We start from the raw sequence: 144,179 nt of genomic DNA on the forward strand, positions 1-144,179 counted from the left end.
TCAGTGGCAGCATGGTGGTTTTGTACTTGCCATTAGATGAACTGAATAGCTTGAGTTGTTTCTTTTTTTTAATTTTAATAATTATAGATACTGGTGTTTTGTATCACGTTTAAGACTTAACCACCATGTCTATTTTCCATCATTACAGAAATAATTTCATTGTCCTTTCCTTTTTGTTACAAATCTCTCAATTTCCATGTGGTCTTTGGGGATAAAAAAATTTTCTTGTTCCTAAACAAAAGAAGTTAATGAAATCTCTCCCAGTTAATTGTCCTGAGTGAAAGAGGCCAATTCAGCAAATTAGTTGTACTGCTCTCAATCACTGGAGGACCCAGGTTATTTAAGTTATTGATAAGCCACACACAGGTGAATAGCATCATTTACACGGTTAAAGCTGAGTCACCACCATGTTTGTTTTCCAGCAGGTAATAAATTCAAAGAAAGCATGGAAAAGGTATGTTGATTGTTTTGATGTGCAGGCCTAGAACTGGCACACATTACTTCCAAGCAAATCCTGTTGGGGAGTTACTTGGGATACCCTCATGATCATATGAAAAAACCTGGGCTGGACTATATCGGATGATGAAATAACACATGGAAAGGGCAACACAGAAAACATGACTCTGGCAATTGCAAATACCAACAGCCAGATATATGAATAAGGTCACCTTGGATCATCCAGTCCCAGCTGAATCTCCAGATTATTCCAGCCACGTCACTGACTTCAGGTAGTATCACCAGTATTTTTTCATGTGCTTTTTGGCCATCCATATGTCTTCTTTGAAGGAATATTTATTTAGATCTTCTGTTCATTTTTTGATTGAATTGGGTTTTTTTTTTTCTTAATTGAGCTGCATGAGCTGTTTGTTTATTTAGGAGATTAATCCCATAATTTCTCCCATTCTGTGTGTTCTCCTTTTGTTTTGTTTATGGTTTCCTTTGCTGTGCAGAAGCTTTTAAGTTTAATTAGGTCCTATTTGTTTATTTTTATTTTCATTACTGTAGGAGACTGCTTGGAAAAATTATTGCTGCAATTTATGTCAGACAGTTTTTCTGCCTGTGTTTTCCTCTAAAAGTTCTATACTAATAAAACCATCCTTACATTTAGGTTGTTAATCCATTTGGAGTTTATTCTTGTATATGTTGTTAGGGAGTGTTCTAATTTCATTCTTTTACATATAGCTGTCCTGTTTTCTTAGCACCACTTATTGAAGAAACTTTTCTCCATTGTATGTTCTTTTCTCCATTGTGTATTCTTTCCTCCTTTGTCATAGATTATTTGATCATAGATATTTGCGTTTATCTCAGGACTTTCAATCTTGTTCTACTGATCTATATTTTCTGTTTTTGTGCCAGTACCATACTTTTTTTTTAATTACTCTAGGTTTATAGTATAGTCAGAAGTCAGGGAGCCCACTTTTCCTTCTCAATATTGCTTTGCATATTTGCGGTCTTTTTATATTTTTATACATATTGTAAAATTTTCTGTTCTAATTCTGTGAAAAATGCCCTTGGTGATTTGATTTTGTAGATTGCTTTGGATATTATATCATTTTCAAAATATTGATTCTTGCAATCCAAGAATGTGGTATATCTCTCCATCCATTTATATCATCTTTGATTTCTTTCATTAGCAACTTGTAGTTTTCTAAGCACAAGTCTTTTTCTTCCTTAGATAAGTTTATTCCTAGGTGTTTTATTTTTTTTTTATGTAATGGTAATGGAATTGTTTTCTTAATTTCTCTTTCTGATCTTTCCTTATTAGTGTATAGGAATAGAAGATATTTCTTTCTATTAATTTTATCTGCAAATTTACCAAATTCATTGATGAGTAGTTTTCTGGTATCATCTTTAGTATTATATATATATATAGTATCACGTCATCTGCAAACATTGTCAGCTTTGTTTTTTCTTTTCCAATTTGGATCCCTTTTGTTTCTCTTTATTCTCTGATTGCCATGGCTAGAATTTCCAAACCTGTGTTGAATAGAAGTTGCAAAAGTGATTATCCTTGTCTTGTCCTTGATCTGAGAGGAAATGCTCTTTTTTTCACCATTGAGAATGATGCTAGCTGTGCATTGGTCATATGTGGCAATTATTATCTTGAGGTAGGTCCCATCTGTGCCCACTTTCTGGAGAATTTTTATCATACATACATGTTAAATTTTGTCAACAACTTTTCCTGTATCTATAGAGATGATCATATGGCTTTTATTCTTTAGTTTGTTAATGTGGTATATCACATTGATTGATTTGCGTATACTGAAGAATCTTTGCATCCCTCAGATAAATCCTACTTGATCATGGCGTATGATCCCTTTAATGTATTGTTGGATTGGTTTACCAGTATTTTGTTGAGGATTTTTGTGCCCATATTCATCAGTGATTTTGACCTATAATTTTGTGTGTGTGTGTGTGTGTGTGTGATATCTCTGCTTGGATTTGATATCAGCTAACAGTGGCTTCATAGAATGAGTTCAGGGGTGTTTTTGTTTGTTGTTGGTTTTTTTCCCTCAGCAACTTTTTGGATGAGTTTCAGGACAGATGTTACCTTTTCTCTAAGTGTTTGATAGAATTCACTTGTGAAATCATCTGGTCCTGGACTTTTGTTTGTTGAAAGTTTTATAATAAGAGTTTCAATTTCAATTCTTGTGATTTGTCTGTTCATATTTTCTATTTTGTCCTGGTTCAGTCTTGGGAGATTATTCCCTTTCAAAGAATTTATCCATTCCTTTTAGGTTGTCTATTTTATTGTTATATATTTGGTAACAGGTCTTGTGGTCTTTTGTATTTCTGTGGTGTCCATTGCAACTTCTCCTTTTTCATATCTAATTTCATTTATTTGAGCCCTCTCCCTTTTTTTCTTGATGAATCTAGCTAAAGATTTGTCAATTTTATTTACATTTTCAAAGAACCAGCTTTTAGTTGCATTTATATTTTCTATTGTTTTCTTCATCTCTCTTTATTTAATAATTTCTTCTCTGGTCTTTATGATTTCTTTCCTTATACTAACTTTGGGTTTTATTTGTTCTTCTTTCTCTAGTTGCTTCAGATGTAAGGTTAGGTTGTGACATTTTTTTAACTTTCCTGAGGTATTGTATTGCAGCTTTGCTCTTAAAACTGCTTATGCTATATTCCACAGGTTTTGGTTCTTCATGCTTTCATTGTCATTTGTTTAGGTATCTTTTCATTTCCTCTTTGATTGCTTCAGTGATCCATTGGCCGTTTAGTAACATATTGTTTAGCCTCCATGTGTTTGTGTTCTCTACAGTTTTTTCCTGTAATTAATTTCTAATCTCATAGCGTTGTGATTGGAAAATATGCTTAACTGAAGCTTAATTTATGATCCATGATGTGATCTATCCTGGAGAATATTCCATGTGCACTTGAGAAGAGAGTGCTTTCAAGTGGAATGTTCTGCAAATATCAGTTAAGTCCCTTTGGTCTAATGTAAGACAGGTATTAGTTAAGACTTTTGCAATAGAAGAGGGAGACTAATTTCAACTCCAAATACTGCAAAGACATCTGAGAATTTATAGCCAAAGAGAAGAATGAGGTGGTCATAAATGAAATTTACTAAGCAGAGATATCAAGAGGAAGAGGGTTTTTTGCTAAACTGGCCAGAAGGATTCTTATTAAAGGCAGGCCAAGAATTTAGACATTAAGGGCAAGAAACTTAATCAGATAGCAAGGATGGGGGATTTTCATTAAACTAACAGCAGAATTTTTACTAAAACCGGATTATTTTAAGCCAAGGATAAGGCTCAGGGATGAGGCCGATTTGAAAAGAAGTCTCAGTAGAGCCTATCTGGAGTCTAGTCAAGGAGAGAGTCTATGTCAGGCTGTTTGTTGATTTCACAGTTAATATTTGAAAATTCATTGTGTATTTGTTACTCATAGCACATCTCCATTCAGACCAGCCATCTTTCAAGTGCTCAGTAGCACCATGTAGTAGTGGCTGCTATATTGGACAATGTAGCCCGAGAGACTACAATTCAGTGTATCTAGGGCAGGTCCCAGGCATCCCTGATTTTTTTAACTCCTAAAAAAATGCAACTGAACAGTCAGATTTAATAAAAAAGGATGTGAGGGCTTGTTTGTTCTATGAGGCATCCTTTATTTTTACTTTTATGAACTTCTGGGTTTTCCTTAACCCCCAAGTGACACCAAAGAAAATATTAGCATGAATGTCTTAGCACATTATTGGCTTTCTGTCATGTTTCAAACCTTCCTATTCATTGGCTTTTAAATTATGTAACAAAGATCTATTATGAGAACAGGACAGAAGTCATTTTAGGAAGTCATCATTCTCTAAACTTTTTGAGCTATTGCCTGAATCTTGTTGATATTTAAAACCAGTCATATGTGTCCAGAAAATAAAATAAAACTGTGGCTTTGAGGAAAATAAAAGAAAAAGAAAATTTAGAATAAAACTACTGTTAGATATAAAAGAGCAAACTCATAGCTGTATTTGAGATGTTTAAAATGCCCTTTGAGTAAATCTTCATGGAAATCTGATTCTCAACCCAAGGCTTGTGATGCACAGTCCATAAATCATACTTTTAACATTATTGCTTTTCAGTCTTTCAAAGCTTCCCCTAATTATTCCAGTGTAAATTTGACTATATAATGATGACCTATGGAAAGCTGCCTTTCTGCCTTTAAGCTTGTGCATTTCCCAATCACTAGAAGGCTGTTTCATACACCGGCTGCTCCTTGACTTTAAAAGAAATCACAAGAAAATGTAACTGTACACCATAGCCATTAGTATTCCACAGGGAGTGTTTGTGTTTTGTGTTTGAGGCAGTGTACATTAAATTCAAGATCTTAATACTCCTATGAGGCCTTTCAGGCCCCCATGATGACTCTTGAAAAGGCTTTTATTTCCTCAACATATGTAAATTGCAAAGGGTGAAGTCAATGTGATTTAAAGCTAACATCTCCTTAAGAGCCCAGAAGAGACAAAGCTTTTAATAAATGAAATATTAGAGGAAATTGAAGCTCCAACATTTCAATATAATGTGACCATGAAGATGGAAAATAATATTTAGTGAAATTAAAAGTTCAGGCTCAGAATATACATCACTCTTAATCTACATCCGTTCCTTTCATTTAATTTATCTGACATGTTTCCTTTCTTTCAAGGGAATTCTCAAACAAGATCTACTGGATAAAGAATTGTTATTGAGATGGCCTTAGGGGTCAGTTTTAAAAATATGTTACTCAAACTTGAATGGGAGTAAATTTTAAAAGATCAAATGAAAGAGGTTTTATCTAACACACACACACACCTTCATCAAAGCTTTACATTGTCATTTGGCATAAAAATAATTTATAATGATATATGTCATTTTATTATTTTTAATTTCTTGAATATTTTTCTTTATAAAGATTTAAGTTACAAGATTGATTGATAGATAGATCCCAGCTATGGAGTAATCTCATTTGAAGAAGCCATTGCTTTTAACATTTAGTGGAGAAATGGTTAAGTTAAAATGGATTTTCTTTAGGCTTGATGAGCTGCTAGTGTTGTTATGTCACCTCTACTTAGCGATTGCTGTCACAAGTCTGCATTGTCCTATATCATTAACTAGGAATCCTAAGTTGGCAGTAATGTATTGCAGTTACTGGGTTGTATGTGGTTAGAGTGATAGAAACCTTTCATTTCCAGTGGAAGGAAACAAGGATAACCTTTTAGAAGTAAGTGAAAGTAAGAAGATTTACTTGTGCCAGTTTTCTTTCCTAATTGGAGATATTACAAATGAATACAAATACTTCTATGAAATGGGAGGGGGAATTAAAATAGAGGGGAATAGAATCTTCAGTGATATTTGGAAAACTGGAAGTTTTATAAATATATTCTGCTGACCTCAGTGCTATGATTTTTAAACCACTTTTAGTCCCTGTGTGCATGTGTCGATGCTAACCTGATCCCAGTACTACTGATTTACTCATTCCTTCATTCTTTCAATAAATATTTCACATAAATGTAAGGCTGGAATAACTTTCCTTCTATTCTTCTAGATTCTTTGGCTGGTCTAATACTTAAATTGGCATAAAACAGTTTAATAGGAGAAAAACAAATCTAATTTTGTATGTATGGGTGTGTGTGTGCTCAGTTGCTTCCGTTATGTCTAACTCTTTGCGACTCTATGAACTGTAACCCACCAGGCTCCTCTGTCCATGTGATTCTCCAGGCAAGAATCCTGGAGTGGGTTGCCATGCCCTCCTCCAGAGGATCTTCCCAACCTGGGGGTCAAACTCGTGTCTGCCTGTATCTCCGGTATTGCAGGCAGATTCTTTACCCACTGAGCCTCCTGGGAAGTCTGTATGTACAGGAGGCCCCCAAAATATGAGACCTATAGGTAGTCAAGCAATTGAGGACTACCTGCCATCTTGAATAGAAATGGGATACGGGCCTGAGGTTTCAAAGAGGAGGGCAATTCACAGAATGATAAGAGGAGCAGATGTTTGTACTGCCATGTAGGTGAGTCTTTGGGATAAAAAGTTATCTCTGGTAATAGCTCTCTTTCAGGGCCCAGTGCCCTATCTAAATTCTCTTTGGCAGTTAAGGGAGAGGTAAAAGTTTTTCTTATGCCTACTGGAATTTGATTGCCTCCAGCTCAAAATAATCGACAAGTTAAAGTGTCACATTTTGAGGCAAGGTGGAAAGGTCACATATTCTACTCCTATTCATATACCTACTATGAGTCCCTGTCAGAGCTGGTTTCAGGAGGTTGAAGCAAAAGTTCACCAGATAAAGTTTCTATCTCTCTGGAGCTTACAGCCCAGAGGAGAAAAAAACACAAATAAATATGCAATTTCAACATGCTAAATAAAAGGAAAGCATCTGGGGCTGTAAATATGTATGAAAAAATGGCCTGGTTTACCTTGGGGAATGCAGGGAAGTCTTCCTTGAGACAGTGATGTTTAAGATGAGAACAGAAGGCAGAGTAGAAATTTTTTCAAGAACCTGCTTATCAAGTGTTATTTTTTAAGGTCCAGAGTTCAAAGCAAAGACCTGAAAATCTACTGGAGGAATAGACTTAAAATGAATTATTATAATGCAGTAATAATATAGAGAAGGAGAAGGAAATGGCAACCCACTCCAGTGTTCTTCCCTGGAGAATCCCAGGGACGGGGGAGCCTGGTGGGCTTCCGTCTATGGGGTCACACAGAGTCGGACACGACTGAAGTGACTTAGCAGTAGCAGCAATGCAGTAAAAGAAATGCTATAATTGAGGTTGATATGTGATGGAAAGATGCTTTATTTTGTTATCAAAAATTTTTGAAAACAAAAATCAAGCATGTAAACAAATAACAGCAACAACAAAAATATCCTAGCATTGCTTCAAAGACATGTTGAAAATCCTTTTTCCATGTGAAAACACGTGTTGAAAGTCCTCCCTAAAAATATTCTGTCATATCTGTATCCATCTTGAATCGGGTCTACATTGTGTCCCTTGCTCATGTCCTTCTGTAACTTTATTTTATATAACTCTCTATATTTAATTTCATATATATTCACTTTATTTATTCTCAGTATACATAGAAGTCTCATTTCTTTTCAGTGTCTTTGATAATTTGATCAACTTAGACCACATCTGACAGCTTGTGAAGGTGATTAAATGGTGCATAGATGTATGTGTAATTATTATTTTACAAAAATACACATCAGATTTTCCTGAAAAGGAAACAAAAACAGCCTTTATTAAAATACTATTGCCTATCAGTGTTCCAAAGGACCATTTGATAATATTAAATAAACGGACACACTGAACTTGAAATTCCTAAGCCAAGTCTCCTAAATATTAGGTATCAAAATCCATGTGCAGAAGATAATACCATATAAATAAATATATAAATTTATATATAAATTTATTTATATATTTATAAATATTTATTTATATATAATATATAATTATTATATATTTATTTATATTTATATTATTCATATAATTTATTTATACATTATATATAAGATAAATAAATATCTTTATTTTTTTTCCCAAAGTAAATGTTCTGCTCTAATAACACCATCCATGAGCAATGTCACTGCTATTGAGAGAGAGGGAAGACCCAGCCCTCTGTGAAAACTGAACACATGGTTTGCAACATTTTAAAATAACTTTTATTTGAAAAAATTTTGATGTTCTAAATGTTTAAAAAATAATTTTATAACTTCCACTGGTGGGTCATTAAATAGATATGGATATATAGAATTGTATATTTTATTTAAAAAATTTAAGCAAAATAGAATTTATTTTAAAATAATGTAGCCTTTATTCTAGAATGAACTGTATTTTAGAAGTAATCTGTTATATAGTCCAACTTCATTTTATACTTAAGCAAGAGCATGTCCCAGATCATTCCATTGGTTAGCAGCAGAATCAGGAAGAGAATCCCGGTCTAACTCTCACTCCAATGTTGTTTCTAACCCAGAGCACTGGCTTTCTTCTCTTTATTACTTTGTCCATATTCCATGGTAATAACAATTAGTAAAATAAGATGAAGCTACCCATTGAATTACTGAGCTACACATGCATTTTAATACTGCAAAATCAAGCAGTATCAATTCTCCCTAAATGGAACACAGAATAAGCATTCATGTAAATAAATATTTGGTAACTGCTTGAAGGATCTACTAAAATATTCAAGAAGATTGATAGTATTCTCTCCTCTTTAGCCTGTCAAACTTGACAGGAGACTCAGACAATATAGATAAATATCATGGTTCTATAAGATTGCAAATCTGTATTGCAGAGCATTTTCACAGCAGGGTGTTCAGTGTTGCTTGGAATTTTACATATAATTGGATGAATATGTTTAAACTGTCAAAGGCAGCCTATCTTCAATATCAAAGAAGCATGGGAAAGAAAAGGAGATATGTTAAGACTGAGTTCAGGTAAATGGTAGATTCAAAGAAAGCCTCCATAGCGGGCCCAAATCTTGTTACGACTTTGGGAAATAAGCATTTGCTTTACTCACTATACGGCTTTCTCTCTTTGTCTTTCTGTTTCTGTTTGTCCCTCCTTGTCCCTTGTCTCTCTCTCTCTCTATTCTGACTCAGATATTGCTTATTTCTACTTTAATATTTTATATAAAATCTTCACACTCACACCCACCTCACCCCTCCATCTTCACACATATATGTATGGATCTCTAGGAACATATGTAAGTTTCTGACTTTGCCTCACTCCATGCAGCCTGTTTCTCCCTGCATCTATGACTCCCAGGAGTTGGCATATTGTTTTGGTTTTTTCCCTTTTCTCACTCTTATGTCTCCTCCAGAAGGCAGACTAAACCTGTGATGGGAATTCCCTGGCACTCCAGTGATTCAGACTTGGCATTTTCACTGCGTTGGGCCCAGGTTCAATCTCAGGTTGGGGAACTAAGATCCCACAAGCCATGAAGCACAGCCAAAACAAAACAAAAACTCGATGAAGAGTGCTTGCCCTATAGTTAGGTGATCTTCTAAATGCCACCAGTACCTACAATGGTGTATTCCTGGGAAAGTGGTTTCAATGATAAAAAGCTAGATTTACTCACCAATGAAGTGTCCATGTTAAAGGTATAGGAATCATGTGCGTGATAATCACTAATTGAATGGGGTTAGACAACATAAAAAATGACAGTAAATATTTCTTTTAAATTATTTTTAATCTTGGCATAATCCCAGACATAACCCAATCATTTCCCTTTTTGCTCACTTCATGTTATAGAACACAGATCCAGTCCATTTTCTTGTAAATCTGAATTTTTAATCTTTTTTTTTCTCTATTTCACTGACTTTTATCATCATTTTTCAGCTTATCTGGCTTATCTTTAATATTTATTGTTTTGTAATAAATACACTTAAAAGCTATGAAAAATAAATAAATAAAAGCTATGAATTTGTCTCATAGTACTACTTGACCTGTACCCAACAAATTTTAACATGGTTTTCATTGCTGTTCAGGTCAAGGTATTTTTCTTCTATTTTTTTTCTTTTTTATTATTTTTTTATTGGAGGCGAACTATTTTACAATATTATATTGGTTGGTTTTGCCATACATTGACATGAATCCGCCCCGGGTGTACATGAGTTCCCCTTCTTGAACCCCCCTCCCACCTCCATCCTCCCCTTATCCTCCCTCTGGGTCATCCCCGCATAACAGCTCCGAGCATCCTGTAACATGCATCGACCCTGAACTGGTGATTCATTTCACATATGATAATATACATGTTTCAATGCCATTCTCCCAAATCATCCCACCCTCACCCTCTCCCACAGAGTCCCAAAGACTGTTCTATACATCTGTGTCTCTTTCGCTGTCTTGTATACAGGGTTATCATTTGCATCTTTCTATATTCCATATATATGCGTTAGTATACTGTATTGGTGGAGAAGGCAATGGCAAGCCACTCCAGTACTATTGCCTAGAAAATCCCATGGATGGAGGAGCCTGGTAGGCTGCAGTCCGTGTGGTCGCTAAGGGTCGGACATGACTGAGCGACTTCACTTTCACTTTCACACATGGGAGAAGGAAATGGCAACCTTCTGCAGTGTTCTTGCCTGGAGAATTCGAGGACTGGGGGAGACTGGTGGGCTTCCATCTATGCGGTCACACAGAGTCGGACATGACTGAAGTGACTTAGCCGCAGCATACTGTATTGGTGTATTTCTTTCTGGCTTACTTCACTCTGTATAATAGGCTCCAGTTTCATCCACCTCATTAGAACTGATTCAAATGCATTCTTTTTAATGGCTGAGTAATACTCCATTGTGTATATGTACCAAAGCTTTCTTATCCATTCGTCTGCAGATGGACATCTAGGTTGCTTCCATGTCCTGGCTATTATAAACAATGCTGCAATGAACATTGGAGTACATTTGTCTCTTTCAATTCTGGTTTCCTCGGTGTGTATGCCCAGGAGTGCAATTTCTGGATCATATGGCAGTTCTATTTCCAGTTTTTTGAGGAATCTCCACCCTGTTCTCCATAGTGGCTGTACTAGTTTGCATTTCCCCCAACAGTGTAAGAGGGTTCCCTTCTCTCCACACCCTCTCCAGCATTTATTGCATGTAGACTTTTGGATAGCAGCCATTCTGACTGGTGTGAAATGGTATCTCATTGTGGTTTTGATTTGCATTTCTCTGATTATGAGGGATGTTGAGCATTTTTTCATGTGTTTGTTAGCCATGTTTATGTCTTCTTTGGAGAAATGTCTGTTTAGTTCTTTGGCCCATTTTTTGATTGGATTGTTTATTTTTCTGGAATTGAGCTGCAGGAGCTGCTTGTATATTTTGGAGATTAATCCTTTATCAGTTGCTTCATTTGCTATTATTTTCTCCCATTCTGAAGGCTGTCTTTTCACCTTGCTTATAGTTTCCTCTGCTGTGCAGAAGCTTTTGATTTTAATTAAGTCCCATTTGTTTATTTTTGCTTTTATTTCCAATATTCTGGGAGGTGGGTCTTGGAGGATCCTGCTGTGATTTATGTCAGAGAGTGTTTTGCCTACATTCTCCTCTAGAGTTTTATAGTATCTGGTCTTACATTTAGCTCTCTAATCCATTTTGAGTTTATTTTGGTGAATGGTGTTAGGAAGTGTTCTAGTTTCATTCTTTTACAAGTGGCTGACAAGTTTTCCCAGCACCACTTGTTAAAGAGACTGTCTTTCCTCCATTTTATATTCTTGCCTCCTTTGTCAAAGATAAGGTGTCCATAGGTGCATGGATTTATCTCTGGGCTTTCTATTTCGTTCCATTGATCTATATTTCTGTCTTTATGCCAGTACCATACTGTCTTGATGACTGTGGCTTTGTAATAGAGTCTGAAGTCCGGCAGGTTGATTCCACCAGTTCCATTCTTCTTCCTCAAGATTGCTTTGGCTATTGGAGGTTTTTTGTATTTCCATACAAATTGTGAGATTATTTGTTCTAGTTCTGTGAAAAATATTGTTGGTAGCTTGATAGGGATTGCATTGAATGTATAAATTACTTTGGGTAGTATACTCATTTTTACAATATTTATTCTTCCAATCCACAAACACGGTACATTTCTCCATCTATTAGTGTCCTCTTTGATTGCTTTCAGTAGTGTTTTATAGTTTTCTATGTACAAGTCTTTTGTTTCTTTAGGTAGATATATTCCTAAGTATTTAATTTTTTTCATTGCAACAGTGAATGGAATAGTTTCCTTAATTTCTCTTTCTATTTTCTCATTATTAGTATATAGGGATGCAAGTGATTTCTGTGTGTTGATTTTATATCCTGCAACTTTACTGTATTCATTGATTAGCTTTAGTAGTTTTCTGGTAGAGTCTTTAGGGTTTTCTGTGTAGAGGATCATGTCATCGGCGAACAGTGAAAGTTTTACTTCTTCTTTTCCAATTTATATTCCTTTTATGTCTTTTTCTGCTCTGACTGCTGTGGCCAAAACTTCCAGAACTATGTTGAATAGTAGTGGTGAGAGCACCCTTGTCTTGTTCCTGACTTTAGGGGAAATGCTTTCAGTTTTTCACCATTGAGGATAATGTTTGCTGTGGGTTTGTCATTTATAGCTTTTATTATGTTGAGGTATGTCCCTTCTATTCCCACTTTCTGGAGGGTTTTTATCATAAATGGATGTTGAATTTTGTCGAAGGCTTTCTCTGCATCTATTGAGATAATCATATGATTTTTATGTTTCAGTTTGTTAATGTGTATTACCTTGATTGATTTGTGGATATTGAAGAATCCCTGTATTCCTGGGATAAAGCCCATTTGGTCATGATGTATAATCTTCTTAATGAGTTGTTGGATTCCGATTGCTAGAATTTTGTTAAGGGTTTTTGCATCTATGTTCATCAGTGATATTGGCCTGAGGTTTCTTTTTTTGTGGGGTCTTTACCAGGTTTTGGGATTAGGGTGATGGTGGCCTCATAGAATGAGTTTGGAAGTTTCCCTTCCTCAGCAATTTTCTGGAAGAGTTTGAGTAGAATAGGTGTTAGCTCTTCTCTAAATTTTTGGTAGAATTCAGCTGTGAAGCCGTCTGGACCTGGGCTTTTGTTTGCTGGGAGATTTTTGATTACAGTTTCAATTTCCGTGCTTGTGATGGGTCTGTTCCGATTTTCTATTTCTTCCTGGTTCAGTTTTGGAAAGTTGTATTTTTCTAGGAATTTGTCCATTTCTTCCAGGTTATTCATTTTATTGCCATATAATTGCTGATAGTATTCTCTAATAATCCTTTGCATTTCTGTGTTGTCAGTTGTGATCTCTCCATTTTCATTTCTGATTTTATTGATTTGGTTCTTCTCCCTTTGTTTCTTGATGAGTCTGGCTAGTGGTTTGTCAATTTTATTTACCTTCTCAAAGAACCAGCTTTTGGCTTTGTTGGTTTTTGCTATGGTTCTTTTGTTTCTTTTGCATTTATCTCTGCCCTAATTTTTACGATTTCTTTCCTTCTACTGACCCTGGGGTTCTTCATTTCTTCATTTTCTAGTTTCTTTAGGGGTAGAGTTAGGTTATTTAGTTGACTTTTTTCTTGTTTCTTGAGGTGTGCCTGTATTGCTACGAACCTTCCCCTTAGCACTGCTTTTATAGTGTCCCAAAGGTTTTGGGTTGCTGTGTTTTCATTTTCATTCATTTCTATGCATATTTTAATTTCTCTTTTGATTTCTTCTATGATTTGTTTGTTATTCAGCAGCGTGTTGTTCAGCCTCCATATGTTGGCCTTTTTAATAGTTTTTCTCCTGTAATTGAGATCTAATCTTACTGCATTGTGGTCAGAAAAGATGCTTGGAATGATTTCAATTTTTTTGAATTTACTAAGGCTAGATTTATGGCCCAGGATGTGATCTATCCTGGAAAATGTTCCGTGTGTGCTTGAGAAAAAGGTGAAATGCATTGTTTTGGGGTGAAATGTCCTATAGAGATCTATTAGGTCTAACTGGTCTATTGTACCATTTAAAGTTTGTGTTTCCTTGTTAATTTTCTGTTTAGTTGATAGGTCCATAGGTGTGAGTGGAGTACTAAAGTCTATTATTGTGTTATTGTTAATTTCCCCTTTCATACTTGTTAGTAATTGTCTTACATATTGTGGTGCTCCTATGTTGGGTGCATACATATTTATAATTGTTATATCTTCTTCTTGGATTGATCCTTTGATCATTATGTAGTTTCCTTCTTTGTCTCTTTTCACAGCCTTTGTTTTAAAGTCTATTTTATCTGATATGAGGATTGCTACTCCTGCTTTCTTTTGGTCTCTGTTTGCGTGGAATATCTTTTTCCAGCTCTTCAATTTCAGTCTGTTTGTGTCCCTTGTTTTGAGGTGGGTCTCTTGTAGACAACATATATGGGGGTCTTGTTTTTGTATCTAATCAGCCAGCCTTTGTCTTTTGGTTGGGGCATTCAACCCATTTACATATAAGGAAATCATTGTTAAATATGATCCCATTGCCATTTTCTTTATTGTTTTGGGTTCGAGTTTATACACCCTTTCTGTGTTTCCTGTCTAGAGAAGATCCTTTAGCATTTGTTGGAGAGCTGGTTTGGTGATGCTGAATTCTCTCAGCTTTTGCTTGTCTGTAAAGCTTTTGATTTCTCCTTCACATTTGAATGAGATCCTTGCTGGATACAGTAATCTGGGCTGTAGGTTATTTTCTTTCATCACTTATAGTATGTCTTGCCATTCCCTCCTGGCCAAAAGAGTTTCTATTGAAAGATCAGCTGTTATCCTTACAGGAATCCCCTTGTGTGTTATTTGCTGTTTTTCCCTTGCTGCTTTTAACATTTGTTCTTTGTGTTTGATCTTTGTTAATTTGATTAATATGTGTCTTGGAGTATTTCACCTTGGATTTATCTTGTTGGGGACTCTTTGGGTTTCTTGGACTTGGGTGATTATTTCTTTCCCCATTTTAAGGAAGTTTTCAACTATTCTCTCATGGTCTTTCTTTTTGTCTTCTTCTTCTGGGACTCCTATGATTCGAATGTTGGAGTGTTTAACATTGTCCCATATGTCTCTAATATTGTCCTCATTTCTTTTAATTGGTTTTTCTTTTTTCCTCTCTGCTTCATTTATTTCTACAATTCTGTCTTCTAGCTCGCTTATCCTGTCTTCTGCCTCCGTTATTCTACTGTTTGTTCCCTCCAGAGTGTTTCTGATCTCATCTATTGCATTATTCATTGTATATTGACTCTTTTTTATTTCCTCTAAGTCCTTATTAAACCTTTCTTCCATCTTCTCAATCCTTTTCTCCAGGTTATTTATCTGTACCTCCATTTTGCTTTCAAGATTTTGAATCATTTTCACCACCAAAATTCAAAATTCTTTATCAGGTAGATTCCCTATATCTTCCTCTTTTGTTTGTGTTGGTGGGCATTTATCTCGTTCCTTTACTTGCTGGGTATTTCTCTGCCTCTTCATCTTGCTTATATTGCTTTGCTTGGTGTGGCCTTTCCCTCTTCTGGCCGTTTGTGGAGTTCTCTTTATTATGTAGTTTCCTTGCTGTGTGTGGGGTTGTACGGGTGACTTGTCAAGGTTTCCTAGTTAGGGAAGCTTTTGTCGGTTTTCTGGTGGGTGGAGCTGGATTTCTATCTCTGGAGTGCAATGAATTGTCCAGTAATGAGTTATGAGATGTCAGTGGGTTTGGAGTGATTTTGGGCAGCCTGTATATTGAAGATCAGGGCTATTTTCCTGTGTTGCTGGAGAATTTGCATGGTATGTCTTGCTCTGGAACTTGTTGACCCTTGGGTGGTGCTTGGTTTTAGTGTAGGTATGGAGACGTTTGATGAGCTCCTATCGATTAATGTTCCCTGGAGTCAGGAGTTCTCTGGTGTTCTCAGGATTTTGACTTAAGCCTCTTGCCTCTGGTTTTTGGTCTTATTCTTGGAGTAGTCTCTAGACTTCTCTATCTGTCATTTCCAAGGTGGTCCCCTCTGTTTTAGCTTCTGTTTGCTGGTCTCTTCAGTGTCTAATTTCTGCCCTGATATTAGGGGGCGGGTGGACACTTTTTAAGGCTCAGTTGTTCAGTCCTATTCTGGGAAGGGAGGAACACTGCAGACAAATATCTCTGGCGTCTGTGGGGAGTGCTCACAGCATCTCAGCCACACTGGGTTTGTCCCCACTCACAGCACATGTATTGTCCCAGTCTACACTTCACTGGCTCTAGGTTGCTCTGCCAGGAACTGTCCGAGGCCGGCGCTGGGTTGTATGCACTTCCTAGGTCTGAGCGGCTCAAGTTGAGGTTCTTGGGTACTCCACAAAGGCACAGACTTGGTTGGGCCTGCGTTTTGTGCCTTCCCCGGTCCAAGCAGCTCAGGTGACCAGGCGTTTGGTGAGTGCGGTCGCTGCGACTTATCGCCTCCACAGTCCTTGCCACTCTGTTTTCTGGGTGTACAACCGGCGCACCTTCTCAGGTGGATATTGCCCGGCCGGAGCCCAAGAAGTCTTGATTAGCAACATGCCTGCCTGCAGTTTGTATCAGATGCATTTCTGGGGCCATGGTTGCCCCATCTGGCTCTGGCTGCCCTCCCTTGCCTGTCTCGGCGGGGGATGCTGGATGCGCTGGCTGCAGCTGACTTGCTCTGCTCAGCCCTTTGTTCTGTTAGCAGGGATGGCAGAGTCTTATTTTAGAGCTTTCCGCCTTTTCGTGGGGACGCTATCCCAGTCTCCTTTGCTATCCCCAGTTCTCTCAGATTGCCCTCGTGGCATTCAAGCCCAGTCCTCTCTCTAAGCAGTTCAGCCAGCTTCTCCCTGCCCAGCCCCCGCTTGTTAATGGCATATGTAGGCATCTGCACTGCTTCTCCACTGGGAGTTACCGTTTTGTGGGTAATCTGTGGGTTTTAATTATTCCTTTCTTTTTCCTCCCGGTTATGTGGCCCTCTGAGCTTCCAAGGCTCGCCACAGATTCGCCAGTGAGAGTGTTTCCTGGTGTTTGGAAACTTCTCTCTTTTTAAAGCCTCCCTTCCCGGGTCAGAGCTCCATCCTTACTTCTTTTGTATCTCTTTTTATCTTTTATGTTTTTTCCTACCTCCTTTCGAAGACAATGGGCTGCTTTTCTGGGTGTCTGATGTTCTCTGCCAGCATTCAGAAGTTGTTTTGTGGACTTTACTCCACGTTCAAATGTTCTTTTGATGAATTTGTGGGGGAGAAAGTGGTCTCACCGTCCTATTCCTCCGCCATCTTTCCTTTCCCAAGTACATGTGACCCTTAGTTGAGACCTGAAAATAAACTGTAGACTTTGTGTCATTGGTTTATGGAAGATCTTTTAACACTGCTGGCTAGGGAAAAAAAAAAAATGACATTAGTACAGATTTCTTCAGGTTGTTGATATTTCTTCAAGTTGCAATGCCACTAAAGGGGCACTTGGATAACCACTTTAAGTCAGAAATGGTGACCTGAGGTGGTCACTTTAAAGGGTAGGGAGGTATACGCAGTTACATATATGAAGGTGTTTCTATTTTTCTTAACATTGCAAGGCCTCACACCTATCTCCACAATTAATATGAGGGATCAATAGTTGGAATAAAGCTCTGAAGTCAGATTGCACTATATAGTGTTTAGTATAAAAATATAAAAATCCAATTATAATGCTTCCACCAAATTAGCTCTATGTATGAAGTGTTTAGTTTTGTTTTGGGGCACAAGTGTGTGTTTTTTGTTTGGTTGTTTTATTTGCTAGTAATGGAAACCGTGGTTGATTCATGAACAAAGAAGAGGAAAGGAAAGGAAGGAAATGAAAAGATAAGCATAAGAAGGAAAATAAATTAACATAAATTTAACACGATTTTGAAGAAAAGATAAAAAAGCAAACTTGAAGAATTAGACCTGAGAAAGGATAGGACAGCTTAGGGGTTTAGGGTGAGGGCATCAGGAGTAGCCTTATTTTGGATCACCTCGTGTAAAGCAGCTTCAACCCATGTGTTGCTTTTTTTCTGCTTAAGATTCACAGTTCCAAGAGGAAGAATCAGATTTTCCAGTCATGTGTCATATGCACAAATTTAGCCAAGAAAGATCTAGGCATTTTGATTGCCTTTCTCACAAAGACCTTAAGCAAATGGAGAAGAGACACAGTTTACCAAGCAGAACAGAGCTGCTGACACTAAAAGATAAATGTATCCTAGGCCAGCCAACTCAACACATCAGCACAATGGTTTTCACATGGGGGTCTGCCCATTCTGGGATGTTTCATCAGCTTCTGTAATTTTCCTGGAGAAAACAGTAAAATGTGATGCTGACAAAGCTACAGAATTGTTTGAGTATGGGGGTATATAAGTCAAATATATTGTAGCTAATCTATTCATATCACCACATTATCTTCAAAATTAGCATGCAAACTTAGGTTAGAATATCAGTATCCAATGAATAGAAATGCATCCAGAATTTGTTGAATATTTATGATAACGAGCTGCAAGAAATATCATCCCCGGCATGTCACAGCAATTGTTCAGAAGCCTGCACCAGCTAAACTACTAACCCCCTGCCCCCAGCCATACTCAGACACACATGCTCTTTATTTCAGGTTTAGATAATATTTTCCTTCTTGGGTAATTTAAGCATTTTGCACAAAATGAATCAATCTTTACACTGACTCAATACTGAGACACTTGTAATGTTGAGACTAAAATCACAACATTAATCTTTAGTTTAACATGCTTAATCATGGATCATAAAATGACCCCACATTTCATTTTTATATGATTTATCAAAGTATATGGAGGTGAATTACATGTCATCTTCCTAAAAAGTTTTGTTTGGGGATTTTATTTATATAACTTAATTTCCCTTTTCTTCTCCACACTATAGTTACTAGAGTACAAAATATGTACAAAATCAGGAGGGAAACTGTGATATTTAAATTTTCATGTATAATACCATAGCACACAGGGTAGAATAGTAGACACACACACACAATTATTTAGGGACCTAGTTGGATAGGATAGGATAGTGACTTTTCCTTCTACAAATGCACATACACACACATACACAGTCATACAATCAATGAAATGGGGCAGACAGAACTCTGCTTATATTCTCAGACATTCAAGCTAGTTCTTATATTTTAGTCATGCAGATTTAAACTTTATGGCTGAGATGTTGTTTTTCCTGTGTGTAAAATCAGTATAATTAAAACTTCCCTAACTACATTATGGTAATAGTTGAGGATTCAATGATCTTACTCACAGGGAAAAGTGACATATATACCCGTAAAGTTCTAGACATATATTGTTAGTTTTAGTACTTATGGGCTTTCGATATTTTCTGAATAAACGTTGCTAGCCAAAGGGGATAGAATTTTACTTGAATACATTGTTCAGATTTCAAATGCAAAAGATTTCATACAGGAATGAATTTTCCATAAGTGTGCTATGTCATTCATTTCTCCAGTTTAACTCCCACTCAATCCACAACGTTTAACTAAAATCTAACTCTTTGTATGAAGTCTTATCTAACTCCTTCATCTTTTTTAAAAAATAATTTTATGTATTTACTTTTGACTGTGGTGGGTCGTTACTGCTGTCCAAGCTTTAGTTGCAGAGAGCTGGGACTACTATCTAGTTGCAGTGTGCTGGCTTTTCACTGTGGTGTCTTCTCTTGTTTTGGAGCACTGGCTCTAGGGTGCCGGGGCTTCAGGAGCTATGGTACATGGGCTCAGGAGTTGTGACTCCCAGGCTCTAGAGCACAAGCTTAATGATTGCGGCACACGGGCTTAGTTGCTCTGTGGCATGTGGGATCTTCCTGGATCAGGGATCAAACTTGTGTCTCCTGCTTTGGCAGGTGGATTCTTTACCACTGAGCCATCAGGGAAGCCTCTCTAACTCTTTCATTTTAAACTGATGATGATTTTATGACAGTACAGTTCAAGGCTAGGGTAATCTGGGATTTCAACAGTTTTCACCATGGAGAATTCAAGACCAGAAGGAAAGGAAATCTGGGAAAATGGCCTTGTTCTACAGTCTAGGAAAGAGTGCCTAAATTTTAAATCCTAGTGGAATACTGTTTAGGGAAATGATGTTGCCAAGAGTACTTACATATCATTTCCTAGCATACATATCGTTTCCTAGCAATAGCCAGATTATCTGGATTTGCCAGAACAGTGCTCATAATTCCAAAGACACGCCCTTATAGAAGGGGAGTGAATTGATTAGCAGAAGAATAGAGGTTCAATTTAGATACCACCAGACTCAAATCTGTTTACTCTTTTTATGAAGTTGTGCGATGGCTTAACCAATCTTAGCATTATGAACTTTATTTGTAAAACGGGGATGATGTCTACCTAATATGAGTTATAGTTAAATGGAATAATGCATAAGTGGTAACACACATGTATAAAAAAGAATTATAATAATATTGATTCCATCTTTTCTCTGTACACAACAGAGACAGAGTTGTGGTACCAAAAAGTACCATTCCAGGTAGGAAGGACAAAATGAAAGGTGCAAGTGAAAACCTAGAGCCCCAGACTAAATGGCCTGTTGCAAGGGTTGCTATTAAAGTGTTATTTTAACTTTGCAAATACTTAGGTCTTGTCTACTCATGATTGTAAACTCAGACACTCTCTCTAAAACCATGTTTCCCAGTTCTCAACCTCCTTTGGTTTTTGATTACTTTTGTTTTTTTATGACTTGAGGCTTACAAGGCAAATGAGAAAAGAAATAAACTCTTCTCTCTAACAACTTTTATTATCAGTGTAAAGATAAGAACAATGCATATCAACTAATAGAAAAGGATATTAAAATGAAAATCAGAGACTTATTCTTTAACCTGACAGTTAATGAATTTTTAATAGATTTAATAAATTTCTAATAGAAGCTAGGAGGTATCAAAATGAACAAATATGTATGCTGTAGATGGTATTGTAAATTGGTTGACCCCTTGAAAGAGTGACTAGGGATAAATAATGCTCAATGATTGTTATTTGAATAAATTAATATAATATAAACCCTTTTGGAAAGCACTGTAAAAGTTTTATCCAGAGAAGCTCAATCACAATTTGTATATTTTGGACAATGATGAGAAAAAGAAAACCTGTACACATAGGCACTCACAGATTCACACATGCATATATAGAATATATTCTTATTTATTATATAATATTTATCAAAATTAAATGCCCCTTAATGGTTATATATTATAACCAGAGCAAGCTCTGGGAGTTGGTGATGGACAGGGAGGCCTGGCATGCTGCAGTCCATGGGGTCACAAACAGTCGGACATGACTGAGAGATTGAACTGGACTGAATATATTCACTGGTCAGATCATTATTAAAATGTTAACATGGGAATTACATTTTTGAAGCAACTGGGAAATACTATGTAATAAGATTTACATCTGTATTTTTTTCCTTGAACTTGATACTTTATTTTTGCTTTTATTTGAATTTTATCCTGTGGATATTTGGATGTAATAGCCAAAAATTCTTTTTGAAATAGTTAGATATAAATAAAGAAAAAATTAAAATATAACATCCTGTATTGTTGTTTAATCACTCAATATTGTCAACTTTTTGGGACACCATGAACTGTAGTTCACCGGGCTCCTCTGTCCATGTGATTTCCTAGGGAAGAATACTGAAGTGGATTGCCATTCCCTTCTCCAGTGCATCTTCTGGACCCAGGGGTGGAACCATTGTGTCCTGAAATATAGGTGGATTTTTTACTGCTGAGCCACCAAGGAAGACTGTCACTCTCTATAGAAGCTCTTTATATACCTAGCTTTTCATTTACTATTTTAAATATATGTTCTCTCCTTTTTCTTGAAACATATTAACTGTTTATATTTTATATTAATGATTATGCAGGGCTATTTTTTATCAACTTTGCTAAAGATGCTAAAGGGGCAGGCTATATCCTACAAGTGATATAATTAAAAATCAGAGATAAGTGAAGTAACTCTCTCAAAGTCCCCAGCAGAACACAACCTTTTGTCTAGAACCAAGTTTTCTTCAAACTGCAGTTTCTTGCAAAGACTTCTGTTTGTGGCATTAAATGTGGGTTTTGTGCAAGATAAACCTTTCAAATTCTGAAAGGAAACTGAATTCATTAATTGATTTGCATTTTAAAGCATTAGATATTTTCCTGTGAAGATGCCTTACATAATGTTGTGATATAGGGAGTTCAAGTGTTTATTAATAATGATGAAATGAATAATTCCTTACATCAGTACAGTGCTTTACAGATTACAAGGCATTGTTACATCTTTGATTTCATTTAATTTTTTCCAAACACCTTGTAAAGTAGACAGGATGAATTTAATTATCCTTATTTTATCTGGAAGCAAATTGAAGTTCAATGAGGTTAAACTAATGCTAAAAATTCCACAGAAACTGGAGGTGTTGTTATTTAATCCTGGACTCTGAATTCCGGAATAGTAGCCACTTTTTTTTTTTCTTTTCCTACTACAATAATATTTCTCAAACTATGAACCTTTATCAAAAGAAAAAAAATCATGGTCTGTCATTATTTACATATGATTAAGCTATCTATGCACATAAATTGGTATAAACTTCTTAAAATTTTAGCTTATATAAAATTACAAAGTCAAAAATCACACACAAAAAGACCTCCATGTTTCTGATGCAATTCCAAGTTTCTAAAAAATAAGATTATCATTTGCAGGAACTGAATTATTGCTCAGCATGTGAAAACAGCACCAATTGCTAAGAATAAGGTTCTTTGAATTTGCATAGCATATATTACTGTGTGTGCCATGTCAAGACAGTGCTTCTTGAAATCTCTCTTTTGAAATACTGAAGAAACTTCTTTTCAGCTCCCTGTGCTCTGGTTCTGGCTTTACTTGGCATAATTGCATCACTTATGCATGAAGTTGACTTCTGTTCTTTGTGCATTAACCAAATAGTACTATTGGAATGAATGTGATCATAAATCCAAATGCAAATATAGGCTGAATTCTGGATTCAGCCCTCAGTCACATAGTGTTCATTCACTGGACTCGGGATATATTTGTACAGTTTATCTGGTTATAATCAAAGTGATTGAAAGAAATAAATACAACATGCAGCAAACCTATTACCTTAGAGAACATTTGCAGATAACTTCAGAGATAAATGAATAGTTTTAGAAATATTTTACTTTAAATACAGTATTTCTTTAGTGTGGAAAAAAATATTAGTATTTTTTCCTATTAGGCATCATAATTTGTACTTAAGTTCTCAGAACACATCAATGGAGGAGGTATCATTTGATAGTGGAATGAAGCTAGGAGACAATAAAATAGCGTGTTCGAGGCTGCAAGAAAAGAAGCAAATGTGGAAACCAGAACGTTGACCCTAACCTATTTGTACACTGATGGAAGATTTCAGAACTAGGCTACCTAAAGTGTCACTTTGGCAAGAGGATTATTTGAGGTCAAGGCAAAGGAAACCCTGCAGGTTCAAAAGAAATTACTGCTCCCTTTCCTAACTACCTAGAAAAATTTAAATTGAGGATTTTTCCCAGAGAAGAGTTATCACCAGAGATATTTTGTTAACTTCTAAGTGGCCTCATCTATATGGCAAGGCTAACATCTAATTACCAGACATCTGGTTTTCTTCTTACCATCTTGTGAATGACCCTCCTGTCCCTGGCAGAACCAGACTCCTGTCCCATTCCTTAACTCATATTTGCCTGTAGACCTCATTTCACCTTCCTGTCTCTGAACTTCACATGTATGTGGGGTCTCTGACCGTTTCATATGTATAGGGTTCTTGCAAGTATGAAATTTAATTTTATTTTCCCTGTTACTCTATTTCATGTTGATTTAGTTCCTAGACCAGTCAGGGGAAGGCAATGGCATCCCACTCCAGTACTCTTGCCTGGAAAATCCCAGGGACGAGTGCATGGTGGGCTGCAGTCCATGGGGTCGCTGAGTGTCGGACACGACTGAAGCGACTTAGCAGCAGCAGCAGCAGTAGAGGTAGCAGGAAACCAGTCAGAAAAACCTAAAAGGGTAGAGGGAAGTTTTCTTCCTCCCTACCTTTCTTTCTACCATCTTTCACCCATGTCAGCCTATGTCTGAGAATAATCTATTTCTCTGACAAAGAAAAATTCTGATTTTAGCCAACATCCATCAAAACACTCTTATCATTCAGTTCAGTTCAGTCGCTCAGTCAAGTTTGATTCTTTGTGACCCCAAGGACCATAGCAGGCCAAGCTTCCCTATCCAACACCAACACCTGGAGCTTACTCAAACTCATGTCCATTGAGTCAGTGATGCCATCCAGCCATCTCATCCTCTGCCATCCCCTTCTCCTCCTGCCTTCAATTTTTCCCAGCATCAGGGTCTTCTCAAATAAGTCAGCTCTTCCCATCAGGTGGCCAAATTATTGGACTTTCAGCTTTAGCATCAGTCCTTCCAATGAACACCCAGGACTGATCTCCTTTAGGATGGACTAGTTGGATCTTGTTGCAGTCCAAGGGACTCTCAAGAGTCTTTTCCAACACCACAGTTCAAAAGCATCAATTCTTCAGTGCTCAGCTTTCGTTATAGTCCAACTCTCACATCCATACATGACCACTGGAAAAACCATAGCCTTGACTAGACAGACCTTTGTTGGCAAAGTAATGTCTCTGCTTTTTAATATGCTGTCTAGGTTGGTCGTAACTTTTCTTCCAAGGAGCAAGTGTCTTTTACTTTCATGGCTGCCATCACCATCTTCAGTGATTTTGGAGCCCCAAAAAATAAAGTCAGCCACTGTTTCCCCATCTATTTCCCATGAAATGATGGGACCGGATGCCATGATCTTAGTTTTCTGAATGTTGAGCTTTAAGCCAACATTTTTACTCTCCTCTATCACTTTCATCAAGAGGCTTGTAGTTCTTCTTCACTTTCTGCCATAAGGGTGGTGTCATCTGCATATCTGAGGTTATTAATATTTCTCCCAGGATTCTTGATTCCAGCTTGTACTTCATCCAGCCCAGCGTTCCTCATGATGTACTCTTCATATAAGTTAAATAAGTAGGGTGACAATATATAGCCTTAACATACGCCTTTCCCGATTTGGAACCAGTTTGTTGTTCCAGTTCTAACTATTGCTTCCTGACCTGCATACAGATTTCTCAAGAGGCAGATCAGGTGGTCTGGTATTTCCATCTCTTTCAGAATTTGCCACAGTTTATTTTGATGTACACAGTCAAAGGCCTTGGCATAGTCAGTAAAGCAGAAATAGGTGTTTATCTGGAATTCTCTTGCTTTTTCAATGATCCAGTAGATGTTGGTAATTTGATCTCTGGTTCCTCTGCCTTTTCTAAAACCAGCTTGAACATCTTGGAGTTCATGGTTCACGTATTGCTGAAGCCTGGCTTGAAGAATTTTGAGCATTACTTTAGTAGTGAGTGAGATGAGTACAATTGTATGGTAGTTTGAGAATTCTTTGGCATTGCCTTTCTTTGGAATGAAAACTGACTTTTACCAGTCCTGTGGCCCCTCCTGAGTTTTCCAAATTTGCTGCTATACTGAGTGCAGCACTTTCACGGCATCATCTTTCAGGATTTGAAATACCTCAACTGGAATTCTATCACCTCCACCAGCTTTGTTCGTAGTGATGCTTCCTAAGGTCCACTCAATTTCACATTCTAGGATGTCTGGCTCTAGGTGAGTGATCACACCATCGTGATTATCTGGGTCGTGAAGATCTTTTTTGTATAGTATTTTTGTTTATTCTTGCCACCTCTTCTTAATATCTTCTGCTTCAGTTAGGTCTATACAATTTCTATCTTTTGTTGAGCCCATCTTTGCATGAAAAATGTTCCCTTGATATCTAACTTTCTTGAAGAGATCTCTAGTCTTTCCCATTCTATTATTTTCTTCTATTTCTTTGCACTGATCACTGAGGAAGGCTTTCTTATCTTTCCTTGCTATTCCTTGGAACTCTGCATACAAATTGGTATATCTTTCCTTTCTCCATTGCTTTTCGCTTTTATTCTTTTCACAACTATTTGTAAGGCTTCCTCAGACAGCCATTTTGCTTTTTTGTATTTCTTTTTTTGGGGGATGGTCTTGATCCCTGTCTCCTGTACAATGTCACGAACCTCTGTCCATAGTTCATCAGGCACTCTATCTATCAGATCTAGTCCCTTAAATTTATTTCTCACTTCCACTGTATAGTCATAAGGGAATTGATTTAGGTCATACCTGAATGGTCTAGTGGTTTTGTCAACTTTCTTCAATTTCAGTCTGAATTTGGCAATAAGGAATTCATGATCTGAGCCATAGTCAGCTCCCGGTCTTGCTTTTGTTGACTTTATAGAGCTTCTCCATCTTTGGCTGCAAGGAATATAATCAGTCTGATTTCGGTGCCGACCATCTGGTGATGTCCATGTGTAAAGTCTTCTCGTGTTGTTGGAAGAGGGTGTTTGCTATGACCTGAGCATTCTCTTGGGAAAACTCTATAAGCCTTTGCCCTGCTTCATTCTGTACTCAAAGGCCAAATTTGCCTGTTACTCCAATTGTTTCTTGACTACCTACTTTTGCATTCCTGTCCCCTATAATGAAAAGGACATCTTTTTTGGGTGTTAGTTCTGAAAGATCTTGTAGGTCTTCATAGAACCGTTCAGCTTCTTCAGCATTACTGGTTGGGGCATAGGCTTGTATTACCGTGATATTGAATGGTTTGCCTTGGAACCGAACAGAGATCATTCTGTCGTTTTTGAGATTGCATCCAAGTACTGCATTCGGACTCTTTTGTTGACTATGATGGCTCCTCCATTTCTCCTAAGGGATTCCTGCCCACAATAGTAGATATAATGGTCATTCTGAGTCAAATTCACCCATTCCAACCCATTTTAGTTCACTGATTCCTAGAATGCCGACATTCACTCTTACCATCTCCTGTTTGACCACTTCCAATTTGCCTTGATTCATGGACCTAACATTCCAGGTTCCTATGCAATATTGCTCTTTACAGCATCGGACCTTGCTTCTATCACTAGTCACATCCACAACTGTGTATTTTTTTGGTTTTTGTTTTGCTTCAGCTCCATCCCTTCATTCTTTCTGGAGTTATTTCTCCACTGATCTCCAATAGCATATTAGGCACCTACCGACCCGGGGAGTTCATCTTTCAGTATCCTATCTTTTTGCATTTTCATACTGTTCATGGGGTTCTCAAGGCAAGAATACTCAAGTGGTTTGCCATTCTCTTGTCCAGTGGACCACATTTTGTCAGAACTCTCCACCATGACCCGTCCATATTGGTGGCCCTTCACAGCATGGCTTAGTTTCATTGAATCAGACAAGGCTCTGGTCCATGTGATCTGATTGGATAGTTTTCTGTGATTGTATGATGATTCTTATCAAAGAGGGAGAAAAAATAACAAGAGCAAATATTTATTCCTCGTTAGTGAATATCTTATTTGCTAAATTATAAAGTTATGTAGACCTCAAGCCAACTAGAGTATGAGACATGAGGTTTAAGTAAAGTCAAGATTAATATTTATTAATGTGTGGGGCTTTCTTATCTCTCCTTGCTATTCTTTGTAACTCCCATTCAGATGCTTATCTCTTTCCTTTTCTCCTTTGCTTTTCACTTCTCTTCTTCTCACAGCTATTTTTAAGGCCTCCTCAGAAAGCCATTTTGCTTTTTTGCATTTCTTTTCCATGGGGATGGTCTTGGTCCCTGTCTCCTGTACAATGTCACGAACTTCTGTCCATAGTTATCAAGCACTCTATCTATCAATCTAGTCCCTTAAATCTAATTCTCACTTCCACTGTATAATCATAAGGGATTTGATTGAGGTCATATCTGAATGGTCTAGTGGTTTTCCCTACTTTCTCCAATTTAAGTCTAAATTTGGCAATAAGGAGTTCATGATCTGAGCCACAGTCAGCTCCTGGTCTTGTTTTTGCTAATTGTATAGTGCTTCTCCATCTTTGGCTGCAAAATATAATCAATCTGATTTTGGTATTGACCATCTGGTGATGTCCATGTGTAGAGTCTTCTCTTGTGTTGTTGGAAGAGGGTGTTTGCTATGACCAGTGCGTCCTCTTGACAAAACTCTATTAGCCTCTGCCCTGCTTCATTCCGTGCTCCAAGGTTAAATTTGCCTGTTAATCCAGGCGTTTCTTGACTTCCTACTTTTGCATTCCAGTCCCCTATAACGAAAAGGACATATTTTTTTGGGTGTTAGTTCTAAAAGGTCTTGTAGGTCTTCAAGAGTTCCAAAGAATAGCATGGAGAGATAAGAAACCCTTCCTCAGCGATCAACGCGAAGAATTAGAGGAAAACAAAAGAATAGGAAAGACAAGAGATCTCTTCAAGAAAACTAGAGATACCAAGGGAACATTTCATGCAAAGATGTCTTGAAAAAGGACAGAAATGGTATGGACCTAACAGAAGCAGAAGATATTAAGAAGAGGTGGCAAGAATACACAGAAGAACTGTACAAAAATGATCTTCACAACCAAGATAATCACGATGGTGTGATTACTGACCTAGAGCCAGACATCTTGGAATGTGAAGTCAAGTGGGCTTAGAAAGCATCACTACTAACAAAGCTAGTGGAGGTGATGGAATTCCAGTTGAGCTATTTCAAATGTTGAAAGATGATGCTGTGAAAGTGCTGAACTCAGTATGCCAGCAAATTTGTAAAATTCAGCAGTTGCTACAGAACTGGAAAAGGTCAGTCTTCATTCCAATCCCAAAGAAAGGCAATGCCAAAGAATGCTCACACTACCACACAATTGCACTCATCTCACACGCCAGTAAAGTCATGCTCAAAATTCTCCAAGCCAGGCTTCAGCAATATGTGAACCGTGAACTCCCAGATGTTCAAGCAGGTTTTAGAAAAGGCAGAGGCACCAGAGATCAAATTGCCAACATCCACTGGATCATGGAGAAAGCAAGAGAGTTCGAGAAAAACATCTATTTCTGCTTCATTGACTATGCCAAAGCCTTTGACTGTGTGGATCACAACAAACTGTGGAAAATTCTTAGAGAGATGGGAATACTGGACCACCTGACCTGCCTCTTGAGAAACCTGTATGCAGGTCAGGAAGCAACAGTTAGAACTGGACATGGAACAACAGACTGGTTCCAAATAGGAAAAGGAGTATGTCAAGGTTGTATATTGTCACCTTGCTTATTTAGCTTATATGAAGAATACATCGTGAGGAACGCTGGGCTGGAAGAAGCACAGGCTGGAATCAATGTTGCCGGGAGAAATATCAATAACTTCAGACATGCAGATGACACCACCCTTATGGCAGAAAGTGAAGAGGAACTCAAAAGCATCTTGATGAAAGTGAAAGAGGAGAGTGAAAAGGTTGGCTTGAAGCTCAACATTCAGAAAACTAAGATCATGGCATCTGGCCCCATCACTTCATGGGAAATAGATGGAAAAACAGTGGAAACAGTGTCAGACTTTATTTTTCTGGACTCCAAAATCACTGCAGATGCTGATTGCAGCCATGAAATTAAAAGACACTTACTCCTTGGAAGGAAAGTTATGACCAACCTAGATAGCATATTAAAAAGCAGAGATATTTCTTTGCCTACCAAGGTCCGTTAAGTCAAGGCTATGGTTTTTCCTGTGGTCATGTATGGATGTGAGAGTTGGACTGTGAAGAAAGCTGATGGCTAAAGAATTGATGCTTTTGAACTGTGGTGTTGGAGAAGACTCTTGAGAGTCCCTTGGACTGCAAGGAGATCCAACCAGGCCATTCTAAAGGAGATCAGTCCTGGGTGTTCATTGGAAGGACTGATGCTAAACCTTAAACTCCAGTACTTTGGCCACCTCATGCGAAGAGTTGACTTACTGGAAAAGACTCTGATGCTGGGAGGGATTGGGGGCAGGAGGAGAAGGGGACGACAGAGAATGAGATGATTTGATGGCATCACCGACTCGATGGACATGAGTTTGAGTGAACTCCGGGAGTTGGTGATGGACAGGGAGGCCTCGCGTGCTGTGATTCATGGAGTGGCAAAGAGTTGGACACGACTGAGCGACTGAAGTGAACTAAACTGAATGTGTGGGGACATGTTTCTCTGAAATGCTTAAATAAGTCTTGGTTTTGCTTGCTAAAATGTTTGTTTCTATATTGAATGACAATGCAGTGCCCAGCAAATGATGAGAAAGTATGCCTCTTAGGTTTTCCAGAAATCCATAGTTGTTAACAACATAAAATTTCCAAATTCAATGCAGTAAATATGCTAAACATTGTCACACATCGACTAAATGTTCATAATATTTTTTTTAAATCTCTTTCCCAGCAATCAAGTACTCTAGTTTTATTTATCTTTCCTGTGTCTTGTAGATAACTTTTTGTAAGCCCATGCTATTAGTATTGTTCACACACATCTCAGCTGTCTTCCTCCAAACTGAGAAAAGAGGACAATTTGGAGGGTCTTTTCCCCGCTCAAATTGTGTTGCTAATATATTAGCTCTAAGTCTGTTGTCCTTTTACTTTATTTTCCAGGTCCAAACTTCGACTTCTTTTGCCAATTCCTCTTAATAACATTGGAGGTCTTTTCTTATAAATGGAAATTTGGGGTAAACATAACTTAACTTTTGAGAAGTGATGAATTTATAGATAGAGGGGCATTCAATTGTTGAGCCACAGATTTGAAATCCTAAATTCATATATATATATATATATATATATGTATATATATATTGCACTTGATTTTGAAATTAATAAAATCAGGTACTATGCCTGTGTTTTCAAAGCATGATGTTTGAAATATACTTTTATTTTATAAATTTAATTTTGTAGATAAAGTTATTATTCTTTATTCATTTGTTCAAGTTATTCATCAAAATGTCATTTCTATTTTTAAAATCTTTCAATTGGTAATTCAGTCTGAGCTTAGGTACTTAATTTTGAAACACTGGAGAGACATTTCTTCTCTTTTTGGATAACTATAGTTGTAAGAGTCTTGTTTTTTTTTTAAGTCAAACCTGGCATATAACTTGTGCTAATTAATAGTATATCCAACATTGAGTAGTATATCCAACATTATATCATGTTGGAGCTTTATTTTGTATAATGGCCTTTAGAATACCTAAGGTGAGGAAATTTTATTACCTTTCATTTCTTTTCAGGGTGAAGATTCACGGGTTTCTGATTTCTGCTTCATTTACAATTGTATTCATTTTAATCTGAATGTGTTTTCACTTAGTTATATTTATCTTAAAAGGTAATTCACAAAAATAGCCTTTGCCTACCAGCTGAAATCTGTTTGGTTGTCATTAAGAAGAATGGGGCACCATGTCCAACATTGTGGGAATTACATTATTTTCATGAATTCAATATTTGCTCAACCTTTTATTCTTTTCTGTAACAATGGTAAGATCTCTCTCCCCAATAGTTCCATAAGTATTTTCCTCAACCCAATGCTTATACCTATATTTTAATATACAATTATTAATATATAATTTAAAATATAATACAGGAATTGGCATTTGTCTTATTTGCCCCTTAATTTCATAATCTCCTTTGTTATATATTACTCATGTCATAGATCAAATGAAGAGTGGATATTTATGTCTTTATTTCTTGGAATATGTAGCTCATCTTCATGTATGCATTGTTTAACTCTGATGTTTGTTTTCATTAGTTATATTTTGTATACTGTCTAAATCTGACTGTGCCTAAAGCATGAAAATTATTTCTAAGTGATCAAAATTATAGTATTATCTTATGTACTTTATAGATGGCATGTTTAGTACCTTCAAGTTATACATGGATGTCATATACTTTATATCTACAAGCCTCAGAATGTAAAAGTGGCACCAGAAAATATTATACAATTAAACAACATCAGAATTGTATTAAATTATATTGAACCTTGAAATATCTTCATAGTAAATGTCCAATCATGGACCTAGAAAAGAATGATAAGGGATTTAAGTTCATTATTGGCTACTTACTCCTCCAGTGTGCACTGAATTATAAAGAAGAATAGCAGATTATAATAATAGAGCAAATTAATAAGCCACATCATATAGATGTATTTGGGTCTCTGTTGATATCTATATCAATTGATATCATTTATAGTTCAAAAGAGTAAGAATTAGAGTGAGGGCTATAGAGAAAGAGAGAGATTAAAATTTTTCTCTTTTTACTTTTTTTTTCCCCTTACACCTGAGCCTGATGTAGAATAGAAACATAGCAATAGAACTAAAGCCTTACTTAAATATCTTTTATGAGATTCTATTTGCTCATAATAAATTGAAAAAGAGGAAATTGGAGATTAATTCTATCAGGAATATAGTGTCTACGCATGCGTGATCAGTGTCTTCAGTAATGTCTGACTCTGGAATACTATGGACTATGGCCCCCCAGGCTCTTCTGCCCATGGGATTCTGCAGGCAGGAATAGTGGAGTGGGTTGCCATGACAATGTCCAAAACATTTTAAATATGCCCGCACTGCATCGGCTGCTTCTCTGTCTTTTCCACATCTGTCAGTGATAGTCTTTCTGGGTGTTCATCTCCTCTGTTCTTTCTTGATCCAAATTGGATATGAATGAAACAGGTGATAAACAAACCATTTAATAGAATGAAGCAAGTGATAAACAAGCCATTTGATATATTTAGTCTTAAAATAAGTTAACATGCAAATCCAAGAATCAGTTATTCCACTAGGAATCGCTGGAGATGGTCATAATGAACAGGAGGGAAGAGGACATGGCACAGCCTTTAAAAGAATGGCATAGCCCAAGGACACCACATGAACTGTTTAGAACCAAATAGGTCCAAGATGGCAGATGAGTTGACTTCCACTAGACCTTGAGCCTAAGTATACGCTCATCATAACGCATTAGGCACAGAGGTTAAAGCGTCTGCCTCCAATGCAGGAAACCCGGTTCGATCCCTGGGTCGGGAAGATCCCCTGGAGAAGGAGATGGTAACCCACTCCAGTATTCTTGCCTGGCAAATCCCATGGATGGAGAAACCTGGTAGGCTACAGTCCAAGGGGTCGCAAAGAGTCGGACACGACTGAGCGACTGAATGGAACGCATTAGCAAGCTAAATGACCACATCCACAGGTGCCATAATAATCCCACAGCTGGCCATAAAGGTCTAAAAGTGAGCCAAATTTTAGGTAATCCCTACCCCTTCCCCCAAATATCTGGAATACTCCTCCCACTCATTATCTATAAAATTACTCACCCCTTTAAAACCTGACAACCCCACACCCTGGGACTGCTCTTACCTTCTGAGATGGCCCACCCTCTGTGGAGTGTGTTTTCTCTCTAAATAAATCCACTTCATTCCTATCAATTTGTTTCTACTGAATTTCTTTCTCCTATGAGACTTAAAAATCTGAGCTTCATTAAGTTCTGAGACCAGGTTAAAAGATTGTGGGTTCAAGTCCCAGTCTAAAGTGCACTGTTTTTATTTTTGGTTTTCAGCACCCATGATCTCAGATGTTTCTTGGATCTCTTTGAAATTATCCCTGCTTTCCAACTGTTCCCTCCTTTCTTCAGCATTCAGTAGAACTGGCTCACTAAACGTGGCTCTTACTGCAATAGATTCTTCTAAAGTCTGATTAGTATAAAAATTTGAGCCTCTAAGACATGCCCAATCTAGGCCTATAAATCCTGCCCATTGTGTGCAAACTTCTGTGTCATCATTTATTATTGTTCTTTCTATTTCACAGTAACTACACATTGTGATTCTATTATAGTCTCTCTCTTTTCAGTTATAATCAAAAGTCAGTCTTCTGAATTTCTTGGGTAAGTTATCTTGACTCAATATTTGAATTGGGAGCTTTAATAGGGGTCCAACATTTGCCAACTGAAAATACAACCGTTTGGAATATTATTTTAAGATAATTATTTTCTAAGAAACAGCTCCCTTAAGAGAGCAACATTTTATCTGGTGCCCGAAAGACGTGGAGGAGTTAAATAGGCAAAGGTGGGTTGTAAAGCAGAAAAAAGCATTTTGGAAGAAAGTTGTTAGTTAAAGCTTCTGAGACAACTGAGAGGTCTTATGTGTGTTATCAAAACTAAGAGACATGGATGAATGGGTTAGTGAAACTGAAGTGCCCGGAGTACTGAAGTATAATGAAAGGATTGATAGATCATGTTAAGAAGTTGGCACTTCATCTAAAGAGCAATGGAAAGACAGTAAATTGTTTTGTGCATGGGACTGGAATACTGGGATTTGAATTTTAAATAACTAATTGATAGGGCTGGTGGAGTGTGGTAGAGGAATAGAAATGCAAGGGGGTGAAGTAGATGCAGATATCCAGAAAAGACTTATATTGGACTAAGATGGTGACAAGAGAAATAGAAGAAATGGCAAAAAGTAAATACAAATTTAGATCATTAAGTGTGTTTTAGAGAACTGGGAAAGACCCCTTTGGGGTAATAATTATACCTGTGAATCCAAAATAGCTGATACCATGCACAGATTTACCAATCTGGTGGTTACTACAAGCAGTATATATATATACAAGCAATATAAATATATATATATGTATTCTCCGCCCCCTCCCCCCCTCCCAGAGTTGACCCTAGACCTTGAAAATCCCTGGAGTCTTTGAAAATCCCTGGAAACCTTGAAAGTCATTCAGAGCCTGAAGGACTTTAAACATAAAATTTTTGCAGTGAGCCACATAAGTAAGTTAGTGCTGTATGTATTTGATGAATCAGGCATGCCATGTGCTAGGTTCTGTCAATAGTAAGAAAGACTCACTTCCTCCCTCACTGCTCAAACCAGCTTAATTTGAATGGAAGTTTAAAAGCACAAAGATAAGTTACCTTGACTGGAAACTATAATTGAATTGTTCTTATAATTGATTAAGACAGTGGAAAACAAAAAGAAATGACTACATAACTTTATAAGCATTTTTGAATGAAATGAAAGCTTACTTTTTACCCCCATCCTGATTGCTAACACGTTACATCCTCTTGCCAAAATAATAATAATTGCTGACATATAACAATTGTTTGCTCTATGCAAGGCACTGGAGTGATATGTTTACATAATTATCTTAATTTAATGTTCCCAATAACCCAGTGAGGTAAATTTTCAAACCTGCTTTTTTAAAATGGAGAAGAGAGAACTTAAATGATTTGTTGTTGCTCTTTAGTCACTAAGTCATGTCTGTCTCTTTGCAACCCCATGGACTGTAGTCCATTAGCCTCCTCTGTCTATGGGATTTTCCAGGCAAGGATACTTGAGTGGGTTGTCATTTCCTTCTCCAGGGCATCTTCCCAACCCAGGCATTGAACCTGGGTCTCCCGCATTTCAGGTGGATTCTTTCCCTCTAAGTTACCTGGGAAGCCCAAATGATTTACCTAAGATCAAAAACTTTGTAAGTGATAAAGCAAGTATTTAAATAAATGCTAATCCTAAGATTCATATTTTCACATTTATGCAACACTGTTTTTTTATTGTGTGGTTCAAGAGTTTTTAGTAACTGTTCATGTGAAAGTGAGCAGTTTCCAAGAAAGGTCATGAACTATGAGTTTGTGGCATTCATTCATTCAACAGGAACTATTGTTACCATGTTATTTTCTGGGAATTTAGTTGCAAGTGTCGCTAGCATAAAATTTGCTATAGTACAACTTACAGACAAGAAAGAAAGAGAAAATGGAACAAGGGTTAATAATAAAATATAATAAATCTTATCAAAAAGAAAGGACAGAGTGCACTAGAAATTTAGAGCATGACCAAATATTCTAGTTTTGGGGGGAACTAATTAAGAAGTAAAATTTTAGTCATTAGAAGGACAACCTAGAGTCAAACAAATATGAGGGAGGTGAAAACGAGAGAGTTTGCAAAAAGCTTTCAGTTGAGAGAGAACAGGTCATATTTTAGATAATGAAGTAGTACAGTGTGGCTGGAAAGTCAGTAGGAGAGAAAAACGTAAAGTTGCTTGATCAGTAAACTAATTCAACACCATAGAAGTTAATAGAAATCATATTTAGAAGATTAGACTTTATCCTCAGCATTGTAGGAAGCTATTTAAAAGGCAATCATAAAACCAAAAAACTAAAAGGCAATCATATGATTAGAAATTTAAGGCTCAGATGGGGTATACCATGCCCAGTGTATGAAGTTGCAATATCATAGAGAGTGAAGCCAGGTACATGATTGCAAAAGGATATAGTTGACAGGGTACAGTGATCTGGGCCAAGGGAATAAATTGCTGCTGCTGCTGCTAAGTTGCTTCAGTCGTGTCCAACCCTGTGACTCCGTAGATGGCAGCCAACCAGGCTCCTCCATCCATGGGATTCTCCAGGCAAGAACACTGGAGTGGGTTGCCATTTCCTTCTCCAATGCATAAAAGTGAAAAGTGAAAGTGAAGTCGTTCAGTCAAGTCCAACTCTTAGCAACCCCATGGACTGTAGCCTACCAGGCTACTCCATCCATGGGATTTTCCAGGCAAGAGTACTGGAGTGGATTGCCGTTTCCTTCTCTGAGACTAAACTAGCCTGGAAATAAAGACTATTTGAAAGGCATTTAACTGAAGAGATTAGTAGTTTTTTGGTGGAGTATATATGGACTAAAAGAAAAATCCATGGATCTCTTCATTGGATAAATCTTGGAATGGTGGACCTGTGCCCTGGGGCAAAAAAATGACAAGCTGGAGGAAATCATTACTAATTTATTTTTGGTTGAGTTAAAATAATTACTTTATGCCCTGTGGGCATGTATCTCTGATGAATAATCAACAATCTTGAGGTGAGTAAGGTGCCTGTTTCTATCAGAAATGGGAGACACTAATAACACAGGTCATAAATTAAGATTAAAGCCAGCACTGTGGGAGTTAACTGGATATCTTAGAACCAGGCAGGATTATGGTTCTGGTTTCCTGTAGAGAAAACCAACATTAAACATGTTAGCCTTTTGGAGGATGTATAGGGCTGACTTTAGTTACAAAGAGCACTGCTACAAAAAAGGAAAGGAAAATAATAGCAAATCTGGCAGAAATCTAATCCTATGGGATGATCCAACATATATAGAGAAAAAGAAGAAACATACTATGGAGATTACAGGGTTAACTGGATATCTTAGAACAGGGTTAACTTTGTGCAATGCAGGATGGTTTGAGTAGGAAGGATACATGGTAGGGATATGAACAATTGCTTATTTGTTCACTACATTTCAGATTTGAGGAGGAAATATACTAATCTTTGTGTGTGGTGTATATTAACCCTTTGAATATGAGTATTTGTAGACATACTAATCCTATCAGTATGATCTATAGTTCTAAAAATTACTAAAGAACTCAGCTATCAGATTGAAAATTTAGTGAATTTAGACTGGAAAAGGCTAATTATGGCAGAGCCTACTTCTTTATCCAGGAACTTGCCTTTATATGGTTATTATGTGCTAGTAACTTTGATTGTTTTATGGAATATTAACAAATGAGAAAACAAAACTTGGTCTAAATTATACCACTCGTGAGTGAAAGAACCAGTAGTGGGCTTGGTGGAGAAATGAGACTGGCAAAAGTTCTAGCCTGATATCCAGGACACATTTACTTGGTAAATTTCTCCCCCAACTTCCCCCACTTGTTAGACTCCTTTGGAAACTTAAGCTATATTATTTACAGTCAAATATACTTTTATATGAAAGAAGGATTGCCAAAAACCTGATGCATATGTTTATAGGTTATTTACTTGCAAATCATGTTTTGAGTCTCATTCTCTCTATATATATATATAATATGCATATGACATTTAGATATTCTAATGCCTCCATGCATGTATAGGAACTTGATATAATGAGGCAGGACTTTCTCGCCCAGTATAGTCAATCATCTGGAAACCATATTGACTTTTTAATTCTGCCATATAGTTAAACATGAGCTTCTACATGTGACTTCTTGGTATATTAGAGAAAGTAGGCTCAGCATGTTTTCCTTAATGAACATTTCTCTTCATTTCCTCATTCTAACTGCTGACACAGATCACTATCCCTCCCTTCTACAATCTCCTTAGGATAATAAATCTCTCTTTCTCTTTGAGAAAAGTATTAATATTTAATTGGAAAAACTCTTAAAATGTTAGGAAAATATTAAACCAAGCACTGAATAATGCCCAGGAGAGTAGGCAGCTTGATTTGTGCAATGAAGTTTAGTTGTTCATTTGCATTTTTTTCTAATCACAGTGACCTACTAAGTGGATCTTTTTCATGTTCCTTTTTAAAAGTAAAGTTCTATTGAGTAAGAAAATAAGTCACAAAAGGGAATGTCAGTTTACATTTCTTTTCCAAAGTACTCTTTGAAACAGTGCTTATTTGAACATATTAAATTTGTTCCAAAAATATTCAGGTCATGCATAATTAAATATGTAGCTTTTAGCAATTTTAGTTCTTCTAAGATATATTGTATACTACATAATTCGTACTTTTGAGTGAGTATTACTGTTTTATGCTTCCAGATGTCTTTGTAATTTGTTATTCAAAGGTTAATGTTATGCAAGTATTGAAGGTCAAGATTTAGTGGAAATTTAAATGATAAAATGTATGTGTTTCAACACATACAGTTGTGAAAAATCTTGGCAAGAACAGATTCAGAGAATGGTTAAAGATTAAAGAGGATTAAGGGCTGTTTTAACATATGAAATTTAATGTATTTTATTTATTCTGACTTAATTATATGATCTAGGTTATAAGTGAGAAGAAAGAGCGAAAGTTTGGAGGTCAGTCAGTATCTATGAACAGTATAGTTTTTCACATCCACACAAAGATTACTCCTGTGTTGTAAGAGGGATTTTTGGTGTATGTGGTGGTGATTTTTTTAACCTGTGAAATTCCCCTAATAGAATATGCAATACAAAAAACAAATCTTACATCAGTAATAACAGTAATGACAACAAAAGTTAACACTTTGTACCTCCTATGGTTTGGGCAGTATTTATACTGGTGTTAACATATTTGTATTCCTTCATTCTCACACACACAAACACACACACACAACCCACAACAAAATCGCCTTTTGTTTTATCTTCACATTGCAGGGGAATCTCAGGTACAGACAGGATCCATAAGTGTCCTGAGGTTGCATGTGTAGTAAGAGACATTGGAGAAGTTTTTAAGCCAGGCACACTGGTTTTAAAACCTGGCATAATAAAAAATCTGATATTCTGCTGCTTAAAATATGATTTTACTTATTTTATTTGCATACATTTAATTTCCCACAAAGAATGATCTTCAGTTTAGGACAGATTACTAGTTTATGGTCCCGTGACCCCCAAACCACATTCTTTTGTGACCTTTCTTATGTTAATACAATCTTAATAGTCACTGGAGGCCCATAAGGATAATGAGAAGCAGAGTGAATATTAGAAATGAATGGACACAGTGTGAGTTATTTCTGGCAGATAATTCTACATGTTACTAATAATTTGTGATTTCAGTTTTTGTTTCCATGGTAAATAAACAGTTTTTGAATGTATCTCCAAAAATGAATAGAGCTTCCTTTATGGCATCATAATAAATGTAACTTTCTTAAAGTATCATCACTCTAAAGACCTTTTTATTCCTTAATTTGGAATTACACTGAAGCTTAGCAAGGGAGGAATAAGATAATATAAGGGTGGGTCAAATTTTGATAATATGGATTACATTTTACCCCTTTGACATTGCCTAATACAAAGACATACACAATGGGAACTACCATGAAATCAGGTGTCACAAGGCAATGAAACTAACTGTATTTTAAAATAGACACACAAGGAAGGATGTGGGCATGTGTACATACATGTACATACACCTTCAATGGGTTTTCTAATCAAGTATAAAGAGATATTGCATGAATTCATGATCAGATAAAAAAGATTCACATGCTTCCAAAAACTTTGGAAACAATATTGTTTGATTTCTGAAAGCTGAAATATATCACACTTAAATATAATCAAAAAGATATTTTCACCCTGAGGAAAATATGGATTTATTATAAAATAATTCAGAGGAGATTTACTGTATCCAATAAAAGTAAACTCTACCTCATTAGTTTTTGACTTTCAACCCTTGTTTGAGAATCAGATCAATCAAAGATCACGGAGGCCTGTGGTTTGGAACTTCTGACCACCAGCATGAGATCACTTGTTGAAGGAATGTTTGCTCAGTACCAAATCCATTAGCAGTTTATTGGACCTAATATATCCAGTGAAATCTGTTCTCTCTGAAGTTGTGCTGAGGTAGTGTTTGTTTCACATGGCTGATAAGCATGTTTTCTTACTTTGGAGAGGAGTTTCACAATTACATCTGTAGCACTAGTTGTTTGGATTCTTTTAACTTCTCTCTTACAACCACTTTTCTCTTAAAAAGAATTTACATACTTTACCTATTCGAACACTAATTGAAACAACATTGTAACTCACAATTCAGAAAGTATTTTAAAAAAGTTTAAAGCTTGCTTTGATTTGGGAGAAAATATATGAATTATCGAAATTTCCTCTCCCAACCAAGTGGCTCTAAGAACTCTTATTTGTATCTGTGAAAGCAAACAAAAATGAAAATGGATAAAACATCAAGTAATAGTCTTCCAAAAACAATTTGATATGTATTTACAGCAAGAAATCGAAGGAAATATATCTAGGGGAGTTCCCTGGTGATCCAGTGTTTAAAAATCTGCCAGACTGCCTTCCAATGCAGTGGATGCAGATTTGATCCCTGGTTAGGGGTCACTGGTGACCCAGATGGTAAAGAATCTGTCGGCAATGCGGGAGACCCAGGTTTGATCCTTGGGTCTGGAAGATTTCCTGAAGAAAAGAATGGCAACCCACTCCAGTATTCTTGCCTAGAGAATTCCATGGACAGAGGAGCCTCGTGGCTACAGTCCATGGGCTTGCAAAGAGGTGGACACCACTGGGTAGCCGACACTAGGGAACTAAGATCCCACATGCCATGGGACAACTAACCCCGCTCACGAAACATATAGAGAAAAGCCCACATTCCACAGTGAAGAGCCTGCGCACTGCAACAAAGATACAACACAGTCCAAAAAAGAAAAGAAAGAAGTGCAGCTAAGAAAGCTTAAAAAGAGTAGTGGGATGAACGCACATTCAGAACACACTAGATTTTTAGGGAAACGTACAGAAATTCTGCAAAAGTAGAGATGGAGTGTGACTGAGTGCTGCTAAAAGGTTTAAGGACAGGCTGTTTTAGTTCATGAATTGGACTTGCAGAGCTAGATGAATGGAGAGGATTTGTGAGGACATGTATTTTGCCTCATAAAGGAGAGTCCCTATTTGTATTTTCTTTTTGGGAACCCTGAATATTCAGATTAGTTTTTAGGTTCTCCAGAATTGTCAAGAAGTATGTTTATTTTGAAGCCATTCCGGTACTCTTGCCTGGAAAATCCCATGGATGGAGGAGCCTGGTAGGCTGCAGTCCATGGGGTCGCTAAGGGTTGGACACGACTGAGCGACTTCACTTTCACTTTTCACTTTCACACATTGGAGAAGGAAATGGCAACCCATTCCAGTGTTCTTGCCTGGAGAATCCCAGGGATGGGGGAGCCTGGTGGGCTGCCGTCTATGGGGTCGCACAGAGTCGGACACGACTGAAATGACTTAGCAGCAGCAGCATGTTTATTTTGATACAGATTTTGAGTCTATGGAACAATAAGCCAATCATTACTAGATCTTCCCTTGACTTATCTTTAATCAGTGGAGTCATGGAAGAAATGGTCTGTTAGACTTAACATTTATTTCATTATTTTTGTACCTGTGCTCCTATAAAATGTCTCAGATGTTGTTTTTTCTGTTAATAAATGTTATATGGGCAGGAAGGGGGTGTAACGGACAGAGAGGGAGGGAAGGAGAAAGGAGGAAAGAGAAAAGGAAAGAAAGAAGGAAGGACTGGAAAGAAAGGGAAACTTTTACAGCTTTATTTGATGCCAGAGTTCTCAGCTTTCCCTATGTTCTTCAATAGTGAAAATCTATACGATGAAAATAAAGTATGAGAAATATCTCAAAGATAATTGTCAATTATCATGGCAATGTATGTATTTGTATATGGAACTAGCATTATGTGAAACATGCTTGGGATATTGAGCTTTACTTATGTTTAATTTAGAATGTCCAAAATCAGCAAGTACTTTTTTTTTGAGAATGATCAAGTTTACATCTCAATTACAGACTCTCTTTGGTTAACTAAGCAGTAAAATTGAAAAGTTTATGTGCCTGTGTATGCATATACACAGAAGAACAATTGCAGATAATGTATCATAAGGTTGTGATATCAACTTTCAACTATTGATTAAAGAATTTTGTGACATTTATAGCAAACATGGGTAACTGAAATTGCTCTCTCATGGTCTGGATCATTTTCTTTGGTCCCAGATGTCAGTCATATGCATAGAATCTTCACGTGTTCGAAAGCCAGTCTCTAGAAGAAATGAACTTTAGAAGCCTTTTTTCCTTCCTCTTCCCCCCTGAATCTGCCTTTATTTTCAAGTATAAAAGACAGTCAATCTTTCCCCTCACTTCTAAATTTCAGACTTTTAAAGCAAAGCTTTCATCTACTATTTCTTTAGCTTTGTTTGCTTTTGTTTGAATTTCAAATATCTTTGCAGTGGTGTTACCCAGTGAAAACTAAAGCCTTTCTCCTACTTTTTCCATCTAGGAATATCTCCCCTTCTGTTCTGTAAAGTGGAGATTAGATTACTGCTTTCATCTTGGTGCTATAGGAAACAGTTTTGCTCTAAGTCTGGCCATTTGAAAGACTGAAATTCTGTTCTATGTTTTGTCAAGGCATAATAAGACCGGTTTCCTAGCAAGAGTGTAATCTGATAGAAGTTCCTTCACTGAATAGTTATGGACTGCATATTATTATGCAGTCTCCTTCCAGCTAATTCAGACATTTCTTAAAGAATACACAACTATTCTTGGGTTGACTGCTTAAATTAAGTATCTGCAGTTTAAGTTAGACAATTATCAAATTTGAGCACTCCATCTTTAAATGGTTTGTACATTCTGAGTGCAGAAGAACAGATGCTTTTGAACTGTGGTGTTGGAGAAGACTCTTGAGAGTCCCTTGAACTTCAAGGAGATCCAACCAGTCCATCCTAAAGGAGATCAGACCTGGGTGTTCATTGGAAGGACTGATGCTGAAGCTGAAACTCCAATATTTTGGCCACCTGATGTGAAAAGCGGACTCATTTGAAAAGATCCTGATGTTGGGAAAGACTGAAGGCAGGAGGAGAAGGGGATGACAGAAGATGAGATGGTTAGATGGCATCACCGACTCAATGGACATGAGTTTGGGTAAACTCCGGGAGTTGGTGATGGACAGGGAGGCCTGGTGTGCTGCGGTTGATGGGGTCACAAAGAGTCGGAAATGACTGAGCAACTGAACTGAACTGAACATTGGTGGTACCTGGGGAGGCAGGGTTGTTGATGCAAAAGCCACATAAAATGAAGTATAAACCTGTGAGGTGCTTAAAACAAGATATAAAATGTGACAGAAAGTAAAAGTTACAATAATATCAACAGAAAAGATAGTTTGAAGTTTGAAATACAAGCAAACAACTCTCCTTTCTCTCTCTCAAACAATAAAAATTCTTATTACAGAAATTGTTTTATTCTCTTTCAGTTTACTATTGTGGCCGAGAAAATTTGATTCTAAGAAGTTTGAAATCAGAAGGAAAGCCATAGCTTCCCTCAAACTATGTTTGAGTCACATTAAATAAAATTCAAATGGTATATTCTGAAAGAAGAAATTATCTTCAATATAAACTTCTTGAATGAATGAATGTGTCAATGAATGGAACACTTGAAGGAAAGTTTATATAGAAACATGCTTTAGAGAAATTTAAATAGGCCTGCATACAAACTGAATTTAAGACTGAAGAGAGATTTAAGGCCCATAAAACAATAAGAAAAGGCAGAATTAGTTTGAGGAGTTTAGGAATAACCAGCTTCATTGAGAACTGAACTTTGATTTGTATTCGAAAATTCCTCCCCTGATATGATCAAGTAATCTCCTACTAAACCAACACTGCACTTAATAACTAAACTGAACAAAAATACCAAAACAAAGAATGGTACTTGGGAGCAAATATCCAACACAGACACATTTCAGAGGGCACCGGACACTTACAATAGCAAATAATCAAGAAGGAGTTTCCCTTTTCAATGAGATTTAGCCCAGAGACAGACTGAACTGAATCCAGTAGGGAGAGTCTAAAAGAGAAAAACCATCTGTCTTTCTGGCCTGGAAAATCAGAGAACAATGTCTTGAGTAACTGTTAACAGTGGAAATTAGGGGAAAGGAGTCCATGAAAGGAGCAAGTCATAGGTGAGGGAACAAATGTTGTCTGCCCCAATCAAATATCTGGCTGATCTTTGATTTCAGCATACCTAAGATGGATTCCAAGCAGGTCAGCTAAAAATGAAGGAACTGACCTAATATTTAAAATAACTGTCCAGAGTGTTTGCAGTTCTACTATAACCAAATTAATTACCTGTTCAAACAAACACACAAAACAACACACAATCCTATTTGGAGGAATATTTTAGGATCTACATAGGCATTTAGAACAGTCTTTGGGACTCTGTGGGAGAGGGTGAAGGTGGAATGATTGGGGAGAATGGAATTGTAGCATGTATATTATCATAAGTGACCAGTCCAGGTTCGACGCATAAATTTTCCTCTGTTCATTTCTTTGCATTTGTGCTTTTTTAATAAAATTCTTTTTTAGAAATAAAAAAAAAGAAAAAAAAAAAAAGGATCTATAGTCTCCACAACTTAACATTCACAAAAAGCCTACACTGACAAATTTTTGACCAACTGATTATTGATGTAAAAATTACCTCAAGGTTAATCAAACACTTAAATGTTAAGAGCTAAGATTTTAAGTTTTTTATAAGAAAATATAGGTATAAATCTTCATGATATAGGAGTACATAATGATTTATTCATTGTGACACCAAAAGCACAAGCAACAAAAGAAAAGAGAGAAAATGAATTTCATAAAAGTTGAAAGCTTTTGTACATCAGAGAACGTTATTTAAAAATGTAAAAAGACAACCCAATTTAGAAATCTAGACAATCTTAGTATATGAATCAACAGTCCCACTCCTAGGTATTTACCCAAATAAGTTGAAGACTTATGTACATACAAAAACTCACATTCACATATTTATAGCAGCTTTATTATAATTGCCATTGTTTAGGTATAATCAAGATTATTCAGTAAGTGAATGGATTAAAAACACTGTGATACATCAGTACAATAGAATGTTATTCAGAGATTTTTTTAAAAAAAGAACCAAGAAGACATGAAAAGACATGGAGGAACCTTAACAGAAATGCAATTTCTTGGAGAAGAAAGCCAGTCTTAAAGAATGCATACTGTATGATTCTAAATATATGACATTCTGAAAAAAAAAAACAAATCTGTAAAAGCAGTTTAAAAGATAGTGGTTGTCAGTGGTTTAGAGGAAAAGGAAACAGTGAAGGAAACATATGTGGAGCAGAGAGGATATCTGGGGCAATTAAACTATTTTGGATGATACTCTAATACTATAATGATGGATGCATAGTATTATGAGTTTGTCAAAACCCATACTTTGCACCATGCAAGGTAAACCCCATGAACTAAGTAACCTAGGTGAAAATAACATTTCAATATTGCCTCATCAAGGCAACAAATATAATCCATGATGTTAATAATACAGCAAACTGTGTTCTGTAGGGGAAGGAGTATATGAGAACTCTATACTTCCTGCTTATATTTACTGTCAACTTAAACCGGCTCTAAAAATTAAAATCTATTATCTTTTTAAGTAAATCAATAGATAACTATGTATCATCTAACACTAAAATTAAAAATAAAAATACAATACAACCCATAGAAAGGGAAAATATTTTCAAATCACATTTAAAATAAGGAAATTTTATCCAGAATCAAAAAGAATGCTTACCGGATCGTTAAAAACAGGTGTAAAGGTCTGAGTAGATATTTCTCCAAAGCAGAGATACAAATAACCAATAAATACATGAAAAGATGTGCAACACCTTTAGACATTAGAGAAAGGCAGATGAAAACCATGAGATAAAACCTTACATTCACTGATTCATTCAGATGGCAATAATAATAAAGATAGATAATAAGTTTTGCTGAGAAACTGAAGAAATAGAAACTTTCAAACGTTTCTGTTGGGGATATAAAAAGACAGCTACTTTGGAAAATAATATGGCAATTGTCAAAAGTTAAACATAGAGTTATTATATGACCCAGCATTTTCATATCTACATTTTTTGGTAAAAATTTATAAGCATATAAGTTTATTTCCAGGTATAAAGGGCCTTGTATATTCTAAGCAAACTTGAAGAGGAGGAACAGAGTTGGAGAAATTACATAACATGACTTCAAGATTTACTGTAAAGCAAATGTAATCTCAAAGCTATAATGTTAGCATAAGAATCAATACATAGTAGAAATATAATTTTAAAAAACAATCCCTGAGATAGTCCCAACCTTATATCATTAATTAAGTTTTCAACGAGTACATAAAGTAATTTCCTGGGTAAGATAGACTCTTTCATCAAATGGTACTGAATTAAGTGAATATTCATATGAGAAAAAAATGAAAATTGACCCTCAACCTCATATTCTACACAAGCTTAAATTGAACTGGATCATCAGTTCAGTTCATTTCAGTCTCTAAGTTGTGTCCAACTCTTTGCGACCTGATGGACTACAGCACCCAGGCCTCCCTGTCCATTATGAACTCCCAGAGTTTACCTACTCATGCCATTGATCGGTGATGCCATCCAACCATCTCATCCTCTGTCGTCCCCTTCTCCTCCCACCTTCAATCTTTTCCAGCATCAGGGTCTTTTCCAAGGAGTCAGTTCTTAGCATCAGGTGGCCAAAATATTGGAGTTTCAGCTTCAACATCAGTCTTTCCAATGAACACTTAGGACTGATCTCCTTTAGGATGGACTGGTTGGATCTCCTTGCAGTCCAAGGGACTTTCAAAAGTCTTCTCCAACTCCACAGTTCAAAAGCATCAATTCTTCGGTGCTCAGCTTTCTTTGTAGTCCAACACTCGCATCCGTACGTGACCAGTGGAAAAACCATAGCCTTGACTAAACCTACCTTTGTTGGCAAAGAAATGTCTCTGCTTTTTAATATATGCTGTCTAGGTTGGTCATAACTTTCCTTCCAAGGAGCAAGCGTCTTTTAATTTCATGGCTGCAGTTACTATCTGCAGTGATTTTGGAGCCCCCCAAAATAAAGTCTGCCACTATTTCCACTGTTTCCCCATTATTTGCCATGAAGTGATGGTACCGGATGCCATGATCTTAGTTTTCTGAATGTTGAGCTTTAATCCAACTTTTTCATTTTGCTCTTTCACTTTAATCAAGAGTCTATTTAGTTCTTCTTCACTTTTTGTCATAAGGGTGGTGTCATCCACATATCTGAGGTTATTGATAGTTTTCCTGGCAATCTTGATTCCATCTTGTGCTTCATCCAATCCAGCATTTCTCATGATGTACTCTGCATATAAGTTAAATAAGCAGGGTGACAATATACAGCCTTGACGTACTCCTTTTCCTATTTCAAACCAGTCTGTTGTTCCATGTCCAGTTCTAACTGTTGCTTCCTGGACTGCATAGAGGATCATAGACAACATAAAAACTAAACCCATAATACTTTTTAAAAAGTACAGGAGAATATATCCGTGGATTTTTGTAGTCAAGTTCCTTTTAAAGGACATAGCAACTAGTTACCATAAAAATTAAAAAAGCTTTTCCATCAAAAAGGAAATTCATTAAAATGCAGCATTAAGAAAAATAGATAATTCATAGGTGAGAAATATTCATAGTTTATATTTTTGGAGTAGGACACAGAATTCGAACTATATGAAGAAATATAATTCAATAATGAAGACTCTTAAATACAAAGTGAGGAAATATATGGACACATGCATCAGAGAAGAAGATATACAGATGGCCTGTAATAAACACATTTAAACAGACAGTAGCATTAGTTATAACGAAAGTGAAAATTAACATCAAAATGAATTAACATGATGCATCCACTAAAATGGCTAAAATTATAAAGACTGATCACTACTAAAAGTTGACTGAAATGTGGTTTTTCTCATACATTGTTGATGGAAATATACAGTGATGCAGCCACTTTTGAAGATTGTCTGGCAATTTTTTATTAGTATTAATCATACACCTCATTATGTAAAGGCAATAGGTATTCACCTAAGAGAAATAAATGTACTGTTTACTAAAAAGGACTATAAAAAATGCTTGCAACGACTTTATTCATATTAGCTCCAAATGAAACACTACCTAAGTATTCATCAGTAAAGAATCAATTTTTTTTTACAAAATGTTATATTGATACATACTCTCATTGATCAAAGAGAATACTAATATATGTAATGACATGGATGACTTTCAAATTATTAATGTTGACTGACTTATGCAGAGTATATGAGGTATGATTCTATTTATATGAATTTCTAGGGCAAGGAGAAACAAATCTATGGTGGAGCAAATCAGAATGCTGGATGTTTGGAGGATTTAACTTTTCAGTTCTGTGAACTGCCTCAAAAGGAAAAAAGTACTGTAGATAAATACCACACACTAGTCAAAAATATGAATGCTGAATTATTTATGCGTACTATTGTAAAAATTTATACCAAATTGCATTTATTTGGTAGATAAATGAAGCAGTCTATAAATGGATAGAAATATTAATAGTGTTAGTAGCAATATCGTAAAATGATAATTGTAGAATCTGGGTGATGTGTTCACCATACAATTCTATTGTATATTTTGATGCTATGCTTCATCTTTAAAAACATCTTAGTAGGGATACTTTGTGACACATCGTTTATATTGAAAAATTTTAAATGTATTTTTCTTAGGGAAAATGTATCTTTTTTGTGTGCTAATTTCCACTATCTTTCTTATGGGAAACCAAATTGATAAATCTGCACATAAACCCAGAACACTATTATTTTTCTTCAATTTGGGGAATAAAAATCAACTTATTCTGGTTTCCAAGCCATGAACAAAATCTCTCAAGTATCAAGTATGATCAAGCTTTGCATAATACCATTTGGAAGAAACATTCCTAACAACCAAAATGATATCAAGAACTTTAGAAATTAAAATGACAGGAGAAATAAAAATGGCTAGTGGTAACCATTAAATTCATGTTAACTTTTTAACTTAGTTGCAGTTTGAAAGAGACTCCCTTGGACTAGTCCCCTTCCTCCTACCTCACTGTGGCTTGTAAATTATTCGTCATAATTATCGAGGGCTCCCCTCAATGTAAACATTCAACGCGTATAGACGTTAAATGTCTAATTTTATTTATTTGTGTTTTAAACAGAATGCCAAGGCACAGAGAAATAATGTGACTCACCAAGTTCACAAAATATGGTTCTCTAATTGCCAATTGTACTTTCAATTAAAATAATAATTCAGACTAATATAGTAGCTTATGTGATTAAATTTTCCACTTCTTTCTTGCAATTATTGATAGACTAGAAAATGTGCATTAGCTTTTCTTTTTTGTTTCCCAAATAACTCATTAATTTTGAATAAATTAATGTAGAAGATATTAAACCAAATGAAAATGAAAATATCTCCTTTTCAGTGTTAGACTTGTGGAACAGTTTCTGATGAGTTTGCTTGGATGATGTACGAATTTACTAGTGTGGTTTTTAATAATAATAATAATTTCAGAAATATGATTTCTTAATGCTTAACTTTTCAGTCTTCATATGTACTACTCACTCAAAAGTTATAACTGTTAAAAGGGAATGATTCAAATATATCTACCAAAGGTATACACCATGATGGTTTGATATCCGTAAATGTAATGAAATGATTACAGTCAAACTAATTAATATAGCCATTTTTGTGTATAATTAATGAAAGCACATGAAGTCTATTCTCTGAGCAAATTTCCTGTATTCATACAGTTGCTAAGTCACTTCAGTCGTGTCCGACTCTGTGTGACCCCATAGACGGAAGCCCACCAGGCCCCCCCGTCCCCCGAATTCTCCAGGCAAGAACCCCGGAGTGGGTTGCCATTTCCTTCTCCAATGTGTGAAAGTGAAAAGTGAAAGTGAAGTTGCTCAGTCATGTCTGACTGGTAGCGACCCCACGGACTGCAGCCTACCAGGCTCCTCCGTCCATGGAGGAGGAGTAATTCATACAGTATTACTGATTATAATCATCATGCTATATATTAGATATCTAGACTTATTCATCCTACATGACTGCAACTTTGTTCCCTTTGACCAACAGCTTCCCATTTACCCTGCTTCCTTCTCCCTAGTAACTGCCCTTCCACTCTGCTCCTATGTATTCAACCCTCTTACATTCCACGTGTAAGTATAATGGTACAGTTTTTTTTCTTCCTTTCTGTTTCTGACTTATTTCATATAGCATAATTCTTCTAGGTTCATCCATGTTCTCGAAAATGGCAAGATCTCTCTCTTTTTTTAAGGCTGAGTGAAAGTGAAGTGAAGTCGCTTAGTCATGTCCGACTCTTTGCGACCCCATGGACTGTAGCCTACCAGGCTCCTCTGTCCGTGGGATTTTCCAGGCAAGAATACTGGAGTGGGTTGCCATTTCCTTCTCCGCGGGATCTTTCCGACCTAGGGATCAAACCCAGGTCTCCCGCATTTTAGGCAGATGCTTTACCGTCTGAGCTAGAGTGATACTGCACTATTTCTTTATCCATTCATTACTTGGTAGACTCTTAGGCTGATTCTATATCTTAACTATTGTGACTAGTGTTACAATGAATATGGGAATATAAATGCCTCTTAGAGATGCTGATTTCATTTCCTTTGAGGTTATAACCAGAAAACTGATTTGTGGATCATGTTAGTTCTATTTTTAGGTTTTTGAGCAATCTCTCTACTGCTGTCCATAATGGCTGTACCAATGTACACTCATGCCAACGGTGTATAATTATTCTTTTTTCTCCATATCTTTGCTGAAACATCATTTTTTTCTTTCTGTTTTTCCTGATAATAGCCTAACAGCTGTGATGTGTTATCTCATTTTGGTTTTGATATGCATTCCCATGATGATCAGTGATGTATTTTTTCAGACACCTGTTGACCATTTGTACATTTTCTTCAGAAAAATGTCTGTTCAGATCCTTTGCCTAGATTTAAATGAGATAGTTTTGTTTTGTTTTTTGTTTTGTTGTCATTGTCATTGAGTTGTAAATGTTCTTTACATGGTTTGTATATTAACTCTTATAGATGTGTATACATATGTGCTAAGTCAGTTCAGTCAAGTCCAACTCTTTGTGACCCTATGGACAATAACCCACGAGGTTCCTCGGTCCTTGGGATTTTCCAGGCAATAATACTGGAGTATTACTTGCCCTTCTCCAGGGAATCTTCCCAACCCAGGAATCAAATCCATGTCTCTTATGTCTCCTGCATTTGCAGTGGGTTTCTTTACCAGTAGCACCACCTGCTGCTGCTGCTAAGTCACTTCAGTCGTGTCCGACTCTGTGTGACTCCATAGACGGCAGTCCACCAGGCTCCCCCGTCCTTGGGATTCTCCAGGCAAGAACACTGGAGTGGGTTGCCATTTCCTTCTCCAATGTGTGAAAGTGAAAAGTGAAAGTGAAGTTGCTCAGTCATGTCTGACTCATAGCGACCCCATGGACTGCAGCCTACCAGGCTCCTCCGTCCATGAGATTTTCTAGGCAAGAGTACTGGAGTGGCTTGCCAGTGTCTGCTCTCTGGGAAGTCCCTTATCAGATAACATCTTTTGCAAATATTTTCTCTGGATTATAAGTTGCTTTTTCATTTTGTTGGTGGTTTCCATTGCTGTACAGAAGCTTTTTATTTCAGTGTAGTCCCACTTGTTTATTTTTGCTTTGTTTCCTGAGCTTTTGGTGTTAGATCCAAAAAATATCACTGACAAAGCCAACATCAAAGAGCTTTTTTCCTATGTTTTCTTCTAGTACTTTTATGGTTTGAGGTCTTATGTTTAAGCCTTTAATCCATATTAAGTTACTTTTTTTGTGAGTATTAGGAGATAAGGGGCACATTCATCTCCTACTTTTCAAGCTATGGATGACTGCTTGCATATAGAAGTGCTGGCTTTTCTTTAACTATTTGCATCTTAACCATTAGTAACATTCATGGGAAATAGATGGAAAAACTGGAAACAGTGTCAGACTTTATTTTTTTGGGCTCCAAAATCACTGCAGATGCTGATTGCAGCCATGAACTTAAAAGACGCTTACTCCTTGGAAGGAAAGTTATGACCAACCTTGATAATATATTAAAAAGCAGAGACATTACTTTGCCAACAAAGGTCCGTCTAGTCAAGGCTATGGTTTTTCCCGTGGTCATGTATGGATGTGAGAGTTGGACTGTGAAGAAAGCTGATCGCAGAAGAATTGATGCTTTTGAACTGTGGTGTTGGAGAAGACTCTTGAGAGTCCCCTTGTACCGCAAGGAGATCCAACCAGTCCATTCTAAGGGAGATCGATCCTGGGTGTTCATTGGAAGGACTGATGCTAAAGCTGAGACTGCAATACTTTGGCCACCTCATGTGACGAGTTGACTCACTGGAAAAGACTCTGATGCTGGGAAGGGTTGGGGGCGGGAGGAGAAGGGGACGACCGAGGATGAGATGGCTGGATGGCATCACCGACTCTGTGGACTTGAGTCTGAGTGAGCTCCGGGAGTTGGTGATGGACAGGGAGGCCTGGCGTGCTGTGATTCATGGGGTCGCGGAGAGTCGGACACGACTGAGCGACTGAACTGAACTGAACTGAACTGAACATTTAGTAAGCACAAAGACTTGTGATTTCAGCTAAAAAATGGAGACATAGGAAGAGAAAAGTTAATTTGCAGAGTGAAGACTTACTATATGTATATATATATAAGCCCATTTCTACCTGTGTGACAAGGTTATCTGACTTTTTCCTTCTGGATGGGGGAATCATGTTAACAATTATATATGATGAAGCAACATTTTGATCCTTCTGATCTTTTACTCTAATTATTTGAGTTTCTCCTTTGAAACTTCAAAGAAAATAACAATGAATGGAAACAAACCATTGTGATCAGTCTCCAATTTTCATCCCTTTTTGTGCTTAGAAAAACACAAATCCTTGCTGCATCATATATTCACCACATATTTTAAGAAACTATCCAAGAGAGTAACAATAAAAGGTCGAATGTTCTATATGGTTGTAAACAAGTGTTCTCAAGTTCCAGCATGCATCCAGAACACCTGAAGATTTGTTAAAATACAGATTCCTGTATGGTACCCCTGGAACTTCTCATTCATATGTCCAGGGTTAAATGTGGAAGCCTAAGATGACATATCTAGCAAATTCCCAGGGAATGCTAATGTGGTCCAGGGACTACACTTTAACAGTGATCACTCTACCCTAATTGCTCTGTAAGTCACATCAAATCATTATTTTATCTTAAAGAGAATTCCAAAACAATAATGAAGTTGGAGATTATAGAATATTCTTTGTTTTCCTTGCTGTTAAAACTAGCATAACCATTAGAGTACAACGTATACAGTATAGGAATGAAACGTAGTGCATTTGTTAAGGTTTTATTTGATATTTGAATCCAAAAACATTAGGGAGTTATATGACCTAATAATGCCCACTGGTAATGTGGTTCTAATTTTTAAAACACATGATTTTTAACAATCTGTAAGTATTTAAGGTATTTTTTCTTTCTCTTTCTTCCTTCTTTCCACCCTCCTTTCATCCCTTCCTTCTCCTATTTCATTCTATTTCTCTCTTCTTCCCTTTTTACTTCGTTTCCAGAGGGAGAAAAAAATTAATGTATGTTTTCATGTCCAGACAAAGCTGAATTCCTTTTGCAGGAGCATGGTACAGGAGCGATGGAATTTCAGCTGAGATATTTCAAAGCCTTAAAGTGCTGTACTCAATGTGCCAGGAAATTTGGAAAACTCAGCGGTAGCCAGAGGGCTGGAAAAGATCAGCCCCAATGCAAAAAATAAAAAGGGCGGGGGGGAGGGGCAGTGACAAAGAATGTTCAAACTACTGGACAGTTGCACTCATTTCACATGCTAGTGAGGTTACACTCAAAATCCTTCAAACTAGGCTCATGCAGTAAGAGAACTGATAACTTCCAGATATACGAACTTGATTTAGAAAAGGAAAAGGAGCCAGAGATCAAATTGCCAATATCCGTTGGATCATAAAGCAAGGAAGGGAATTTCAGAAGACATCTACTTCTGCTTCATTGTCGACACTAAAGCCTTTGACTGTGTGGATCACAACAAACTGGGAAATTCTTAATGAGATGAGATTACCTGACCACCTTACCTGTCTCCTAAAAAACTTAAATGTGGGTCAAGAAGCAACAGTTAGAACTTTACATGGAAAAACTGACTGGTTCAAAATTGGGAGAGGAGTGTAACATGGCTGTATATTGTCACCCTGTTTATTTAAATTACATGTAGAGAACATTATGTAAAATGCTGAGCTGGATGAACCACAAGCTAGAATCAAGATTACTGGGAGGAATATCAACAAGCTCAGATATACAGATGATACCACACTAATGGCAGAAAGTGTATGCATGCTAAGTCACTTCAGTAGTGTCTGACTCTTTGTGATGCCATGAACTGTAGCCCACCAGGCTCCTCTGTCCATGGGATTCTCCAGGCAAGAATACTGGAGTGGGTTGCCATGACCTCCCCTAGGGGATCTTCCCAACCCAGGGATCAAACCCACATCTCTTACATCTCCTGCGTTGGCAGGCAGGCGGATTCTTTATCACTAGGGCCACCTGGAAAGATGCTAATAGCAGAAAGTGAAAAGAAACTAAATAAAGAGCCTCTTGATGAGGGTGAAACAGGAGAGTGAAAAAACTGGCTCAAAACTCAGCATTCAAAAAGCAAAGATCATGGTACCTAGTCCTATCACTTCATGGCAAATAGAAGGGGAAAAAGTGGAAGTGATGACATTTTCTTTTCTTGAGCTCCAAAATCACGGTGGGCAGTGACTGCAGCGATGAAATTAAAAGACACTTGCTCCTTGGAAGGAAAGCTATAACAAATATAGACAGCATTTTAAAAAGCAGAGACATCATTTTGCGAGCAAAGGTCTATCTAGTCAAAGCTATGATTTTTTCAATAATCATGCATAGATACGAGAGTTGGACCATAAAGAAGGTTGAGTGCCTAAAAATTGATGCTTTCAAACTGTGGTGCTGGAAAAGACTTTTGAGAATCCCTTGGACTGCAAGGGGATCTAACCAGCCAATCCTAAAGGAAATCAACTCTGAATATTCATTGTAGGGACTGATGCTGAAGCTAAAGCTCCAAAACTTTGGCCACCTGATGTGAAGAGCCAGTTCAATGGGAAAGACTCTGATGCTGGGAAATACTGAGGGCTGAAGGAGAAGAGTCCAGCAGAGGATGAGAAGGTTGGATGACATCACTGACTCGATGGACATGATTTTGAGCAAATTTCAGGAGATAGTGAAGGACAGGGAAGCCTGGTATACTGCAGTCCATGGGGTTGCAAAGAGTTGGAAATGACTTAGAGTGTAAACAACAACAACAGCAGTGCAGGAGTATAACTCTGGGAGACTGGAAGGTGAATATTACTACAATGTACATTCATGCCCTCACCTGTGGAATTATTATCATAGTACATGCCAAAGGAAAAGAATTAAGCAATTAAATCATTTTCATTCATATAGAGACATGGCACATTTCTAGTTGCCCAAAAATGATGCACACATTATAAATTCTGTTTTGGAGTAAATTTTTTAAAGAACTGGCTTCCCTGGTGGCTCAGAGGTTAAAGCGTCTGCCTCCAATGCGGGAGACCCGAGTTCGATCCCTGGGTCGGGAAGATCCCCTGGAGAAGGAAATGGTAACCCACTCCAGTATTCTTGCCTTGAGAATCCCATGGACAGAGAAGCCTGGTAGGCTACAGTCCACGGGGTCGCAAAGAGTCGGACACGACTGAGCGATGGAACGGAACGGAATCTTATGTAATACCTTTCTTACCATTTCACTGCGCTTACAATTTGATAGTAGGACAGCACAAATACATGAGGAGGTGAGAAATATAGAGACATATCCCTCCCAACCCTTTGGCTCTACACTGTGACTCTAATTTAAGTGTACTTCTTTGGAGCTGTGAGAGGACAAGGTTGCTGATGTTTGGGAAGAAGTTTAATTTTTGATTGTCACCTTCTTGTGAAAGTTCACAGGAAATAAGTTGTAGCTTAAGTCTTCTTCTTTTTTTTCTTAAAGATCCTAGAGTAAAAAGAAAAGAAAGCAACAACAAACTGATTTTTTTAATGCAAAAACACACATTTTTCTGACTCTGTCAGTTTTATCAGTTGTAAAATCTGTGGGGAATGTATTAAATAATCTACCAATTTCTTGCATAAATGATGTTTTAATACCTTCATCCTACAGACATGTTTGGAGCCCACTTAAGCATGTTAAAGACCCCGCTGATCATATCTGTACATATTTCTTCACATGTGTGCTTGTTTGGCAGCACCTTGCCTTCAAGAAGGCTTTCTAACAAGTAAAATTATGTGTTTTTTTCTTTTTCAAAAGGTATTTACATATATATTTTCCCCAAAACATTTGGGGAAACAGAATCATGACTTCTGCCTAGTAATGGAAACGTGTTTGAAGTAATGGGGAATGCAGCTTTAGAATTCTGACACGATATGATCTCATCTTTTGGCAAAGAACCTGTATTATTGGATCTCTTCAATTCAGTTCTAGCATGGCAATACTGCTTTTAATTTGATTATGCTTTCGATGTTTTCTATGGAAAATATACAATTAAAGTATGCACATATTGGAACTAACTTAGCATGATGTGTGAAAACAGTTTATGAGTGTGACCACTGGTATTTGGTTAGAATTCTTTCATATATGTTCCTGATATTTATCAGAATATATTCATAGCAGCACTTGATTCTTTCATGTTGGAGCAGTGATTGATTTTCCTTATTATTTTCTGCTCTTTAAAAATAAGAGTCACTTTCTTCTACTTCCAACTTCACAAATCCCTGTGGAGGTCAGTGCTTTCTAAAGTAGAAGGCAATTTTATCCACTCCAAATGAACAATTAGCATAAATTCATCTTTCTTAAATAGGGTGAATTCTCCATTTAGAGCACCATGGTTTATTTTAACATTTTATGTACACTTCAATAGCTTGAAAAATTCTGCATGCTATTCCAAAATGATTTTTGACTTTCAAATTGCCGATCTTAATAAGATGGGCTTTCTTCATCTCTTATATTACCATATCATACCTAATGAAATCAGGTTCAACCAATCAAATTCCTGGATGACTGACCTTTATTAACTGGTAATTCAGAAACATGATTTCAGAAGGCTCTATCTTATAATGCAAAAAAAAAAAAAAAACCAAATGTGAACGTAAGATTGCTTTTCATTGGCCAAGGAAGAAAAAGGTTCTCTGGAATCCACTCAAAATTAAGTCTCAAAATATGATAGAATGATAGAGAAACAATGTGTACTCTTTCAGAAGATGACATTAATTCAGCTACTTTACTTATGCGATTTTAAGATCTATTGTATCTATTTTATTATCCTTGGACAATTCTGATGTATGCTTGAAAGATGTGATATAATATCCGTTTAATTGACTCTATTACGTCTTTTGCAAGAAAATACTTATTTTTTCCTCTAAAGATGTTTCTTTCAGGAAACAATATACCATGTACTCATTCATTCAAGCATTTTTGAAATTTATTATGTGGGCATATAGGAAATATAGCCTATATCTTTTACCAATCACCTTCTCTTTGTGAGGAACTAATCTAGGCAATTTAAAAACAGAGACTAGGATTATTCATTCAAAGACATAACGCTTAGGATGAGAAATAAATTGTCATAGTGTTCTTTGAATGGTGACACCGAGGTAATCATTGTTTGCAATGAGGGATAATTCTCAATTTCAATGTCCCTCTTGCTCCCAGTCATCATAACACCACTGTGCACTCTTGTTCTTTCCCCCTCTTATTCATTCTGAGCTCTATCGTTTTTAAGGCTAGAAACTTCCTAACTGGAAACAGTTAAAAGCAGAGGTAATTTTGATTATTCTCTTTTAAAACTTTTATTGTAAATTTCTATAAAGCCCAGAAATAAAGAAAATAGCAAATATGGGGAAATTATTAATGTTTTGTGACTTTTAAATGATTTATTTTCTTAGGTATTTATCAAAAATAGGAATATAACTTACACTCCCCCCCCCGAAAGTCATTCTTTCTTTTTTTTTTCTTTTTTTATTTTTTCAAAAACAATTTTAGGAATCTTTACTTAAAAACAAACATCTTAAAATGGAGTAACTTTGGTTTTACGAGCAGCAAGCTAAGTACAGAAGCAAAAATGCATTACAGGAGCATTAAGTTCTACATTAGGTCACAGCGTCTAATCTGAAATCACACCCATAATATTATTTTTCAGGATATCTGGGAAAGAGTTATTTCCCAGGATGTCTGAACCATAGCTACTCTATTTTGACTTTTAATTGTAAAAAAAAAAAGTTTTTTAATAGCCAAAGCAGATTTCACCATTAATGACGTCAGTGTTTTTCTAGGTATGAGAAGATACAAGAATTGGAACTCATAAAACCTTTTTCTGAAAAGATCTAACTATCTGAAGGCCTGTTCTGCCAGTTTTTTTTTTTTTTTTTTTTTTTCAGAGCACAGAGTGCCTCATTCCAGATTTTTACCCTGAACTTCTTTCAGGGGGTGTTGAAGGTCAGCAGCTTGCAATGGTCATGATGTAATCTTCGTAGAGGCAGCTGGCAAGTACCAACTTCCAGTCAGCAGGGTCCCTTCATAGCCACATATCTGACCATGTGACACCATTTCATTGCCATTGTGTCCCATGGTGCTGGGATGGTTCATTCCCAGGTCTAGGGAAGTGATGGGCCACTCAGTGTGCTAAAATTGGACCAGGCCTTGCAAGTAGCAAAAGTCTCTGGACCTCTGTCTTACTAGCCTCCTGGTCCAGGAAAATATTTCCTCTTGTTGGTTCTTCCCATACCCAGAGTCACATTATTACAATTATTGATCTCATATGGAAATGTCAGTTCAGCATTATATCACAGGCTCAGTGAAACAAGTGACATAGAAAATAATATAGCCATAGTTAGCAGTTATTAGTAAAATAAGAATTATAAGTCAAGAACTTTCATTAGATAAAGCCTGGTACACCCCAAGTCACCTGACTTCATTTGTTAAATGATTATAGTCTGGTATTAATCTCCTGGTTGTACATTATGGAGCATCCGACCTTTATCTGAAGATTGGTTACTGAGATAAGTCTTAGAAACTAACCTAGAGTGTCCTTTTTAATAACTTAATGAAATCTTTTAGCAGTATTACGTAACAAGGAGCTGTCTCAGCAGTGAGTCTTAGTAAACACTAGACATTAACAAAACTAGAAACTTAATTTAACAATTTACAAAACTTAATATTCCATGATTTTTCACTATGGAGGTCCTGTAGCCAGGGAGGCTTTAACCCATCAAACAACATTCTTTAGGAAAGAAAATATATCAGTATAAGTAAATAAGTTGTATCAGTTAGAGTTCTAGCAGAAAATAGATGGTTCATACAGACCAGATATCAGGTCACACAAAACCAATTATATGGTTCACACAGATAATTGAAGAAAGATAGATAAAAGTTCATTTAAACTGATGTGGCAGGGACTTCTGCTTCCAGGAAGATGGAGTAGCTATATATTTACCTTTTCCTCTTGCTAAGTGTAACTAATAATTATAGACATTTTATATAAAATAAGGATAAGGAGCCTCCAAATTATGTTAAGAAGACACACTGGCTACCGATCTGAGTACTGAAGGATCAATACAGTGATGAGTTTCCTTGGTTTTCATTGTCTCATATATCCTAGATATAGAGTAGAAGAAGCTAGCAAACCAGAAATCCCAATGAGCACATATTTTTAAAAAGCCATCCATAATAGCCTGTTCTTCTAGACAAATGACCAAGAAAAGGGTGGTTTAGCAAAACAGAAAATATTTAGACAATAAATGTTCTGCTTCAGCCAAACACCAAGGAAAAACTGTCCCCTACCCTAGTCCACACCAGAAGGTTCTCAATGGGGAATTTGACCTACTACCCTTACCAGACTGTAACAAGACAAGACACTGAAACCCCAAACCAGAGCAGTGTTGGAAGAGCCACCTGGGGAGACTTTTTTTTAACCTCCACCTGGGTTTAAAGGAAGCACACACCCACTCCCTACTAGGCTTCCTCTGACATCCCCCCTTGCTGAGTGGGTGTACACTCCTTAAACCAGGTGGGAACTAGGTCCCTGCTGCCTATATGGATTCTCAGAAACCACTCCCAACAGCAAAGTTAGGTTGCCTCATTGGAGCGTGGTAAAGGTGGAAGCCTATGTTATCTAGAACATTCACTGCCACCCAGCACTAACAAGGTAATCTTCCACCCTCTCCATAGACACTATTGGCAGTACAGGTCAGTAAATAGGGCAACTGAGCCCCTTGTAGAAGTTTAAAGGGTGGATCTGGAGGGACAAACAAGGGTTGTGTGACACATATAGACTTAGGGAAATCTTGACACTTTCTTCATGTTCATGGGAACACAGCTACTCAGTTATGCACCTTGAAGTCATTATTTAGAAGTTTTGTATATGCTCTTAATAACTTATAGCTTTTAGGTAGCAAGGTTCATTATTTTTGTCTGAACATAGGAAATAGCAATAGTTATCTCCAGCATTATAACAGAAATAAGAAAACAAAATTAAAACAAAGTATCACTTGGAACAATGCAGGTACTCAGTTATTTTTCTTCTTTTATAACCTGTTTCCTTGGATCCTTTCCTTTTGCTTGTCTCTTGCTTACTCATAATTAGGGCATTGAATATTAAACTACCTATCTAATGCAACCTCTGTATTGTTTCTGCATAGTAATGTTTAGGCCTTGCCTTAAAGCATTCATGGCTGTACATACTGACAGGCATCCTGTTCAGAGCACTGATATCAATACTAGTAACAGGGAAATTCTGAAGAGAAGATAGATTGACTATTCAGACTCAGAGGATGGTAACTCAGTCATCATGGAGTTCAAGGCCTGGATTTACTTCTGAAAAAAAAATTTTTTTTTCAGATTCTCACTCAGGTGGAACCTCATATAAATATAACAAAGGTAAAACATGAAAAAGTTTCAAGAAATTGAGAGAAAGAGGCCTCAGTCGCTCCAGTGTCAAAGGACAAAAGGAGCAATCATTATAATAAGAAGTAAGGTTAACTCTCTAAGTTTTCAAGGTGGGGACCAAGAAAATGACCTTTGGATGCACTGAAGAAAAGATTATAGATGGCTTATAGGAGATAATTTAGGTAGAGGCTATATGAGATTACATAAGTATCAATGAGACTTATTTCCTCTAAAGAATTAAACTTAATGTCTCTATTTTGCTATGTAATTAGTGAGAATATTGAAGATGGTAATGATGATGATGATTGTGATGGTGAAGATGATAATCACAATGATGATGATGATTTATATGAGAAGACAAGTATAATACCACTGGTTCATCCTTAGAGCCCATTACTGATCTGATCTGATCTTTTTGTTCATATTATGACTTGTCACTGTGGTAACTGAAGGACATATGGTACCTACTTTTAAACAGCACACCTTGTAAACTGAGATTCATCACAAATGAATATGATGTTTTTTCTCATTTTATGTATTTTCCTTTAAAAGTTTTTGTCTGGGTGTGTCTTACTTATGAGAGACTTCCGTCATACCATGAAAGCCCATGAGAACTAAAGCTGTGTTCTAGACCTTGCTAGTCCATTTCACTTTGGAAAATGGTGTTCATAGTATGGTGAGAGTTGACTATTTTAAGAACTTTCAGATGTTAGAGTATGTACTTAGAAATTTTGAGTCAAAGGAACCTTCAATTATCAAGCCAAAGAAAGTGATCAAGTAGAGTGAAGTCACAGTTATATGAACGTTTGGTGGGTTTGAAAAGAAATAAAACCTGTTGCTACTTCATACAACTATATAAATTATCAATTTACTTATTACTGTTCAACCATTCACTAAATTGGCATGCATTATGGACAGGCATTTCTCTGCATCTTAGGGAGAAAGATACTTTATTGAGCTTATATTGAGGGAGAATAATGCTAAACACATCTAATGTCAAAGTCAAAGTCACTCAGTCATGTCCGACTCTTTGTGACCCCATGCACTATTCTGTCTGTAGAATTATCCAAGCCAGAATACTGGAATGGGTAGCCTTTCCATTCTCCAGGGGATCTTCCCAACCCAGGGATCAAACCCAGGTCTCCTGCATTGCCTGCGGATTCTTTACCAGCTGAGTCACAGGGAAGTCCAAGAATACTGGAGTGGGTAGCCTATCCCTTCTCCAGCGGATCTTCCCGACCCAGGAATTGAACTGGAGTCTCCTGCATTGCAGGCAGATTCTTTACCAGCTCAACTATCAGGGAAACACATCTAACAGAATGGTAAATACTATGAAAATAAAGTGAGTAAAGGATCTCTACAGGATAATAAAGATAATTTAAGGGGGCTGTTTTAGTTTGATGCCAAAGGACAGCTCCTTGGAGAAGGTAGTGTTTCACTGGATACCTGACTGAAAGAAGACTGGTTAACTTGCAAATATACCTGGCAAGGAAGTGTTCCAGGCAGAAAATAACAAGTGTAAAGGCCCTGGTATAGACATGAGCTTTGTACTTTGAGAATTGCAAATACAATGAGTATGGCTAGAGCTGAAGAGAAGAGCAGGAGTGTTTGGGGGGATATGGTTGGAGTGGTAGGAATGACACTGTACTTGACTTGGTAGGCTACATAGGCACTTTTAATTTCATTTTTAGTGTGGTAAGAACCCAATGGAGATTTCTCTACAGGTAAGGGACATTATATTAAATAAGGGTTCACCCCATCCATCTAATGGAAGATATTATATATTGTAGAATGGCAAGGGTGAAACCAGGAAAACCAGTTAGGTTATTCAATATTCCAGGCAAAAGACATTGGTGTCTTAGACGATGATGCAGCTGTGAAAGTTGTGGGGAAATATCCTCTTTTATGTGGTTTGAAGCATGAATCCACAAGAGTTTCTAACTGATTAGATGTTGGGATGTTGGTATGAGGAAAAGAGAAGAATCATACTTAGATTTTTGGCCTTAAAAAATAGAAAGAAAGTCAAATACCATTATTTAACCCTAAAAGCCACATTTTTGTTTCTACACCACACTAGGTGATAATCCTTCCTGTGTTCCTGAGTTTCTTCATCATACACAAGGACAATAATCTATACATTATGAAAATTGACTTACATCATCAGTATGGGGTGTCATTTTTATACACTTTTGAAGTTTAGGTTGATGCAGAAAGTCAGACACTTAAGAAACCCTATTTTAGATTCCATAGTTCAAGAGTTCATGGTAGTATTTTAAGACTTTAAAAAATAAAAAAGAAGTTCCGAAATCTATTATCTTTTTATACTGCCTAATAATTATGTCTATGACTCATGCAAATCAACCTTTCAAATATCTTGTCATGAAATAAAGGGCAAGTCACAGAGTGTCTAACAAGAAGTTAGTAAAGAATAAATGAGTGATAGTTCAGCTTTCATCTGGCTTAAGTTTAAAACCCTCCAAGCTTATTATTAAAGTTAATTTTTGATAACATGTCCTAAAACTACTCTTTCAAATTAATCCTCACTTTATAGTTTGTATTAAGCTCTGAAAATCTTTTTTTGAAGAGTATAAAATGATTATGGATCTACAGAAATCCATCCCTGGTTTTCATTCAAAAATCAGAGAGGTGGGATGGGGTGATTTACATATGGCCATATAATTATGAGATTCAGAAAAGACAGATCCAAACTCAGTGTAAAACAACACAGAAACTGAAAAGAATGACACACTATGTAGCTTTAATAATCTCTTCATTGTCAATTAGTGTACTGAATAAATTACCTTCTTAATTGAGAAATTATAGACAGCTGTTTATAGGCGACCAAATCTGGCAGTAGATATCTTTTGCAAATAAAGTAGAAACACTGTATTTAATTAGCTTCACTTTTAGGGACTTTTACAAAAATAGGATTAAAAAAATGTATAAAAACATCCATCTGGCATGCATAATGCCACGCCTACCAAGACACCTGGTGTTCAGTTCAGTTCAGATCAGTTCAGTCGCTCAGTCGTGTCCGACTCTCCGCGACCCCATGAATCACAGCACGCCAGGCCTCCCTGTCCATCACCAACTCCTGGAGTACACTCAAACTCATGTCCACAGAGTCGGTGATGCCATCCAGCCATCTCATTCTCCGTCGTCCCCTTCTCCTCCCGCCCCCAACCTTTCCCAGTATCAGAGTCTTTTCCAGTGAGTCAACTCATCGCATGAGGTGGCCAAAGTATTGCAGTTTCAGCTGTAGCATCAGTCCTTCCAATGAACACCCAGGATCTGGTGTTAGCCCCAGGAAAATACCTCAAACTCTCATTGGTTACATTCTGAAGCCTTTTATTTTCACATTAAATGTATTCATTTGAGATGATTGGACAGAAGGATGAAAACTTGGAAGATATAGAGAACTTGCCTCAGATTGTATTTTGGTGGCCTCTCCTGAGTCCATATCATTTTCCCCCCACCTAATATTGGAAAAATCACACAAGTAGCAACTATAGCTTTATTTTAAGGCATAAATGAGATAATGACAATTTAGATATTTAGAATACCCTGATTATAATGAGTTTGTGCCAGATTCATAACTATGCACAATTTTGAATACCACAGCAATGTATACAGCTCAAGACAGATTGTAATTGAGGACTTCTATAATTTTATTTGTTCAGTCCAGGAATCTCTCCTAGGGAATATTCTGAGACCAATCTATGAAATAGTGACGAGCCCTTATGATGCAAAGCCATATAATATTTCTAATGGAAAGACTCTTAATGATTGTACTGATAGTCTTCCCTTTGATACTGTGAATCTTCTTTATGATGTCCCTGCAAGTTGTCTCTGTGACCTACTTGAGTATTTTAAAGAGGAGGACCATTCTATACATCTGTGTCAGATATATAGAACAGTCTTTTGGACTCTGTGGGAGAGGGTGAGGGTGGGATGATTTGGGAGAATGGCATTGAAACATGTATATTATCATACGTGAAATGAATCGACAATCCAGGTTCGATGCATGATACAGAATGCTCGGGGCTGGTGTACTGGGATGAACCAGAGGGGTGGGATGGGGAGGGAGGTGGGAGGGGAGTTCAAGATGGGAAACACATGTACACCTGGGGCAGATTCATGTCAGTGTATGGGCAAAACCAATACAATAATGTAAAGTAATTAGCCTCCAATTAAAATAAATAAATTTAAAAAATAAAATAAGATAAATCCAAAAATAAATAAATAAATAAAGAGGAGGACCAGTTTTTTTCCAGTCTATTGATGAAAAAGAGGAGACAAAAGTGGTTATTCTACTTACCAAGGTCCTAAGTTGCCCTCCCTGTTACTCAGAATCTCTTCTTCATAAAACTTGATTTCTGTAGAAATGACCTCAAAATATTTATTGATCCTTGAGATTCTATTGTTTTGAGGTGCCCCCTTTCATTTTTTAAATCTTTTTTTATCTGGAGCTGTTCATACATATAGCTACTAGCAGAAAAGTAGCTTATTTTAGTATGTCACTTGGTAGACTATTCTGCAGCTATTAAAATGAAAAATACAAATTGATATTAAAACGTCAGAATGCAATGTTAAATAAGATATGCAACATCATGTACTATGATACAGCTGTTTTTACATAGACCTGCTTATGGACAAAATCAGAAGAGATTATGCAACTATGAACATGTATATTAGAGGAAAGAATTACAGATACCATTTACCCACATTTTAAATATTTCTATAATTTAAGTATAACTTTTAAATAGACAAGAGAATAGAAGATCTTCATATTGAGGCAAAACAATCACCCTGCAATTTTCACCCGCTCTCTTCACCCAGAGAGAATCCAGTTATTCTCTCTGGGCAGCCTTCCAGTAATTTGAAGGTAAACTTCATAATGGTCTATATTTTTTTCATCTAAGTCAAATACTCTGAATTTCTTTGATTATTCCTCCTAGGACATTGTCCTTTAACTTGGGCATTTTAACTTTAAAGTGAGCACCTAAAAATGAACATAGCATGCCTGTTGTAGTCTAGCAAATAAGGCACTATCATTGTCTCAGTTCTCATAAGTATGCAATTTATATTACTATAGATAAAAATTAATTAGCTTTCGAACCAGTTGCATCACATGGTTGATTAGCACTAGATTTTGTTTCATCTTATGGCAACCTGCTCCAGTATTCTTGCCTGGAAAATAATTCTATGGACAGAAGAGCCTGGCAGGCTACACTCCATGGGGTTGCAAAGAGTCAGACATGACTGAGCAACTAACATTCACTCTTCAGTCATCTTAAAAGCCTTCATCTTTATACATGCATTGAGTCTCTGCTTTTTTCTCCCTCTCACATTTCATTTTATCAAAAGAATTCTCTTGGATGTAATTTGAGAACCATAAATTTACCTCTAATTCTGTTTCCCAATGAAGTCAGTAATATACCCTACTTTATATCACCCACAAATACAAATTAAATGGGAAAGAAAATACCTTTAAGCTACTAAAACAGAGCTTAACAAACTTTTGCGAACATATGCATTGACTATATGACTTTTTAAAATACAGATTTTAGGCTCCAGTCCAAGAAGTTCTTATAATCTGATCAATGTGGAGCCTGGTGACTTGTTTTTGAAGACACTCCTAAGGCAATTTGAAGCAGGTGATCCAGGAACCCACTATGGAAAACTCTCATGTAAGAGAACTTCCATTTCCTGACCTGTGATCAGTTACTAATTACATTAACTACTTATATAGTTACTTAGTTTTTATCAGAGACCTTACAGAGTTAATACTGTGAAAGAAATTTCTAGGTCCAAGACAACAGGATGAATCTGGCTCACTCAATTTCTGTTGCATACCTGAACACAGAAAGGTTTGAAAGGATGACTCAAACATGAATGCTTTGAAAACTGTCTATGTGGGTGTACACATCTACCTGTTTATCATTTATATTTGTCTATTCACCTAACAAACATTTATTATTAACAGGAAACATATATATATATATATATATATATATATATATATATATATACACTGCTAAGTCGCTTCAGTCGCGTCCGACTCTGTGCGACCCCAGAGACGGCAGCCTACCAGGCTCCTCCATTCCTGGGATTCTCCAGGCAAGAACACTGGAGTGGGTTGCCATTTTCTTCTCCTATATATACACACTATATATATATATACACATATATATATATACACACACACACTAAGGCTTCCCTGGTGGCCCAAATGGTAAAGATCTACCTGTCATGCAGGTGATCTGGGTTTGATCCCTGTGTTGGGAAAATCCCCTAGAGAAGGGAATGGCAACCCACTCCTACTCCAGTATTCTTGCCTGGAGAATTCCATGGCTAAAGTTCATGGAGTTGCAAAGAACTGGACATGACTAAGCAACTGACACACACATACACACATACTAAGTACTATTCCAGGATAGAATAGAATTTGTCTCATTAATAAGCAAAAAAACAAAACCAACCAAGCAAACTAAATCACACCTACTCCCCAGACCTTCCTGGATTATTCTTTCAAGGTTATAGCAGTATTCTCCCTCAGTGTTCTTTTGACATGACTACAAATTCTGGGCTTACTCCTGCTCTCCCAACCCTGTCCTATACATTGTTTCCTTGCTGGCTGTTTCCTTCCCTGCATTTTCCTTTAGTCAAGTCTGTCTTCTCAGGGTGCAGCCTATTCTTGTTCAAGGACCTTCTGATGTCCACATAGTGTTCTGTTGAGCCAGACCCACCTCTGTTATCCCCGTTTTACAGTTGAGAAACTTGGGTGAAGAGAAGGTAGAGGCTTTGATTGAAATCGCAGAGATCATGAAAGAAAAGAGTTAGAAAGTGGGTCTCTAACTTCCGTCTGAGTCTATTTCAATTTCCCCACACTGCTTTCGAAACTGCATGGTGCCTGGCACATTTTCACTTGACAGATGCTCATGTGAAAAAGGATGCATATAGATATGCCCCTGACAATTCTAGGCAATTTAATGCTAGGACTTACTCCAAGTGAATATTGATGGCTCAGTTCAATATAAAATGCATTGCTTTGAAGTATCACAGAATAAAAGATAGGTGATAAGAATCCAAAGAATTCAGAATGGATTACACAAAAGAAAATAAGTGTATTGTATCCCTACTGGATCTAACCTATGAGTTACTCTCAAACCTAACCCTTCATGCTCAGTAAATTTCAGTCACAATACCTTCCCTTATGGTCTGGGAACATGAACCATGCTCTTTTTCAACTCAGTACTTTTGAGGACCCATTGCTCTCTTTTTGAAAAACTCTGGATGTAGTTCATCAGATACCTCCTTCGTGTCATTCAGGCCCCTGAACAAATGTCACCTTGTCACTGGAATTTTCTCTGCTTTCCTAAATGACCTGTCTCTCAAAATTCAGTTCAGTTCAGTTCAGTCACTCAGTCATGTCTGACTCCTTGCGACCCCATGAATCACAGCACACCAGACCTCCCTGTCCATCACCAACTCCTGGAGTTTACCCAAACTCATGTCCATCGAGTCAGTGATGACATCCAGCCATCTCATCCTCTATTGTCCACTTCTCCTCCTGCCCCCAATCCCTCCCAGCATCAGAGTCTTTTCCAGTGAGTCAACCCTTTGCATGAGGTGGCCAAAGTATTGGAGTTTCAGCTTTAGCATCATTCCTTCCAATGAACACCCATTGCTTAGTATTAACTCACCCTCTTTTCATAGCAGTTTAGAACATCTGAAATAATATTCCTTATTTATTTGTTTATTGTTTATCTCCCTCACTAAAAGATTGATTGAGCCAGATAAATTTTTAAATTTATTTACAAGTATAATCCTAGAATAAAAACAGAATCTGCTATACAGTAAGCACAAAATAAATATGTAGATGAATGAAATAATGACCTTAACGTGTTATACGGGGAAAATCTCAGCGTGTTTAGAAAAAAGAATGAATGAGAAGAAAGATCATTACGCTGTATGTGTGCTTCACTGAGGAAATTCTGAGGCTTTTCATAGGATAAGTGTGCACTGCATAGTAGTTTTCAAATCCCCCATTGTCCTTTTGCTTAATTTTTGAATAGAAAACAAGATAAAAGATAGCCAATGATGACTGAATTTCAGAAATGTTCTTCCATACAGGCGCCTACTAGATATTTCAGTTATACTAAAATTTGTCCATTGTTAAGTATGATAACACTTTCCAAAATCTACTAAATATGACTCTGAAAATCATTATCATCCCTTCTGACAGCTATTTGTCTTTGCTCTCTCCTTTGGTTCTAACCATCTGCAGCAGCTAGAGATAAATGATAGAAGGAAATCGAGCCACATTTTTCTCTTTCGTTTCCTGAGAATCAAGCAGTAGCATCAGACTCTTGAATACAAGACTGTGTTTTTCCAACTTATTTCCTTTTCTTTTTCTTTATTCTTCCTTTGTTCTTTTCTCTCTTTAAAAAAAATTTTTTTCCCTATATTGTCCCTGAAATTGTTTTTATTTGATGGAACAGCATCAACATTTCTGTAACTCTTCATTTGCTAAACCTTGGATTGAGCTTTGGGATATTTTAAGTTTTGAAATGTAATGCAGTGAAGAACACAGTACATAAAACTAGCTAATGATATTATGGCTTGCTCATTCAATAGGTAATTTATTTTTCTCACTTTCTTTCTGGGGAATATCTGTTGTGGGAAATTTTGGCTATCAATATGAGATATGTGTCTCTATTTTTCTTTTCTTCGTATGGTCTGATAACAGCTTTTTCCATGTTTTGAAAATCAATGCATTGCCCTCTGGAAAATTCTGCATAGAGCTCTGGGGTGTTTTTTGAATTGATTGGTTTAAGCGGCAACAAAAAAGAATATGAAAGTCTACACATACAGCTCTTTTCTACTTAAAGGACAGAGAGGTGATTGGAAACAATACAGACTTTCTATTTCTGTAATCCTGCTTTCAGATTTGAATTTAATAACCCATTTGACATGTGACCTTGAGTCATTTTTTAATCTCTCTGAGCCACAATTTCTCCATCACATGCCTATGAAAATACTTCACAGGATTATTGGGAGGATGAAATGAGATAATCATTACATGGGCTAAAAACATTTAATTTTCCTTCACAGAAAGGATAATGTGGATGGTTTGGGTGTCATTAAAAAAAACACATAAACATTTAAACACACTCGAACACACCCTGAACACAAATACATACACAGTTACATAAGTGCACATACAAAACAAATGCAATTTGATCAACAATAACAATTTTAAATATTATCCAATTGTACTTAATTTTATTAATCATGCCTTTATAAAGTTTTGGATTTGTCATGATTATGTTGCCTTATCATGTAGCATTTAGGGGCCAAGTGCTTGTATTTTTAAAAGAGACGTGATCAGCATTCTTCTGCAGAGGACTGAGAAAAGGATAACTTAATGTGGATTTCAAATGGAAGGTTCCAAAGTTTAGAAGTTATTTGCCTTAGGGAAAGACTGTTGTTGTAAATACAGACTAGAATTATTGAAGGTGTAAGTATAATTTTTAAAATGTTGAAAAATTTAATATTTTTATTTTTGCTATATTTTATTAAAAATCCTTCTGGCCTGATCTGAGAGATGGTAGAGTTATGTAAACTAAAATTATTAAGCAGACAAAATTTTTTTGAATTGATGTTTGATAGCAACTGACATTGTACTCTGGGTGTAAAATTCTGGAAGTGAAGGTCAACAGATAAAATCCTATGACACTGTTCTGCTAGACACAAGGCTGTTGTCTTATAAATGCTGTGAATGAAAATTTGAGTAGAAATGATACATATATACACATAGATAGATATGGATATATATATGTGTGTGTGTGTGTGTGTGTGTGTGTGTGTGTGTGTTAGGTAGTTAGAATAGGAAAAACGAGTCCAAAATGTCAGTGACTAAAAGGCAAAAATGGGAGAAGCCTACAAAAATGGAACAAAGGAAGGTCTGCCTTCCTTTGATAATTGTTTCTTCATATGGTCTGATATGATCATATCAGACCAATTCAGAGTGAGAACCTCAGGTGAAACAAGCAGCCCTCCTGGTTAGACCAATTTACATAGGGCAGGTTCAGGAGGAGGAGAAAAAAACATATAAAAAGAGAAGCCAAAATTGAGCCCCTCTCTTGGGTCAGCCCACCCTGAAGACTCAAGGATGTATTTTCCTTTGCTTACCAAATAAAACTCAGCTGTAACCTAGCTGTAACACTGGCCTGCCCCTTTCAAATTTTTGCTGTGGTAAGACAGAACCAAGGAAATTACACATTCCCCCAACATGTATATATATATATATATACATGAGAGAGAGAGACTCCTATTTGATAGCCAGTGGAGGACAGAATTCTACTGAAATGAGAAGAATAAAGTCAGTATTTTTATTAGAAGGAAAAGTTAAGTTTGACTTAGAGGTTTTCATTGTTCTCACAGAACCAAAGGAAGGGAAATAAAGACATAGAAAAAACAGAATATTTAGTCTGATTGACCATTAGACTTACTTCATATTACATTCCAAGAACAGAAATCACTTTAAAACTTGGGCCTTCCACTATGAAATTTTCTGTTGCACTGGTCATTCTGTAGATCTCTGTGTTTATTTTCATTGTATTTCATATATTATTGCAAATCGAGGACAATATTATAAGTTGGGGGTCTTTTGATATTTTAATGGCATATGAGGAGTTATGAATTTTATTTAACCACCACAAAATGTTTTTGTGTAAATGATTATTTTGATATTAAAATTGTTCCCATGGTCAGAGGAACCTGGTGAATTAAGGTCCATGGGATTGAAAAGAGTTGGATGCGACTGAGTGGCTAAGCATGGGTCATTGTAAAGATGATATGGAGTTAAAAAAAAAAATAGAGCTATTTGGGGGAAATTGTATGCAGATAAATTTAAGGATTCCCTGAGAATCTGAAATTGCCTTTGAAATATTTTTTCACTACTAGTAATTTTGATTTAACATTTATTCTTTCAAAATTGTTGTTGTTCAGTCACTCAGTCACGTCAGACATTTTGCAACCCCATTGACTGCAGCATGCCAGACTACCTTGTCAGTCACTATCTCTTTGAGTTTGCTCAGACTCACATCCATTGAGTCGATGATGCCATTCAACCATATCCTCTGTCACCCCCTTCTCCTCCTGCCCTTAATCTTTCTCAGGATCAGTCTTTTCCAATGAGTCATCTCTTTTCCCAGCCTCAGAGTCTTTTTCAATGAGTCATCATTCAAAATGTTCTGTTTATAATCTATTTCCTCATGGAGTTTTTAATCTAGAAGGGAATATAGACTTTAAACAGAAATTTTGAAAATATTAATTATCTAATTTTGATTTGGTAGCTCCGGGAGTTGGTGATGGACAGGGAGGCCTTGCGTGCTGTGATTCATGAGGTCGCAAATAGTTGGACACGACTGAGCGACTGAACTGAACTGAACTGAACTGCAATAAAGTAGTACACGTGATATTAGAAAAGAATCCAGGCAGGAAATCTCGTTCAATTTAGGAAGGATATTTCCTAAGATAAAAGTATAAATGGGTATTTCTCAGAAATCATGTATGTAGGGAGGGACAGAGATAAATAAGTTTAGTCAGAAGGAAATGGCAACCCACTCCAGTGTTCTTGCCTGGAGAATCCCAGGGAAGGGGGAGCCTGGTGGGCTTCCGTCTATGGGGTCACACAGAGACGGACACGACAGAAGTGACTTAGCAGCAGCAGCAGAAAGTACTGTATGTTTTAAAAACTTAGTCCTGAAAAATTAATAATTGATGTAGCCAAAGGAGGACTGAATTGTTTCAATGAAAAAGAGGCAGAAAAGAACCTCAAAGTGTCTCATAAGTAATGGTGAGGAATTTGGACTTTATTTAAAATTCAATGGTAAGTCATTGAATATTATCAAAAAGGAGAGTAATAGCAGAACTGAGTTTAATAAATCCTATTGATGATCAACTGGCAGTCATTTCCCCTTCAATGTTTCTATTTCTTCGTCTATAAAGTGAGAACGTATGGTCATTTTTAATAGTTGGCTCTTATAGTCTATTATGCTATAGATTCTTTTCTGGACACACACAATAAATCAACCTCTAATGGCATTTGGCATCTTATGAGTCACGGAGGAGACGTGACATTTAAATTTCATTCCAGTCTGGCCATTAGTACAATGCAGTGGAAAGAACACAGAACGGGAATCACGCTACCCACTCGTACTGGCTTGTGGAATCTTGGAAGATACTCAGCTTATAAAGGCTTACTTATTCCATTTGTTCAGTGGAAGAATAAGAATAATAATACCTCACTGGTAAATGTCTCTATATGTGAAGTGATCTTTCTTAGTGGCTTAACTCATTCCTTTCTCTAAGACATTTGAAAATGTAATTTAGTCTAAGTTGCAGCATTTTTCCAACTCCCTGCACATGACTACTGTTTGTTTTTGTTTGTTTCTTTTCAAACCAGACAACATTGAGCTTTCTGATAAAGATAGTGATACGTATATGTGACAATATCCCCAAACTTTCCCTATAAGTATGAAAGCATTTGGCATTGTTCACCAACTAATGAAATGTAGCACAGGGGAGTGCCACATATTAATTTAGATTTTTAAAATAAATACAACAATAATAGTTCATGAGGGAGAAGTTATTAATACCTAGCTTAATTGAAGTGAGTTTATCTGGGCACACCCCCTGAGCTGTGCCCAGGTACTGTTCTTCACTTTACCAGTCTTATTTGTAGATCCTGAGAAGATCTGTGAAATTCTGACAGGCTTCCCACTGCTTCTCTCTGATTTGAACTACAGTGAAACTCATAGGGCCAAACACATGTGGTCCTATTTTCATGTCGGAATGAAAGGCTGGACCTCAGGTATAATTACCACCTCTTTGTACTCCTGTTCAAATATGTGTAGGATAGCAGTCCCTTACCTATCACCACTGCCATTTGTTTTCATGAAAAAATAAGAGGCTACAGAAGATTTCTTCCATAGCCAACATGATATAGCTATTTTTTCTTTTTCCTCTAGTTTTCCATGGTGATGGTTTGTCTTCTATTTATGATTTAAAGCTGCAGTGATGTGACTGGTTTGACTTAAAGATGTACCTTACTCTTCAAGGTGAAGAATAAAAATCAGATACAAGAAAAAATAGTAATAACTTGCCCCCAAGGAATATTGTAAGGAAATATCAGCCCCATAACAAAGATATTTTGGAAGATGTGTGGTGGAGAGAGTGAGAGTGATAGTACCAATTTTCTCATCATACATAATCAAAAAGAAAAACAACAGAAAGTCAGTCTCTCCCAGAATTTATGTTCTAGGTGCAGGGAGCTGTACCATGGCACTTTAAAAAAAATCTACTAATTAGTAAGTGGTATAATTTTTGTTCTTGTTGATTCTCTCAATTTTTTAAATTTATTTATTGTTTTCTTAAAGGATAGATGCTTTACGGAATTTTGTTGTTTTCTGTCAAACCTCAACATGAATGTTTTCATAGTCAAGAGGTCAGCCCTCTATGGCTAAATCCCCTTGTGCCTAAAAAATTATTTGCAAGAATTTCCTCTACCTCCAATATATTATTTTAAAGAGATAGATGAAATGAAAAGATTATGAACTGAAATGGAAAGACAAATTTGAGAGCTAGAGATGCTGTGTACCCTTGGGAATATCTCTTGCCCTCTCTGAACAACATTGGTATTGTCAGCAAATGTCAAAGATTCAGTAAATACTCTAGAAACCTCTTCCATACTTGGAAATCTACTTTCTTTTCATTGATAAAAACCTCCACAAAGATAGAGTCAGAGGGAAATAGAAGAAGCCTAATTCAGATAAATGTTCTCATGGATTGCATTTGCAGTTTGTTCTAGACCAGTTCTAAATTGGAATCATTAAACTTCAACTCCCATGATGTTCCAGAGGAAATGATAAAGGTAGTTTCAGTAGACAATAACAGGAATAGAAAAATATCCATGGTTCATCATATTTTCCTGCAAGTTATATTGAGATTTTAGAAGAAAAGAAATAAACCGGCAAAATACATAGAATAGAATATAAATTTCATTCTACAGTACTGTATATTCCACATGCTGAAATAAAGCTATCAAATAAAAGACCAAATAGAAGAAATAACAAGAATAAATTCACCTTCATGGGCATCAGTGTACTTATGAGTTACCACAAGATCCCCTGAATATGGGTCTTAAACAGATAATTTTATATATATATATCCGTTCCGTTCAGTCACTCAGTCGTGTCCGACTCTTTGCGACCCCGTGGACTGTAGCCTACCAGGCTTCTCCGTCCATGGGATTCTCCAGGCAAGAATACTGGAGTGGGTTACCGTTTCCTTCTCCAGGGGATCTTCCCGACCCAGGGATCGAACCCGGGTCTCCCGCATTGGAGGCAGACGCTTTAACCTCTGAGCCACCAGGGAAGCCCATATATGCCACCAGGGAAGCCTATATATATATATATATATATATATATATATATATATATATATATATATATATATATATATATATATATACATACACACACACACACACACGCACATAGAACAGAGAGGAAAATTGAAAAATTCAAACTGTTTCCCTGGATCGGGAAGATCCGCTGGAGAAGGTGTAGGTTACCCACTCCAGTGTTCTTGGGCTTCCTTTGTGGCTCAGCTGGTCAAGAATCCGCCTGCAATGCGGGAAACCTGGGTTCGATCCCTGGGTTGGGAAGATCTCCTGGAGAAGAGAAAGGCTACCCACTCCAGCACTCTGGCCTGGAGAATTCCATGGACGATGCAGTCCATGGAGTCGCAGAATCAGACAAGACTGAGGGACTTTCACTTTCACTTTCTCTGGTGAACAATTAAGGCTTGGACTGTAAATGTATCATTTAGAAACTATCTTTCTTACAAGTAATTTAAAAGAAGTACTTTTAATAAATATATCCTCTCCTATATGGATGCTTTCCTAGCCTCCCTTTCTTTAATTATTTGCTCTTTTCTTACACTTTCACCCCAAAGTTTTTTCCTTTTGGTTTATCATTGCACATTTCAATTTATTTGTGTTTGCGCCAGTTCCCTAACAATTCCTGGACTGTACCTTGGGTTCAGTTTCAATGTCTCTTTTAGTTTTTTCGCTGCTACAATCCAGCAGATTCCTGGCATGTTTTGGGTATACACTAATGCTTGTGGAACCAATTTCAATAAATTATACTAAATTGTCCTGCCTGAAGTTAAGTTTATTTTAGAGAATATCATTAATAAAATTTTATTTCACTAAGCTTGGGTATATATTAGGGTCAACTGATAAATTGTTAGAAGTATAGATTCCTGGACCATCTCAGGTGCTGATTCAGTAAGAAGAAAGTCAGGAATCTATAATTTGAAGAAATCTTCCTTATTTTTATTTAGCTTTTCTGGCTACAGCCGAGTGGAAGGTAATTTGAGCAAAGTGATATATACTATGTGCTTTGAAGACACAGAGCAGGGAATTCTCAAGCATAGCCATCTCTAGTCTCTTTGGAACATGTACTTATCCTCAATGAGCTCCAGTTAAGATTTTACCTTTACTGCTGAGGATAAGACAGGCTATCTACTTCCCAGGTTCTTTATTTTTTCTTTTTTAAGAATGCTTTGATAATGCATAGCACACCTCTCACAGAGTGGAGGTTCAAAATGTTGCAGTAATGTTGATATTAGCCCTATAGCCCACCCCAATGCTAACCTCCAGGAGGAGCTCTTTGATGCTGCTTCATTTTGCTCTTTGTCAAAGTCACATGAAGGATCCACTTATTGGAATTTGTATGGCAGGGAAAAGGGAATAATATATCTTCTCTTTCTTCTATAGCTGGAGAAAATATTTAGGAAAGCTTTTTCCATCTTTAGTGAACCTCTGCTCAAGAAAGCTAAGAGATACATGGGGATAAACTCAGTTGAAAAGGTTAAGCTGGTGCAATTCTGTCCCAGTTATTAGTACAGAAGAGTAGAAGACATTCTGAAGCATTAGGTGCTAGATACCAGGTAAGCAGATGGGCAATCAAACGTTGTCATCTTGAGGGGTTTCTGGTCACATGGTCACATCTCCTAATAGGATCACAACAGAAGATATGACTGTGTATTACCAACTTGAGAATGCAAGTATTTGGAAATTAAAGATATGTCATTTCATTTGTTTGAAAATATATATTCAGTGCATTGTACCAACTACTGAGAAGAAAAGAATGTAATTAATTGTTGGTTCACAGCCTCTAGTACCTCAACTAGGTAAGATCATCATATAAACACATCCATAGAATATTTTTTTAACGTTTTAAGAAGATTGTAGGAGAGAGAGCACAAGTAGACGTGGAAGCTGAGTAGCAGAGTTCACACCTAGCCTAACAGTCAGAGATATGATTCCTGACCAAAGACCCATGCAGCAGGCAGAAACTAGCAAGCTGAAAATGGGCACATATGGGATTTTAGACTTTAGGAAGAGTTACAAATAGCAAAAGGATTGTTCTTCCTTGAAGCCTTCGAGAATATGTACTGGACTTTTATATATCTAAAGCTGTGTGGCCTCAAGCATGACATATAAATATCTCTGATTCCTGATCTGTTAGATAAGATGCTAATAAAATAGTAACATACCAGTATCTCAAATTATCTAGCATAGCATTTCTCAAATTATCTAGCATAGAGTTTTGGTATAGGAAAACAATTCCATTGAAAAAATGAACAGTGTTAAGTTATGGTCACAATTATTGCAATTAACAAGTTTAATTTGTTTCAATAAACAAATTAACAAACTTGTTTAATTTCTCCAATAAGTCATAATAATTTTTTGAGAAAGTGTGGATCAGATCAGTCTTGATCTTTTAGGGTACACAAACCAAACTGACTTAGAATTGCTGAGATACAATCAAGTTAAAGAAAACAGTGATCTCTTGAATATAAATAGGAAGGATGTTTGCTTCCTTCCTATGGGAAGGGACATAGTTCTTTTAAAGTTAAACAAAAGATTTAGATCCTCAAGATATATTAATGCTCTTGCAGAATAAAATGTTTGAGGAAATTAAAACCAATACAGTGATATCACCACTTTATATAGAGTGTTACAAGGGAAAAATGGAAAGAAAAGCTCAAGACAGAAATTGTCATCTTTGAATCTATATGTAATGCATATTTTTTGTGGGCAGTTGAAGATGAGGAATTTAAAGTGTTGAATGGTTAATTAAAGATGAAGAAAGTATGGCCTCTGACTCCAAAGATTCTAACCAAAGTGACACAATTAGAAGTAAATCATTAATTAGGAATTCCATGAGTTCTGCAGAACAGTTGTTGGCAAACAGTAAAGGGAGGGTACCATCCATTCTCCCTATTAGGAAAGAAGTCACAGAATAAAGGCTTTACAAAGGGAGCAATGATTTGATCTCAAAAAATGAGAAAAAAATTCAATACATTCTCATAGGATTGAGAGAAAGTGACATTCCAGGAAGAGGAAATATGCAAAGGTCAAAGAATGTGTTTAGAGAATGATGAGCAATTCAGTATGACTGAAGTACAGGCTGAGTGCAGAACTTCCTGGAAAGGCAAGTGAACATGTGCTCTCCAAGGGTTTTACAAGTAATGCCTTGGAGAGCCATTCAAGATGTCTACACATTTGCCTTCTTAATTTTGTGTATCATTAAGTGTTGTTACATGCAATGTCCAATTTGATTCTCATATCTCTATGAAGTAGCCATGGCTAAGAATTTTGCAGGTTAGGAAAGAAATATCCAGAGAATTAAATCATTTGAATAATCTCACTCAGATTACTAACAGATCTGAGAATAATTTGAGTATGTTAATACATAGTTTTAGTAGTAGTGAGGATTATCTAATTTCCTAGAAGCAAATGAAAGTAAAAAGTCAAATGAGATGTATCAAAAAAATTGAATAGATATACATATAATGTAAGACAAAGTCAAGGCAAAATATTGGACATCCTGAACAACTAGAGTCATGATTAAAAGCCACTGGATTAATCCTATCTCTATCACTCTCTTTATGCCACATTATTTTTTTCTTTATATATATATATATATATACAGATACATTTTTTTTCTCTGCAGATTTTTCTTTGTACTGTTTTTTTTTTTTTTTTCCTCTGCAGTTTCACATACTGGGAAATATGACCACTGACAAATTCCATTTTTATACTGTATGACTGACCCAACACTTTATCTGGTCTTGTGTTAAAAAAAAAAAATTGGCTAGGTGTTCAGCTCTGAATGAATCAAGTCAGATGCAGTGTGAAGCAGCAGAGGTTATGCTGCGGTTAGGTGTAGAGTTTATGTGGCTGATGGGAAGAACATGCAATCCTGGAGGTGACCACAAAAGAGTCGACTTTCCATTATTAAAGCTATGGCATGTTAAGTAAAATTTGGGGGAGTGTTCTTATTATTACCATGACTTTGAACTGCAATAATGATCTGTAGTATTTCTGTTCCCAAGCTAAGCTGCAGTTACCTACTTCTGCCTGTGAGCTATCCAGTCATCATTTCCCTCCCTTGGAAACCTCTACGAATTGTGTGATATGATAGGTACAGTATTTTTCAGTCACCCAAAAAGATGATGGTTCTATATATAGCTGAATTTTTATTGTATATGCATCCTTTTATCTATCCGAGCCTATAGTTTCCAGCAGAAAAATAGGTATAATAATGCCAGCTTTGAAAGAATGCCTGGAAAACTGGAGTTGGCAAAGCAGTTGAAACAAAAATAGTCTATCTATAAAATGAAAAGAGAAATAGTTCAAGCAGACAAAATAAAATAAGTTGGTTCAATTAAATGTAATGTCCATAAATGCAGTTACCTGGCATACCTTCAGTTCAGTTTAGTTCAGTTGCTCAGTCGTGTCCGACTTGGCGACCCCATGAATCACAGCACGCCAGGCCTCCCTGTTCATCAGCAACTCCCGGAGTTTACTCAAAATCATGTCCATTGACTCGGTGATGCCATCCAACCATATCATCCTCGATTGTCCCCTTCTCCTCCTGCCCCCAATCACTTCCAGCATCAGGGTCTTTTCCAATATCAACTCTTCACATGAGGTGGCCAAAGTATTGGAGTTTCAGCTTTAACATCAGTCCTTCCAATGAACACCCAGGACTAATCTCCTTTAGAATGGACTGGTTGGGTCTCCTTGCAGTACAAGGGAATCTCAAGAGTCTTCTCCAGCACCACAGTTCAAAAGCATCAATTCTTCAGTGCTCAGCTTTCTTCACAGTCCAACTCTCACATCCATACATGACCACTGGAAAACCATTGCCTTGATTAGACAGACCTTTGTTGGCAAAATAATGTCTCTGCTTTTTAATATGCTATCTAGTTTGGTCATAACTTTCCTTCCAAGCAGTAAGCGCCTTTTAATTTCATGGCTGCAATCAGCATCTGCAGTGATTTTGGAGCCCAAAAATATAAAGTCTGACACTGTTTCCCCATCAATTTGCCATGAAGTGATGGGATCAGATGCCATGATCTTAGTTTTCTAAATGTTAAGCTTCAAGCCAACCTTTTCACTCTCCTCTTTCACTTTCCTCAAGAGGCTTTTGAGTTCCTCTTCACTTTCTGCCATAAGGGTAGTGTCATCTGCATATCTGAGGTTATTGATATTTCTCCCAGCAAGCTTGATTCCAGCTGGTGCTTCTTCCAACCCAGCGTTCCTCATGATGTACTCTGCATAGAATTTAAATAAGCAGGGTGACAATATACAGCCTTGACGTACTCCTTTTCCTATTTGGAACCCGTCTGTTGTTCCATGTCCAGTTCTAACTGTTGTTTCCTGATGTGCATATAGGTTTCTCAAGAGGCGGGTCAGGTGGTCTGGTGTTCCCATCTCTTTCAGAATTTTCCACAGTTTATTGTGACCCACACAGTCAAAGGATTTGGCATAGTCAAAAAAGCAGAAATAAATGTTTTCCTGGAACTCTCTTGCTTTTTCAATGATCCAGCGGATGTTGATAATTTGATCTCTGGTTCCTTTTCCTTTTCTAAAACCAGCTTGAACATCTGGAAGTTCACGGTTCACATATTGCCGAAACCTGGCTGGGAAAATTTTGAGCATGACTTTACTAGCGTGTGAGATGAGTGCAATTGTGCAGTAGTTTGAGCATTCTTTGGCATTGCCTTTCTTTGGGATTGGAATGAAGACTGACCTTTTCCAGTTCTGTGGCCACTGCTGAGTTTTCCAAATTTGCTGGCATATTGAGTGCAGCACTTTCACAGCATCATCTTTCAGGATTTGAAATAGCTCAACTGGAATTCCATCACCTCCACCAGCTTTGTTCGTAGTGATGCTACCTAAGGACCACTTGACTTCACATTCCAAGATGTCTGGCTCTAGGTGAGTGATCACACCATTGTGATTATCTGGGTAGTGAAGATCTTTTTTGTACTGTTCTTCTGTGTATTCTTGCCACCTCTTACTTAATATCTTCTGCTTCTGTTAGGTCCATACCATTTCTGTATTTTATCAAGCCCATCTTTGCATGAAATGTTCCCTTGGTATCTCTAATTGTCTCGAAGAGATCTCTAGTCTTTCCCATTCTGTTGTTTTCCTCTATTTCTTTGCATTGATCCCTGAGGAAGGCTTTCTTATCTCTCCTTGCTATTCTTTGGAAAACTGCATTCAGATGCTTATATCTTTCCTTTTCTCCTTTGTTTTTCACTTCTCTTCTTTTCACAGCTATTTGTAAGGCCTCTTCAGACAGCCATTTTGCTTTTTTGCTTTTCTTTTCCATGCGGATGGTCTTGATCCCTGTCTCCTGCACAATATCACGAACCTCCATCCATAGTTCATCAGTCACTGTTAATTCTATTTCTCACCTCCACTGTATAATCATAAGGGATTTGATTTAGGTCAAACCTGAATGGTCTAGCGGTTTTCCCTACTTTCTTCAATTTAAGTCTGAATTTGGCAATAAGGAGTTCATGATCTGAGCCACAGTCAGCTCCCAGTCTTGTTTTTGCTGATTGTATAGAGCTTCTCCATGTTTGGCTGCAAAGAATATAATCAATCTGATTTCGGTGTTAACCATCTGGTGATGTCCATGTCCATGTGTAGAGTCTTCTCTTGTGTTGTTGGAAGAGGGTGTTTGCTATGACCAGTCGTTCTCTTGACAAAACTCTATTAGCCTTTGCCCTGCTTCATTCCCTGCTCCAAGGCCAAATTTGCCTGTTACTCCAGGTGTTTCTTGACTTCCTACTTTTGCATTCCAGTCCCCTATAATGAAAAGGACATCTTTTTTGGGTGTTAGTTCTAAAAGGTCTTGTAGGTCTTCATAGAACTGTTCAACTTTAGAGTCTTCACCATTACTTGTTGGGGCAAAGGCTTGGATTGGCTTACCTTCCGTTCCGTTCTGCTCCGTCGCTCAGTCGTGTCCGAATCTATGTGACCCCGTGGACTGTAGCCTACCAGGCTTCTCCGTCCATGGGATTCTCCAGGCAAGAATACTGGAGTGGGTTACCGTTTCCTTCTCCAGGGGATCTTCCCGACCCAGGGATCAAACCCGGGTCTCCCGCATTGGAGGCAGACGCTTTATCCTCTGAGCCACCAGGGAAGCCTTTATATTTTCAGTCATGGTTCAATAAATATTTATTAGGAAAGCAAATATTAAAATAATCAAATAACTAATTAAATGGATAAGTAAGGATTGGTTACAATTTATTTAATGTGAAAATTGAAAGATTATATAATAGATAGGATATTAATATTTCTCAACTTCAGACAAGTGTATAAGAAATATTTTCAAACACTATCAAAAGAGTTAAAATGGTAAACAGATTTCAAAATTGTTGACAGTGCTAAAGTATATTGAATATTGATAATTGATGGAAATATTTATATTTAAAGATACTGAAAATCAAAGTTTTATTTTTATGTATAATTACAAGAAACTGTGGTGCTGGAGAAGACTCTTGAGAGTCCCTTGCACTGCCTGGAGATCCAACCAGTCCATTCTAAAGGAGATCAATCCTGGGTGTTCATTGGAAGGACTGATGCTAAAGCTGAAACTCTAGTACTTCAGCCACCTGGATGACAACACCAACTCTATGGACATGAGTTTGAGTGAACTCCGGGAGTTGGTGATGGACAGGGAGGCCTGGCGTGCTGTGATTCATGGGATCACAAAGAGTCGGACACGACTGAGCGACTGAACAAGAAACTAAATCGTATAAAATAAGAAGTCAAAAAGAAATCAATGCACCAACAAAAAAAGAACTTTAATCTTGATGACTTCTGGCTAACACAAATGTTCTTGACCTTCTATTGTTAAAGCACTCTATTTTAATCAGGACTTTACTGAAATATAGATAAAGCTACCATTTTAGAGAAGGGAAAATAATGCAAACAGTTTTATACTGTCTTATGTCATTCCGTCTTTTAAATCAATACCTTCCCAATAATTTTCTAGGATAGACAAATTTTTTTTTCACCACCACTTTTTAAGGGGTAAGGAGTGTAATTACCAAAATTGATAAATGTTGTTGAAATCAGAATTAATAATGTAGTTATCAACATATTGGATTTCTCTGATTACACCTTTGACATTGGTAATAAGTGTCATCATAGGGTGATGATGTTTTCTCCTATGAACATATTTCTTATTATTTACTTATTTATTTAGCCTCAGTTTCTCTGTTTTAAATATGCAACTGTCCTTTGGTATCTAGGACCTCTGCTGATATAAAAAATACACAGATGTCCAAGTCTTTTGTATAAAAGTAGTACTTGTATATAACCTATGCTCATTCTCCCATATACTTCAAATCATCTCTAGATCATTTATGATGCCTAGTACAATGTAATGCTATGTAAAGATTTGCTGGGGGGTGGCAAACTCAAACTTTGCTCTTTGGAACTTTCTGAATTCTCTCTTTTTTTTAGTATGTTCCATCTAGGTTGGTTGTATTTGTAGATGTGGAACCTGGGGAGGTAGAGGGCGGAAATGATCTCCCTCTCCCTTTTCTGGGTGCTCTTTGGTGGTCTGTCATTCATTGTAGTATATTTTGTGTGGAGGCTGTGTACTATGAAACTACATATCTAAGACAGCACATCTTTTTGGAATAATCCATCTTCACAGTGATGATAGAGAAGGTGCTATTTCCTCCCTCTAAATCATGCTGGAGCAATTCTAACCAAGAGTGATTTGTGTGTGTTGTGAAAGCCCACTAAGGAGATTTACAGGACTTCTATGATCAGAGAGCTGCTGTGTCCAGGCTCATTATGTGTGCCAGAACCCGAGTCCTGGGAAGAATGCCATTCAGGAGTCACAGTGCCCATTCTCTCTCTGGCCTTGTGTGTGGCCTTAGCTATGGAGAGTTCCAGCCAACTGAACTCATTAGGGCTAATTTAATAAATTTCCAGGGCTCCAGAATTCTTCAAATGTGCCTCAGGATCCCTATATAGGGTGCCTTAGATACATAAGCATAGAGTTATAGATCCACATCTGTGACTAAACTGGATCAGCTTAATTTTTTAAATCTTCAGTTCAGTTCAGTTCAGTCGCTCAGTCATGTCTGACTCTTTGCGACCCCATGAATCACAGCACGCCAGGCCTCCCTGTCCACAGTTGCAATTCAGGTAGAATTTTATTTCAACAAAGAATTGGACGACTTTGATATTCTCAGACTTAAAATAAGACAGAAGCTCTCAGATTTTTAGATTATAAGATCACACAATGATCTTAGTTGTAATTTAAATATCAAATGACAATTATGGTTACTGTAGGTTCAAAGCTTTTATTTTGCTATGACTTTTTGGGAGTCCTGTGTTGAAGATACTGAAGTTTTAGTGTAATGTTAGTCATCAAACCTAGAAAGAAAGGGGGCTTATAGTTATTGACACTACTATTATGTTAACAGTCTCATTTTTGCTTGCTTGTTTGTTTGTTTTAGATGAGAAATGTGTATCACTAAGCAATGGATCAGTTTGCCTATATCACAGTGATTAGATAATATTAGGCATGATTTGAACATTTATGATACTATAACAATTTTACTACCCTAGATCATCTTAAACAAGGAATTCTATTGACATTATCAGAAACACAGACTTATTATTTATTACCACTTAGGCAAACCGTGAAATGCTCTCTTTGATATCATCATTAAGAGCATTTCAAGAGTTTATGACCCAGAGCGAGGATAAGGGGAGGAGGGAGGTGGGAGGGGGGTTTGGGAGGGGGAACTCATGTGCACCCGGGGCGGATTCATGTCAATGTATGGCAAAACCAACCAATATAATATTGTAAAATAATTAGCCTCCAATAAAAATTAAAAAAAAAAAAAGAGTTTAATGTACTAGGCCAGGATGAGCAAAATGAAGAAGAGAAAAGAGGGATTTCCTGGATTCCTTCATACAAAATATGTACAGAGTCAACACCTTGTACCCGGAGGGAAGAAATAAAATAACTGCAGAGCATCAACTATGTGCCAGGTAGCCAAGTGGCTGAGTGGTAAAAAATCTGCCTGCCAATACAATGAGACACAGGAGACATGGGTTCAATCCCTGGGTGGAAGATCCCCTGGAGGAGGAAACGGCAACCCACTCTAGTATTCTTGCCTAGGAAATCCCATCTACAGGAGACACTGGTAAGCTATATTCCATGATGTAGCAGAGTCAGACACGACTTAGTGACTGAGCACAGCACACAGCACAGAACAGCATTCATATACACGACTTAAAACATCCTCTTAACAGCTCTCCACCAATGACTAAGGGGATTAGTATCTAACACTTCAGCTTTCTTGCTCTTTGAGTGGGGTAATTCCAAGGCACCTTCTCTACTTTTTTCTCAGATTTTTCCAATGGGATTGGACCCCAGATGCCTATAACAATAACCTGTTTCTATAGGCTCCTTTAATCAATGTCCTTCCTTCTTCTAAGTCATTTCCTTACCCTGTGATACTCCCTGTGACCACTTCCCAGATTAACAACTTGCACTTTCTTACCCCAGAGTACTGTTTCTGATGCACTCTAAATTTAAGACACTCAAAAAAATAATAAAATAAAATAAATAAATTTAAGACACTCAGTTGCTAATTAATGAAGTTGGGTTTCCTATCTAGCTTCCTCTAACTCTAAACCCATGATTTGCCAACTGTGTACTGCTGTTGTCTTTAACTGGAGAATACAGTCTTTTAGAGTGTTTATGCAATTTTTAGGCAGGTGGGATTTTTCCCAAAATCATGGATTTAATTTTAAATTCACTTTCACAAAGCAAAACGTTTTTGAAGTGTGTTAAGATGAAAACACTCATGGGCTTCTTGAAAACAATTGAATGTGGCAACATTCACATACGGGTTCCACAATGCTTCCTCTTGCAATGAGAGAAAGGGAAGGTTTCTGTTACAGTCTGAAGTATCAGAGAGATTATCACATGGTGACCCTGACTTCCATCTCAAGGCTTGGTTGAACAGGCTTCTTGATGACCTGGGCCATGTGGACATGCTGAGTTACCTTGTGGAACAGCTTGTCATTCATTGGAAAGCAAGGAGTTTATAACTGCCCAACTATAATGCACAACAAATGAACTCTTTTCTCTGAAAGTTTGATTTGAACCAAGAGCAGCTATTGGCCTAAAATGTAAGAATTAAATTCAGTTATAATAATTACAAAATATAGTAATAAACAGACATATTTTTCTAAAACAAGGAAATCACTTAACAATGTGGGGTTTACTGCTGTTTAAAATTGAAAGAAATATAATATGTTGAAAAATTGTAGGAGAATAGAGAAAGTGTAATACATGATCCCATTATTCCTTCATACAAAATAAAATGTATTTATTTACCTTAAAGTAAAATGAACTAAAAGACTAGCATCAGCCTTTAGTTTTATTTGTGTGTCTATTTAAAGTTTATATCAAAACAGTTTAGGTTTTTTTATCCCTTTGATTTTTTAATTAACATTAATTTTATGTTTTTTTCATTATTGTTATATGACCTGTTGGAACATTCTGAAAATTTTACACAGACCTTAGACCCCATATTTGGACACATAGACTATAATCATATCTTAGTTATCTAAGAAAGAGTTTAAAATTATTCTTTTCTTCCTGTTTCTAATTAATGTTTCCGATTTACAAATCATCATGCTCCTGATAACTTAGGAGTCAAATGTGGGGTCAATCCGTAGCTCATGGGTTACTGATGGGTAGTGTGTAAAACACTTTGCAGTTCACAGAGGTATTGAATAAATGTGAACAATTCTTAGTTCCTGTCTTACCCATGTCAGATTGTCAGTTTCTCTTGCTACTCTCTTAGTTCAGGTTCTTGCAGCCTCCCTGCTAACTTTGCTGTTAATTCTGCAGTTGTCTATTTTTTTGTCCTCAGCATAGAACCCAACATAAGAAGAAAATATAAAAGACCATTGAACTCAAGTTTTTGATTCAAATGAACTCAGCCAAGGTTGATTCCTAGCTTTGCTTTGTCCCAGCTATATGAAATTGAGAAGTAGCTTAACTGCTCATAACCTCAGTGTTCCCTTCTATGACATGGGGGCAATAATACTAATTATCAAGGTTTTGTCAGGATTCATGATGACATACATTAAGTGCTCATCACAGTGCATTATAAAGCAAATGCTTCTGGAAGAATAAATATTTCTATGAACGGAGTCTTCTCTCTTTTGTAATTAAAGTTACCATTTTACTGAGGGTGAATATTTTTATCATAATAATCCCAATACTAATCCAAAGATCAGTCTTATCTGACTTGGGATAAATAGAATGTCAGGCTATACTACAGCTTCCAAACCAATCATATGATCTTTGCTTTTGAAGATGTGTAAGTGAGGTAGCTTTGTCATTGTCATATTTCAAAAGAAAAAAAATATAAGCATGGTGAGAACCAGCAAAAACAGCAACAACCAAAAAGAAAAAAAAAAAAGCAAAATCCCATAACAAGAGAAGGCAAAGAAAGACATTTATTTAATTCTCTTAATCAATTATTGTGAAAATAATCTGAATACTCCTTTTGATCAATAAGAGTGAGGCCCAAAACTCTGGGAAGTGGTGTTTTTCTTCTCTAATTTTAATCTCATCTTCATAGTCCTTAAATGAAATTGGATGAATTATAGCAGCTGAAAAGATGAACTGGTTGTTAGTTTCTGTAAGAAAGACCGATGACAAAAATTGGTCTGGACAAAAATACCAGATATAATCACCAGCCAACTGGTAAGGGGGAGGAAGTGCTATTCATCCCTAATTCCAACTGTTAATTACCTAAAAATATATACATTTCTTACTTATATTTTTGGCATATCATGATTTAATCAAAACATGGTCTGTCATAAGTTTAAGAAAAGCATACTCAATTTATAGGGCATCTTTTAACAGTATAATATTCCTGATGATTCAGTGCAATAAAATATAAAAGAGTAACAGGGGAATATACAATATTTAGTGTTGTTAATATACTAATATCCTAAATTAGGTGCCAGTTGACAAAAATGCTATACTTATTCCTAACCTATTTTACAATTTGTATGATGAAATCTGAGCTGTTTGGCAGAGGTGTTCTGTGGGGTTAGGCAGAGATGGCAATTACTGGTGCTTGGAAGTAATATCCAGGATCCTCAGGTGGAAAATAAACTCAGTGCTAGATCCACGATGAGGAATCCACATTTACACATATATATTAAAGTATCTGTTAGAACACACCTTTTATTATTTATAAGATGTAGGTTAAAACAACTTTTATATTTGTCTCAATTTCTTGTCTGTGAAGTGGAATAATAGAAAAATAGTAAGTTCAAATAATATTAACCTTATTAATGTTTCAAATGATTAGAATTAATCAAGTGCTTCACTTAATGTTCCAAGAACTACTAAGATGGCATCAGGTTAAGCTTCACATTATTTATTTACTTATACTTAAAAGAGCTTCCCTGGTGGCTCAGCTGGTAAAGATGCCTGCAATATGGGAGACCCTGGTTTGATCCCTGTGTTGGGAAAATCCCCTGTATAGTCCATGGGGTTGCAAAGAGTCAGACCCAACTGCACAACTTTCACTTTCGTTTTCATACTTAAATGTAGATATTTCAGTTCAGTTCAGCTGCTTGGTCATGTCCGACTCTTTGAAACCCCATGAACTGCAGCATGACAGGCCTCCCTGCCCATCACCAACTCCCAGAGTCCATCCAAACCCATGTCCCTTGAGTCAGTGATGCCATCCAACCATCTCATCCTCTGTAGTCCCCTTCTCCTCCCGCCTTCAATCTTTCCCAGCATCAGAGTCTTTTCCAATGAGTCAGCTCTTCGCATCAGATGGCCAAAGTATTGGAGTTCCAGCCTCAACATCAGTCCTTCCAATGAACACCCAGGACTGATCTCCTTTAGGATGGACTGGTTGGCTCTCCTTGCAGTCCAAGGGACTCTTAAGAGTCTTCTCCAACACCACAGTTCAAACGCATCAATTCTTCTACTCTCAGCTTTCTTTATAGTCCCACTCTCACATCCATACATGACTACTGGAAAAACCATAGTCTTGACTAGATGGACCTTTGTTGGTAAAGTAATGTCTCTGCTTTTTAATATACTGTCTAGGTTGGTCATAACTTTCCTTCCAAGGAATAAGCGTCTTTTAACTTAGTAGTATATTAATTAAATGGCAGCCCACTCTAGTTTTCTTGCCTGAAGAATTCCATGGACAGAGGAGCCTGGTGAGCTACCATCCATAGGGTTGCAAAGAGTTGCACACGACTGAGAAACTCACACACTAAGTATAAATTTATTATACATAAACTACCCAGTATTCAAGCTTGATTTATACAACTGTCTTCCTCTCTAGAAGTGGGGACACCAAAGCACAGTGAGATTAAGAAACTTGCTCAGTGTTGTATAGTCATTAGTGATGAACTCTGTATGTGAACACAGGAAGTGAGACACACAATCCTGCCATCTTAACCATTCCATCATACAGACTTTCCTACAGGGAATATATTAAAAAAAAAAGGAATTGCATTTGTAACAATAGTTGTTATTACCTAGGAAAATGATGAGCATTGTTGCTGAAGTTGGCAGGATTTCAGTCTATAGTAGAAATGCAGATTTTGCTAAAACTTAGAATCATTACACATATCTAGGAAAGATTCCACTAAGAAGAGACTATTCAGCTGGCCCTTGGAAAGTGCACAGACTTTGAAGGTGAAGATGGATAGTGTCCTTAATTTAGGTTGCTGTAACAGAATTTCTCTGAGTGACTGGCTTGAAAATGACAGAAATTTACTTTGAATCATTGTGGAGGCTGGAAAGTCCAAGGCCAGGGCACCAAAAGTTTCAGTGTCTGGTGAGACCTGCTTCTGATTCATAGACAACCTTCTTGCTGTGTTATCACATTATACATGGGGTAAAAAAACTCTCTAGAGTGTCTTTTGCAAGGGAATTAATTCTGTCCATGAGAGATTCACCCTCATGACTTGATCATTTCCCAAGGTCTCTGCCTCCTAACACTATCCCACTCAGTTCAGATCAGTTGCTCTGTCGTGTCTGATTCTTTGCAACCCCATGGACTACAGCACTCCAAGTTTCCCGGTCTATAACAACTCCTGGAGCTTGCTTAAACTCATGTCCATTGAGTCGGTGATGCCATCCAACCGTTTCATCCTCTGTTGTCACCTTCTCCTGCCTCCAATCTTTCTGAGCATCAGTGTCATTTCTAATGAATCAGTTCTTCGCATCAGGTGGCCAAAGTATTGGAGCTTCAGCTTCAAAATCAGTCCTTCAAATGAATATTCAGGACTTATTTCCTTTAGGATTGACTGGTTTGATCTCTTTGCAGTCCAAGGGACTTTCAAAAGTCTTCTCCAACACCACAGTTCAAAATCATCAATTCTTCATTGCTCAGCTTTCTTTATAGTCCAACTTCACATCCATACACAACTACTGGAAAAACCATAGCTTTGACTAGATGGACATTTTTCAGCAAAATAATGTCTCTGCTTTTTAGCATGCTGTCCAGTTTGCTCATAGCTTTTCTTCCAAGGAGCAAGCGTCTTTTAATTTCATGGTTGCAGTCAGCATATGCAGTGATTTTGGAGCCCAAGAAAATAAAGTCTGTCACTGTAGAATTTCATCATATAGATTTTGGAAGGATTGCAAACATTCAGTCCATAATAGGCAGGTATGCTTGTCAGAGGAACAAGGAAAGTAGAAAACCTGTAAGCAAGGTGAATAGACAGCCTTCAGAATGGGATAAAATAATAGCAAATGAGGCAACTGACAAATAATTAATCTCAAAAATATACAAGCACCTGATGCAGCTCAATACCAGAAAAATAAATGACCCTATCAAAAAGTGGGCCAAAGAACTAAACAGATATTTCTCCAAAGAAGACATACAGATGGCTAACAAACAGATGAAAAGATGCTCAGCATCACTCATTATCAGAGAAATGCAAATCAAAACCACAATGAGGTATCATCTCATGTCTGTCAGAATGACTGCTATCCAAAAGTCTACAAGCAATAAATGCTGGAGAGGGTGAGGAGAAAAGGGAACCCTCTTACACTGTTGGTGGGAATGAAAACTAGTACAGCCACTATGGAGAACGGTATGGAGATTCCTTTAAAAACTGGAAATAGAACTGCCATACAACCCAGCAATTCTACTGCTGGGCATACACATCGGGGAAACCAGAATTGAAAGAGACACATGTACCCCAGTGTTCATCACAGCACTGTTTACAATAGCTTAGACATGGAAGCAACCTAGATGTCCATTGGCAGACCAAAGAATAAGACAGCTGTGGTACATATACACAATGGAATATTACTCAGCTATTAAAAAACACATTTGAATGAGTTTTAATGAGGTGGATGAAACTGGAACCTATTATACAGACTGAAGTAAGTTAGAAAGAAAAACACCAATACAATATATTAACATGTATATATGGAATTTAGAAAGATGGTAATGATGACCCTATATGCAAGACAGCAAAAGAGACACAGATGTGAAGAAAAGCCTTTTGGACTCTGTGGGAGAAGGTGAAGGTGAGATGACTTGAGAAAATATCATTGAGACATATATGTTACCATATGTGATATAGATCACCAGTCCAAGTATGGCAAAAACCACTACAATATTTTAAAGTAATTAGCCTCCAATTAAAATAAGTTAATTAATGAAAAAAAGAAAACCTATTATTTTTTCATGTAAAGGGAGCAATTATTTCATTGGTAGAGAGTTAGGAAAAGACTGATGTGACTAGAAATTTGAGAAACTCACTCCAGCAGATTCTAGATCATGATGCTGTGATATATTGAAGAGGAGGCTGTATGAGAATTTGACACCAGATAACAAAATATAAAGATCAGAACACTGGAGCTTTACCATCAATAATCCAATGGTTAACCAACTTTTTAAATGGAAAGTGGGAAAAGAAAAGTGAGGGATGATGATAGGACCCACGGACATTTTTACATCTGTGTTTTTCACAATGTTGAAATTTGGATTAAAGGAAAGAGATTCTGTTGGCAAGGGGAACCAGCTAGTATATGATTTCTCTTTCCATTTGGCTCTCCTATAGACTAATGTAACTCTATTTCTGGTCAATGGGGATCTCTGTTTTTTTTTAAGACCTCTCAGTTACATTTCTTCAGCTTTTTAAGGCTTAGAGAAATCTTCCAGAACACTGAGTTCTGTGCTTATTATGAAACTGTCAAAAGTGATTCTGTTTTGCTGTAATGTGTGGGCTGCTACAAAAAAACACATTATCAGCTGGTACAAAAAGATGCCCTAATAGGAAAAAAGAAAACTGTACAAGGATAGAGATTGATAGTTCTCAAGGTAGTGAGCTCCCTGACAGCACAGGACTGCACAGGAAAGTAAAGATGGGAGAGTTTGTGTTAAGAATCATCTTTAAGTGTTAGTCGCTCAATTGTGTCTGACTCTTCGCAACTCCAAGGACTGTAGCCTGTCAGGCTCCTCTGTCCATGGGATTCTTCAGGCAAGAACACAGAAGTGGGTTGCCATTCCCTTCTCCAGGGAGTCTTCCTGACCCAGGGATTGAACCCAGGTCTCCTGCATTGCAAGCAGCTTCTTCACCACTGAGCCACTGAGAAGCTCAAGAATCATATGAGAACCTTGTTATAAATTTAAATTCTAGCTTCCCTGGTGGTCAGCACTGAAGTTCTTACCTGGCAACGTAGGAGACACAGGTTTGATCCCTGTGTCAAGAAGACCCCCTGGAGAAAGAAATGGCAACCCAACCATTATTGTTGCCTGGAAAACCCCATGGACAGAGGAGCCTGGTGGGGTATAGTCCATGGGGTCACAAAAGAGTCAGATAAAACTTAGTGACTAAACAACAACATTCAATCCTAGAGACTTAGTAAGTCTGGGTGGATCCCAGAGATATTTATGTTTAGAGGGCTCTCAGGGGTTTTTGACTGATTTAGGCTGTTGACTCACTTTTAAGAAACAACAATATTGATATTATCTTTTTTCTTTTAATACTATTAATAAATCTTAGTTACTCACTGGAATGAGACTTTCAGATCCTGGGCAACATATTTGGAACCCAATGACAGCAGACAGAGGTACCATGTAGTGTGGTGGTGGTGATGATGATTTCTAAATAGAACTTACACTAAATTTTTCTTCTTTGTTTGGAACTATTTTAAGCTTCAGTCTAAAAATTGTGACCCATGGTCAGATTATGAAATTTTAAAGGGTTTTTTTTCCCTCCCAAAACAAGAAGTTTAAAACAGGATCATTTATACTAATGAGTCTGGAAACATGAAAAATTGATTAGACTCTTAATTGTATCTTTGCTTCACACTTAGAACCTATGAAACATGTCCGAGATCTTGATTATACAGTCTTTGTGGTGGGCTCCCATTCTACAATCAGGAGATTTGTGAAATTGTTAGTACCCTACAGTATTGTTCCTTTCCAATCAAAAGAAGAGACTCAGAGCAAAGATTTCTGACTTGGGTATGGATACAGCATTGGGGAAGAATAGCAGGAAAATGCTGAATTTGGGGGGTTGATTAAAAGTCAATTCAAGTTGAGTGAAGTTGATCAACTTTGGAATCACTAAATGGCAATTACCTACCTTTGCCTCTGGGCACTTTTCTCTTGCCTTTGAATGTGCTATCGCTTGTAGTGGAGTGTACTCTTGATTTTCAAACCTAAGCCTGTAAACAGTTTCATCTGGGAAACCTTTGCTACATGAGGTCAGAGTAAACATTGCTTATTATTTTCTGGCCAGCAGAACTGTGTTTGGATTCCAATTAGGTTGTGGTCACTTATAAGCCTCATCATCCCATGAGAACTACTGAAGTTCTCTAAGAATCAGATGATTTGTCTGTGAAATGGGAATAATAAAACTGTTCTGGGAGTTCCCTAGTCAGTTCAGTTCAGTCGCTCAGTCATGTCCGACTCTTTGTGACCCCATGAACCGCAGCACGCCAGGCCTCCCTGTCCATCACCAACTCCCAGATTCTACCCAAAACCATGTGTATCGAGTCGGTGATGCCATCCGACCATCTCATCCTCTGTCATCCCCTTCTCCTCCTAGCCCTCAATCTTTCCCAGCATCAGGGTCTTTTCCAATGAGTCAACTCTTCACATCAGGTGGCCAAAGTATTGGAGTTTCAGCTTCAACACCAGTCCTTCCAATGAACACTCAGGACTGATCTCCTCTAGGATGGACTGGTTGGATCTCCTTGAAGTTCAAGAGACTCTCAAGAGTCTTCCCCAAAAACACAGTTCAAAAGCATCAATTCTTTGATGCTCAGCTTTCTTTATAGTCCAACTCTCACATCCATACAAAACTACTGGAAAAACCATAGCCTTGACTAGATGGACCTTTGTTGACAAAGTAATGTCTCTGCTTTTTAATATGCTGTGTAGGTTGGTCAAAACTTTCCTTCCAAGGAGTAAGTGTCTTTTAATTTCATGGCTGCAATCACCATCTGCAGAGATTTTGGAGCCCAGAAAAATAAAGTCATACACTGTTTCCACTGTTTCCCCATCTATTTGCCATGAAATGATGGGACCAGATGTCATGATCTTAGTTTTCTGAATGTTGAGCTTTAGTCATTAGTATTCTGGTTTGTCACTGCTGTGACTCATATTCAATTCCTGGTTAGGGAACTGAGATCCCTCAAGCCGCACAGTGTGGCCAAAAATACTTTTTTTTCTAAAAAAGAAAAAAAATTCTTGTACTGTGAATTTAATTAAAATACCATCCAGTATTGGAAATTTCTTGATGTTTTCCAGGTATCATTAATAACTACAAAAGTATATGGAGTTCTGCAAACAGACTATATTTTGTTTTTCTCCTGATGCTCGAGTGATGACTAATTTTCATTTTCTGGTCAATTTGACAAATATTTGAGTGCTTATATTAAATCCATACTTCTAAGTGGATTCACCTGGAGGAATCTGAAAAGAAGGTCCACTTTTAAACAGACACACAATGTCCTTACTGTCTTGATGACTGAGAGATGCAATGAATATGAATACACATAAGAAGATGTCAGAGGAATCTATTATTATCATCTGTTGATTAGTTGGTTTCTAATTTTTTCTTAACTTTATAAAAGGATTGTATTATGACAAAGCTGCTGTCCTAGTTACATGCATCTGATCATCCCCTCCATGCTCGATTCCCTCACAAACACAGTCCTGACTTCACCTCTGGTAGTCATATCTAATAGCTTCAAAGGCTCTTCTTGGCCTTTGGTAGGCAATAGACTATTGTTTCACTCACAGGAATAGCTGTTGGCAGAAAGAAGTGTCACCACACTGCATCATAAGTGGAGAGAAAGCAATATTCATGTTAAATAGTTGTTCTAAAGTTCCAAAGAATTTAAAAACAAAATAAAACATATATGTACATACACATATGCAGACACACACACATATATATATGTATATATATATACAGGTAAAAATCCACCTTCCAATGCAAAATACAGGAGATACAGAGATACGGGTTCCATCCCTGGGTCAGGAAGATCTCCTGGAGGAGAGCATGGGAACCCACTCCAGTATTATTGCCTGGAGAGTCCATGGACAGAAGAGCCTGGAAGTCTACAGTCCATAGGGTCCCCAAGACACAACTGAAGTGACTTCGCATGCATGAACACCTGTATGCATGTGTGTGTGTATAAACATGCATACTGCTGCTGCTGCTGCTAAGTCGCTTCAGTCGTGTCCGACTCTGTGTGATCCCATAGACGGCAGCCCACCAGGCACCCCGTCCCTGGGATTCTCCAGGCAAGAACACTGGAGTGGGTTGCCATTTCCTTCTCCAAATTGTGAAAGTGAAAAGTGAAAGTGAAGTCGCTCAGTCGTGTCTGACTAGTAGCGACCCCATGGACTGCAGCCCACCAGGCTCCTCTGTCCATGCGATTTTCTAGGCAAGAGTAATGGAGTGGCTTGCCATTGCCTTTTCTGACACATGCATACACACACATACAGTTATATTGTCTTTTGTTTAACGATGACCATATTATTTAATCAAGAATTATATTCAAAACTGAGTTTTGAGACAGAAGATCAGAGATATTATTTAAAAAAAAAAACAAACTACTTTTGAAATAGGCAGCCTTGCTTCAGGTCACACTTTGTTCGTTCGTTCCGTCTCTCAGTCGTGTCCGACTCTATGCGACCCCGTGGACTGTAGCCTACCAGGCTTCTCCGTCCATGGGATTCTCCAGGCAAGAATACTGGAGTGGGTTACCGTTTCCTTCTCCAGGGGATCTTCCCGACTCAGGAATCGAACCCGGGTCTCCCGCATTGGAGGCAGACGCTTTAACCTCTGAGCCACCAGGTCACACTTAGCTCAACATAAACAATGCTCTCATGTCTATTAGCTTCACCTTCAATTTTTTTTCCCATTCTCTACCCCACTGCCTATTGCAGAGACTTGTATGAATAAAAATCAATGAGCTCCCTTGCCTCTGGTTCTGGGGCTGGATTAGGACGTTAGGGAGCCTGGCAGGAGACAACAGGTAGAAAAGAAACTGAATGGCTTTAGGTCCCCGAATTCCTTTTTGCAGGGTCATCTTTGTCTTGCAAGCTTGCTTTGTCTTTTGCTCAAGGTCCTTGGTTTTCTCAAGGTGAGCTTTTTAACACAATTCCATATTTCAGTTACTGCTTGTTGCCTTTGTCCCTTCAGATCCAGGGATAGTAACAGCTCTTCTTTTACTAGCCCAGGGTTTTTGCAACATTCCTTGTGGTTATCCTACCACCCACACTCCAATATATGGTCCCTTTTTAGATAAACTTTCCTCAAATTATCCTAATTTGAGCGTAGCATCTGTTTCCTGTTGTATTGCTGACAGCTCCAACTATCACCAGTAAAAGCATTCATTCACATACATTAAGTGATTCAGAATAGAGGTAGTAGAAAGCACTTCAGAACTAGAAGTTTGGGATTCAAATCATGGGTACAATTTTCATAAATGTGTGTCTGAGGTAAAGTATTTGGGCTCTATAAATTTAAATCTCTCATGTGCCAAATGGTGATAATAGCGACTCGACTGCAGAATAAAAGCATGAGCCAAAGATATTGTATGTAGGAAACAATCTACATGAGGCATGAAAACAGTAGCCCAGTAGTGTTAGGCTTGGTAGCTATATTAGTAGTCATTACATGGCACACACTCTTGATTTCATCATCTGTATAACGTTAATAAACTAAGTGTTCTTAATTTGCATCTCATCCCTATGATTCCAATTTGGAATGTAGGTTAATATGTCTAAGAGTAAGGAGATATGCAAATACCTAATATCAATAAAACAGCTGAATATGCATATCTTCTACTACTCAGAAGCCCTCTTACATTTTTTTTCTGAAAGTGCAAATTAATAAACATTCATAACTTGTTTAAATGCCCTATACCAAAAGCTGGAAAAAAAAAAATCGCTAGTATTGGAAATCTTCAATTGGTTGATGACTAATTGCCCCAGAGGGCAATTGTCATGGGATAAGGAAACATCTGTCTATCTTGTAAAATATTACAAAACCAAGACCTCCTGTTAAAAATCTAATTAGTTTAAATGTTGCGGGTCTCTAAAGTTTGTTCACACAAAAGGTTGAGCTTTTTTAAAAAACAGATAATGTATTTATTAATCAGAGCAACAAAAGGTTTGGTGTGAACAATTTTCTGGCCAAGCTCAACACCACCAGATATTTCCAAGCAGCTTCCATATGAAGAGGAAAGAGACCCAGCTGAGGTATTTGTTTATTCCCAGAGACATTGAGACTGATCTCCAACTAATAGGTCCAAATATAATAAAATTAAAATTTTCCTAACTGTGGGTAGTTTTAGTTCCATTGTATAGTGAAAAATGTGCTTGGCAAAGGTTACAAAGTGGTATTATTGATAAAAAGTAGTGCTAAATTAGTTCCTCCCACTGGAAAAGACTCTGATGCTGGGAAAGGTTGGGGGCAGGAGGAGAAGGGGACGACGGAGAATGAGATGGCTGGATGGCATCACCGACTCTGTGGACATGAGTTTGAGTGTACTCCGGGAGTTGGTGATGGACAGGGAGGCCTGGCGTGCTGTAATTCATGGGGTCGCGGAGAGTCGGACACGACTGAGCGACTGAACTGAACTGAACTGATGTGCCTAGAACTATTTCACATGAACTTATTTTATGATGAACTATTTTACATGATCTCATTCAATGCTTGCAGTATTCCTTTGAGATAAGTACTAACTCTAAATCAGAACTCTAATTCAGGCAATCTCATACTACATTCTTTACTATAAAGAATACTGTGGTCTTTACTATAAAACTATAAAAGTATAACTGTGCTCAATCCTGTCTGACTCTTTGTGACCCCATGGTTATAGCCTGCCATGATCCTCTTTCCATGGGATTTTCCAGGCACAAATACTGAAGCAGGTTGCCATTTTCCAGGGGATATTCCTGACCCAGGGATGGAACCCAAGTCTCTTTGATCTCCTGCATTGGAAGGTGGATTCTTTACCCACTACAGCATCTGGTTTTGTTAATTACATTTCTGACTTGTACCAAAATAAAGTACCTATCTTTCCACATGCAAATTAATTGTATGATCATGTTTCATTTTGTTATTGAATCTGGAGCTCCATAAATATCAGATACATCAACTTTTCAACATAAAATGTAACTGGGTCAGACCCCACCTGTCAGTGTTTTCCTGATTCTTATTTGTGTCCACTATCAGGGCTCCCTCTCCTTCGACTTTATCATTTAGTGTTCCTAAGATCCATCCATTGCTGGGTACATGGAGCTGACTCTAGCATTCAGTCTTGATGAGTTCAGTGATTAATTTCTGTCCTTTTTCATGAAATATATCTGCCCAGTCCTAGTTTTTATTCAACCATCTGTCCACAAATCTTTCTATAGGTGCGTTACATGAACATACTTCACAGAGGTCTTCTCAGAGAATATTACCCACTAACAGTCTAAGAGAATTTTACCAACTGCTTCCATGGTTACCATTTTTAATATCTAACTCCTCAGAGTCTTCCATAAAATTGACTCTCCTCTTCTTTGGCAGTACTTATTGTTTGTTATCAAGGGAACATTTCATGCAAAGATGGGCTCGATAAAGGACAGAAATGGTATGGACCTAACAGAAGCAGAAGATATTAAGAAGAGGTGGCAAGAATACACAGAAGAACTATACAAAAAAAGATCTTCACGACCCAGATAATCATGATGGTGTTATCACTCACCTAGAGCCAGACATCCTGGAATGTGAAGTCAAGTGGGCCTTAGGAAGCATCACTATGAACAAAGCTAGTGGAGGTGATGGAATTCCAATTGAGCTATTTCAAATCCTGAATGATGATGCTGTGAAAGTGCTGCACTCAATATGCCAGCAAATTTGGAAAACTCAGCAGTGGCCACAGGACTGGAAAAGGTCAGTCTTCATTCCAATCCCAAAGAAGGGCAATGCCAAAGAATGCTCAAACTACCGCACAATTGCACTCATCTCACACGCTAGTAAAGTCATGCTCAAAATTCTCCAAGCCAGGCTTCAACAATATGTGAACCGTGAACTTCCAGATGTTCAAGCAGGTTTTAGAAAAGGCAGAGGCACCAGAGATCAAATTGCCAACATCTGCTGTATCATGGAGAAAGCAAGAGAGTCCCAGAAAAACATCTATTTCTGCTTCATTGACTACGCCAAAGCCTTTGACTGTGTGGATCACAAGAAACTGTGGAAAATTCTGAAAGAGATGGGAATATCAAACCACCTGACCTGCCTCTTGAGAAACCTGTATGCAGGTCAGGAAGCCACAGTTAGAACTGGACATGGGACAACAGACTGGTTCCAAACAGGAAAAGGAGTACGTCAAGGTTTTATCTTGTCACCCTGCTTATTTAACTTCTATGCAGAGTACATCATGAGGAACGCTGGGCTGGAAGAAGCACAGGCTGGAATCAAGATTGCTGGGAGAAATACCAATAACCTCAGATATGCAGATGACACCACCCTTATGGCAGAAAGTGCAGAGGAACTCAAAAGCCTCTTGATGAAAGTGAAAGAGGAGAGTGAATAGTTTGACTTGAAGCTCAACATTCAGAAAACTAAGATCTGATCCCATCATTTCATGGGAAATAGATGGGGAAACAGTGGAAACAGTGTCAAACTTTATTTTTGGGGTCTCCAAAATCACTGCAGATGCTGATTGCAGCCATGAAATCAAAAGACGCTTACTCCTTGGAAGGAAAGTTATGACCAATCTAGATAGCATATTAAAAAGCAGAGACATTACTTTGCCAACCAAGGTCCGTCTAGTCAAGGCAATGGTTTTTCCCGTGGTCATGTATGGATGTGAGAGTTGGACTGTGAAGAAAGCTGATTGCCAAAGAATTGATGCTTTTGAACTGTGGTGCTGGAGAAGACTCTTGAGAGTCCCTTGGACTGCAAGGAGATCCAACCAGTCTGTTATAACGGAGATCAATCCTGGGTGTTCATTGGAGGGACTGATGCTAAAGCTGAAACTCCAATACTTTGGCCACCTCATGCGACAAGTTGACTCACTGGAAGAGAGTCTGATGCTGGGAGGGATTGGGGGTGGGAGGAGATGGGGACGACAGAGAATGAGATGGCTGGATGGCATCACCGACTCGATGGACATGAGTTTGAGTGAACTCCAGGAGTTGTTAATGGACAGGGAGGCCTGGCATGCTGTGATTCATGGGGTCACAAAGAGTCAGACACAACTGAGCGACTGAACTAAACTGAACTGATTGTTCCAAGACCACTATCATTCACAGGCATGTCAGTCCATTCCCTTCCTTTTCTCAGGAATCTGATTGAGCCACTCTCACTTTATTTAAAACTTTAGACTTTTACCCATGTTTTTATCTTCAGCAGGAAAACATCAGGCTAAATTGTTTTTCTTCAGTCTTGCATCATAAAGCTGTTTGGGTGTCATTGACTCCTGAAATGCAAGGCAGCTGTTAACTCCCTTAGGGCAGGGTTATATGTATAATGAGGAAACTCAGAGTAGGGATCTCAGACCACAGCAGTGGTAGATAGGAGGGAGGAAGGAGGAATAGGGAAAAGGGGAGGGTATGGGTTGAATTTAAGCATTCCTTCTTTAAATAACTTATGGCTTTAAGACGATAATTTGGTCCTTCCCCCAACGATTGAGTCAATCTCCTACTAATAAAGTGTGAGTTTGTACCTGACTTTAATAAAAGCTTGATATATATATGAGCCATTCTACATTATAGATATGCAGGCAACTAAAATCCCATTAATAAAACTACATTATTTTCCCCACCAGTGCTTCAGTCCTCTCTCTCTCTCTCTCTCAATATTTTCTATTTCCCATTTTCAAACATTTTACCCCACCTCAAGTCCTCCTCCTATTATACAATATAGATTACCTCTCTACTTCCTATTCATCCCTAGGCTTACCTTTGGATATCTGAACATTTCTTACTGTGTGCTTTTAAAGGACAGAACATCTATTCTAGATCCAGCAAAGTAGGACACAAATCTAGGTACAGAAGGTCTGGAAACAACTTTAGACTGTCATTCCTCTTCTTCATCCCTCCTCTACTGGTCTCTGTGAGAATAAGGAAAATATTCCCCATTAATAATGAATCATATTATTTATTTCTTACCAAGAACAACAACAAAAAAATAACTAAATTGAACTTCCTTTCCTAACCCCTCTCAGAATCATTTTAGTCTAACCACAAGAAAGGTATTGTTATTCCAATATAACAAACATGGGAACACCCTCAGGTTAATTGATTAATACCATTGATTTAATTGACTAATCTAAATCTCATATCTAATAAAGAGCTGGAGTTGGGATGTGAACCTAGGCAGTTCTACTTCTGTCCATTTTCATTATGTACTGTGTTGCAGATCCATAAAGGTAATCAAATATTCCATATGAGCTAGGCAAAAAATAGTAATTTTGAGAAATATCTTAGAATTGGTTAACATGTCCTAGTTTCTTACCTATCATGCAGAATACATCTGGAAAATAAGAGAACATTACATGGTTAGAGGTAATTCCCACACTGGAATGACTCTTTCCCTAACTGCATTAGATCGTTTCTGCATCATGATAAGAAAAGGCTTTAGAAGTTTCTGAGCTTTGGAGTGATAGTGGTCTTTAAACTCTGTCCCAAATTGTACAAGTTTTATGATTTTTATCAAATACTTTCTTAGAGTTTCAGTTTCTACATGTATTAGAAACAGATAAAAACCTATCTTGCAATCCACTTTTATTTTTTTAACCTGAAACATTTTTATTTTGCCTTCAGAAACCTACAGCAGTTCTTCAGCAGTCTTCTCTGTATCTTTGACTTCTCCTCCAAACATTTCCCTTTCCTTTTAGGATCTTCCCTGATGACCTCTTTCATATCTCTTATACCACTGGACAGAAAGGTTAAGTAGTTCTTAGTGAACTTTATGGCTGCTTCCTAGCAATTATCCCATCCCCTCCCTGAAATCCACAGAGCTTAAACACCATGCCATCATATCAAGCTGTACTCAAGCAACTCATCATGTTAGTTGTCTTCAGCTTACTCATCATACCCCTTCACTGCTTGAAGATATTAAACCCTGGCTCACTGTGTCTACCCTGAATACAACTGCACTCAAAATTCTTAATGACTGATACCCGTGTAAATAATCCTATCAAGACCCCTGCCTCTCAGTTTTTCCACTTATTCTGTAATCTAATCTTCAACCTTACATGTGCCATCCATGCTCATAACACTGACTTTGATGTGACCAAAATATACATCCCTTCCTTAATAGAAATTTCAAGCATTTCAACTTCTGTCCATTCTACTGAACACCCTTGACCATACCAACTCCAATTACTTTTCACTCCACTGAGGTTTTTAATACTTCGACAGTGTTGTTCTTTAATTTTTTCTCATTTCACATTCTCACTTGACTTCTTCCAACTTTAGATTCTATGGTTGATTATTATCATTATACCGTCAACTCCATTATTCCCACCCCCTGGTCCTGACTTTTTATACTCTGTTGCTTAGCCCAGACATTAGTTCAGTTCATCTACATTCTTGCAGCTTAATGTAAATGTGGGAGGAAAGGAGACACACAAAACCATGCTGAATGGTCTCACTTAAAATCCACCATGTGAAACTCAAACCATGTTTCAGTGCTGCCAGGCAGCCCTACTGTGTTTCCCTCATCCATTTTCTCTTCCATCTCCTATATCATACTCCTCTTTTCTCAAACTTTTATTATCCTTTTCCTCCTCCTACTCTCAGCAGTTGACTTATCTCATCCAACATGATGACTTTAAATACTATCTGTGTTTGAACATCTAAATATTTACCTATTTGGATCTATTCACTAACATCAAAACAAGTGTATCCAACTTCCTACCCTTATTGAAAGCTGAACACCTGGTTTCTCATCTTTCCGAACCATCTCCCTATTTCCCTTCTCAGTTAATAATAACTTAATTTGTTGTTTCTCAGCCATAACCCTTGAAGTCATACCCAATTTCTTTCTATCCCCCTTGCATTTAATACATCATCAAATTATATCATCTGCTTTTGTCTGTGAAATTTACTTGGTATCTGACCACTTCTCATAGTATTCTCTGTCCTCTAGATGGAGTTTGCTGCTGCTGCTAAGTCGCTTCAGTCCTGCCCGACTCTGTGCGACCCCATAGACGGCAGCCCACCAGGCTCCCCCATCCCTAGGATTCTCCAGACGGGAACACTAGAGTGGGTTGCTATTTCCTTCTCCAATGCATGAAAGTGAAAAGTGAAAGTGAAGGCACTCAGTCGTGTCCGACTCTTCGCGACCCCATGGACTGCAGCCTACCAGGCTCCTCCGTCCATGGGATTTTCCAGGCAAGAGTACTGGAGTGGGGTGCCATGCCTTCCTTCTCCAAGATGGAGTTTAGTTGTCCTTTTTTCTTCTTAACACCTATTGGTCTATTTTCAATCCCAAAGCAAGAATGACCTTTCTATTAACAAAACACGTCAGTTATTTCCATTTCACAGCCTTCCAGTAACTTTCTATCCTATTGGGTAAAATAAAAATCCATACACTTTCCTATAAGGGTCTGATCTTTCTTTACACTTTGACCTTATCTCCTACAACTCTCTCTTTTATCCACTTACTCTACACACTATGACTACTTTGCTATTTCTCCAAATATTAGCACTTAATCCTAGGGAACATGCTCTATATTTATTATTTTTTTATGTTATCAGCCTTCCCATCCATCTCCACCCCTCTTACTAGATTATAAACTTCATGTGAGCTAGATAAAAACTGTGCATCTTCACTGATGTATCTCCAAAATCAAGGACAGTGCCTGCCTACTACATAATAGATGCTTAACAGATATGTGGGTGAATTAATCAGTTCCAAAATTAAATGTGATACTTATGTAATTTTGATGGTTATCTGCTTTTATTTGTATGTCTTATAAAAAGACTCCATCTACATTTTGCAGATAGAAAAACTGAGACTATCAGCTTAACTGATTCTTAAGGAGGGATGTTCTCTCTTTTCCTAGTTCACATTAATGGTATCTTTAATACTATTGATAGTAATATATGTGTTACTATTAATAGTAATATATATACATACACACACACACACACACATATCCTAGACCCAGTAAAATTTAGGCGGGCATTTGCAGAGTGTTTCACTGGTTACCTTTATGATTCTGTGTAGAGGAAACCTATGTTACACACTTGACTCAATCTTGAAGTCCTTTAGGATACCTAACAAGGATATTACCCTTTTTTTTTAAATTTCACCCTTTCTTTTTCACTTTGCATAGAACTCTTCTAAATTCCTTTTCCATCCACTTTCTATAATATTCCAACTAACCTATCAAAGTAATCAAGATTCAGTCTTGTCTTATACCCTTACAATATCAAATCCTGAGGTAATAAGGGATTATAGAGTGGTTTGTATCTGTCCAGTTATTGGTGGTGGTTTAACTGCTAAGTTGTATCTAACTCTGCAACGCCATGGACTGTAGTCTGCCATGCTCCTCTGTCCATGGGGTTATCCAGGCAAGAATAATGGTGTGGGTTGCCATTTCCTTCTCCAGGGGATCTTCCCCACATAGAGATCAAACCTGGGTCTCCAGTTATTGCTGCTCTGCAAATAAAAGTGTACATTTGGGCCTTGCTATTGGAAGGTTAAATGGTAAATTGCTGTCTTATAGATAGTGGGAATGAGAGTGCCAGTTGTCAAGGAAGGATGTTGTGCAGGGGAGCTTCCACTGAAGGCTGTAGCAGTTTATCTTGTAGAGTGTCTAAATTCATATCTTGCCAAAATGAGAAATAATATTCTTCCCAAACCTCTATTGAGTCTATAGGAGAATTTGTGGTAACTTCTAATAGTGCTGAATTTCACAGAAACTACTCATCTTTAAACTTTCCCTTATTATGCTAAGAAGTATCCTTACCATCTCCCTATTCTTTTTTTTTTTAATCTATTTTTTTTATTTTACAATATTATATTGGTTGGTTTTGCCATACATTGACATGAATTCACCCCAGGTGTACATGAGTTCCCCCTCCTGAACCCCCCTCTCACCTCCCACCTCCCTTTATCCTCCCTCTGGTTCATCCCCTCACACCAGCCCCGAGTTTCCTGTACATGCATTGACCCTGAACTGCTGATTCGTTTCACATATGACAACATACATGTTTCAATGTCATTCTCTCAAATCATCCCACCCTCACCCTCTCCCACAAAGTCCCAAAGACTGTTCGATACAACTGTGTCTCTTTTGCTGTCTCATATACAGGGTGATATTTCCATCTTTCTAAATTCCATATATATGTGTTAGTATACTGTATTGGTGTGTTTCTTTCTGTCTTACTTCATTCTGTGTAATAGGTTCCAGTTTCATCCACCTCATTAGAACTGATTCAAATGCATTCTTTTTAATGGCTGAGTAATACTCCATTGTGTATATGTACCAAAGCTTTCTTAGCCATTCGTCTTCAGATGGACATCTAGGTTGCTTCCATGTCCTGGCTATTATAAACAGTGCTGCGATGAACATTGGAGTACATGTGTTTCTTTCAATTCTGGTTTCCTCGGTGTGTATGCCCAGAAGTGCGATTGCTGGATCATATGGCAGTTCTAATTCCAGTTTTTTGAGGAATCTCCACACTGTTCTCCATAGTGTCTGTACTAGTTTGATTTCCCACCAACAGTGTAAGAGGGTTCCCTTCTCTCCACACCCTCTCCAGCATTTATTGCATGTAGACTTTTGGATAGCAGCCAACTACTCATCTTTAAACTTTCCCTTATTATGCTAAGAAGTATCCTTCAGTTCAGTTCAGTTCAGTTCAGTCGCTCAGTCGTGTCCGACTCTCCACGACCCCATGAATCACAGCACGCCAGGCCTCCCTGTCCATCACCAACTCCCGGGGTACACTCAAACTCATGTCCACAGAGTCGGTGATGCCATCCAGCCATCTCATTCTCCGTCGTCCCCTTCTCCTCCCGCCCCCAACCTTTCCCAGCATCAGAGTCTTTTCCAGTGAGTCAACTCGTCACATGAGGTGGCCAAAGTATTGCAGTTTCAGCTTTAGCATCAGTCCCTCCAATGAACACCCAGGATTGATCTCCTTTAGAATGGACTGGTTGGATCTCCTTGCAGTATAAGGGACTCTCAAGAGTCTTCTCCAACACCACAGTTCAAAAGCATCGATTCTTCGGCGATCAGCTTTCTTTACAGTCCAACTCTCACATCCATACATGACCACGGAAAAAACCATTGCCTTGACTAGACGGACCTTTGTTGGCAAAGTAATGTCTCTGCTTTTTAATATACTATCAAGGTTGGTCATAACTTTCCTTCCAAGGAGCAAGCGTCTTTTGATTTCATGGCTGCAATCAGCATCTGCAGTGATTTTGGAGCCCCAAAATTAAAGTCTGACACTGTTTCCACTGTTTTTCCATCTCTTTCCCATGAAGTGATGGGACCAGATGCCATGATCTTTGTTTTCTGAATGTTGAGCTTCAAGCCAACCTTTTCACTCTCCTCTTTCACTTTCATCAAGAGGCTTTTGAGTTCCTCTTCATTTTCTGCCATAAGGGTAGTGTCATCTGCATATCTGAGGTTATTGATATTTCTCCTGGCAATCTTGATTCCAGCTTGTGCTTCTTCCAGCCCAGCGTTCCTCATGATGTACTCTGCATAGAAGTTAAATAAGCAAGGTGACAATATACAACCTTGACGTACAACTTTTCCTATTTGGAACCAGTCTGTTGTTCCATGTCCAGTTCTACCTGTTGCTTCCTGACCTGCATACACACACAAGAGAAGACTCTACACATGGACATCACCAGATGGTCAACACTAAAATCAGATTGATTATATTCTTTGCAACCAAAGATGGAGAAGCTGTATACAGTTAGCGAAAACAAGACCAAGAGCTGACTGTGGCTCAGATCATGAACTCCTTATTGCCAAATTCAGACTTAAATTGAAGAAAGTAGGGAAAAACCACTAGACCATTCAGATATGACCTCAATCAAATCCCTTATGATTATACAGTGGAAGTGAGAAATAGATTTAAGGGACTAGATCTGATTGATAGAGTACCTGATGAACTCTGGACGGAGGTGTGTGACATTGTGCAGGAGACAGGGACCAAGATCATCCCCATGGAAAAGAAATGCAGAAGAGCGAAATGGCTGTCTGAGGAGGCCTTACAAATAGCTGTGAAAAGAAGAGAGGTGAAAAGCAAAGGAGAAAAGGAAAGATATAAGCATCTGAATGCAGAGTTCCAAAGAATAGCAAGGAGAGATAAGAAAGACTTCCTCAGTGATCAATGCAAAGAAATTGAGGAAAACAACAGAATAGGAAAAACAAGAGACCTCTTCAAGAAAATTAGAGATTCCAAGGGAACATTTCATGCAAAGATGGGCTCGATAAAGGACAGAAATGGTATGGACCTAACAGAAGCAGAAGATATTAAGAAGAGGTGGCAGGAATACACAGAAGAACTGTACAAAAAAGATCTTCATGACCAAGATAGTCACGATAACGTGATCACTGACCTAGAGCCAGACATCTTGGAATGTGAAGTCAAGTGGGCCTTAGAAAGCATCACTACGAACAAAGCTAGTGGAGGTGATGGAATTCCAGTTGAGCTATTTCAAGTCTTGAAAGATGATGCTGTGAAAGTGCTGCACTCAATATGCCAGCAGATTTGGAAAACTCAGCGCTGGCCACAGGACTGGAAGAGGTCAGTCTTCATTCCAATCCCAAAGAAAGGCAATGCCAAAGAATGCTCAAACTACCGCACAATTGCACTCATCTCACACGCTAGTAAAGTCATGCTCAAAATTCTCCAAGCCAGGCTTCAGCAATATGTGAACTGTGAACTCCCAGATGTTCAAGCAGGTTTTAGAAAAGGCAGAGGCACCAGAAGTATCCTTACCATCTCCCTATTCTGTTCTCTTAGTTATTGCACAAACCATCCTACATTAACTGGTGATAAGTACTGTCATAGCCAAATTGTTTCCTTTGGAATTCAGAGAAGAAAATATTAATCCTTCCAGCTATATTCATTATATTCCCATGCAAACAAATATTAAGAAAATGTTCTTCTCTTTCTTTTCTACTTGTGTATATTAAGTCAGTTATTTTACATTCATTATCACTGAACAGACTCATGGTAAATACACAATAGTAACTATTGCCCATGAAATTGCCACCTACCTAACTGCCCAAATGTCTCTAATACCCACTGTACTTTTATTGACACCATCTCTGATTCTGATTAATACTTTTATTTTAATATTGCCTGCAATTTTGTACATAGTTAAGGAATGTATAAAAATCCATTGATTTTCAGGTAGAACTATTAAAAATTACATAGAATTGTAGACATTTTTGGATTACAAGGAATGAATATACATTTGTCATAGAAAAATTGCACTGGACATAGTTATATAAGGAAGACTTTATTCAAGATTCTTGCAGCAGTGAAGGGAGATTGAACCCAACTCTGCTGAAACAAAGGATTAAGGGATTTTTAGGGCTGGGGAGATCTAGTGGGAAAGTACTGGAGGATTTCAGAGCGGAGTTTGGCCAGTGTGAGCAAGTCATCCGTGTTTGTTAATTGTCACTTTGAAAGCTAGGCCCCTTCCTACCATAGAGACAGGGGACAGGGACACTGCTTTCCCTGATGATTACATCATTTCCAGGATTGACTTCCAGGTCCTTGAGAATGACATCCCTGGGTTGTAAAACTGGCAAGAAGCAAGGAGAAGATTTACGTCTCACAGGGATGGAAGAAGACTTTACAATTGAAAATTTTCTGAAGTAAATGCTGTCAGTAAAGGGAGGTCAGTGACCTGTAGTCAGGGAATAATCCCATCTAAAGTTTATTCAATTTTAGTGGAACATGAAGAATGTCTAGGTCATTTTAAAGTTCTGGTACATTAGGCACTTTCTTTTGAATAACCTTATAACATCCTGAACAGTAGGGACTATAATGTACATTATATGTAAGAGAAAAAGCACTCAAATTGCGAAGTAGCCAGCCTAATAGAGAAAAGCGGGAGGGTAGATTTTGGATTCTCTCGAGGTGCTGTAAGAAAATCTGTGTCCTTACCCATCACTGTCCAAGTTATTTCTTCTTTTCTCTGTGTTTCATAAAATCCCTGGGGAAGCCACACAGAACTCCTCATACCACCTGTCCTCCCAGCTCCACAGTGTCTATAGTACTTCCTATAGGAAAAAATGCTTTCTAATCTCTCCAAGATCACCTCAAATAATCCCAGGCCTCTCCCCGCTAAGCCTTCAGCCTCTTTTGGCTTCTTCCCCACCTGGGAAAGATTATCCTCACGCAACTCCAGATAGTTTGCATCAAGCAGTTTTTTTTTCCCCCTAAAACAGCAACTCAATTCAGATCCAACGGAGTTCTTTTTAAGTGATCATCAAGGAAATCACTTTGGAGAAAAAGGTCCTGAGGTTAAAAAACAAAAATAACAAAAAGACAAGCTACAAGTGATGAGGCCTTTTGATTGGTGAAAATAAGATCAACGAAGGGAAAATTCAGTTCTACGAGCTGACATCTCCTCCACATAGTTACTCCTAATGCTATAATTGTGTTGGTCTTCAGCTTTGATGAGAACTTGCAACTGGAAAAAAATCTGGCATATTGGAAAAATCATCCTCATTTTCAAAATAATTTCATAACTCTATTCAAAGTGAATGCTTGATGAAATGACTTAATTGGACAACTTTTCATTCTTTGATAAGCTCGTATTGTATACTAGTTCAAAGATGTGGTGGATAATCATTTTTTATACATCCTGAGACTGTAGAGTGGGAAATAAGTGAGTCTGCAGTGCATTTGATTAGCATAGACTGTGATCTCAGACGACTTAGGTCAGAGCCCTATGTTTATTTCTCAAGAGAAAGTATTTGAACCTGGATAAACCATACAAATGTTATTGCACATGATTGTGTAAATTTGGCTTTGGTGAGAGTTAGAGCAATGCAACAAATATTTATTGAATGTCCATTTACTTATTTCCTGTAATATAGCCTCCACATTCTCAGCTAGAGTGATCTTTTTAAATCACAAATGTGATCTCACCACTCATATTTCGAAGACTGCCCCCCCCTCCATGATAGGCTGTTTGTTAGCTATCACTTTAACTAGAGTGCCCAAACACTAAAGGTATAGTGGTCTGCCAATGATATCCACAGTACAGGATAAGGAATTGATACTGAATTTATTTTTTCAAATATTTGAACACAATATTTACTTTTGTAATAAAAACTAATCAAAATGGTTAGAATATGACATTTACACACATTTTAAGCTAAAGCAGGGCATTGTATAAAACAAACAACGTTATTGGTGGCATTTTGGACTATATCTCTAGTCCCCAGAGGATGTGTATTCTAGCTCATCTTCTATTAGAAATATACGAATGAAAGAATTTGAGAAACAATTGACCAGGGTAATATCCAAATTCTTCAGCAAACAATGCTAAATCCTCTATTATCCAACACATTGTTCTTGCATTGTCACCGATTGGCACCTCTTATTCACACTATGCTCCATCAATTTTAGACTTTGCTTTTATGAAAGTGTGATACTGTGATTTTATGAAAGTCATTTTACTCAGAGTATCTCCCTCTCATCCTATTCTTCCAAATACATTCTTATGTGTCCAACAGTATCTTGACTGAGAATCATCTTCCCTCTTAAATGTTGCCTGAAAATTCCAAGTATAATTAATTCACTTCCATCTCTGTAAAAGCATTAAGACAGATATGGTTTCACTCCCAAGGAGGTTACAATCTAGAATTGGTAGACTGGCGATAAATGAGTATGTATCATTTTCTTCTTTTTTCACTAGTATAAAAATAAGCCATGCAGTAAATAAAGTGATAAGGACTGCCAAGTTTGATTAGTCTTGGATAGCCAAGATTTGAATTTGAATAGCCAAGAGAATCTCTCTAAAAAGATACTATCTAAGCATAGATCTTTAAAGGGAGTTCAATCATACCAAGTTTAATTAAAAAGAATTACAGCAAAGGGAAGAACTGTTGCAAAGGCCCCAGATTAAAAATAAGCTTGACTTGTGTAATAAAGAGAATAATGTGAGTATAGCTTAAGAGTAACATCAAAAAGAAGGGGTATGATATTACAGGGGAAAAGTAGACATACTAAGTACAAAAACCAAGAAAAGGAATTTGGATCTTATTCTAGTTTTTTGGGGAAAACATTGAATTTTAAGCAAAAGAGGATTATAATTTCTTTTCTTAAAGAAGAAGCTTATTTTTGCTTCTGTATAAAGAATGGAACATAGTAGCAATGAGAATGGAGGGAAGAAATTATTCAGGAGGCTTTCAAGCACCAAAAGTGAGATAAAGTGTCTTGGAATCAGGAAATAATAATAGATGTGTGGGCATGACTTGTAGATATCTTAGATGTGTGGTATAAAGGAAAGAAAAGATGCAAGAGGAAATGCTTTATTAGCCAGGTGAATGGCTAACAATAGTTTTTCTTTGAAAGCAAAGATTGAGGAATGAGAGCTTTGGAATGGGTTAGAGGGATTAAGGGTCAGAAAGAGTATTTGTCCATAGTAACTGTTCTTTTGTATACACAGTCAGAGATGCCAAGTAAGAATTGTGACATATAAATCCGTGCTGAACAAATTAATGATTTATTAAAAGTTTAGCCAAAAGTTAAATAGATAATTGTGTTGAAGGTCAATTCACAGGAACAGAATTCTGCAAATGTCATTACATTTTAAGTCTCAACTTTGAATAGCCCAGTTCTTTCCCTATCACCATTAAAGTGTGTTTCTCTTAACTAGCAATTACAGTATATAGACTGACCTTATAGTTGCATTGCATTTTAATTTCTCTTCTTATAGATTGACCTGGCATGTGCTCTCATGTAGCTCTGTTGTGCTAACTGGAAGGGGCTCAACCTCAGCTGTGGTTTAACCTTTCTCCTGTGAATATCAAGTGTGTTTTGGTGTACACACTGGTGATGAGTTTGAAACCTATTACTAGTATGAGAATGTTTGGGGACTTCTGGCACCATTGTCCTTCCTAATGCGCACCATGAGTCAACAGTGATGAGGCTGTTGAGATTACAGAGAATCTAGATAACAACTGGCTGCAAAACCAAGTTGCAATTTTAACTATATCCTAATTACAAGGAAGATTATACAATATCCATGTGACAACAGAAGGGCCTTCAGGATGGCATAAAGCACAAAGTAATTCTAAACATGAATTTAAGAAATGTTTAGCCAAGAAAAACTTAAGACATAAAGAAGCAGAAGGGAGAGGACTATAGAGGGAAAACCACCACATAATTTACAACAGTTACCTCAACAACAAAAAATAGCAACAGTAACAAAGGCAAGACTTTCAAAAGTATCAACAACAGAGAGGCAGACCCAAATTAATCACTGAAAAGCCTGTTACTTTCAAGTAGTGTCTTGGTGGTAAGGTTTCCCTTAGTTTCTTTATTATGTCATTTTCAATTTTATTTTTAATACCCTAAAGCATATTTTAATTCTTTCATCTCATATATCGTTTTTCCCCCATGAAGTTGTTTCTTTCTTTAGTGAACCATATGCCTTCTACACTTGAATCCACGCACATTCTGTCTGATAGTCCTTTTAGCTCACTCTGAACTTCAGGGAGGAATGAACGGCTCACAAAATAATAATATATAAAAATAAAGAGTGGATATGAAGTCACTGCCATACAGTAGTGATTCTTACATCATTTGTTTTTCTCATAAACACATAACACTTATTTATCTAGTGTCTACCTACTATCACCAAGTAATCTACTAGGTCCTAATTCATGAACTAGTATAGCAAAAAATATTGAAATGACACAAATAATCAATAACATGATTGATGTTACAAAAGAGGATGTAGAGAGTACTCTGGAAGCTTGACTTTTGGCACACATATCTCGGGACTGGGCTCTTGAATGTGAAATTCCAAATGATTTTGCACTATTCAAATGAAAAGAGTAATAAAGCTAAAATACAGGCAAACTCAAACTGGAGTGGGATAAATAATCATTTTCTCATGTTATTAATAACAAATAACTATATATTATTTATATCTAATCAGAGAAACCACTTCCCAGATCATGTCCAACACCCCCCCAATAAACACACCCATCCACACACACATATCCCTCACACATGTCCAGTTGAAAACTTGAAACTTCTAACTTGAAATATGAAAAGAAAAAAAAAGAAAAGAATATGGCTTCTCTGTGTGTGAATGATTCTCCCATTCTTCTCCCTGTCTCTCGTTTCCCCAAACCTAACCCTCCTCTGCTTTCTGCCCCCCTCTCCCCTCCATTCCTCTCTCTCTCCCACTACTCTTCCCTCCCTCCCTGTCTTCCTTCCATCCCTCCTTCATTTCTTCCTTTCTTCCATCTATAATATGTTAGCCACTGTGCCAGGAATTGGAATACAATATTAAACAAAATAAATGACTATTAGGATTACCTTATCTCCTCAGCATTTCACTCACATGGATATCATATATTACAACTTTGTAACCTACAATCCTCTGAATCTGCATTTTGACCAACAGCTCAGGTAATTCTGATATTGACAATAAGCAAGTCCCTCTTTGAGAGAAGAAAAAAAAAAGTCTATTTGGTAGACGATTAATTCTCATGTGGCCTCAATTTGTAAACTGAGCTATCTTAGCACTTTATCATCATTATTATTATTATTATTATTTTTACTATTCTTATTTGGCCTATATTTTGTGATTGGTTTAAAATCTTATCACCTCACCGTCTTCCATCATCACCACTCCAAATATATCCAGGAAAACCTCCTGGATCAGGGCTCTCCAGGCTCTGTGGAGCTGCTACTCCAAACTAAATGAGATTATATCCCATTCCCCAAGGTTATAAAAATGCCAGCAAAACTCAAGATTATTGGCTAACAGGGCAATTACAGAGGAGTAACACAAAATAAAATAATGCATTGTAAAATGTATTTTCAACAATGAAACAAGTACAGAACTGTATCATCTAGCTTATTGTTCCATAAAGAAATCAACCCAGGACAGTTCAGTTCAGTTCATTTCAGTCACTCAGTCGTATCTGACTCTTTGAGACCCCATGAACCACAGCACACCAGGCCTTCCTGTCCATTACCATCTCTCAGAGTCCACCCAAACCCACGTCCATAGAGTCTGTGATGCCATCCAACCATCTCATCCTCTGTCATCCCCTTCTCCTCCTGCCCTCAATCTTTCTCAGCATCAGGTCTTTTCAAATGAGTCAGCTCTTCACATCAGGTGGCCAAAGTACTGGAGTTTCAGCTTCAACATCAGTCCTTCCAAAGAGCACCCAGGACTGATCTCCTTTAGGATGGACTAGTTGTATCTCCTTGACTCCAAGGGACTCTCAAGAGTCTTCTCCAACAACACAGTTCAAAAGCATCAATTCTTCTGCACACAGCTTTCTTTATAGTCCAACTCTCACATCCATATACAATTACTGGAAAAACCATAGCCTTGACTAGACAGACCTTTGTTGGCAAAATAATGTCTCTGCTTTTTAATATACTATCTAGGTTGGTCATAACTTTCCTTCCAAGGAGTAAGCGACTTTTAATTTCATGGCTGCAATCACCATCTGCAGAGATTTTGGAGCCCAGAAAAATAAAGTCATCCACTGTCTCTACTGTTTCCCCGTCTATTTGCCATGAAGTGATGGGACCAGATGCCATGATCTTAGTTTTCTGAATGTTGAGTTTTAAGACAACTTTTGCATGCTCCTCTTTCACTTTCATCAAGAGGCTCTTTAGTTCTTTTTTGCTTTCTGCTACAAGGGTGGTGTCATCTGCGTATCTGAGGTTATTGATATTTTTCCTGGCCTTGATTCCAGCTAGTGCTTCATGCAGTCTAGTTTTTCTCATGATGTACTCTGCATATAAGTTAAATGAGCAGGGTGACAATATACGGCCTTGATGTACTCTTTTCCCGATTTGGAACCAGTCTGTTGTTCCATGTCCAGTTCTAACAGTTGCTTCTTGACCTGCATATAGATTTTTCTGGATGCAGGTAAGATGGTCTGGTATTCCTCTCTTTCAGAATTTCCCAGTTTGTTGTGATCTGCACAGTCAAACTTTGGCATAGTTAATAAAGCAGAATTAAATGTTTTCCTGGAACTATCTTGCTTTTTCGATGATCCAGCAGATGTTGGCAATTTGATCTCTTGTTCCTCTGCCTTTTCTAAATCCAGCTTGAACATCTGGAAGTTCACAGTTCATGTACTGTTGAAGCCTGGCTTGGAGAATTTTGAGCATGACTTTACTAGCGTGTGAGATGAGTGAAATTGTGTGGTAGTTTGAGCATTCTTCGGCATTGCCTTTCTTTGGGATTGGAATGGAAACTGACCTTTTCCAGTCCTGTGGCCACTGCTGAGTTTTCCAAATTTGCTGGTATATTGAGTGCAGCACTTTCACAGCATCATCTTTCAGGATTTGAAATAGTTCAAATGGAATTCCATCACCTCCACCAGCTTTGTTCATAGTGATGCTTCCTAAGGCCCACTTGACTTCGCATTCCAGGGTATCTGGCTCTAGGTGAGTGATCATACCATAATGATTATCTGGGTCATGAAGATCTTTTTTGTACAGTTCTTCTGTGTATTCTTGCCATCTCTTCTTAATATCTTCTGCTTCCCTTAAGTTCATACCATTTCTGTTCTTTGTTGTGCCCGTCTTTGCATGAAATATTCCCTTGCTATCTCTGATTATCTTGAAGAGATTTCTAGTCTTTCCCATTTTATCGTTTTTCTCTATTTCTTTGCTTTGATCATGAGGAAGGCTTTCTTATCTCTCCTTGCTATTCTTTGGAACTCTGCATTCAAATGGGTGTATTTTTCCTTTTCTTCTTTGCCTTTTGCTTCTCTTCTTTTCTCAGCTATTTGGACAGCCTCTTCAGATGACTGTTCTGCCTTTTTGCATTTCTTTTTCTGATGATGGTCTTGATCACAGCTTCCTGTACAATGTCATGAACCTCTGTCCAAAGTTCTTCAGGTACTCTGTCTAATCCCTTGAACCTATTTGTCACTTCCACTGTTTAATTGTAAGGGATTTGATTTAGATCATACCTGAATGCTCTGGTGGTTTTCCCTAATTTCTTCAGTTTAAGTCTGAATTTGGCAATAAGGAATTCATGATCTGAGCCACAGTCAGCTCCTGGTCTTTTTTTTGCTGATTGTATAGATCTTCTCCATCTTTGGCTGCAAAGAATATAATCAATCTGATTTTGGTATTGACCATCTGGTGACGTCCTTGTGTAGAGTCTTCTCTTTTGTTGTTGCAAGAGGGTGTTTGCTATGACCAGTGAGTTCTCTTGGTAAAATTCTGTTAGCCTTTGCCCTGCTTCATTTTGTATTCCAAGGCCAAATTTGCCTGTTATTCCGGGTATGTCTTGACTTCGTAATTTTGCATTCCATTCCCATGTAATGAAAAGGACACCTTTCAGGGTGTTAGTTCTAGAAGTCTTGTAGGTCTTCATAGAACTGTTCAACTTCACCTTACTGGCTGGGGCATTTACTTGGATTACTGTGATATTGAATGTCCTATATTTGTACGTCAATGATATTTATATCCAATGATATTATTATACATATAAGATTCTAAAACAGTGAGGTGGTCCATAAAATGTATTCTCTGCTTCTCAGTTAATTCTAGAGTAAAGCAGGGAAATATGAAAAACATAACAAATAGTTTACGGTATGCATTTGCACAATAAGCAGCAGCTGCTATTAATTTATGATTGTTTTCTCTTTGTTTTGGGGCCCTTGACCTCAAAAACACTGGTTTATTCAATTCTCTATTTCCTATGTCTATCACAATTCCTTGATAACCTTGAAAAATCTTGCTATATATCATATGTCCCATTTCTAACAAATATAAGGTGAATTCCTCAGGTATTTTTTTTTAGAACGTTTTAAAAATCTTAATATTGATGGAAGTGACTTGAAAAGTGATGGGCCTAAGTGGGTGCTCAGTAAATATATTTATAATTATTACCCTTAATCTTTCCCTCTAGTGTACCGTTTTTCTTATGTGTTATTAAAATGGATAATTGGTACCAGATATTTATTTGTCTATTCTTCAGCCCTAAAAGGACTTGATGATAGGTCTCTAGTTTGAGTAAGGAAAGTATTGCAGGAAAACTATCATATATTCTCAAAATACTCGTTGGAAAGTTTTCTTGGAAACAGAAAGATAAAAGGTAATAGCCACACCTTAGAACATGTGTGCATTTGAAAGGCAATTATCTTTGCTTAAGCTTTTAGCCAGATGTTTGGGATTAATGATAAAATGAGTTTATATTACCCTCTTCTTCTTCTCTTTCCTCTTTTCCATCTCATCTAATTTTCTAGTTAGACTGTCCCAGAGGAGATCTTAGAGGGGTCCAATGGGGAAGGAAGTAACATTTTAATCACATTTTTATGTGTGCAAGGGCCTTCCCATACCCGATCTCACTTTAGTGTCAAGGTGCTTTATATACTATTCAATAATGACTACAGTTAGTAGTTTAGGTTCAAAGAAACTAAATCACTGGCTCAAATGAGAATGGTCAAGTCAAGATTTGAACCTTAGTCTCTCTTTCTTTGAAATGCTTCCTCTTTCCAGGATTTCACACTTCCCCTGGGTTTGCCATCTATTTTCATAACATCTGCCCAGGTATTGCTAGTGCAATTGTCCACATAGTACAAGGAATATATGGGTAGGTGGTCCCAGATTTCTTTGTTCATTACATTTTCCTTATCTCTTAGGTATCCTGCCAAGGCTTTGACTCATCTAGGTGATGACACATATTTTAGTCTGTCAGTTCCTAAGTAGCCATTCTAAGGAATAACTCATGGACAGCCTGTGGCTTCACAGGGACTGGAATGAGAATGGGAAAAATGTATCACTTAATAGAATGTGTCTAATAAGTGAGCTAATTGCAGTATGTCATTTAGTTATGCCATTGCATATTTTAGAAAAACATCTTCTGAGGAAGGTGATATTAATGTGCTTATTAGGACTTTGTAAAATAGATGATAAAATCAGGGACTTTACATGAAAAAGAGTGCCTCGGGAAAATACTGAATAATCTCATAAAACCACCAATCCACATCAGGAGAGGTGGGCTTGACCACTGGGGCAACTGTTGTGGAGATGTTGACATTTGGGGAGCTCTCAGTTTTGTGCCTTGACATCTATCTGCATGACAGTTTTATGCATCTTACTTTTTGTACATGACAGATTTTTTTTTTTTCTTTTACTTTATGTGATGGAAAGGACAGCCCCTGACAATTCTTAGTAGTATACCTTTAGCCTTTTTTTCCTATGTCGAATAATAAGTTTAGGAAGGGAGTTATCGGCACAGCCCATGTCTTGTTCTAGGGCAAAGTGGTCAGTGGGAGTCAGGATGATTGACCTAATTTGTATAAGGTGATCATTTATGAGCTAAGCAACTAGGAGATGGGGTTATTCAAGTTCCTATCTAGTCCTACCTGAAGATTATATGGACAAAGTGGGGAGAAGTCACGAGAGTGGTATCTGACAATAGGAGCAAGGTGACAATGGCAGTGTAGGGATCACTGGGGTAAAAGGACTATACGCCTTATCTTCCCTATCCCTGCTGTGTGCCCAGACAAAGCTGTGGTTCATTCAATAAGACTGCAAACTTTTAGGACCGTGGCTACATCTCTCTACTAAAGAGCAGTTTCCCAAATTGCAAGTGGGGAAATCAAGATTCAGTAATGAGCTGGGACACTTGGAGAATCACAACGAGTGAGTATCCTGGGTGCTTTTATCTACATCAGTGGTTACAAACAAGGCATAATTTAAAGAACTTCAAGAAACTGTGTTTAGCAATGTACTTCTCAAAATCCTAGAATGTTATCAATGAATTTTAAAACCAATATCAGGGTATGAAGGAAAATAGTGACTTCAGGTACTCTATTTTTAGTTGTCCATTCACATTTCGCATAACCTAACAAGGGTCACTAACCTATGCTGCTGGGACAGTACACCAAACTAAAATCTTTTAACACCTTAAAATCGTTCTTCTTTTTTGCATAAACACTTTATAAGTGTAAAATGAATACCATATAAAAGTGAATGCTCTATATAATGTGTGTTTTCTCCAATTGGTTCATCTCTCTTAATTTTTTTCACCTCTCTGAGTTCATATATGTGCACTGTCTGGCCCCTTTCTGTTTGAATCTATACGCTCAGAACCCATTTATAAGAGTTCTTCTTCCAACTTGAGTGTGAATGCTTCCAGTAACAACTTCTCTACATCCATACTCAGATTTCTGCATTATCAGATGGTCTTAATTAGTAGTGAATCATTCCATATATTGATATGAATCTGCCACCTTTTAACTTTCTAATAATGATTGTTGTTCTCCTTTCTATGGCCATCAGGAAGGATCTTTTTCTCCTGAATATGGAATGCAATAGAATGTTTGAAGCTATCCCTGCCTTTCTGCTTGACAGCATAGCTTCCCTATGCTTAATTTTGCAAACCTTTCAAGCTTTGCTGTTTTTCCTGATAAAAACTTTCATTGAATATATTTCCCTCTATCCTACCTTTAGGGCTTGAAACCTACCACACCATTGTCACAATGTAGTCAATGTCTGCTTCTCCAGTAAGCTATATACACCAGGTAAGGACAGGAACTTCTCTCCTTTTCACTATTGTTACTGAATGCCTATTGCAGTGCCTGATATATTGGAATTATTCACTGAATGTTTTGATGAGCAAATGAAGAGTAGCTCTTCATTAGCTTTGCAAATAGATCACCTATCACCCAAGTGGGAAAATGTTAATGTAAATATTAAATTGGAAACAAATGCTATATTTGTTGAAAACTTTCTAGTCTATATTTAAAATTGAACTAAATCTTGAAAATGTATTAGTTATTCAAGGGTACACTTTTGTATTTCTCCAGTCTGAGGGAGAAAGCTGAGTTGAATTCTACTTTCAACATTCCACTTTCTTCCCTTGGGCTTTTTGCAAAGAAAGCATGGCTGCATTTTGCTTCTGTCAATATTGGTATAAACTCAGTAAATTCCTTCTCTTCACTTGCCCCTCATGTACCATCAACTGCATTTCCTTCTGAGAGTTCTACTAAAATTTTCTGCCTCTCTTCATCCCTCTGCTGCTGATTTTGAAAGATCAGCTAAGGTGAAGATAGCTTGAACCAAATCCAGTTCTGATGCAACTTTATTGAATGTGGTTTAAAAATATAGTCTTGAAGAACATTTGACTTTCATTCTCCCAGGTTTTGATGGCTCAGTAAGACCTGAAGGCGAAAAGTCTTGCATCCCACTCTGAAAGTCTTCATTAACCTTATAAAATTGCATTAATTGCATATTTATTTGTGTGATTATTTGAATTGTCTGCTTCCTCCACTAGACAGTTTCATATCCTCTAAGGGGGCATGGACCATATCTATTTTAATCTCACTCCACCTGAAGCCACTAAGGGATAAGAAATTCAGGAAAAAAATATACTGAATGACTGGGTAAATTTCGTGAGTTTATAGAAAAATTCCCTTTTGCAGCCTCTTTTTTAGTTCTCCTCGCATGCCATCTATGAGGACCTTTTGCTCAGCCATTTAACTTAACTCAGTAAAAAACACTTTACTAGTTGATTCACTTTCTGGAAATTTATTTTTTCAGCTCATAATTTCTAGGTCTCTAATTTCAGTTAATGCTAAAAGATTCAAACTTTCTCCATTTATGTGAATTTGTCCTAAATATCTGACACAGCTGTATGATAACTCTACCATAGCCTCTAACACCGTACTGTGCTTAGTTGCTCAGTCCTGTCTGACTCTTTGTGACTCTATGGACTGTAGCCCACCTGGCTCCTCTGACCATGGAGATTCTCCAGGCAAGAATACTGGAGTGGATTGCCATGCCCTCCTCCAGGGGATCTCCCCATCCCAGGGATCAAACGCAGGTCTCCCATTTTGCAGGTAGATTCTTTACCATCTGAGCCACTAGGGACATTTTCAGGCAGTTACCCATTTATTTATTTCTCTCCCCTACCTCCCTTCTCCATTAAAAAAAAAAAAAAGCCTTGAGAATAGGGAACCGTTTCATATTTAGTACTCTAAACACTTAAAACAGCCCTTTGAGAGGTTCACCTTGTGGATGAGTGCTAAGTCACTTCAGTCGTGTCTGACTCTTTGCGACTCTATGGACTATAGCCCTCCAGGCTTCTCAGTCCACGAGATTCTCCAGGCTAGAATACTGGAGTGGGTTGCGAAGCCTTTATCCAGGGGATCTTCCTGACCCAGGGATTGAACCTCTGTCTCCTGAATTGGAGGCAGATTCTTTACCATTGAGCCACTGGGGAAGCCCAATATAGTAATAAAAGTGAATGCTTCAATTCAGTTCAGTCGCTCAGTCGTGTCCGACTGTCTGCGACCCCATGAAAAAATGTTTTAGTTTATAAACAATTTTATTTTCTTATTCCCTCGTAAATACTTCAGTGAATTCTATCCTTTGAAGGATAAAAATAGCAACATACTTTCTCTTTGTCAATATTCCTTGTCTTCTTTTGGCTTGACAAATGCAGCAGATCATACATGTGTAATTGTAGAGAAAGACTGAAGGGAACCAGGGAGCATCTTTCACAGGATGCAGCCCATCAGGCAGGATTAGCCATTTCTGGTAAGAAGATGTCTGTGCTACAAAGACTACAACTGAACATTTCCATAGTAATTCCTACTCAACTACAATGTGATAAAACATGTACCTCGGCATACTGGAGAGCAAGTTTCTAACAAAAAGGATGTATTATGTTTTAGTGATCTTTAAAGTGGGTGTGTGTGTGTGTGTGTGTGTGTGTGTGTGTGAAAGAGAGAGAGAAGGGAGGGAGGGAGAGAGAAGGAGACGGAAATTTTAACTGATAGTTTTGATTTTCCATAACCCTTAGATTGTTGACAAGCAATTCAAATTTGGGGAAATGTATAATAAGTATATTCAATTTATGTAATAATTCTATATAATAGTATGGTCATTCCAAACCATCTTCCAACAGCAAACTTCTGAAAAAAAGACTCAATATGCCTTATCTTCTTTTTCTCATTGTTTATTAAAGTGCCTGGCATGAGGTACTCTCTGATTTTAGACTAGAAGTAATTTATTCAACCTGCAATAGAGATGAATACAATAGATTCTAATATATTCAATATTTGAGAATACATAACCTAGAGAATAAACAATCAAATAATCTTGTGAATTAATATAGTCATCATCACCACCATTGTTGGAAATCTTCCCTTTCTCTGTAGTAATACTCAATCTGACTTCAAAAACCAAGGACAATTGAAAAGCACCATTACATTTACAGTTAGTAGTGTTAACTTTAAATCAGAACACTACCTGCCTGTATGAGTGAGGAAAATCAATTAACCTCTCTCAGGAAAGGTTTCCTGGTTAAAAATGAGGCCAAAGATTCCTTTGTCACCTCCATCTCCAGGTAGTATTAAGGAGCAAATGAGATAATTCTAAATGAGAAGAGATCTGCAGCATGAAGTGTCATGCAAATACAGACTGTGATAACATCTCTCTGAAAACAGTAACACAGGGCATGAACAGGGATCACTGGATTGTCCCATCTGCCTGCTCAGAGTTCTAGACCTAAACTCCACTGCATTTGTTTTGTTGCATCCACTGTAGCCACATTTGAAAACTCATTGCTCCTTGAATACTTCACACATTTCCACGTGTCCATGTCTTTCTATACACTTTTCCTCTGCCTAAATATTCTGTTTTATCTTCACCACTGATCCATTCTGTTAACTTCTGCTCTTCTTCCAAATCTCAGTCCTTCTTTGCTGCCCTTTAAGTGTGTCATGCAATCCCACCCCCGCCCATCCAGAGTTGCCACAGCTGCTTCCCGTTTCTGCTTAGAAAGATGTTGTCTATTCCTTCACCAAATCAATTTTTTTCGGTTATTTATTTACACATCAGATTCCTCAGCTATTACATCAGGATTTTAATGGAATGGGACAAGTCCTAACAGCTATAATGAATTAAATACCTAATCTGTGTTAGGCACCATATCCACATAATTATGTCCTATTTTTAGAAACAACTCAACTCCATAAATCTTATAGGAAGTAAATTAAAATGACTCCAGTGATGTTGAAATTGGCACTTAGATGCTATTTTTTTTTTTTTTTTAAAGCTCAGTAAGAAGAGTTTTTCTGTGTAATTTCTGAGTACCAGGGAACTCCAGATTCTTTCTGGGCAGACACTATACCCGACACTCTCCACCTTCTTGCCAACTGTTTGTGTGTATCCTAGACATTCCCTCAAACAGTGATCATTGATTGTTGATGATGTGTGTCACTTATTGATTCAGGATTCAGGACTTGAGATCAAATCATGATATTGACATGTCTTGCTAGGGTATAGATTTCTTTAGTGACTTGTCTGTACATTGTCAACATAGCAGATATCACAGCTCATAGCTGTTTCTTGTCCCCTGGCCTTTCTTCTTATGTGTGGTTTATCAGGATTAGCTTGACAAAAGATTGTAGTTCTGTGGAAGTCAATTGCTCCATTATGTGTATGTTTCTCTAAAACACACAGTATAATTATAATTTTATATAAGGAAACAAGACATTTTCTCTGTGTCTTAAAGTAATGATCTGCATGTTCTTAGGGATGGGTTTTTAATCTGGATCCAGGGAACCATAGATGACTTTTGGGGTTCTAGAAGCCTATGAAACTTGAAACTGAATCATTGATTTTTGGCAAGGTTCAGTTCAGTTCAGTTCAGTTCAGTTGCTCAGTCATGTCTGACTCTTTGCGACCCCATGAATCACAGCATGCCAGGCCTCCCTGTCCATCACCAACTCCCAGAGCTCACTCAAACTCATGTCCATCAAGTCGGTGATGCTATCCAGCCATCTCATTCTCTGTCTTCCCCTTCTCCTCCTGCCCCCAATCCCTCCCAGAATCAAAGTCTTTTCCAGTGAGTCAACTCTTCGCAAGGTACACATTTATATTTCTCTGAAAACAGTAGCTAAATTTTTATTTATTTATTTATTTAAATTGATTAATTAATTTATTTTACTTTACAATATTGTATTGGCTTTACCATACATTGACATGAATCTGCCATGGGTGTACATGTGTTCCCCATCCTGAACCCCCCTCCCACCTCCCTCCCCATCATAAGACTTATTCACAAAGAAAGGTAGAGCAAGAAATATTTATGATAACATTATTGTTTTAACTTCAAACTGGAAATAATCCAAATAGGTATCAGTACTTAAATAGAGAAACAAAATGAGGTATATCTATACAAAGCAATATACCTGGGAATTAAAATTAAAAGAAAAACTATAGATGTACACAACATGGACAAACTTCAAAAGCATGCAAAATGAAAGAAATCAGACACACACAAAAACTACTTACTTTATGGTTCTATTTATATGCAATTTCAGAAGAGGCAAAACTATAGAGATAGAAAGCATATCAATGGTTGCTTGAAGTTGGGGAGAGAGTGGGTACTGACATTCAAATAGACATGAAATACTTTTTTTGGAGTGATGGAACTGTTATAAAACTGGATATTGGCTATATATTAGTATAAATTTACCAAATATGAATTTAATCTATATATAAACACATGCAATGGGTGAATTTTAGGTATATAAATTTCATCTTAAGCAGTTAATTTAAGAAGGTAATAGGATAAGAACTAGAATTTTGGAATACATTGCCTCTTTATATCTAATAATCAGCTTACAAACTTACAGGTCCATCAATATTAACATTTTTTGGCAAATAAATTTAGAAATCGATACATGTGTCAATAAGACTGAGAAAAATCATTTAAAGACTACAATCACTGTGAAAATGTCACTGCTGCTGCTGTTGCTAAGTCACTTCAGTCGTGTCCGACTCTGTGTGACCCCATAGACGACAGCCCACCAGGCTCCCCCGTCCCTGGGACTCTCCAGGCAAGAACACTGGAGTGGGTTGCCATTTCCTTCTCCAATGCGTGAAAGTGAAAAATGAAAGTGAAGTCGCTCAGTCGTGTCCGACCCTCAGCAACCCCGACTGCAGCTTTCCAGGCTCCTCTGTCCATGAGATTTTCCAGGCAAGAGTACTGGAGTGGGGTGCCATTGCCTTCTCCAGAAAATGTCACTACTTATGGAAAATGCAAAAACCTAGAATAAGAGCAGTTTACCATTTTAAATGTCTCTCTCTTTCTCTCTCTCTCTCTCAGACACACACACTATATATGGTGTAATGAAATCTATTCACATTATAGCAAAAGATTTAAATGTACTTAAGATAGGATTCAGAACTTAGAGAATAATAGTCTTGACACTAGACATTCAGATCATGGCACAAGTTTAATTATAATATTATAGTATTATAATAATATGTATTCTATGTGCCAGGTACTATTGTAAGTACTTTATGTACATTATCCCAATCAAACTTTACAATAATAGTGTACATTATTGCTTCTATTCTCCAAATGTTATATTTTCAGAAATTGAGTTTCAAAAGGGTAAAAGTAATTGGCTACAATTATATGAACCTTCGGCATTCAGCTTTCTTTATAGTCCAATGCTCACATCCATACATGACTACTGGAAAAAAACCTTTGTCAGCAAACTAATGTCTCTGCTTTTTAATAGATTGTCTAGGTTGGCCATGAAATTAAAAGACACTTGCTTCTTGAAAGAAAAGTTATGACCAACCTAGACAGCATATTAAAAAGCAGAGACATTACTTTGCCAGCAAAGGTTCGTTGAGTCAAAGCTATGGTTTTTCCAATACTCATGTATGGATGTAAGAGTTGAATTATAAAGAAAGCTGAGCACCAAAGAACTGATGTTTTTGAACTGTGGTGTTGGAGAAGACTCTTAAGAGTCCCTTGGACTGCAAGGAGATCCAACCAGTCCATTCTAAAGGAGATCAGTCCTGAATATTTATTGGAAGGACTGATGTTGAAGCTGAAACTCCAATACCTTGGCCATCTGATGCAAAGAACTGACTCATTTGAAAAGACCCTGATGCTGAGAAAGATTGAAGGTGGGAGGAGAAGGGGACGGCAGAGGATGAGATGGGTGGATGGCATCACCGACTTGATGGACATGAGTTTGAACAAGCTCTGGGAGTTAGTGATGGACAGGGAGGCCTGGCGTGCTTCAGTCCATGGGGTTGCAAAGAGCTGGACACAACTGAGCGACTCAACTGGACTGATATGAACTTTTGGAGCTGTCTAACTCCAAAGTCCCTGCATATAACCTCGGTGCAACTCATTACCTTATCACCTTCTATAATAAATTATGGTATATGTAATATATACCACTAAGTATGCATACCATGCTAGTTGATATTAGAAGAAGTTGGACTTCCTACTGGAAAAGAAAGGCAACAAAAGAATCATACAGTATCAAATTTTAGTCCTGTATTCATATTTCTCAAGCATTCATTGTTAATTTCAGCTACTATCATGGAAGCTTTGCTTGAGGTATTACCACTACTTCTTTAACACATTTGTCTCAAAATAGACCAGTCTCCCATCCACCTTCTGTTTGAATTAGCTTACATTAACAGCTAACTCAGGTCCCTCCCCAAGAAACTAGAACTTAACTAGGGAGGATTAAGGCATGGTGATTTGTGGGAAGTAAATTTTCATTTCAGGCCCCAAAGTTGTCTCATCCACCAAAGGGGATGAGGATAGCTTCAAATGTATCCTTTTTCCTGTTCAGGATTATCTCTGTTACTGGGACAAGCAGGACCTGTGACCTCTGCTGAGCAGGGCATAGGACCAAAGTACTGTCATATTGTATATACAGACTAACCACCAGAGTAAGGCATCTACTAACTCTTTTTCTTAAAATTAAGTGACAGAGAGAGGGGAAGAGAGAATCAGATAAGCTAGTCTAAGAAAATACTTGGCAGTTTTTGTTCCTCCATTTGGTTAACTAAATCCTTTTCCCTTAGGCTAAAAGTTGTCTCATTAAGAAGGCATCAGTGTATTGACAGTTATAAACAATATTAGTTGTGCTTGTCAGTGATCCATGCTGTCCCAATTACCATTACTCTAAAAAGATTTCAGTCACAAGTCATCCTTTATACAAAGAAAAAGATCAAAACAAGCTTGCAATTAGATGTGTAATTTTAGAGCGTCTTTTTACATTAATGCATTACTGTGTCTTCTGATAAATGTCCCTTTTGGATAAGAGCAAATAGCATGAGCTTTCCTCATTGATAACTGATTCTCTTTAAAATACTTTAATGTCCAGAATGAGATGATCATGTCTCAAAAGAATTAAATACCTCTATTCTTCATTGCAGTTAAGCTGAATATGTCATGATGGAGGAACACTATTATCTGAGTTGCAATTAGGGTACCTGTTCAAGTTGTGACAGATAAAGGTAAATGTAATCAAAGAACAATTAACAAGTAATTATACTGTTACTACCTAAATTCATGGCTGGAGTGAGCAGAGATCCTGATTTCAGTCTGTGACAATTTAGGTGAATTATTTATTTTCATTGAATAACTATTGAGGAAAGCAAATGAGCCAAGAACAGATATCATCCATTTATCTGACAAAGCCAAATATAATAGTCAATAGACTATCCACCTAATAGGTGGAATTCCATTTGGAAAAGATTATTAACATAATTGTTCTCTTGGAAAATAATTATGCAGTAAGAAAGTTTTAAAAATAATGTTTTAAATTATAACTTAGTAGTTTTTTTATTAAAAAAAAACTAAGTTGGTGTAGCCAATATGCCATTTAATTTCCACCTTTTTAGTACTTATGACATTGCTTTTGAACCTTGAAACAATCTTACTCTTTATGAACTATAGATTACTTTTTGTTTCTACAGGGTCTAAAAATTTGTCTTGTGCATAGTGCTTGGTGACAGTTTGTTGAACAACTGGACTGTATAACTACTACCCCAGTTTGACTTCAAGTGTTGACCTCTCTACCATTCCATTTGGAATGTTGTTGGAAATTCTAAGTATTCTGTCTCGGGGTTTACAACTTGGCAAGTCAAATTAATACATATATAGTTATATATAGATATATATATCAATGGTATATTCCTCAGCTGAGAATTTGTTCCTCAATAGATGTTTATTGAACCCCTGGTATGTTCTAGATCCTGGAATAGCTATGTTCTTATATCACGTGTAATCCTTAGAGACACCTTGTAGTAGGCTTTCTCACCTCTTTTTTATGCTGAGGAATGAGGCTCAGAGAAGCAGCAGTGATCAGGGAAAAGCAAAGGGTTTTTGATTCCATCCAACCTGATTCAGATTCTGACTCATGCATGGACTAAACTGTTATTTACATCTGTGATGGTGAAGTGAAGTGAAGTGAAGTTAAAGTCGCTCAGTCATGTCCGACTCTTTGTGACCCCATGGACTATACAGTCCATGGAATTCTCCAGGCCAGAATTCTGGAGTGAGTAGCCTTTCCCTTCTCCAGGGGATCTTCTCAACCCAGGGATCGAACCTAGGTCTCCTACATTGTAGGTGGCTTCTTTACCAGTTGAGCCACGAGGGATGGTGGGTTTTAACCAGTCGTAATATGTAGGCAGTAAGGAGGTTACTGCTGGCTTATAAATCCTGTATTCTTAGTGCTCAGTGCAGAGCACAGCTCATGGCAAGCATTTAATACACTGAGGATTTTTATATTACTGTTGTTCTCTTGTAGTGATAATAAAGGCGTTAATCATAACGATGGCTGATGAGTTTGCTTCCCAAGCACACGATGTTAGATGTAAATCATAATACTATCCCTTATAGTTATTGTTAGACACCAAGGCCAGTGGTATTTTTACTTTAAATTGTCACTCATTTACGAGATTAGTGAAAACAGAATACACACACTCACAAACACACAAACCCACATGGGTGTGCATAAAGGATAATAGAAAATATCTGAACTTGGCCAAGTAACCAAAAGAAGAACGCAAAATATATTTCGTGAATCAAATAGATTCAGAAAATAAATAGTTTAGGCCATTCTAGGAAATAATCTCTCAGTCATGTCCGATTCTTTGAGACCTGGTGGACTATAGCCCACTATGCTCCTCTGTCCGTGGGATTCTGCAGGCAATAATAATAGAGTGGGTTGCCATTCCTTTCTGCAGGGGATCTTCCCGACCCAGGGACTGAACCCTCTGCTGCATTGCAGGCAGATTCTTTACCAATCTAGAAGACACACACACACGCACACACACACACACACACACACGTATATATGAAAGTTTTTTAAGAAATAAAGGAACTCCTACTTTTGTCCTGGCACATTGTAGATACATGGTAAGGAATGCATAGTGTAGTAAAGTGTAGTGTATATTAATCAAGTAATAAAATAAATTCATGTGAAATCTCAGTGACAACACACATACACACACTGTATATATATATTATTTTTTTACTTGTAAAAGCATGGTATTAAGAGAGTGAAGTTTAAAACAGGTGTTTGCAAACTGGACAGACCAGGAAGGGAACACCATAATGATCTAATATTCCATCTGAGGTGAACAGAAGCTAGGTCATTGAAGAGAGGAAACCCAAGATCTATGCAAGAAAATGAATTTGTAAATATCATTGTTCAGTAGTTCTGTGGAATTTATGAGTTATGGTATTTCTTGAGTGGAAAAGAAAAGAAAGAGGAAGCTGGTATATTTGAATCTGGAAATAGCGGTAGAACTTAGCCCTTCTTGCTCTTACTCTTTTTTTCTGTGTATTTTCTCAATTTTGAGCTCTATTTACACTGCATTTTTTTTTCTTTTTTGGCAATTTCTAGTGACCTTTTAAGATCTACTGTTTTGGATTTTTTTCTTTCATCTAGGTCTGTTGCCTTACTATTCTGTTGCTGTATGGCTGCCCATTTTTGCATCTCATTTTAATTTCTATTACAAAAGGCTTCATATTCTCAATAACTTTCAAAAGGGCCAAAAAGTATTTTCTGAAATTTTCATTTCTGTTCTGGATTAATTTTTAAAATTAAAATTTCACCGACCACTTAGAATCTTTAATATTGAAAATGTATTAATCATTTTTCTGCACCTCTTGTGCGTTTTTCTCTCCTTTTCCTATCCCCCAGCTTTTTTTGTTTAAACTTCTTATTCTTTGAATAGCCCTGAGAAACATGTAAGGTTTAACATTTTCCTTTAATCTTATGTTTACTGAAATGTATTTTACTGCCTCCTGTCTTCTAAAATCCTAACCAATTATTTCAATTGCACTTGTCAAAAACCACATCCTCTATAGCTGACTTAAAAATGTTGGTATTATCATATTCTGAATTCAGTATATTATATAAATAGCTAATTCTATTTCTATTCCAGGACTAAATTATACATGTAGATGAATGTGTGTTCTCAAATGTTTGTTTTGTATTTTTATTTTATATATATGGTAAAGCTCTTCTTATATTAATATATTTTCTTTCTTTTTTCCCCACCTCCCAACAGACTATCCGTCAGGATTGTATCTGCCAAATGAACTTTTCAAATTTGCTAGAGCAATATCTTTAGGATCTCTTTGAATTCATGTGTCAAATTGAAAATGCCTTATATCTTTGTAAGAGTGTGCCTTTTCATATACAGATTTTATCCCCCTTTCATGATTCTATCAATGAAAAATAAGTGAGTAAACCATGATAGATAATTTCTTATGGCCCTGTGTGAAAGGAAGAAAAACTGAACTTGGGCAAAGAAAACTTGTAAAAGACATGGATTAGATTAAAATGTCATTTCTGTAGTAAATATAGTGAATATTTTTTGTTAGATATTGAATTTGGGTTTTAAGGAGAACCAATAAAATATAGAGTTCCTTTTACTTAAAAACAATTGTCTTGCTCTTAAGATTAATGAAAATTGGTATCAGAGTGAAAATAGAGATCTGGATCTGGTTCTTTAACAGAGCAATTTTTTGTTACTCCCTTTCATTGAGCCTAAATAACAGATGGAGATCTATAAGAATGACTGGAGAGAAAGGAAATGAAAATCAAGTGGACAATTGCTCATTAGGTTGAATAAAGAATATATTGTGTAACTGGGGATTTAGGAGCCCTTGTGCATACAAGGTGCATACACACATAGTAAGAAGGCTTCTAATATAAATTTATTTTTATGGGAATTGTATATGAATGGCTTCATTTTGGAGATCACTTAATCATATATGGGCTTCCCTTGTGGCTCAGGTGATAAAGAATCTGCCTGCAATGTGGGAGACTTGGGTTCAATCCCTGGTTTGGAAGATTCCCTGGAGAAGGGAAAGGCTACCCACTCCAGTATTCTGGCCTAGAGAATTCCGTGAACTATATAGTCCATGGGGTTGCAAAGAGTTGGACACGACTCAGCAACTTTCACTTTCACTTTAATCATATGTACTCATGATATAATATTTTATATAAAACTGCCATATATTTATACAACATAGTAATAAAGTGAAAACACCCAACATAAAAACCTATACATTATTAATATTTTTGCAGATATCATTGTCTTGAATTCTGTTTGGCCATATGGAAGCAAGAGGTACAAAATTACATATCATTTTTCCCTGCTTCAAATCTGATTCTTCACCTTCTATATTTCTGTTAAAGTCTATCATCTTCTTTTCTTTTATCACTTACCTACTCTCTGGAATAAGGGATGAAGCAGGGAGTTTGCTGTTTATTCCTCTCATTTCTAAAACTGTGTATCCTCTGAGACTTCTTTTAAATGAGGTACATATCACAAAAGTCAACAGCATGGGATGGCATTTCAAAGGCAATGGTTGTATTTGCTTTTGAAGTATAAAGACAAAGTTACAAAATACTTTTCAGAAAGTTAAAACTGTGAATGGAGTCAATGGAATGAAAACAACACAAGTAGAATGGAGTTTGAGGATTATGTCCAGGGACTGAAGTAGAAACATGAGGAGGAAAGACATAAGGACAAAGAAAGAATCAAGGAACTCAGAAAGATGTATCCATGACAACGAGAGTATTTTGGATACACTTGTTAAATGCCATTGATAATGGACAGAGTGCTGTCTCAATGAGGGTTGTATGCTAAATATGAAGTACTTGTTAGAAACGCAGATGGAGATGGCTGGAAGGTAGTTCTTTTTCTTTGAAAAAGAAATATGGGATTTAACCCACTGGCTGAGACTAAATATTATAGGTTTCAGACTCTCCTGCATGCAGATGATAATATAAACATCACAAATTAATGAATTTATGAGACATTTAATATTTAAACTGATATTTTAAGGAAGTTAGAGACAGTAAGGAAATAACTACATGTAAATAATGAAAGAAAGAGGAACAGCTATAAAATAAATGTATTTTGGAGTACAAATAAAACTACAAATTTGGGATGGTTAAAAAAAAGCAGTACAGAAATAAAGACAATTTACTGTAAAATTTATGAGCTCAAGAATTTAGAGGATATGACTGAAAATTTACTTGAGTCCTCTTTACATTTGATTCTACTGTGATATGAGATTAGTTGATTGAGGGATATGAAGATGGCAGGTGTAAATTAAACTTTTGCAACAAGCCTGTTTCAATTTTAAAGGGCAACATCGCAGATCCCTAGTATTATCTCCAAACTTCATGGCTGAATTTTCTCGATTATAGAAAATTTTCACTTTAAAGGAAGTAACAGTGGTCAAGGTGGATTGTCTCATAACATCACAATATATAGTATGTGTTGCTAACTGTATACCATGCATCTTGAAGATTTTAGTATTAATCCACTGAACTCTTAAAATAAACTTTTAATTTTAGAAAGTTTTAGTTATTGAATATTTGCCAACATAATACAAAGAGTTCTCACAAACTGCATACAATATCCTTAATTATTAACATCTTATATTGCTGTGACAAACTTGTCACAATTACTGAGCCAATATTGATGTAACTAAAGTCCATACTTGGTAGTTTTTTAATGTCTTTTTTAAGATGCTCTAGGTAGGTCTCATCTAGAATATCACATTACACTTTCTCATAATGCACCTTAAATCTTTTGACTATGACAGTTTCTCAGACTTTTCTTGTTCTTGATAACCTTAAGTTTTGGTCAGGTATTTTGTAGAGTGTCCTTCAATCAGGATTTGTCTGATGTCTTTCTCATAGTTAGACTGAGACAATGAATTTGGAGGAGGAATATCATAGGGGGAAATGGTGTTTTAATCACATGTCAAAGACACGTATCAACTTGATTTATTACCATTGATGCTAACCTTGATCACTTGGCTAAGGTGGTATGTTGGCAATTCCACTGTAGTTTCTTTTTTCCTCTGCTTTTTCACATTGTTCTCTCCGGAAGGAAGTCATGTGTACAGCCAGCATTTAAGGAGTGGGGAATTTTGATCCACCTTCTGAGGGCAGAGTATCTATAAATTATTTGAAATTTTTCTCTGCAGGATATTTGTTTCTTCTACCCCATTTATTTAATCATCCAATGCTTCATTTATATCTGTATGGACTCATTGTTTTTTATTTTATACTTTGGTTTATAATCCAATTCTACTTTTAAAAAATTATTCCAGCTTTAGGAAATTCTTCATTTGGCTCTCATTTCCCTTTGAAATACTACCATCATTGAGGGATACTTTTTTTAGCACTTTCTTATATTTTCTTACTACAGGATGCTCCAAGCTCACCTTGTATAATTCTTTTCATGTACTTTAATCAGCAATTGCTCCAGGGAGCCTTTGTTTCTTTTATTGAAGAATAGTATTTGAATCCAAGTTCTGGGTGCTAAGTGTGATTACTGCTACTCTAGTATAACTGCTCCTGGACCCTCTCAGATGATAAAACATGGACTTCTATATCAGTATACTAAGTGTACAAATACTCCTATTTGTACACATCTACATTTATATTAAGTGAAACATGGCTTCACACTGATACATTCAATTTAAAGGCATTACCACATGGATCATTCTAGCCTTCTCTTGTTTATTAGTAACCTCCCAATAGTGAGGAATCTAACTCTTACCATTGGGCATTTATTTGCATAATGGTTATTTCCAGTATACATGAAAGGCAGTATCACAGCGGTTAACCTGTACCCTCAGAGTAAACCATTTTATCAGCTTACTATACTGCTTTGTTATTGTTATTTAGTTGCTGCATCATGTCCAACTCTTTTGCGATCCTATGGACTGTGGTCTGCCAGGCTTCTCTGCCCATGGGATTTCCCAGGAAAGAATCCTGGAGTGGGTTGCCATTTCCTTCTCCAGGGAATCTTCCAGACTCATGGATCGAACCCATGTCTCCTGCATTGCAGGCAGATTCTTTACCACTGAGCCACCTGGGGAGCCCCAGCATACATACTGCATAAGTAGTTTATTTTGCCTTTAGTCTTAAGATTCCACTCGTTTTCAAAGTTACTTAGGTCAACATCCTTTCCCCCCACATCCTGTAGTATGGTTAGTTCATATATGTGTAATGCTGTCAGGTTGTTTTATCACCTTCTGAATTCCATCCAAGGATCCCATGACATTCTAATGAGTTTTTAAAATTTGCATACATTAAGGTTCACTCTTTGTCCTAAGTTCTATAGATTTTGGCAAGTGCAGTGTTATGAATTAACCATTATGGTTTCATATGGAATAGTTTCACCTACAGAAATTCCTTTGTACTTCATCTCTACAGTAGCAGCCCCTCCTCCCAAACTCATAGGAACCACTGATTGTTATTATTATTTTTTAAATCATCCTTATAGTTTTCCTTTTTCCAGAAGAATTTACAATTGAGGACATTAAGTGAGTAGTCTTTTCAGACTGGATCCATTCACTTTTGTGAAGGTTTTTATGTGGACTTGAGTTTTCAAATAAGTTAAATGGATACCTAGGTGCAAGATTACTAGACCACAAGTTAAGACTATTTTGCCTTATAAGAGATTCTCAAACAATTTTAAGAAGTGTCTTTACCATTTTGCAGTCTCATCAGCAGAGTACGAGTTACTTTTGTTCCTCATCATCTTCAACAGTAGATACTATCAGGGTTTTGTTTTGGTTTATTTGTTTTATTTTTCTGGGAAAAGGACATCTTAGTCATTTTAACAGGTGTGAAGTGAAGTCTTGTTATTTGAACCAGGAGTTCCCTAATGTAAAATTTTGCTTATTTCCATCCACATGTCTTCTTTGGTAAGATGTCTTTTTAGACTTTTTGCCTATTTGTCTGGGTCCATTGTTGATTATTAAAAGTTCTTTCTATATTTGGGATATATGTTCTTTATCAGAGATGATTTTTGCAAATAATCTGTTCCAGTCTGTTTCTCCTTTTCATTATCTTAACAGTGTCTTTCACAGAGTAGAATTTGAAATTTTAATGAAGTCTATTTTATTAAATTTTGCTCTTATAAATTATGCTTTTGTTATTACATGTCAGCACTCACCTAAGGTCCTTAAGACTCCTCTGTGTTTTCCTCTAAATGTTTTATAGTTTTCCCTTTCTCCTCTAGATCTATAATCCATTTTTTATTTCATTTTAGTGAAAGGGCTACAGTGTGTGCCAGTTTCGGATTTGCACATGGCACATGGATATTGAATTGCTCCATTATTATTTGTTGAAGTGATTATAATTTTTTAAGAAATGGACTTTGTTCCTCAGTCAAACATCACTTTGACTATATACATGGATCTATCTCTGGGGTCTCTATTCTGCTTCATTGATACTGTTTCACCAATACTATGTAGTCTAGGATACTGTAGTTCTTTTTTTTTGAATCTTTTAAAATTTTTATGTATTTATTAAAAATTTAATAGAGTTTTTAAAGATTCTTTTCCATTTACAGTTGTTATAAAATATTGGCTATTTTTCCCATGTTGTACAATATTTTACATTCTTGAGTCTGTATTACATCCAATGGTTCATACCGCCCACTCCCCAAGCCCTATATTTCCCCTCCCACCTCCCTGGTGGTAACCGCTAGTTTGTTCTCTGTATCTGTGAGTTTTCTTCTTTTTTGTTATATTCACTCATTTGTTGTATTTTTTGTATTCCACACAGGATAGGATGTTGGAAACGGAAGCAGCTTTTTTAGTGCTTCTGTGGCAGTCTCAGGATATTCTGCCTTAACTTGTAGTTCTATAGTAAATCTTGATAAAGGATAGTGTGAGTCCTCCAACTTTCTTCTCTTTCTCCTCCTTTGCCTCTTCCTCCTTTTTCTTTTTCTTTAGTATGTTGTAGGTTAATTTAGGTCTTCTGCCTTTCCTTATAAATTTTACAAAGATTTATAGCAATCTTATGATTAAATATCAGTCTACAGTGGACTTGTGTCCCTAGGCTGTGACCTTTACAAGTAGTTCTTATATTTGTCCACTGTTGTTGAGACAAGAAGGCTACTGTAGGCTGTAATGGTAGAAATACCCTTTTCTCAGTTGGGATAGGCTGTGGTAAAGTCTTTTCTATGGAGAGTATCCCTTTGTTATAGAGAATGCTCAGGGAACAAAGCCAATACTCAAAGCTTTGTTTGCTGACTCCTTTCATAGTTTCATGTTAGGGTAACATTTTCACCTTAATGTTAATTGTGGGGAATCAATGGTCCAGAAGTATTTTTGCTAAGAATGGAAATTTTTGTATGAATTAAATGATGTCTTTTTGCATACTAACTAAAAACTTTGGTCAGTTACTGTAGGTCCTGGATAATTGAGAGTCTACTCTCCTGCCTCACTTAGGGTAGCCATAGGAAACAAATGAACCACTCAAATTAGTGTAACTGGAGGAAAGTTTAATTAAGTACTATCCAACCAATCCATTCTAAAGGAGATCAGTCCTGGGTGTTCATTGGAAGGACTGATGCTAAAGCTGAAACTCCAACAATTTGGCCACCTCATGCGAAGAGTTGACTCACTGGAAAAACCCTGATGCTGGGAAAGATTGAGGGCAGGAGGAGAAGGGGGCGACAGAGAATGAGATGGCTGGATGGCATCACCAACTCGATGGACATGAGTTTGAGTGAACTCTGTGAGTTGGTGATGGACAGGGAGGCCTGGTGTGCTGTGATTCATGGGGTCGTAAAGAGTTGGACATGACTGAGTGACTGAAATGAACTGAACTGATTCATTAAAGTACAGGCAGGGAGCAGAACACAAAAAATAGGGTAGAAACCCAAGATTAGCAAAAACAGAGAGATAACTACTGCGAATCCTGAAGAATGGGGGAAAAGAGTAGGTACCAAGAACCCAGAACCAGAGATGCAAAGAGAAATTTCCCTGGAGAGGCACAGTGACTTCTGGGTGAATGACACAGTCTAGACAATCTATACATTTACTGTCTTCTTTCCCTTCATGCCCACCAGTGCATCCATTCATCTAAACACAAACTAAAAAGAGCATATCAGGGAGTCTGCAGATGCAGTTATTTTATTCAGCCTCCCAGGATAGCGAATCGTGGAGAGAAGGGAGGAGAGTAGGCATGGGAAGTGCAATGGGCAATATCCAGCAGAGTAACTACTTCTTTGTTAAAAACCGTGCCTGAAGCAATGATGTGTTGCTCAACTTGTCTTTCTATCGTTTTGAAATATACTGTACACACACACATATACCTTGGTGCATTCCAAAATGATGTTAACATTCCATTTTAAAAGCTGAAGATTGATAGGAGGGATAAACATACTCCCTAGAGAGAATTCAATTTTCACTTTTACAGAAATTACATTCGGTGTTAATTCATGTGTTTAAGAACTCATGTGAAAAACAAAACAAAGCATTGCCAAATTTTTAAAGAGAGGAATATTTATATACACATGTATATACATATGGGCTTCCCTGGTGGCTTCACAGTAAAGAATCTGCCCGAAATGGAGGAGGTGCAGGAGGTCTACTTTGATCCCTGAATCTGGAAGATCCTCTGGAGAAGGAAATAGCAACCCACTCCATTATGCTTGCCTGGGAAATCCAATGGACAGAGGAGCCTGGCGGGCTGTAGTCCATGGGGTCAAAAAAGAGTCGGGCATGATTTAGTGACTAAACAGCAACAATATATCATATATATGATATATATATATACACACACACACACATTATGTAGATATAAATATAGAGTGTGGAAAAATTTAATTATTTTCCTATTTTGATTTTTAAGTATCCATTTTATTAAATGAAATATAAACACCAAACAACAGCTTAACAAACTGACCACTGAATTTTTATCTGACATTTGGTAGAACAATTTAACACTTTTTTTCACTTCTACAACATATATTAAACAAACATATTAAAAGTCTAATATGCGCCAGACATTATACTATACTGATTTATTTCTAAAAATAGTAAAGTGAGTACTCTGGAGTTACTTTCCAGGTTCAGTGACTGGAGGTGGAAAGTCAAAGTATTGGCCTGTATTTCATAAAGTAGGATTTGACTGACAAACCCAGTGATAATATGCATGTGTATGAATGCCAGGAAATAAAAGTAAACAACCTAGTAAACTAACCCTAATTCAGTCATAATTTGTCTATGGGAATTCAATCGCTATAGTCCTTGTGTGATTCCCACCCCCTATCAGGAAACATTTTTAGCTATAAATGTAAGAAGATATTGAAGTTGATGAGCTAGCATTGTGTAAAATCACAATTCACTCCACAGGAGTGAGTCAATAAAACATGGAATAGAAAATCTCTGTGAAAGGACGTCAGTTTATGGTTGTGGTAGTGACAGGATAGAATAAGCCAACAACAGGTATCAAATACTGAGCTTTGTTGTTTTTCAGTTGCTCATTCATGTCTGACTCTTTGCAACCCCATGGAGGGTAGCATGCCAGGTTCCCTGTCCTTCACTACCTCCTGGAGTTTTCTCAAGGTCATGTCCACTGAGTTGGTGATGCTATCTAACCATCTCATCCTCTGCTGTCCTTTTCTCCTTTAGCTTTCAGTCTTTCCCAGCGTCAGGGTCTTTTCCAATGAGTTGGCTCTTCACATTAGGTTGCCAGAGTAGTGGAACTTCAGCATCAATTCTTCCAATGAATATTTAGGGTTGATTTCCTTTAGGATTGAAAGTTTTGACCTCCTTGTGGTTGCTGTTGTTGCTGCTGCTAAGTCACTTCAGTCGTGCCCAACTCTGTGCGACCCCATAGACAGCAGCCCACCAGGCTCCCCCATCCCTGGGATTCTCCAGGCAAGAATACTGGAGTGGGCATACAGTGTGTATAAGAACACCAAAGCTCCACATAACCTGAAGTATTCATTATAAACAAGTGATTTTTTGTTGTTGTTGTTGTTCTGTGGCCCTTATGAGCCAGAGTCAGAGGTCAAACCCAACCCATATGGATCTGGGGTCTTAAAGCCTATTTTAGAGTGAGGAAGTCAGATCTATAACTGACTTCTCCCATCCTTTAGACATAGTTCTTTTATGTATTCTAAGTATTCATATCCTTGATGGTCTTGGGACACTTAATCTTCAGATAAGGTTGGAAGCAGTACTAAGTGGATGAGATCTTACATTCCTCTAGGTACTCAACAGAAACAATCAGACTATCTCTCCAGAGAAAGACATATCAATCTGTGTTTCTAGGAGGAACACAAATATAATGCTGTGGGCAATTGCAAGCAACAATAATGAGGAAGCTTATGACTAAAACAAAAGAGAAAAAAAAGTATGCCAAAACTAAACAAATTAAGCTCATGTATCTATATTATTAACGGAAAAATGGAAGTCAAGGCAAAGTCTGTTACAAAGATAAACGTATCCATTACTTGAAAATTACAAGTTATGAGTGAAAAAAAAAAAATCACAATTTTAATTACTTTTTTCCACTGAGTAACATGGTCTCAAAATATATAAACAATGATAGAAAAGAAAGTGAAAGTGTTATTCACTCAGTCCTGTCCAACTCTTTTGTGACACCATGAACTGTAGCCTGCCAGGCTTCTCTGTCCATGGAATTCTCCAGGCAAGAATACTGGAGTGGGTTGTGTTTTCTTCTTCAGGGGATCTTCCCTACCAAGGAATCGAACCCAGGTCTCCTGAATTGCAGGCAGATTCTTTACCATCTAAGCCACCAGAGAAGTCCAATCTAGAAATGTACTGCATAATAATTTATGAGTGAAAACAGCAAATAAATAAAAATAGGTTATATATTGACTTGAATGATAAAGAGAATAACTCATCAAAAAATTGTTTCACTGAAAGCAGTACTTGTAGCACAATTTAAAGCTTTCCTTGTATGTTGCTGCCGCTGCTGCTGCCAAGTCACTTCAGTCGTGTCCGACTCTGTGTGACCCCATAGACGGCAGCCCACCAGGCTCCCCCGTCCCTGGGATTCTCCAGGCAAGAACACCGGAGTGGGTTGCCATTTCCTTCTCCAATGTGTGAAAGTGAAAAGTGAAAGTGAAGTTGCTCAGTCATATCCGACCCTTAGCGACTCCACAGACTGCAGCCCACCAGGCTCCTCCATCCATGGGATTTTCTAGGCAAGAGTACTGGAGTGGCTTGCCATTGCCTTCTCCGTCCTTGTATGTTAAAACCAGTCAATTCTAAAGAAAATCAATCTGGAATATTCATTGGAAGGACTGATGCTGAAGCTGAAACTCCAATACTTTGGCCCACCTGATGTGAGGAAGTGACTCATTGGAAAAGACCCTGATTTGGGGAAAGATTGAAGGCAGGAGGAGAAGGGGACAACAGAGGATGAGATGGCCGGATGGCATCACCGACTCGATGGACATGAGTTTGAGGAAGCTCCAGGAGTTGGTGATGGACAGGGAGGCCTGGTGTGCTGCAGTCCATGGGGTTACAAAGAGTCGGACACGACTGAGCGACTGAACTGAACTGTATGTTACAAAAAGGAAAGAAATAAAACTAATGAACTTCAGAACAAAGTTTGTGAAAGAATAGCAAAATAAAATTATGTGTAAGAAAAAAATATTAAAGTTAAGGGCAAATTTAAATGGACTAGAAAGCAAATATATAGAGGATATACAATAGTAAAAGTAAATTATTTGCTGGTTAGCTTTGGAAAGACTAATAATATTGACAAACCTGTAATAAAACTTACCAAGAATTCAAAAATGGAAGAAGACTTGAAACTTCTCTGGCAGACCAATGGTTAATACACTGCATTGCCACTCTTTGGGGTGTGGGTTCCATCACTGGTCAGGGAAATAAGATCCTACATGCCTCAGCGGAACAAAAATAAATAAATAAAATAAGAAAGAAGTCCTTTTGATGTTACTCTGGAGCATTGTCTAGTGCGCTAATGCAAGGGTATTTAATTAGTTAGAAGGAAATGCCTTTGTTTGACTTCTACTTACTATTGATTAGGGCCCAAACTGTGAAACTATAAGTTAACTTATAAAGGTTTTTCCAGTAGAGGTTTAAATTATTTCAATCTAGTATAAAAAACAAACACAATGGTTATGGTTTTATTATCCTGTAGGAATTAGCCAGTTAGTCTCTAGCTCAGCAAACATTTCAGTGTGATTTTCTATCATTTCCTCGAAACCCAGTTTCCCTCATTATTCACTTAAATAAATATTTGATATGAGTCCATTAAAAAAAAATTAAAAGTGGAAGACAACTGTGAACAGAAGTCATTGCTCCAGGTATGTAATTAATGAATGCTGAATAATATAATGACATTAACAATTTTATGTTTTTAAATTTGAAAATATTGATGAGATGTATGTATTCCATATATACAATTGATATTTCATTAAATTTTTGACTATGCTCTTTTCAATAAATGTTGTTAAAGTATGTATACACGATTCCATATATACCTACCATCCATCTAACAATTCAAACATATATATATATGAATATATTCACTTAGTATGTACACACACTTCTGTACAACATGTATATATACATACATATATATATATATACACACACATATATAAAAGAAAAATTCAGTCCTGACTTTTATCATGTTGGAAGGACTGATGCTAAATACTTTGGCCACTTCATGCGACGAGTTGACTCACTGGAAAAGACTCTGATGCTAGGAGGGATTGGGGGCGGGAAGAGACGGGGATGACAGAGAATGAGATGGCTGGATGGCATCACCGACTCAATGGACATGAGTTTGAGTGAACTCCGGGAGTTGGTGATGGACAGGGAGGCCTGGCGTGCTGTGATTCATGGGATCGCAAAGAGTCGGACACGATTGAGTGACTGATCTGAACTGAACTGAAACACAAAAACACAATTCCATATAATTTGTTAATCTAAATTGAAAGATTAAAAAACAAACAGGTAAATAAATAAAATTTCTAAAGAAAATATGGGAGAATATCTTTGTTTTGGGGTTAAGAAAGGTATACTTAAATAGGACCCAAAAGTTTTAATCATAGAATAAAATATTAATGCATTCAACTAAATTTGTTGTTGATGTTCAGTTGCTCAGTTACTTGGTTGCGTCCAACTCTTTGCGACCCCATGGACTGCAGCACACCAGGCTTCCCTGTCCTTCACTATCTCCTGGACTTTGCTCAAACTCATGTCCATTAAGTCAGGATGCCATCCAACCATCTCGTCCTCTGTTGTCCCCTGTCCTTCACCATCTCCTGGAGTTTGCTCAAACTCATGTCCATCAAGTCGGTGATGCCACCCAACCATCTCGTCCTCTGTTGTCCCCTTCTCCTCCTGCCTTCAATCTTCCCCAGCATCAGGATCTTAACAGATTTTAAAAATATCTCACAGTCTGGTTCTCTTTGATATTCTCAAATAAATATTTGTACTTTTAAGAATATCAAGATAATGAAGAACCAAGACAGACTGAGGAAAATTTTGGGTTGAGAAGATTAGCGATATGACAAATACATCTCATGACCTTCAGATTGATAACAAGCCAAATTCTTTTTCTTTTCCAATAAAGGCAATAGGGAGACAAATGGCAAAATTTGAATAAGGCTTGTAGATTGGATGATAATACTATATCAGTATTAATTTTCTGATTTTGATAATTCTGTGGTTAAGAGAATATAATTGTTATTAGAAAATACACTCTGAATTTCTTAGATATGAAGTGACATTGTGTATGTACTGTATTTT

The sequence above is a fragment of the Moschus berezovskii genome, chromosome 22 (genome assembly GCF_049115385.1).
Source record: "Moschus berezovskii isolate FMDL1 chromosome 22, NW_MosBer_1.0, whole genome shotgun sequence".
In the NCBI taxonomy this organism is placed as follows: domain Eukaryota; kingdom Metazoa; phylum Chordata; class Mammalia; order Artiodactyla; family Moschidae; genus Moschus; species Moschus berezovskii.